The sequence below is a fragment of the Protopterus annectens genome, chromosome 8.part1, assembly GCF_019279795.1.
Source record: "Protopterus annectens isolate FY-2018-M chromosome 8.part1, PAN1.0, whole genome shotgun sequence".
In the NCBI taxonomy this organism is placed as follows: Eukaryota; Metazoa; Chordata; order Ceratodontiformes; family Protopteridae; genus Protopterus; species Protopterus annectens.
The window spans coordinates 58,826,699-58,970,877 of NC_056742.1; positions in this window are offsets into that span (position 1 = coordinate 58,826,699).

Genomic DNA, 144,179 nt, shown 5'->3' on the forward strand with positions numbered 1-144,179 from the left:
AGCAATATCCAAGGAATGGTGTAAAACCATATAGTTGAAAACATCTATTACGGTTATCAACTGCTACATCTGACCAGTGGTGTGTATTTTTATTCCCTATATGATCCAGGCCCATATGTATTATAGGCCTGTATCTTCCACTTCTCTGTGTTAACACTTAGTTGATGATCCCTGTTCGAGAAACATAACATTTAGTTTATTGAGATCCTCCAGGCACCAATCATCTCTAGTAGTTAATCTTGAAATTCTAATACATTGACTTTTGACTAACCCCATCTTTTGGTGCATTGGATGGCTACTAGTAAAGTGTAAAAAAGAATGATTAAACATTGGCTTTCTATAAATGAGTAATTTCTAGTTTGAATAATAATAATTTTCACATTGAGATAATATGTTTCATAAGTGTTGACTTCGAGGTAAGTCTTAAAAAGTGGTAGTTTTTTTTCCAGTTGCTTAATAAACTCATCACATTGCATAGAATCACCAATCCATATAAAACAAAATGTCATCCAGGTAATGAAAATATACCTGGCATTTTTTGTACAAGTCCATTTTAAACACCATTCCTTCTCCCACCCATAGAGTACAGTACTGTGCTGGTGAATATGGGGGCACGCATGGCCCCCATAGCTACTCCTTGCATTTGTTTAAAATATCTGCCTTCAAAAATGATAAAATTATTTTTTATCACCAGAATGGGAGCTGGTGTTTTATTTTGGGTTTTGGATACATTTGTGACTGACTTTGATTAGTTACATGCTGGACCTGATTTGTGTTTCTAGCTGGATTTTTGTCAAGCAGTTACTACAATGTCCTTGCATGGTTCTGAAAATTAGGTGATGGGGACACACAAGTTCCCCTTCTATCCATGCTGGTAGGAAGTCTTACTTTAATGAGGCAACAACTTTCTCAATCTATGTCATTTAGTTCTACTGCTGTTTGAAAATGAAGGGGAATAAAGACAATAGTCGTGTGAATGGGAATTTCAGCATTAATGTTGCACAGCCTTTCAATACTAAAAGCTTCAATTTTCTGGAAAGAAATTCAAAGGATCTGCATGCAGACTGGTCTGAGATGACTACTGTGAATAAATGGTTGGGTAATTTTGATCATAGCCATGATGACACAATAGCCAATAGCCAAATTAGCCACAAGGAAATACCTAAAAACAAAGTGGTCTTGCCACAGTAGCCAGCCACCCTGAAACCACCATCCTTTCACCTATTTCACCAACTCACTCTTAATGTATCTCTAACACTATTCCCCTGCCTCTTCTACCTCTTCCCTTCCTCTGTCTCCAACCACTCTTAATTCTTACATTCTCAAAACAACCTGTCTAGTCTGTCTCCTATACTCTACCTCCCCTACATCTCCTACTAACCATTCCTACTTTCCTTTCTTGTTTCCAAACTCCTATACAACTAGATCATACCCACTTTAAATAAGCATCTGCCTAACTATTAACTCATTTATTAATATTGTAACTAGTCACATTTTCTTCTGTTAATTGTTTAAAACCTTGTTTGTAACAAATCACATACTTGTCTGCCAATTGTTAATACTCTTTATAATTGAATTGCCTGAGGAGCTTTTTTTCTCTCCAGGTCTCTGCTTGCAATATCCTATAGCTGATTGTTACTACTATGTTACTAACATTTAATAAATAGTTTTCTACACCAGAGGAGCTTTTCTCCCCGGGTCTCTGCTGAAAATGAGCCAAAAGCTCAGCCAGACTAACCCGGATAATAAATGTAAAATAAATAAATAAATAAAATAAATAGTCCATACATGCAGCAAAGAATATTTTACTGTTGAGCAGCAAATTAAACATTTAGATAAAGCTGTTTTTAAGTATAAAACATTACAGATGGACAATTATTTTCTTAGGGAAAGTGTTCAACATCAGCGTGTTGCTAATGGACTAACACTATGGATGTTTCCACATGGTGTCGAAGAACACATCCTGTTTCATATGTAGTTGATTGAATTGTTTGACAAGATGGGTCTGGCATTAACAAGACAAGTCATGAAAGAAAATGACTAGCAAATGAGTGTTTTGAGGAACAAGATTTTATCATTGGTTACTTCCATTACTGGCTACCTATTATTTTCTCAATACCAGGAAAATTTCAACATAATTTTTCACAGAGTGTAAGCCAGGATGGCATCTACAAAAATTAAAAATGATAAAAACTTAAAATGGGATAATGTTCATTATCTTAACAGAAAGGCATATTTGAGGATACAGAGTTCATGTTATGATTACTTCTACTGGACTACGGCTTCCAAAGAAGGGATAGATGGCTCAGAAAATATGCCTAGCAATGTTTCAATACCCCCTTTGGAGCAACACTTATTGAAACATTCCAAGAGACTGTCCAGCAAGTATGGAGTGAGTTTTGAGCAAACCCCTTTGTAGAAACAGCGGACAAAGACTAGGAATAGAGGATGGCACAATCAGCAGAATGATCATCCACAGATATGGTATGCATCCATGTGTTAATTAGTCTTGCTTTCCGATGAAGGTACTGACTCATTAGAATCTATATAAAAGGGTTGGCTGCGAGAGATCTAATAAGGACATTTGTAGTAGATGTTTGCTGTGACAAACTGTGTCAAAGGCTTTAGACAAGTCTAGAAATAAGGAAGAGACTAGTTTGCTGTTATCTCTAGCTTTATTGATGGTATCTATATAGGATAGAAGTGCATTGTTAGTACTATGGGAAGGATGGGAGCCATGTTGTGTGGGGTTACAAGTTTTTCATGTAGAAGATAGTTTATCAATTGTTTTGAATACATTTTTGAATTATTTTGGAGGGGAAATAAGATTGCTATGCATCTAAAGTCTGCAAAATTTCCTCCTTTATGCATAGGGATAATATGCAATTTTTTTCCAGAGACAGGGAAAATAGGGTTCCTGGAGATAACCAAATGGAAATATTTTTGATGACATACTAGGTCCTACTAACACAAAACAAATAATAAAATGCTATGATGTCCATCTACAATACTAAATGAACAAGCAATTTTTTGAATACTTGGACAAAATAGCTGAACATAGAAATATCGTATTATAAGGGGACTTCAACTACCCCCCAGAAAAGTGGGCAGAATAGAGTGCTGAAACGGAATATGCACAATACTTTACAGACAATTTCCTTTTGTGTTTTTACTGAAGCAGTGAAGGGAAATAAAAGATGAGAAATGTGTTATTCCTTATTGTCACCAATGCTGGAAATCTAGTCAAATATATCAAAGTAGGTATTCCTTTGGGTCAAGCAGATCATAATACAATTACTTTCAACATAAGTAAGCATAAACCATCACAGAACAATTCAACAATTACCATCTAGGGTTCATCAAATCCGATGACATCATTTAATGAAACTGCTCATCCTTCAAATAAAGCTTAATGGAATATTAAAAGTGAAAGAATTGTTATTCTATTGCACATTCCTGAGAAGCAATTTGATAACTCCCGTCTGCTTAGAATAACAAAGCTCAGGGATTCAAGAACTATTATAGGAGCTAACCAAGATAGAACTATCAAAACAAATCAACAGCTGTTTTAACAGCTAAGCACACTTAAACCCAGTGCTAGGCTCCAACATCTGTTATAACAGCTAACTCTAGATAGAGCTAGTATCCAACAGCTGTTTTAATTGCTAGGGATACATGAAGCAGTGCAAGATTCCTACAGCTGGTAGCATGGCTAAATTCTAAATGCTCTGAGCGACAGTTGTTATAATAGATTCCTTGAGTTGCTGACTCCAAACTACTATCCAATTCCATGTCTGATTTTGTCAGTGTTGAGGTATCATCCAACAGAAGAACCTCAGGTTGTTGAGAATTGTATCCACCTTGGTGGTGACCACATGATAATTACATAGAGAACTTCTGATAAGAGACAAAACATCATGTTTTAGAATAAGGTTCAATAGGAAGAAATGTGTTTGAGACACTTATTGAGATAGTAATGTGTATTATTTGGTCAATAGAAGGCATTATAATGGTGCACCTAAATGCTCTGAGCAACTGATGCAGAAAGGTATGTCTAAGGGCTGATTGATCAGTAATAAGACAATGCAGTTTCAAACTCATAAAACCAAAAAAAAAAAAATCCTTATTTTTTTATTATAACTAAAAGACACATGAGGATTATGAAAGGCCACTCAGCTGGCCAGTTGTGTTGAGCTATGTCAGCTATTTGGAAAATGTCATTACATTTATTTTTAAATATCGATACTGGGGTGAATCCATGCTATGTACAAGAATTTAAAATATTTCATCTTAAAGCTTACACAATGGCAAACTCAACTGCATTAATATTTGACCTCTGTTTAGTGCAGGTAAAGATATATTAACTGTCATTTTTATGATATTCATTTATTTATTTATTTATTTTTTCCATAATAAATCTTTATTGTTATATACTTTTCATACAAAATTATAAAATACAAACTACTAACTAACACTGTAACAATCACACCAAACAATATACAATATTTACAAGAATGCTTCCATATAAGACATTAGAAATATAAGAAAAACACAGGAATAATTAGTAAGTTTCCAATATTGAACAGTTTGATTAGACATTTCTCTCCAAATATAGCAATGATTATTACTATCTTCAATTCAAACATTTTATGCTAATATAATATTAAATATCTGTTCCCAAATTTTCAGATTATTGATACCCTTACTATGTGAATTTAAAAGTAGTTTATGAGCTAGTATATGTTTTGTCGCCAACACTCTGAAATTTTGCCATGATGTTTTAGTTGGGTCTAGCCAATTTGAAGCTATATAAAGCTTCATTAGTAAGAAAATATTAATATGAACTATACTCTGTGATCTGGTAAGTTCCTTCGGGGAATATGCAAAATCATAAATTTCCAAGACAGTGTTGTACTTTGGTAGCCCACTTTCTGAAGTTGAATTTTAAGGGAATTCCACAGTTTGTATACACACTTACAGCTCCAGAACATATGAAGAAGATCAGCCGGTTGAGTTTTGCAGTATGGACATGTTGCAGAGTTTTTAGAATTAAATTTATGCAGGGTAATGCTTGTATAATATGCATTATTCCAAATCATCAGCTGTGTATATAACAGTTTTTGAAGAGAAGTTGATTTAATAGTCAATTCAATTGCCTTTAACATATTACTTTTATCTGTCAATAATATTTTCTCTTCCCAATAATTTGATAACAAAACTTTACCTTGAAATTTAAGTTCTTTAATTAATTTATTCGTAGCTGTTATACATTTAATATCCTGTTGGAGAGCTTGCCACACCTCAAAGCATTTATTTATAGTCTCTTCATCCAATTTAAAGTTTTGTAGGTAACTTATAGTAAATTCTCTAATTTGTCTAAGAATAATCAGGTAATTTTTAGGTAAATTGAATTCTTGTCTTATTTGGTTGGGCGATCGATCCAGATGTTTATATATATCGATCATAGTTAAATTCACAATTAATGGAAACTTCTTTAGATCAATTAATTGGTTGTTCAGCTTTACATTTGGGTTCCTGTGAAAGGGCTGAAAGACCATCATATGCTGAAGTAAATCTAATGATTGAAATAGACTCTGTAAAGATAATATTTCAGTTTTAATGTGTTCCACAATCCCATATACCTTCAGAATATCTTTACTTAGAAAGGGCATTGCTTTAGGATTAATGTTCAACTTTAAAATATATTGATAATTCAGGGTTAGCCAAGTTGGTGTCCACTTAGTACTAGTTATCTCATGATTGGCCATTCTTAAAATCCTATTAGAATTCACAATCAGATAATATGTTTCAAAATTAGGCAACTCCAGACCTCCTTTACTTTTTGGGGTCATTAATTTGTCATAAGATACCCTAGTTTTCTTTGGCTCCCAAATAAATTTAGCCAAATCTTTATGAATTTGTTTAAAAAATGTTCTTGAAAGAGATAAATGGGCTGACCTAAAAATATACAGTAACTGTGGCAATACATTCATTTTTATAATAGAAACTTTTGCTAATACTGGCAAGTGCAAATTTTTCCATCTCACAAAATCAGAAACTATTTGTTCCCAAACTATTTTAATGTTATTATTATAGAAATCTTTATTATCTGTGGAAAAAACAACACCAATGTATTTAATATTATCTTTGAATGTTACCTGCCCCACTAAAGGTAATAATGAGAAAGGTTTAGGTGTCTTTAATGGGAATATATTGGTTTTCCCCAAATTAATTTTATAGTTAGAAACCTCTGAAAAATCATTAACTGCTTTCAATATCTTCTCAGTGTCTGATATTGGAGATGCACAATAAATATTCAGATCATCAGCAAAAGCTGCCATTAATAGTTTAGTTCCATACATTATTGGGACATTATGATAAACCTTCTGCTTAATATATAAGAACAAGGGTTCAAGATAAATATTAAATAGTAAAGGGGACAAAGGACAACCCTGTCTCATTCCCGACCTAATCTGTATTCTTTTGGAAAAACTTCTGTTAATATACAGTGTAGTATAAGGATTACTATACAAAATTTGTAAGATTTGAACAAATTCCGGGGATATATTAAAATAAGGTAAGAGATAAAACAGAAAATGTGTGTCTACCCTATCGAAGGCCTTCTGTGCATCTATTATAAGAGCATATATATTCAGATTATTTTGCTTTGCATGCGCTATCATGGTATGTAATGAAAGTGTATTATCACTTGTTTGTCTATCGGTCATAAATCCAGCCTGTTCTTTAGATATTATATGAATCATGATTTTCTTCAATCTAAATGCTATAATTGAGGTTAACATTTTCATGTCTACGTTAATTAATGATATTGGTCTATAATTATCTGGATTCTGGGGATCTGAGTTAACTTTATGTATAAGAATAGTTTTAGAAGCATTAAGATGAGGATCATGAATTTTATTCCTAATTATATAGTTAAACACACCTGAAAGTATCTTACCGATAGACTCTGCAAACTTCTTGTAAAACTCCACTGTCAACCCATCAGGACCTGGTGATTTCTTTGGTTTCATATGCTCAATTATATATATTATTTCTTCTTCTGATATCGGTTTAACCAAATCACTTTGAAAATCCTCTCCTATTTTTGGAAACTTAATCAGGTGTAAAAATTGTTCATAAACTGTATTAGAGGATATATCCTTCTGCCCCTCATAAATATTAGTATATATTTTCTCAAAGATATCAATAATATCTGCAGTTTTACGATATATCTTATTATTAAGTTGTATTTCTGAAATTTGCCCATTTGTTTTTGATTGATTAATGATCCTAGTCAGCACTCTCAATGGCATTTGAGCATGATTAGCATACTTAACTAGAGTCTTATAATCTTGAAATGTTACTCTAGAGTTTTGAATTAAGAAGAGATCCGTTTGACATTTAAGCAACTCTTTCTCTGTTTGCTCATTAAAGTTTAACATTAGCTCTTGATCGAGTAGTTTAATTTTGGATTCCAAGTTTTGAATATCTTTATTTAATATTTTTTTATAATAAGAGGCTTTTTGCAAAAGGACCCCTCTTATTTGAGCTTTAACTGCAGCCCATTCAATATCTGGGGCATTCTGATGTTTATTTAAACCACCCAGTAAATCTTTAAGGTAGTTTGAAATTTCTTGTAATATGTCGTCCTTATTTAGCAAGTTTGGATTCAGAGACCAATTATACCCTCTTTGTCGTAAGATATCTTTTACTTCTTTAGCGAAACTCAGCAAAATTTTTGAGTGATCTGATAGGTATCTGGCATGTGTAACAACAGTAGGGTCTAAGTTAATCAATGATCTTGAAATCAGAAAAAAATCTATTCTGGACCACATTTTGTGACATGGGGAATAAAATGTAAAATTATTAGTACTATTATCATTATTTAAATAGTGAAATGGGTCATATAATTGAAAATATTCTTTTAAATCATTCAGTGCTAATACAGCATGCTTATTAAATGCTCTTTGTGAACAAGAGCTATCCAACTTCGGATTTTGGTAAGCATTCCAGTCACCTCCAATAATTACATAGTGTCTATTGAATTGCGTTAAAATAGAATATAATGATGTTATAAATATTTGTTGGTTATTACATGGCGCATAAATATTAAAAAAAGTACTATAGGTTTATCAAAAAGGGTAGACGAGAGGATGACATAACACCATCTCCCATCTTTATCTGAATTAGAGTTCAAAATCTTCTCTTTATATTGATCTTTAATAATTATAGCTACCCCCGCACTATTTGACTTACCTTCCGATGTTATTACCTCTCTGATCCATTTCTTTTTTTTAATATCCGCCCATTGATCATTCATTAAATGAGTTTCTTGCAGTAAAATAAACCACGCCCTAGCCTGCAACAATACATGAAACAATAGTTTCCTCTTCTTCAAGTTCTGGAGCCCTTTAACATTCCATGAATCTAATTCCCACATTTCAAAGGTGTGGAGGGAAAACATAGGTAAACAGATACAATAATTTCAAAGTCATACATATAGTGGAAGCAATTCTTATATCCCATCCTACCCCAGTGCTTACCCACTCTAACCCCGGACCAGGATAAATATAGGTCTTATATAACATGTAATACCTAAGGTATACAGAAAAAAAACAAATATAAAACACTACATTATATAGTTTAAAATGTGTTCCATAGTTAAGATCTATAGACTCTACCTTCCTTATGACAAAGCCTAAACTAAGCATTCCCTAACGAACACTGCCATGAACTACAACTCTATGGTTAGCTATTATTTAAACAATTCAAACTGCACATATAATAAGACAGTACATATAAAATCTATTACAAAAAAGGGGATTTTTTTCCTTTTCCTATACTGAGATTAGCTATCATACATAGTCCGCATGAGAGAGAAAAAAAAAAAAAAAACCTTTAAATAAATAAAAAACTGCTTAGTAATATCCTTACTTATAAGTTCACTTTAACCTAATTTAATAATAAAACAGACTACTAACTAACTAAAGTAAAATATAGTACCCTCTATACACAGTACATTAATAACTATAATGACAACTACATTGTACTAACATAATAATATCCCTGCATCCTCTGTAAGTACTATAATTACAAGATTTTAGGTAACAGTTATTAGGAAAGCATAACAAGTGTGCCTATGTGTTTAATTTAACAAACATCACGTTTTTTCACTGTTAAATAAGCAAAAGTAGTGTTTAAATAGTTCTCTTTGGATTCCCAAGGCAGGAAACACTATGAAATATTTGCGATGGGGGACCGCTTTAACAGACGGACATCCAGAAGTGTCACATCGAATTCGACCCCTCGACAGCATTTTAGGCATTTCCTGTCTTTCTCCTCGTCGAAAACAGTTTGTTTAAGCCATAAAACATTGGAAAACGAGTGCAGGTAATCCAGATAAGGAAAACAAACAGTTTTATTACTTTGAAAGGGGCCTGCAGCTTTTCACATGAAAACAAAGGATTACACAGACCTGGAGACACAGTAGATAATGGATCCCTTCCCAGCAGCCTGCCAGTCTCAACGAAGGTTCAGTTCAAGTCCCTGATGCAGGTAAAGCCTTGAAAACTTTAAGAAACACAGTTTTAGCCTCATTTTTCGTAGAAACAGAATATTTGATTCCATCCATTGTAAAAATAAGCACATTAGGGTATTTCATTTGAAACTTAATTTGTTTATTAATGAGGAATTTGCAGTATGGAGACAAAGCCTGTCTTGCCTGTCTGACCTGCATAGGCAAATCTTGTGACAAAGATATTTTATTATTTTCCCACATAATATAACCACCAGCTTGTTTTGCAGTAATAAGTATTTTACTTACATCTTGATAGTTGAGAATTTTAGCATATACAGGTCTCGGAAAGTTAGATGCTTGTACCTCTCTTAAAGCTCTGTGTGCTCTTTCAATAACAATCTGTTTCATCCCCTCAGAGTTATTTAATAGCACTGCAAATATTAGTAGTATGGATGGAATTAGCTCATTATACTGGATAGATTCTGGAATCCCTCTGATGATAACATTGTTTCTTCTGGATCTTGCTTCTAAGTCTGTAAGCTTGTTTTGCATAGCCTGTATATCCAGATCATGTAGAATTGTTTTTTTTTTCCAGTAAAGTTATTTTGTCCTCATTTTCCGAAATTTATCCATTCTTTCCAGCAACTGAGTACATGTACTTCCAAATGACTGTATTTGATTAGTCAGTTCTTTCAGTGCTTCTTGAATAGGCAGAAAAGCTCTTTTGATGTCTTCCATATTTAAAGGCTGATCAGGTTTAGCTTTAATGCCTGTTTTCTGTTGTTCCTGCATTTGGGTAATTCTTTGCCTTTTGGAAATTGCATCTTTTTCAGGTGATTGTAATTCCGAAAGTTTGGTTTTAGTCGTAGTTGTCTCCATACTTTTAACTTCTTTAGACATCCTGTTAGTACACAAATCCTTACAGTATAGAAAGCACACGGTCCCTTTGTTTACTTCTCTCTGCAGAGCCAGCTAATCTATTGCAATCCAGTGAAATATATTTCTTTTTATACGGTTTTACTCCTTAATATAGGATAATTAAGTGAAGATAAAATTATTTCTTGAAGATTTGATGTTAAAAACCTCGTGTTATCAACTCAGGGTTTTGAATTTCTCAGGTTAAATGGAGAGCTGCAGTTCAACAGTGTTCACAGAATGGCAGCCATCTTTGAATCAATGATATTCATTTATATAGATATAATTTTCAAAATTTTCTAAATATCTCAACAACCAAGTAACACAGACAGAACTCTAACCTCATATGAAATCTCTCAGCTAAATGAATAAAATGCTGCTGGCAGTAAGTGTGTAACTTAAGCGGTTGCTGAGATATTGTAAGTTGTTTAGAAAATATCATAAATATAATAGTTAGTCCCCCGGATTCTGCATGCCTAGCATGGAGTGCAGGATTAGTGCAGGAGCTCTAGCAGGCAATATGTTTGCCGTGCGATCCAGGAATAGCCTGCAGGTGCGTGCATGAGTGCTCCTGCACTAGTTCTGCATGGACTAAGCCCCTGTGTGCAAATCTCCCCATTTGCAGGAGAAATCCATGCGAATGAGGTGAATTTGCTATCCAGGAAGCTCGAAACTGGCTATGCAGGACTAGTGTAATCTGCAGAAATATCTTCTTCTTCTTCTTTCGGCTGTTCCTGTTAGGTGTTGCCACAGTGGATCATCTGTTTCCATTTCTTCCTGTCTACTGCATCTTTCTCTACACACTAACCACCTGCATATCCTCTCACCACATCCATAAACCTTAACTGGCAGCTTCATCCTTAGCATCCTTTTCCCAATATACTGAGCATCCCTCCTCAGCACATGTCCAAACCAATGTAATCTCACCTGTCTGGCTTTGTCTCCAACACGTCCAACCTAGGCTGATCCTCTAGTATACTTATTCCTAATCCTGTCCACCCTCGTCACACTCAGTGCAAATCTTAATATCTTTAACTCTGCCACATCCAGCTCTGACTCCTGCCTTTTTGTCAATGCCACTGTCTCCAACTCACATAACATAGCTGGTCTCACTACCCAATTGTAGACTTCCCTTTCACTCTTACTGGTACTTGTCTGTCACAAATCACTCCTGACACTGTTCTCCACCCACTCCATTCTGCCTGTACTCTCTTCTTCACCTCTCTTCCACACTTGCCATTACTTTGAACTGTTGATTCTAAGTATTTAAACTCATCCGCCTTTGCCAACACTACTCCCTGTATCCTCACCATTCCTCTAGCCTCCCTCTCATTCGCACACATATATTCTGTCTTAATCCTGCTGACCTTCATTCCTCTCCTCTCTAGCGTATATCACCACCTCTGCAGGGTCCCTCAACCTGCTCCCTACTCTCACTACAGATCACAATGTCATCTGCAAACATCATAGTCCACGGGGACTCCTGTCTGATCTCATCTGTCAACCTGTCCATCACCGTTGCAAATAAGAAAGGGCTCAGAGCTGATCCTTAATGTAATCCCACCTCCACCTTAAATGCATCCATCACTTCCACTGCAGACCTCACCGCTATCACACTACCCTCGTACATATCCTGCACCACTCTTACATACTTCTCTGCCACTCCTGACTTCCTCATACAATGCCACAACTACTCTCTGGGCACCCTGTCATATGCTTTCTCCAAGTCCACAGACACAATGCAACTCCTTCTGACCTTTTCTGTACTTCTCCATCAACTCTCTTAGAGCAAACATCGCATCTGTAGTGCTCTTTCTTGGCATGAAGCCATACTGCTGATCACTAATCATCACCTCCCTTCTTAACCTAGCTTCCACTGCTCTTTCACATAACTTCATGCTGTGACTGATCATTTTTATCCTTCTGTAGTTAGTACAGCTCTGCACATCACCCTTTTTCTTAAAAATTGATACCAAAGCACTTTTTCTCCACTCCTCAGGCATCCTCTCACTTTCCAAAATTTCATTAAACACTCTGGTTAAAAACTCCACTGCCATTTCTCCTAAACATCTCCATATTTCCACAGGTATGTCATCTGGACCATCAGCCTTTTCGTTCTTCATCCTCTTCATAGCTTTCCTTACTTTCTCCTTGCTAATCCATTACACTTCCTGATTCACTATCCCCCCATCATCCAACCTTCTGTCTCTCTCATTCTCTTCATTCATCAGCCCCTCAAAGCATTCTTTCCATCTGCTCAACGCACTCTCCTCACTTTTGAATACATTTTCCTGATTATCCTTTATCATACTTATCTGCTCCACATATTTTCTAGTTTGGTCCCTCTGTTTAGCCAATCGGTAAGGTTCCCTTTCTCCTTCCTTAGTGTCCAGGTTTCATATAACACTTCATATGCTTTATCCTTAGTCTTTGCCACCTCGCTCTTTGCCATGCACCTCATCTCCTTATATTCCTGTCTACTTTCTTCATCTCTCTGACAATCCCACTTCTTCTTTGCTAACCTCTTTCTCTGTATACTCTCCTGTACTTCATCATTCCACCACCAGGTCTCCTTGTCCTCCTTCCTCTGTCCAGATGTCACAACAAGCACCTTTCTAGCCATTTCCCTTACTAGCTCTGCTGTAGTTACCCAGCTATTCAGTAACTCTTCACTCCCACCCAGTGCCTGTCTTAACTCTTCCCTGATCTCCACCTCACAATCACCCTTTTTCATTTTCCACCATTTGATCCTTGGTGCTGCCCTCACACTCCTCCTCTTCTTCTTCATCACCAGCATCATCCTACAGACCACCATTCTTTGCTGCCTAACTACACTTTCCCCTGTCACCAATTTACAGTCCCCAGTCTCCTTCAAACTGTCCCTCCTGCATAGGATATAATCAAGCTGTCTGCATTTTCCTCCACTCTTGTATGTCACCCTATGCTCTTCCCTCTTGTTAAAATATGTATGCACCACAGTCATGTTCATCATTAGTAACCAAGTACATTTATGTAAAATCCAAAAAAGAGCCATGACATCTCCAAATAAAGGCTGCATATCAGGCAGAAAGCATTCCAATAGCCAAGTATAAGGCCATTGGCATTGCAAACAGCTAAGAAAATTAAAAAATCAACTTTTGTTTATTTTTTTAGCCGATCTCGGCTGTTTAAGCATAGGGCAGCAGCGTGCAAATGGGATTGGGGGGAAAATAAGAAAATAAACCTAAAATAAGCATTCTAACTAAAATCACAATTCTGCCATTAAAGTCAATGGCAGGCAGAAGACAACATGGCCAGGGAGTTGTGGTTGCTAAGGGGGGAGGCTCAGTATGAGACATGTAACTATGCATTAGCAAACAATCCTATGCAAATGAGGGGAATGTTAGTGAATTCCAGTTTTCCCCAGCATGCTAGTCAAGTCCCAGCAGTGTAAGAACAGGAATAGCTTGGTGCAAGCCTAGGAGTTAGCTGACATCATGGGGGGGGGGTGTGTCAGGCATACTGTAAGCGGACTGGAGCCCTTTGGCTCAGGTTTGCTCCAAGCTAAGCAAAGCAAGGGGGTATGTCTGAGTCTGCCTAGCACTCTTTACATTGCCTAAGCAAGTGTGCATGCCGCGCACCGGGTTTTAAAGGGAAAAAAAAGTTAAACCAAGAAATAGCAGCTCTGTGCACATTTGAGCACTGTGTTTGTATGGTGCACCCCTGGGCTTAAACAGGAAGGCAATGGGAAGCAAAAACAGCAGTAGGAAGGAAATCAAGGAGAACTAGCAAAGCTGGCAGGTGACCAGTATCAGAATCAGCCAATTACACAGGCAGCAGACCAGCCCAGAACACTACTATAAACTATGCAAACACCTTCGGCTCTGGTTTTTCCCATACTCTACAGCACCGGTATATACAAGCGGGGAACTTTTAACAAACAAAACTACAAAATGATAGGGGCTGCAGCAGGCAACATAGAACAACATGTGCAAGAGGCTGAGGGTGGTGAAGATGTGAATGCTGCCGATCCACCCACAGTGAGGAGACGGAGAAGAGTGTACAGACCCAGGGTAACCTACCAGGGGCTACATGAGCCGGAGATAGTGGAGAGCTATAGGGCGGACATGGACCTCCTACAGCAAATTGTTGAACTGTGCCGGCCATGCCTGACACACCGAACTGACCAAGGGGAACCTATCCCAGTGGATATCAAGGTATGTGTAGGCCTAGGAATACTAGCCACAGGTACCACCCAAAGCTCAACTGGGGATATCATGGGTATCTCACAGGCATCAGCATCCAGAGTATTCCACCAGTTCCTGGATGCCATGTCAGCACAAGCCAGTGAGCACGTACATTTCCTCAACACCCGTGAGGTGTTGGCCAGCAATATGCATCTCTTCCACCAAATAACAGAATACCCTGAGGTAGTGGGTGCTATAGACTGCATGCACATATGCATCAAAGCATCACCTGGTGATCAGGATAGGGTCTACATCAACCACAGGGACCTCCCCTCCATCAACTGCCAGGTTGTGTGCGATGCCCAGGGCATTATAATGAATGTGTGTGCTGGCTGCCCTGGAGGCTATCATGATTCCCACATTTGGCATCTAACATAACTGTACCAGAGATTTGCCAATGGGGACATTCCCTATGGTCACCTAGTGGGGGATGTTGGTTACAAACTGGAGCCGTGGTTGATGACACCCATCAGAAATGCACACACACCTAAACAAGAATGCCATAATGAGGCACACGCACAGACTACACATATAATAGAGCATGTGTTTGGGATGCTCAAGTCATGGTTCCAGTGTCTGGACACATCCGGTGGAAACTTGCAGTACTCACCAGCTACATGTACTCAAATTGTTATGGTATGTGCCATGCTACACAATATGATCCTGTGGAAACTGTTGCAGCAGGAACAGCACGGGGCAGGGCAATACAACCCCCCACCAATGCCAAGTCCTGCACAGGCAAAGAGTGACACAGAGGAGGAACAACCTGATCCTACCCCAGTAGGGAGATGGAGGCCCAGTATGCCCTGGCCTTGACAAAGAGGCAATGCATAGCACATACACTTACACAGAAGGGACCCTGGGAATGACACATCTCTCTGACTCACACATACAGTAAAAGGGATGGCAAACATGACATTACCTGTGCTCAACCATGTATAGGGAGTGTTCAATGTGCATCCGACATAGGCAACCCTCCAGCACCATCCTCAATCCTGGCACACCCACAAGGTAAGTCAATCAACCTACCAATTGCCACATGGAGTAGAATGCATTGTTACCTGTATCTATGCTATGGATGTGAGTATGCAAGAGGACTGGGTGGCTGAATGTTATGGCCGCAGATAGTATACACCCATAGTGGCACTATGACATCTGTAACACATACTGGAGCCACCATAGTAGCCAGTACTACACAGGGTGACAAAACCAACTGCAGGAAATGTGCTGGGTGACATGTGTGTCCAAATGAATCACACATGCCAGTCAGGGAGGTTCACATACCCAACAACAGTCACAGCCAGCAGAACAGGTGGAGACAAACCCAAACAGAGCCTGTGCTATAGCCTCTGAATGATGCCTATGGGTAACCCCCCCAGGCCTACACAGACAGACTACAGCAGGTCAGGCAGTGGGATGTTAGTTCTGAAGGGTAGGAAGTCAGACACTAATATGTAGGGCAACCAAAGCTAAGACCTGTAGTACACTGATATGCCTCTAGTCAGTATGATAGGTTAGAATACAGAATAAAATGGAGTACCTGACAAACCAGTGCAGTCATAGCAAATGTGTGCAAGTGCCAGGTGTGCCCCCCCCATCTTATGTATACATGTAGAAACAGTAAGGCGTGCCCCCACCATATCATGTGTAGAAATGTAGAAACAGTCAGGTGTGCCCCCCCAATCCTGTGTAGAAATGTAGTAACAGTCAGGTGTCCCCCCCACAACCCTATGGAGACATGAAGGAACAGCCAGGTGTGCCCCCCACTCCCATGTACACATGTAATGTAGAAAGAGTCAGGTGTGCCCCCAATCCTGTGTAGAAATGTAGTAACAGTCAAGTGTGCCCCCCAATCCTGTGTAGAAATGTAAAAACAGTCAGCTGTGTCCCCCATAACCCTATGTAGAAATGTAGTAACAGACAGGTGTGCCTCCCACTCCCATGTAGACTTGTAGAAACAGTCAGATGTGTCCCTACCCCCAATCCAGCGTAGAAATGTAGTAACAGTCAGGTGTGCCCCCCAATCTGGTGTAGAAATGTAGAAACATTCAGGTGTGTCCCCACAATCCTATGTAGAAATGTAGTAACTGTCAGGTGTGTCCCCCCAATCTGGTGTAGAAATGTAGAAACAGTCAGATGTGTCTCCCCACATTTCTATGTAGAAATGTAGTAACAGTCAGGTGTGCCCCCCCACACCTATGTAGACATGTGGAAACAAACAGGTTTTCCCCTTCCTCCAATCCAGTGTAGAAATGTAGTGACACTCAGGTATGCCCCCCCCCAAATCCTGTGTAGAAATGTAGTAACATATATGAGTAGGTAGAATACGAGTGGAGCACAGATGCCAGAGGAGGGCAAGGTAGCAGGGTAGGTTGTAGCATTCGTACAATATGCAGGGCTGTGTGCATTACAATGGTGTGTGTTTCATAATGTGAGAGTGGTCAGTATGTATGCATGTTGAGGTAAGACCTGTTGGCCATTGCCCACTACTGCTTATGACAGGGACAAGCCCTCACGACTGCAGTGCCAAAGGCAATCCCCACCAGTATAACACATGCTAGCAGTAAGCCATTGTAAATGTATGGTAGTAATACGTGTCACCATCTGAAAGACTGACATGGCATGGATGCTGGGCTAGATATACAAGCAGTACACAGGGGAAAGTACCCCAGACATACAGTATATATTGTGTCACTGTGAAAGGGAGACACCCTTGGACTTGTACATATAGGTATACATCACAATAACTGGACCTGTAGTAGGGGATACCGGTGATGTCTGCCTGAATACCTGCAGATCACAAAGGAGTTTGGACTGATGTATTGGGAATCAGCTGATGTACCTGCACATGCCAGCATAACTGTAATGCCCCATGCATATCTGTGTGTCAGATGCAATAGTGTCCATAGCACACATGCAGCCAGCCATGCAAACATCACCCACAGTCACCTCTCTGGCAATATCCCTGCTATGGAGAATGGGTACAGTAAGACCCCACCTGTATATGGCAATAGCAGAAGACTGCAGCATGCAGTGTAGGTGCCCATGCAGGTGTGTCCCTAGCTGTAGGAAGCACCAAGCCAGCATCTACACCACCTAATCAAGACTGATAGATGGTATTGGCATTTATCACACCTATCCTGTCACCCCAGAAGAATATACTGTATGGTGGTCTGGGACTGTAGAACTGACAGAATGCAATGGCTTGCCACATCTGGCTTGCACCAAGACCTAATGCCCCACAGGCACCTGCCAAAGGCCCATGTCTCACATGTACTGCCAATGCATGTTATGTCACGGACACCCAAATAACAACATAGCACACTCCACATAAGCCACATGCAAGGCCATGTGGACAAACCACAGTAACATGTCCACCATGTCCCACTGCATGAACTGTGGACCAACACTAACACACACCTGTGATGTGGTGATACCCTTAGGGAAAGTATCATAGAATGTATGCATAATGTATGGAAGAGGTTAGAATAACAGGGGGTGTGGGAGCATGGCTAGCATGGAATGTGCAGGGTCCAACACCAAGCTGTGTGCACACACTATCCCTGGCTGCAAACACATAAATGGGTGGCTACACACCTGTCTGTACACCACAATAGGGTAAATGTCCTGACCCATGGCCCATGCCTCTGGCTAACCTGTGCAAATCTGTACAGCTGTGAGGCATTGCCACAGCAAGATAAGGCCATACTGTCATGTTGATGGGCAGACAAGTATGGGATCGTCTGCCAGCACTGTACCAAGATGCTGAACTGGATACACAATCCCAGCACCAAGTTTATGCAGCTCCCCCTCCAGAATGGCATAAATTACCATGAATATGTAGGTGTCTGCCCACAATCCTGGACACAACTGCAGTCACCCTTGTCCCCCAAGTCATCACTGTGAGCAAGAATGTCCAACTGACAGTACGAGGATAGAAAACATCATGCCTGAACATCTCTGCTAACAGCAGTACCATGCGGCTGAAGCAGCACAGAAACAATCACCAAATGTACACACTATCCCCTGCACAATTTGTCCCCATATTGCCAAATGATCGACAGATACCCTGCAGAAACAGTATGCTACCTGTAGCTGTACAACCCAGAGGTCTGCATTGCAGTACAACCTACCTGGAATTGATCCACACAGTCAATACAGAAGGGCATACTGGGCATGCTCACACACTTAGAGAAATGAAGGCAATGTCAGCCAACAGCATACTGTAGTGTGATAAACTAGTTAGGTAGGAATTGTAATCCCAGACATGGCAACTTTATGTGTGTGTGTGTGTGTGTGTGTGTGTGTGTGTGTGTGTGTGTGTGTGTGTGTGTGTGTGTGTGTGTGTGTGTGTGTGAGAGTCACACCCACTACAATTCAAATGCCCTACTTTGTCAAGGCTGTTGATGGCATACACAGTGAAATACACCTTTGGGAAATCTGCAGCCCAGTAGTCTTCATGGTGTGTCCTATAACTGTATACTGCTGTAGTGTGGTAAGCTAGTTAGGTAGGAGTTCTAATGCCAATCATTGCAACTGTGTGTGTCACTGTCTGTGTAGAGAGCAATGCTTTTCAGGCTAGTCACACTCATTACAATACAAAGGCCCTACTTTGGCAATCCTGCTGATGTCATTCATTGTGAAATACACATTTGAGAACGGAGTACTCCAGTAATCCCTGTGGTGTGTCCTATAACAGCTTTATGTTGTAGTGTGATATAGAACTCTGGTAGGGGTTCTATTCCAAAACATGGCAGTTGTGGATGTTTTGTGTGTTTTAAATGTCTGTGTATTGAGCAATGCATTTTAGCCTAGTCACACTCACTACAATTCAAATGCCATACTTTGGCAATCCTGTTGATGTCATTCTTTGTGAAATACAGCTTTGGGGAAGGTGTATTCCAGTAGTCCATGTGGTGCGTCTTTTTTACAGCTTCATGCTATAGTGTGATATAGAACTCTGGTAGGGGTTCTATCCCCACACATGGCGGTTGTGGATGTCTTGTGTGTGTTTCAATGTCTGTGTAGGGAACAATGCACTTTAGCCTAGCCACACTCACTAAAATTCAAATGCCCTGCTTTGGCAATCCTTTGGGGAAAGAGCACTCTATTAATCTCTGTGGTGTGTCCCATAACTGCTTAATACTGTAGTGTAATAAAATAGTTAGGTAGGAGTTCTAATCCCAGACATGACAGGTTGTGTGTGTGTGTGTCTGTGTTTGTAACTTGTATCCTGTGTGGAGGTGGTTGTGAGTGTGTAACAACTAGACTCAATGTGGACAATGCAGACCATTGTCATGTGGGTTGATGCCAAGGTATACCCATCACCTAGCCTTGTATAGGTGCCTGGCACAGTCTACCACTACACAGCCGTGAAGAAATGCACCCATGCACGTCAGTACTGGCACCATGTGTGTGTGTGTGTGTGTGTGTGTGTGTGTGTGTGTGTGTGTGTGTGTGTGTGTGTGTGTGTGTGTGTGTGTGTGTGTGTGTGTGTTGCATGATGCGTATGATCACAATTCACACTCACTACAACCCCCATTGGCATACTGAAGCATTCTGTCCAATGTCAGACACCTCCACATAGCCTTTGCCCATATAACATCTGCATGACCCTGTGGTGCATGGAATACCTGCACAGTAATGTGTTGTGGCAATCTCACTAGTGATGAGTTGTATTCCTGGCCCTGCCATGTGTGTCAATGTGTGTGCACCCATGTGAGAGTGTGGCTGTGTTGATACTGGCATCGGTTCATGTGGACAGGCATGTGTACTACTCCTACCGTATAGCTACCATATCCCTGTTGCAGATGCCACTCACCATCACATATATGTTTTGAGGGCTCCTCAGCATGTAACCTATGTGGCGCATCTGATATCTGCATAGAAATGTGGTAGAATTACATAGTCGTCCCTGTGCTGGTAGGTGTGTGACACAAACATGCTTATGTTTTGCTCTCCCACCTCTCTCTGACTTTACTTTGCCTCTGTCTGCCTCTCTTACTTCCTCTCTGTTGGATATGGAGACCTACACCTGCTTTGCTTAGGCAGCAGCATGGGTATTTTAATTGATGCTCATGATCAGCTGATGGCCTTTGCATGAATTGCAGCCCTCCTCTAGCTGATTGCACGTGGAACAGCTGTGGTAACATTCCCATTGCCAATAGCATTGAAACACACTTCAATATCTAGGAACATAATTTTAATGTTGGGCCTTTTCATTCACTTTGAGCAGGAACTCATTACGTTGTTTGGCAAACAGCATCTCAGATGGATTGGGGATTTACCTCTAACAACATACACTGTGGAAAAAGGGCCACACACAGGAGGGAGGTGTGCCTGACCTGACTACGGACTATAAGTGCTGCTTTACTTCATTTGGAGTAATGTTGGCTTAAGAGGGTGTGTGTGGATATGGCTGTGCTACATATTTTAATAACTGCCATGTCAGTGCTATGTTTATGAGGGAACCCCATCTGTAGTGTCATCTGCAGACTGGGTAGTGTGTGATGCATTTTGTTTCATGTGTTACCCACAGAGCACCTATCTGTGGACTACAGAAGGTAGTGTGAAGATTGCAGTCTGTAGATGTTGACATTCGTGAGAGTTACTGACTTTATATCCCTCATAGGACATATGTTGCATTAAACTCTGTTACAGCATTAAATGTATGAGAATATCACAGCAACATGGCAATATTGGCACTGTGTATGTGCCTCCAGCCACAACTCTGTAAACCTTTGTACATACGTCATGCAGTAAGAGGTGCATATGTGCATTACACCATAATTAGTGCCATCATAACTGATAACAAGCCCATGAGATATCAGACTGCTACACATGTTATATATAGTAGGGGTTTTATCTGATGACATCACCTGGACATTCTGTGGTTGTGTGTACAGTACTGAGGTCTGTGTATATAAGGTGAATGTTGACAGTGTGTGTATTCATAATATGCACTTTGGCCTGTGTACAGACTGTGGTAGATGGCATTGTTCTTGGTCCCGTTCTATCTGATGTTATATGCTGTTCCACAGTATGTTACCCTATCAGGTACATGTCTGTAGGGCCATACACACATATGTCCCATACCACAGACAGGCATCAGACCACACTGTGTAGATAATAGGTTCATAGGTTCATGGGTTCATACTAGGCTATCTGCCCTGGGACAATTATAAGCCTAGCCCGATTCTGTATGGCTTACGCCACCCCTTGATTTGAGTATACTGTGCCCTTTTTAAGGTTTAGTTTACTGTGCCTCTGTCTAATAGTGACACGGGAGTAATCCCTGGGACAAACCTACGATCCCCCATCCACTTATCGAGATTCTTCTTGAAGAGATTCAGTGAGGTGCTCTGCCTCACATGAACTGGAATTCTATTTCAGAGAGAAGAGAGCCTCTGGGTTATGAACCTGTCCCTCCAGCAAGTTCTATTTATTTCTGTGCTGAGGTTCAAGTCCCTCGAGCATGTGGCTCTAAGGGATTTAGATTTACTGAGGTGGAGCATGTCCATTAATTCTGGATTTGATATAGCTTTGTATGTCAGGCATAGATCGCCTCGAAGTAGGCGGTATGCAACTGAGTAGAGCTGGAGTTTTTTTAACCGAGCAGCATATGGCATCTGTTTGAGACCCTTGATCCTCTTTGTGAGATACTTTTGGGGTCTTTCTAATTGCTGCAGGTGTCGGGTAAGGTACATCCCAAAAGGGGCATTGTATTCTATGATGGGCCTGATGAGGGATGAATAAAGGGGCACGATTACCTCTCTTGATCTAGATGTGAAACCCTTCATGATGAGGTGGGCTATGTAGAAGGTCTTTCTAACCACTTTGGCAATGTGGTTTTCAAAGGAGAGATTGCTATCAACTTGGGTCCCCAGGGCCCTAATAACTTTCTCTGTACTTAATGGGTTTCCGCCTATGTGGTAATTTGTGGGCACATTGTTTTTGCCAAAGGGTATGACTATACATTTTTTGGCATTTAGCTTTAAACCATGGCGCTGGCACCAGTTATCTGTCTCTGTGAGACCTTTTTGAAGGATGTTTGTGTCAGCTGGAGAGTTGATTATGGCACCCAGTTTGCAGTCATCTGCGAACTTGGTGAGCCATAGTCTTCCCACGTTTGTCTGTACCTCAGAAAAGTATATACGGAACAAGAGTGGTCCCAGGACAGAACCCTGTGGGATGCCACTTGTGACCGGTTTCAAGTCTGACATGGCTCCAGCAACTCTCACTCTGTGGGTTCTGTCTTTGAGCCAGTTTGTGATCCATCTTGTGACATTGGGGTTTATATTTAAGCTGGATAGCTTATCTATGATGCCCGAGTGGGGTATTGTGTCAAATGCCTTTGCAAGGTCTAGATAGGCTGTGTGGACTACCTTCCCTTCATCTATGGCTTTGGTGACTGTTTCAAAGAAGTCAACCAGGTTCAAAAGGCAGGATCTGCCCTTGACAAAGCTGAACTGGGTAGGATCTAGTGTCTGTAGGTCACCAATGTCTTTGTTTATGAGCTCCATGATGATCCTCTCCATAGCCTTGCAGACTAAGCTAGTCAGGCTTATGGGGCGATAGTTTCCAGGGCCCGTAGAGGCTCCACCTTTGTGGAGTGGGACCACTGTTGCTGTATGCCATTCTGTGGGCACATATCCTGTAGTGAGGCTGAGATTGTATAACTGTTTTATTTGAGGGATTAGTTCCTCTTGTAGTTCATGTAGGACGCAACCTGGGACGCCATCTGGTCCCATGGAAGCAGTGTTTTTTGCTTTGGAGAGGGCAGCCTTCACCTAAGCATCTGAGATGTGTGGGAGGCAGCCCTCTGCTGGGATAGATACTTGCTCTTTTGGGCGGGTGGGGGTGGAGAAGTTTGCATTGAACCTGTCTGCCAGGATATTGGCGATGTCTGTGGGTTCAGTGTATTTTTTGTCATTTAGAATCAACTCAGAACAAGTCTGGGAGTTGCATCCCAGGTTTCTAACATAACTGAAAAAAGCCTTATGATTGTCTTTGGTGCCCTGTGCAATTTTTCTCTCGAAGCTGGCCTTGGAGGATTTTATGAGGGATCGTAATTTTTTGCTAGTACTGATCAGAGATGCCTTCCCTATTAGGGATTTTGCTCTATCATGTAGTAGCTTCCTCCTTCTGTTGTACAGTTTATTTATGGCAGGGGTCCACCAGACTGGATGCCTGCCTTTGGATGATTGGGTCTTGGTTTTGTTTGGGATAGCATGATCCATGCATTCCTGGAGATGTCCATAGAATGCATTTATATAGGATTCTGCAGTTTGGGCTGTAGTTTCCACTGGCCCTGGGGCCTTGAAGGATTCCACTTCAGTTTTGAGAAGTGAGAAGTTCGCTTTTGAGAAGTTTTTCACTGTGGTTTTCTGGGCTGGGGTGGGGTCGGGATGTGGACATCCAGTGAAATTAATTTATGGTCTGATCTTACCAATGAGGGATATACTTCTGGTGTGGAGCATAGAGTTCCCATGTTGGTAATGATCAGGTCTAGTATGTTGTCCCCTCTTGTGGGAGTGGTGACTAGTTGTTCCATAGCATTTGAGTTTATAATTTCCAGGAATCTTTGGGCTAAGGTGCTGGGGCTTGAGTAGTGCTCCCAGTCAATGTTTGGGTAGTTGAAGTCACCCAATATAATGGTGTTCAGAGAGATCTTCATGTTCTCCAATGTTTTCAGGAAAGCTGAATGGGATTCCTGACTTTGAGAGGGTGGTCTGTTGGATGCTATAAACTGAAAAGCAGTCTTGCCCACTGTTAGTTGCACATGGATGGTCTCCGATACTTCGTGCAATGTCACTAACCTGGAGGTGTGGATATCCTTGATAAATATGGAAACTCCCCCTCCTTTTGTGGTTCGGTCTGGGTTTTGGGGCCGAAAAGCATGATACGAGGTATAGCCTGGTAGTGCTGGGGTGCTCTCTGGAGCCTTGAACCAGGTTTCTGTCACTGCACAGATATCGATGTTCTCCATACTGAGGAGAGCTTCGAGTGCATGCATCTTGAGGTTAAGACTTCTGGCGTTTAGCAGCATTACCCTTAGTTTCTTGTTCCTTGTGCTGTCTATGGGGTGGGTTTTAGTTTTGAGCCTTGCCTAAAAAGGCACTATGGGGGTGGCAAGAGCCTTTGCCAATATCCGAAAGCCCAGTGGTGACAGGTGCAAGCCGTCCCTAGCAAAGCAACGTGGCTTGTCGAACATGTCATCCCAGGCTGACAGACACTGGATCCCCTTTGAATGACACCAAAATTTTAGCCAATTGTTAAAATCGATCATTTTGTCTTTGTACTGTGGCATCATTCTAGGTGAGGGTAAGATGCTGCTCAATGTCAGGGTCATACCAGCCTGGGCTACATGATCAGAGAGCTCCTCTATGTCTCTTTTCATGTAGTCCAGGGAGGTACGTCTCAGGTCATTCACACCAGCATGTACAATGACTGAGTCATATTTGTATTTGCTTTGGAGTGACCTGAGTGCTTGCGTTATGTGTTGGATCCTAACACCCAACAGGCAGCTCACCGTGACCTTCGCTTTATTCAGCCTGGTGAGCAGGACGTCAGTGTGTCTGACAATAGAGTCACCTATAACAAGAGTATCAGGTGTGTTATTCAGCCTTAAGGGCTGTGGCTGCTTGGCACACTGACTTTGTGGGTTATGTGTTGTGTGTGTTTTGTTTTGAGGTAGCGTTTGCTTGGATGTCTGCTTTGGAGGTCTCTGTTGCTTAGGTAGATTTTTATTTAGAGCCTCGAGTATGTTTTGTGTATTTATGTGTTTGGTTCGCTGATGAGGTGGGACTATGTGATACTGGAATTGTGTTGAGTGAGGTTACCTTCTCCTCCTGACTGGTTACACCAGTTTTGAGATGAGAGAGCTCAGCCTCCAGTTTGGCTAAATAGTTGCATCTCTCACATATATTTGAACCTGTTTGGAGGAGGAGAGGGTTGTCCGTGTACATGAGACAGTTGTAACATTGCCTCAAAATTCCCAGATTCACCAGCTGGACTGGAGAGGAAACCATTGACTGACCTTTGGACATGCTAGAGTAACAGGGAAACTGAATTTAAGATGGACCAATAGAGGACAGGGTAATCGTAGAGAGTATAAGAGTAAGTAGTGCTTATGGTTTAATAGTGCTAACTTGTAGGATTACTTAATTGGACCAGTGAAGGGCCTTAGAATGAGAATATGGTGTTTAAATTGAGAGATAGAGCAGTTCTAAGGGAAAAAGTGAAGAGCAGACTTTGTGGTGCCAGGAATAGTTTAAACCCAATTAGGCGGCGCTGCCCGTTGTTGCGCTATGCTCAAAAATGCACAAAACCACGCAAAAGAGGGTTTTGAGAGAGGAAGATGAAGGAGTTTTGGAATTGACCCAAAATGGCCAATAAAACTACAGTTTCAAGTCAGTAACCACTCCCACAAGGGCAGGCAGGCTGCTCAATGTTTTTCACTGCCACTGATCAACAGAGAGACTTTCTTTTAGCCCAAGCAAAAAATGGCCTCACAGAAACTTACAAACAGTTCAAGAACAGCAAGCCTGAAACTGAACTTTTTTAAATCTCAGAAAAGTGGGAAAAAAGCAAGATTTTTTTGTCTTTTTGTTTTTTCAGAGATAGCAGAGGTTAACAAGTATCAACAAGTTATAACAGTGCAGTAAATGACCCCACACAAGAGTGCTAGGCCAAAGACAGATAAAATGCAAGTTTTGAGAAAAAAACGATTTTAAAAATAAGTGCAAACAGGAAATTCAGTAAACAGCTCTAGATTGTGCTCTAAATACAGTTTCTAATGCAGAAATCAAATTTAACAAGCCAGAAAATGCTCAAAATAGGCAGCTATGCAGAAATACTTAGCAAATAAACAGGGGAAAAATACTTAAAGTCTCAAAAGTGGCTCCTTTCTTCTCTCAGCGTTTTCTCCTCTTGGTGGGTGCTTCACCAACAGCCAACAAGCCTGAAAAGACGCCAAAACAACGAGGAAACCAGGTTTTAAGAGAGGAAGATGAAGGAGTTTTGGAATTGACCCAAAATGGCCAATAAAACTACAGTTTCAAGTCAGTAACCACTCCCACAGGGGCAGGCAGGCTGCTCAATGTTTTTCACTGCCACTGATCAACAGAGATACTTTCTTTTAGCCCAAGCAAAAAATGGCCTCACAGAAACTTACAAACAGTTCAAGAACAGTAAGCCTGTAACTGAAGTGTGTGAATGGCACATATGAGGATGGTGTTGAACAAATAGTCCATATACTGTAATATAATGCTAGCTTACTATACCTGGCTGTGGCTGTGTTCACATTGGCTGTGGTTATGCACTTTCACACTGATGTATCATACTCTGTGCTGTGACATGCCTGTAGAGCTTGCTACATATGCAGGTACATGTGCATTCCCACATAGGAAATGTAGGCCAGTGTTGAGCCAGTCTGCCTGTAGCCTGCACAATGCTCTGTTACATGCCTAGCAGCTTAGTGTACGTACCCAGTAAGATGGCATGTCCACATACTTGTAAAATGTGGAAGGAAACACGAAACAGAGTACAAATCCAACAGCTTCTTTAATCCAGCTTCACACACTAAGTGTTTTCACCATACAAATGGCATCTTCAGAGTCCTCTACTCTTGTACTCTATTTTGGGTTTTCTTCCAGATTTTACAAGTGACTTACCCATTGGGTAACCGTTTCATTTTTTCCAATGGCCACATACTTGCCAGATGTACTGCAGCTGGTGTTACAGGGTTTGTGTGTACATACTACTTTACCTTGGAATGCAGTCTATCTGCATAGCTCTCAGCTGTGGGCCTATCCTCGTGATGGCCAGAGGTGTGCCTATCATGTTTTTTCTGTCCACCACACAGGTCCTGTGTCAGATATTTCACTGGCAGTGTGTGTGTGTTGAGTGCTCTCGGTACATGACTACATCCATTTATGTTTCTAAACTCAAATCCCTTACTAAGGGTATGTTGCAGACTATCCTGTAGCACCAGCGACTTGCTTAGTGTATGACAACAGTTTTCCACATATGGGCTTGTGTTCCAGCCTCTGTGCTCCACCTACATACCAAACTTTGCACATATGACATGCTGTCAGGGGTTGTTCTGTAGTGGGCTGTGAGTATATCATGCATTCCTGCCATCAGTCCACTGCTATTGCATCCCCCATACAGTGGGGCTGGGACCATATATGTGTGGGCTTTACCTACACAATACATGTGTACCCTTATGCACTCCAGAAGCCAGTGTATGTAACAATGTAACAGTGGTATATGGCCCTGTATTATTGAGTCTGGGGGGGATGCACCATAAATAACCTAGGCTGTTACAACATGTGGGGTATCAGGGGTGAGCTGCCTTAAGGTATCTGGATGTGCATTACCATACAGTTCACCTATATTTAAATTAATTACATAAATTGGGTTAATGCAGGCCTACTGCCTCCTGCCATACAGACTGTTCTGTTTGTCAGTGTGCTTGTGATGGCGTCAGTTATGCCTTGTTATGTAACAGTTATATTCCATTGCATCAACTGAGGTCTTTACCATATAGTGATTTTGTACAGAGTGTAGACAGAGGCTGCTGAACTATACACCTGCATTACTTACTGTTGATTTTTTGGTATCCTGCGGCCCAGTCTGTCTTTACTATTGTACTATTTGAAGGGCTCAGCCTGGACAGCAACTTTTGTAAACCTTTCCAGACTACTGTATTAGTATAACTGTTTCACAGTTGCATTACTCTGTTTATATGGATGTCAGTGTATGAACAGCTATATGACATGGCATATACAACTGTAATAGTACAAAAATAAAGGTTTTCCATTTATGCAAAGCTGTGTGTGGTGTTATATCCTATGACCGATCTGTGGGTATATGTTGCAGGCAACGATTGTCACTTGTATGGGTGGCTCATATAGTGTCCAGTTGTTAAGATGTTAACTGTAGGCATAGTGGCTGTTCTATACTGTGTGCACCTTCTCCATATGTATCTTACTATACATATCTCTGCGTGTGTACATGTATTCACATATATATATATATATATATATATATGTATCTGTATATATATATATATATATATATATATATATATATATATATATATATATATATATATATATATATATATCTGTGTACATGTATCCTAGGGATTTTGATAGCTTCCACATTGTACATTACATATAGGAGCCAGACTGCACTGCATGATATGTTACCGATACCAGCCTGACATCACATAGGTGGGATGGAGTACTGTTAACATCTTGTGACCATGCTGTGGGGAGTGGGTTATACCTATTCATACAAGACGTATATTGTTTGGGGCCTCACAACCCCATTAACAGTGCATGTGGACATATAAGTTTTTGTTATTCTCCCATTGTTATCTACAGATGTATGTCCGTAGATACCTATATAAATATATATATATATATATATATATATATATATATATATATATATATCTATATATATATATATATATATATATATATATCTTACATGAATATAACTAGGTCCATATATACCTACATATATATATATATATATATATATATATATATATATATATATATATATTATATGTCTGCTTACATATATATCTATATCTATATCTATATCTATATATATATATATATATATATATATATATATATATATATATAACTTGCTGTATATATTTAGACATATAGATGTAAACATATATATCTACAGATGTAGGCATTTGTGCATATGAAAATCTGACATGGCTTAGTGGTAAATCACTTTGTCTATGGTGTGCAAGGCCCTGGGTTTGAGCCTTGCAGAGGCTGTTTAGTTTGTTGCTGGGCAGAACAAGGGATATTGGATACAGAGGGATTAAGGCGCTTTTGAGCAGTTGTAATCAGGTTTGCATGGGTTTGCGTGGAGGTAAGCACTGCTAACGTCCGGTTACATTTTCTTATACTCATTTTCTAATTTGCTTAACCAGTGTAGGCATTGCTTACCTCTACACAAACAGGCTTAATCCCGCTTACTGCTGCTTAAAAGTGCTTACACTCACTTACCACCACGCTAATCTCTTTAAAAGAAAAGAAAAAAGAAGTTGATAGGAAAGTGGTGAAAAAAGTAGCACAAAAAGGTAAAGACAGTAGGGAAAATAGACAGGGATGTGCAGAAAGGGTGCAGGGAAGGTCCATACCTGTGTAGACCAAAAATATGACCAGCAGACCGTGGAGACAGAATAACAATTAGTTACATAAATATAGTGTACCAAACAGACTGGTTTCGGTTTGTATATTACAAAGCCTTCATCAATTTGAAAATACAAAGAAAAATACACCCTATTTATAATGTGTCATCAGTCCAAAAGCCAATCACAGATGTTCTTTTAACCCTGGGGCAAAAAGCCCTCCTAATTTGATTATCCATTTTTTCTCCTTAACATTGCGCAATTCATGCCAGCCAGATTTATTTTGCTGCAAACCAATAATTTTGTCTATAACTTTAAATTGAAAACATGTCTTATGAATTAAAGTGTGTTTAAAGAGAGTGTTAGTATCACGCTGGTTCCTAATTTCACTCATATGCTCAGATATTCTATGTCTCACAGCCCTGGAGGTTTGTCCAGCATAAAAGGCTGAACATTGACAAGTTGCTAAATAAACAACCCATTCTGAACTACAACTGGCGAAAAAAGGAATCACAAATACTGTGCTAGTATTCTTACTACTAAAACAAGTAGTTTTCAGCATTCTGCAACAATGCCTACAGTGCCCACATGGATGGCTCCCCTTACCAATCCTCCCTTCAATTGTACTTTGTTTTTTGTCCCTTAATTTGGGGCTACCCTGTTTATAATGGTTGAAATATGATGCTAAGTTTCTCCCATTTCTATAGGAGAAGAGGTGCCTATCCCCAAGGAACCGTGATTATCTATTTTCTGCCATAAGAATATTTCAATTCCAACAAACACTATCAATAAGTGCCCCTGTATTCCACCCACATGTTGTCACAAACCTAAGTGTCCCTGTGGTATCAAAATCTTTCTCTTTATATTTTAAGAGTTCATCTCTATTCATCTCATTAACCACATTCTGTGCTTGTGTAATGTGTCCATTTGGGTAACCCCTTTCCTTAAACCTATTAGTAAGGTCATCTCTGAAATGTAAATATGAATCATCTGCTGAGCATATACATTTTACCTCATATACTGAGATTTAGGGATATTTTTGCATATATGAGGATGATGATAGCTGGAGGCATGGAGCAGAGAGTTATAGTCGGGGTGTTTTCTATATACTTCAGTAGTGAGGGTATTATCTGGGGCCCTAATGACCATTACATCCAGAAAAGTAATCCTATCCTTGTTGCAATTGACCGTAAATTCGATCCCCAATTATTTTCATTGAGATATCCAACATATTCCCCAAGGTATTCCTCATCTGACCTCCAAACCATCCAGCAATCATCCAGGTATCTTCTCCAAATGTCAATCTGATCAATATACAAATTATGGGATTGATCATACAATATTTGTTCATCAATATATGCCGTAAAAATATCCGCATATATGGGGGCAAATGAGGCACCCATTGCTGTCCCTTTAATCTGTAAAAAGCATGCCTCATGATAGAGAAACACATTTTTAGTTAACACATGCTCAGCCAAACCAAGAAGGAGAGTAATAAAGCCTGGTCGGTAAAGTCCTGACCTATACAGCCAGTATTCAAGGGCATCAAGACCAGCCCAATGTGGAATATTCATATAAAGAGGTTTGACATCTAATGTACAAAGCCACCAACCAGCTTTAAGATGCATTTCAGAGATGACCTGTAAAAATTCAGTGGTATCCTTTAGTCTGGACCTAACCCACACAAGCAGGGCTTTTTGCATCAGGGTTAAATGAACATCTGTGATTGGCTTTTGGACTGATGACACATTATAAAGAGGGTGTATTTTTCTTTGTATTTTCACATTGATGAAGGCTTTGTAATATACAAGCCGAAACCCATCTGTTTGGTACACTATATTTATGTAACTAATTGTTATTCTGTCTCCTCAGTCTGCTGGTCATAGTTTTGGCCTACATAGTGGTTTGGGATCCTGCAGATGCCTTACTTGCAGAGGCTTTCTTTGGGATTGCTGATTTGTTTTCATTTCTCTGCTGTGGGCCTGTGGAGGAGAGGAGTATGTCTACTTGTGTTATTTAGTTGTTTGAGATCATCGGTCCAGTTAGGCCGACATGGAATACTTTGGAGTCCATTCTCTTTTTTTCATTGAGTGAGTTTGATTATTCGTTTTTGGGTCGGTGTTCTTTTACTTCAAAGGAACAGCTGTAACTTTTGGTTTGCAACGGAAGGATGTCAACAAGGATGTCAGCAACATATTTAAGATTACTTTAGTGGAGCAACTTTTTGCAGACTGTTTCCTGATATTTATGGGCAAGAAAAAACGCTTGTGGAGCTATAATAATCAGTGTGTTCCGTAAGAGGCATTTGTATTCAGCATGGGATATTATGCATTTTGACTGGGGTTTTTTGCATTCGCTATTTCTCGTATATCGCATTGCTGGAACTTCATCATTGGTGCCTTTGTTGTTCTTTATCTGTCATAATGTACTGTTTATCCTAAATAACTGAACTGGGACTATTTATATGACTCAAGGGAATAATTGTGGGGCTCAGGTTCATGACGCCATTAGATATTTTTATGGCGCTTAAGCTATTCTCTTATGATGTGTTCACTTTGAATGGAGTAAGTCTAATTGGTTATTTATAAGGGGCATATATTGGTAATAATTTATCAGGCAATTTAAGTGGAGAGATTTTCCACATTTTGGCCTTTTATTGTTTAATGACATTATAGAGACACAGCGGTTCTTAGCAGGTGCCCCTATTAAACCATATTGAATAACAAAAAAACAAACAAATAGACAATTTTTGACTGGGCTGTACACAAGAGTGTAAATCATATTGACAATGTTTTATCTTATGGTGATTTAAGGTACTTATGTTACTCCAGCTTCAAATTTTTGGTCAATTAACATCACATTTTTTATACTTGAATTGAATCTGTTGGTTATCTAGCAGGGAACTGTTGTGGAGTTTATGCATGTGATTTATTATCTATGCAATTGTAATTATGTGAAGATGCTATTGGCCTTGGGCTTTTTTCTATTGAAATTGGGTCAATAACTTGGTTATAATATAGCTAAGATGTATGTTTCAGATACATCTGTTTGTTGATTACATTGACCTGTCTAAATATTATCACAGGATACTTATTGTGTATATCGAACATTAATACTGCTTGCTCTTGTATTTTTTATTTGAATATGCTCAATTTAGGGACTGATGACATCTGTAATATGTTTTGATTATTTGCACTGTTAAAACGATAGGTCCTATGCCTTCTTTTACTTATGAGATAATATTCATTGTTGGCACTCTTTATTATTGGGATATGGGAGTATATTTGTGGCTTTGATTTGAATTCTGAGCTACTTTTACTTCCCGGGCTACATATGGTTCCCTTGTGTATTCTATATGTTTTCCCTTCCATACTCCTCTGGGGCCGCTGACCTATTTTGCTGAATTGCTAATGGTATCATTATCTTCTCCACTGATGGGTCCATTTCCCCATATACCACTTTGGTAATTTTGGGGATTTTGATTTTTCTATTCTTTGGGGTAGGGAGAGTGTTGATGTGAGTATATTCATATTAACGGTGGACTCAAACTGGTAATAATTAATGGACACAGCTAGGTTTGAATTTAAATTATTTTCTGATTGATTACATCAGTGGGACTTTTCTGAACTTAGGCTGTTATTGTCCAACATTTTATAACCATGTTTGATATCATCCCTGTATTTTGATTGACTAATAATAAAGTTTAAAGTCACTTTTTAAGTGTAAGGTTATTGATATAAACAGTGGACTCAAACTGGAAATGATTAATGGACACAGCAAGGCCTGATTTTCTAATCTACTTTTTTGATTGATGTATCAGTGTGTAAAAAATTTCTTTCATCTTAGGCTGGTTTTTGATAGTATATATACCAGGTTTGATATTGTCCCTGTTCTGTGATTGATAATAAGATTGGCTAAGGTCTCCATACTCACAAGAATGGATATTTCCAACTTAATAAAGGGGTTGTCTTCGGATAGGGATGGCCTTTCTGCTTTTGGTATTGGGAATGAACTTGCATCGGAGAGGGGAGCTTCTGGTGTTAGGATTAATGATACCTGTGAAGGGCTTTTTGCCACCTTAACAAAACATATGAGATCAATGAGGAATAATGCGTGGCATTATAAGCTATTCAAAGCCTATATGGCTAAAGGTTTAACACCAGGAGCCCTGAGAGTTAGGGTTCAGCCTATGGTCAGCAGCCCAGATGAGTTGCTTTATCAACAATGGAAGGATGCCCAACATACAGCTACTATGCGATTTGTAGAAATTCTATGTGGGTTCTATGAAAGAACCATTGATGCTGAAATATGGAACTTACTAATAGGGAAACTCAACTTAGAGAGAGGAAAAAGAAAAAGTTTCTTAGGGATGTTTTGGATTATGAACAAGGGGACCTGTTCTCCAAAAGTAAGGTGAAACATGTTAGGTTTACTAATAAGTATCCCACTAGTACAAAACGTCCATGATCTGCTCTTAAGAGGTCTGGGGTATCTGATACTTCAGGTGAGGACTCTTCCTCGGGGCCAGACAATGACACCCTTTGTTCCACAGGCTCACCAGCACAGAAACATAGGAATTCAAACAATTCTATGCAGTTAAACCTAGAAGGAGGAGGGGGTATAAAGCATAGGAAATATAGAGAACATAGAGGGTTTGCTTCACAAATTTGTACAGAAGTAAAAAATGATAATGTCTTAAATATTTCTTCCTATCCCCTCTCCTTTTCAGAGAGGAGTATTTTGAATAAAGGTTTAACATATATTCCTGTGTTTTTTGTACCTGAAGAATCTTTTGCAAAAAATGTTGTTGATTTTTGTCAAACACTTAACTTGAGACTATTTTTTCAATCGAATTTTGAATTATGTGATGATGACCAATTTAGATACTATAAGTCCTCTTTTGTTCCCCCCATGAATCACAATGTCTTATTATTTCAAAATTCCACTTTATAGGACCTGCATTTTCAATCCAGGTCTTTTCAGGCTAAGGCGAGTAATGTAACAAAACAGGAAATGGCAATCATTTCTAAGTTGGCTGAAAACCATAACATTGTGATTCTAAAGGCGGACAACGGAGGAGCTGTGGTTGTACAAACTTGGGATCAATATAATTTGGAAGCAAATAAGCAATTGACTGACCATAGGTACTATTTACAACTTGATTATAATCCCAATAAGCTTTTTCAAAAACAAATTGATGACTTCCTCACATTAGCTGTGGATGAAGGAATCATTACTGACAGAATAAAAAAAAACAACTCAGAATTGTGGACCCCAGGGACCAATATATCTATTTCCTGCCTAAAATTCAAAAAAATTATATCACCCCCCTGGCAGGCCGATTGTTTCTGGGAGATGCTCTTTGACTGAGCCTCTGTCACAATATCTGACTAAATATCTGAAAACCCTGCTGCTTGTGTGGGTTAGGTCCAGACTAAATTATACCACTGAATTTTTACAGGTCATCTCTGAAATGCAACTTGAACCTGATTGGTGGCTTTGTACATTAGATGTCAAAGCTCTTTATATGAATATTCCACATTGGGCTGGTCTTGAAGCCCTTGAATACTGGCTATATAGGTCAGGACTTTACCAACCAGGTTTTATTACTCTCCTTCTTGGTTTGGCTGAGCATGTATTAACTAAAAATGTGTTTCTCTATTGTGAGGCATGCTTTTTACACATTAAAGGGACAGCAATGGGTGCCTCCTTTGCCCCCATATATGTGGATATTTTTACGGCATATATTGACGAACAGATATTGTATGATCAATCCCATAATTTGTATATTGATCAGATTGACATTTGGAGAAGATACCTGGATGATTGCTGGATGGTTTGGAGGTCAGATGAGGAATACCTTGGGGAATTTGTTGGATATCTCAATGAAAATAAGTGGGGGATTGAATTTATGGTCAATTGCAATAAGGATAGGATTACTTTTCTGGATGTAATGGTCATTAGGGCCCCAGATAATACCCTCACTACTGAAGTATATAGAACATCCCCCAAGTATAACACTCTGCTCCATGCCTCCAGCTATCATCCTCCTCATATATGCAAAAATATCCCTAAATCTCAGTATATGAGGGTAAAACATATATGCTCAGCAGATGATTCATATTTACATTTCAGAGATGACCTTACTAATAGTTTTAAGGAAAGGGGTTACCCAACTGGACACATTACGCAAGCACAGAATGTGGTTTATGAGATGAATAGGGATGAACTCTTAAAATATAAAGAGAAAGATTTTGATACCACAGGGAAACTTAGGTTTGTGGCGACATATGGGCAGAATACAGGGGCACTTATTGATAGTGTTTGTCGGAACTGGAATATTCTTATGGCAGAAAATAGATTTATCAGGGTTCCTTGGGGATAGGTGCCTCTTCACATATAGAAATGGGAGAAACGTAGCATCATATTTCAACCATTATAAACAGAGTAGCCCCAAACTAAGGGACAAAAAACAAAGTACAATTGAAGGGAGGCTTGTTAAGGGGAACCATCCTTGTGGGCACTGTGAGCATTGTTGCAGAATGCTGAAAACTACTTGTTTTAGTAGTAAGAATACTAGCACAGTATTCGTGATTCCTTTTTTCGCTAATTGTAGTTCAGAATGGGTTGTTTATTTAGCAACTTGTCAATGTTCAGCCTTTTATGTTGGACAAACATCCAGGACTGTGAGACATAGAATATCTGAGCATATGAGTGAAATTAGGAACCAGCGTGATACTAACGCTCTCTTTAAACACACTTTAACTCATAAGACAGCATGTTTTCAATTTACAATTATAGATAAAATTATTGGTTTGCAACAAAATAAATCTGGCTGGCATGAATTGCTCAATGTTAAGGAGAAAAAATGGTTAATCAAATTAGGAGGTCTTTTTGCACCAGGGTTAAATGAACATCTGTGATTGGCTTTTGGACTGATGACACATTATAAATAGGGTGTATTTTTCTTTGTATTTTCACATTGATGAAGGCTTTGTAATATACACGCTGAAACCGGTCTGTTTGGTACACTATATTTAAGTAACTAATTGTTATTCTGTCTCCACGGTCTGCTGGTCATATTTTTGGTCTACATAGTGATTTAGGGCCCTGCAGATGCCTTACTTGCAAAGGCTTTCTTTGGGATTGCTGGTAAGGTCCAGAGCTGCCCATTTCTTCTACATCAACAGCTGTGCATATACACTGAATTTGGCGGTAGATTTGGACACTCAAAACCCTGGGAGGGGGTGAGGAGAACAATAATAAGTTGTGATGCCAATTAGACCAGATTACATGTGTCCAGTGGACAAGTGTGTGAAATGGACAGCTATGTATGGAGTGAGATTTGTTTTGGGGAACAGATTGCCTTTTTTTTTCAGGTGAGATTGGAATGTTGGGGAGGGGTAGTAGATATATTTGGGGAGGTAGGTTGGGTAGGTTAACAAACAAGACAAACAAGACACATACAGGGGTGTTATATGACACATGTGGGGGATAATCACCTTAATGGGGAAAGGTGTTGGGAAATTGGAAGCCAATGAGCCACCTGAGGTCCCCACTCATGGACAGTCACCACTGCACCTTCGCAGCCCCAATGGTGGCTGTGCTGGGGGGTTAGTCACAGAGCCAGACTGATGCTCTAGTTGTGACATGCAGCCCACAAGCTGGCACAGAAGATCACCAACGTGCTGGTTGATCTCTCTATGCACCACGACCCCAACCTGGCGAAGGGTGATGGCTATCTGTCCACGCCAGCTCCCGAGGGGGTGAGCATCATCCCCTGAGGTGGTTCCATCCAAAGGTGGTGCAGGGCCAATGGACAGGGAGGTCCCGGGTTGAGCCCCAGACATGCTGATGCCAGGTGCCATGGCCAGCTGAGGTGAGACAGGAGGGTCCGCTGGGACCGGCCTGCCCAAACGTGCTATAGTGTTTAGATTTCATCTTCATATGCGGGTTAGTAATAGTCAGCACATTCCAGGGTTAGGTATAACAGCATGCATAGATATTCCCATTAACCCAGACACCAGATATGGAAGAGTTGCATAGTAAACTGTACACATGCATATATGGGACCACAGTGGTAATAAGAACAGCATGTAGGTACATTGATGGCACCATTCCACCAATGTTGGAATAATTCAATATAGCACAAGCATGGGAACAATTAAAATATTTATCAAACAATTGGACATTATTAGAACATAGGTGTCATTACATACCAGTTGGGGTGGGTATGTTGATTATTGTTGGAGATACGGTGGGGGGATTGACAGATGTCAATTAACAACTGGTATATTCCTGTAGTCCAGATTATTTTCCAAGTCAGTGCTGTTATCTGTACCTTACAAGTCTTACTACACTACCCTATAGCCTTAGCTTGGACAGTGATATGGCTGTCATCATTGTTAGACATGGACTGGTTTTACCTGCAGTATACACCTCTTACATGGTATACTTGTAGAGGCAATGTTTGTTAACACTAATTGTTTCTGCATATACTCTCAGATTCTGGATTAATGCTGGGCACATAGTTATCCAACTCTTTCTGCACAGACTCTGGCCATGTGTTGACCACATAGAGTTGTGCCGGGACATATCTAGAACATTGCTCTCTTCTACCTATACTGACCTGACACACACATATACATGCTTTCCTACACATTTATATTATGTAGCACAGTGTGGGTGACAGTGATCAGTAATACTTTATTATTCAGAGAAACTGCAACACTCACAATTCCCTACAATACCAGAGTGAACAGTACCAGTAAAGGTTATAATGGTCTTTATTTCTCAGCACAGTGTTCATATCTGACATACCTGTGGGAGCAATGTTTGTTAGCTCTACTTGACTGTTGTCACACAAACTTCCAGATTACACATTAGTATTATGCACATACATCTCACTCTGTTACTGTACACACTCTGGTCACAGCTTGACAACATGGGTGTGTAGATAGGACATACTTGGCATATTACTCTCCTAACAGTTTCAGGGGGTGCTACAGTGACAGGTTTGTTCCCATAGATGTTTGACAATCACTTGTATTCTCTGTTTGCTGGCTAAACATCTGGGATCCACCCACAGACTTACCAGGGGGGGCAGGCAGCAGATATGGGCCCATATACTGGACATTCTGGCCTCATCTGTACCGTTGTGGGGTATGATTCTGTATGCAGCCTACATCCACTCCCAGGATTCAGACCATGGCTGTGTCCACTACAACTTAAACACTGTCCATCACAGTTGTGTCTGCTATATAGATGTTGCTGTATATCTCCTATCTGCCTTCTGTCTTATTAATCCCCTGTGCTTTTGCATTCTGACTTTGTATTACAACACTCTTATACAGATCTCCTAGACAGTGATATTTTTAGGACAGTGTGGGTGACAGTGATGTGTCATACCTCATTATTCAGAGCAACTGCTTCAGTCGCAATGCCATACAATACCAATGTAAACAGTACCAGTACATGTTATCATTCTTGGATTTCTGGGCACAGTGTTGGTATCTGGCAAACCTGTGAGAGAAATGTTTGTTAGCACTACCTGAATCTTCCCACACACAGTACCAGATTCCACATTACTATTATGCACATACATCTCACTCTGTTACTGTACACACTCTGGTCACAGCTTGACAAGTTGGGATGTAAATGAGACATACGTGGCATTTTAGTCTCATAAGGTTTTGGGGGGTTGCTAGTTTTTCAGCTTTGTTCTCATAGATGTGTGTTAATCAGTTGTATTTCATGTTTGCTGCCTATATATCTGGCATCATCACACTGATTTCCCAGGGAGACAGGTTGATAGGCAACAGATATGGGCCACTTTACTGGACATTCTGGACATATCTGTACAGTTGTGGGGTATGATTCTGTATGCAGACTACTACCACTGGCAGGATTCGAACCATGGCTGTGTGTGCTAAAACAACAACAGTTTACATCTCAGTTGCATGTTCTATTTGTGTTTTGTTGCCTGCATTTTCCCTGTTTTCTGTCTATGTGTCTCTCAGTTGTACTAAATGGCCTCTGGGGATTACACCAGTCATATACAGAGATTCCTACACATTCAATTTATGGTGCACAGTGTGGGTAACAGTGCTTAATAAAACAGTACTATTATTGGACTGCAAATCTACATTACCATATGATACCAGAGTATACACATGCAGTCCAGCAGTTAGACCTTTATTGTCAGGCTATTATGCTTTTATTTATATACTAACTATATGAGACTCTTCATGTCATATTCTCCAGTTTATGCGAGACTTGCCTTGAACAATGCAGGTTTTATATAGGCAATTGATTTACTACTACTTTTAGTTTTATTTCCTATGACAGTACATGCATGAGTATTACTGACCTGCCTCACATCGCAACCTCACTGGGAGACTGCCGTGGGCCTCCTGGTTTGTGGCCCACTCCATTTCAGCTGTGGGGGACATAAGAGGAATATTTAGCCACACCTATCCATGATATACATGAGGTGGCAATGATTACACACATAGTGGGGTGATACTTACACACAACTGGAAAATACCCTGCCATTCTAGCTTCTTGGATCCACTAGTCCAAGAGGTCCCCCTTACGCTGCTTCAGGTCAGCATAGTGATGCCTGACCTGCTTACCAGTTCGGAGTATACCAGTGGCACTGGTGAGGTCACGGGCAAGATGATCCCAGCCCTCCCCCTTATATTGGGAGCCCTGGTACTGGCCCTGCAATAGTCTCTAATCATGGTCTTTGACAAGGAGTCCTGCCATGATGCTGGACTCCTGGATGCACCAGCGCTGCACCCGAAAGTGTACACCTTCTCCACTTCTTGACATGGTGCCTGCAAGGGGAAGCTACAACCAGTTATGAGATGTATTCCCATCTCTTGGGTTTAAGAAGGGCCTATATCTCACACTTTTCCATGACTGGCCAGTTTTGAAAAGGCTAGGCTATGGGCAGACCTGCTTACCTTGGGTTGGCATTGTTTAAAAGGCTATACCTCTGGACACACTGAGTTAGCTAGCCTGTGCATTGCTTAACCTCCTAAGCTGGTCTGTGCAATGCTTATCGTTGCTTACATTAGACTTTGCATTATAATTCCTTTTTGACATTGATTTATTATTCATTACACCTTATATGTATGCCTGGTATCCATGATTCCTATGTACGTGCACTGTATGGGGTCCTTGTGTTTTATTGTGGCCTTCAACACTATATTACAATTACACCTGACTTCTGGGCTTACTGCTGTACTCCAATTCACGTATTTATGTTATGTAGTGGGTTAAGGCACATATGTCTGTATACTGATTCCTTTCACATGTTCAGTTTGATTTCACTATGGTGAGGACTTGTTTGCTGATACCTCATTCTTTTGTACTTTTGTGATGGCTTGGTGGTTAACTGCTGTGACTAGGGTGTATAGGGTCCTGGGTTCAAGAACCATGTGGCTGTTTATTTTGTTGATGGGTAGAACAAGGGCCATTGGATACAGAGTGATTAAGGCACTTTTGACCATGGTTAAATGGGTTTGCATGGGTTTGGATGAAGTTAAGCAATGCTAATCTCCAGTTACATATGCTTACAGACAGTTAGCTTCAGAATTTCTTAACCTGTATGCCCATTGCTTACCCCCATGCAAAAGGGCTTAAACTCGCTTACTAGTGCTTAAATATGCTTACTACTGCTTATTGGTGCTTAAACCTGCTTACTTGTGCTTTATTCATTATGATACTGACACTTCACATGTGCATTTACTGCAGTACTCCCGTTCATAAATATATGCTATTTAGTGGGTTTTGCAACATAAATATTAGGCATACCATGCTTTGCCATGGAAAATTGAATGTGCTGTAGTGGGACTCGAACTGGGATTGCCGGCTCGTAAGGCGAATGCTCTGTCCACTACACTATTGCTATACTGCTTCATCTGCATATATCTTCCTTGTTGTCCTCTTCAGCCATTTAAGCTGCATTAAGCATAGCTAAGCGATGGGCACAGAAGCGCACCAATGCTTAGCTTTCATCAGATTTTTAACAAAAAATACATGGGTTTGTTCATTTCATTTCTGTATACTTTTGCTGTTGTAAACGAGGGGGGCTGTTGATGGGGATATCCGGACACCTATGAGCAGTCTCACTCCTTTCTTACCCCGTTCTGCTGTTCTTCCATGTGGGGGTGTGTATATTCTGAGAGCTCTGCTCTCAGACACACCCTCTGCACTCTTACACATTCCATGTAAGATTAGGAGCTCAGGCAGTGCGCCTCATTACTACGCATGGCACACTGCCATCCTGCTCCTAAACAGCCACCTCCGTGCAGGACTAAGCTAGTCCTGCATGGAGAAATAGTAAATCAGGGGGAGTGTGTTTCCTGTGACTTATAAAATTCAGTTTAAGACCTAGAACCTAAAAAATACTACCACTATAAAAATAGTATGTGCTGAAGGGTTTGCCATTTATACTTCTCTCATAACCCATCTGGTTTCAGAGATATGAACATTTGTTTGAAATGTGAGGACATAATTTGATTCTGTCAAAAGGCTTAGGCTCTGCCCATCGGAAGTTACAGTACGAACTTCCTGAGGTTAACTGGAGTGAATGAGTTAAATATTTTCGTGACTTGCTCAGTATGTTATGTAGGTGAAGGACATTTTTGGCTAAGTACAGTTCATCAGTTCATAGGTTCAAAGGTACAGAAAGTACTAGGCTAGTTGCTGTTTTGAGTCATTTTAAGCTTAGACAATTTTCCATTCAAGGGTGAGAATCGAAATCCTGTATCTTGTGTATGTGAGGTAAGCATCTTAACTATTATGCGAAGTCCCAAACCTTTTATGCCAGATTCTAACCCATACAAATACTTGCCATGTATTTGATGTGGAAGCCCTTTATTATTACTTGGGAAATCATCCCAAAGCTCTCTATAGTTGTTAACTTAATGTGGTCTGCTTACCTAGCAGTTTATTTTTTTAATTTAATTTTGATAAGTACTGTCACAAATATAAAACAAACATAGCAATAAAGTTTTCCCCACTGCATGTTAACCTGTCAATGGGGTTGGTGGAGAAGAACATGTTTACAATTATCAGCTTTTTTAAGTGTCAAGTGGCAAAAGAGGCAAGTTATTTCTATGTAGGGAAAACTTTTGAAAATTTGCCTCAGATTTTGAATGATCTACTGTAAAACATACTTGGCTTAAGCTTTGTCCAATTTTAAACAATTAACTTTCTCTTTGAAACATTCATAGAAACTGTTGGTATAGAAACATTGATAGTGATATCAGTATTATGTTTATATAAAACCCAAAATAAAACAACCAACCCACTGTTCCAAAGATAAAAAACTACTCTTTAGTTAAAAACACATGTAATAAAACATGAAATTGGTTTAGCACTTTAATCTTCTCTATGTTCGGATGTCATCAGAACCAAATGTTACAAAGCAAATGATCCTTTAAATAATGTTCCATCCACATCTCCTTCAATCACCTTCCACTCCGTAAAGTCACATTTGCCAAGAAATTCATAAAAACTATATAAAGTTGATAATAAAAAAGTGATAAATATAAAGCAAAACACTATTTATGGAGTTGAAATTCATACCATAAAATCTGTACATTTTATCACACTGATAATGGAAATTAGGTCAGTAAGACCTGGAATGTTTGATGCATCTGGTCTGAGCTGCCAGATCATTTCCTTGTACAATAAATTATTTTTCCATTCTCACCCATAACCCACACATTGGATTTTTTCCAAAATTGAAAATGTAAATTTAACAAAATTATCACATACTTATGAGTGACTAGCTAATGCACTCTTGTTATTCTTTTTACTTATACTGCAGTTGTGTTGACATATTATTTTATCCTGGGCATTCTCTGTATTTCCAGTATAAAAAGCGGTACAAGAACAGCACCTAACTAAATACACAGTTTTATCAGTTTTGCAGTGGTGCCTACCAGATATTCTTCATTTTTGTATATCATCCAAGATTCCACCTCTTTTGCCTATGTAAATACAAAGTGAACTGGACGGGAGGAAAGCAAAAGTAAAATTTTATTGAACGCTTTCGTCACTTTTTAACTATGACTTCTTCAGAAAAAGTCATAGTTAAAAATTGACTAAAGCGTTCAATAAAATTATACTTTCACTTTCCTGGCCATCCAGTTTGCTTTGTATTTTCTTAGTTTTGCTCCTTTTAGTTTATCATGGATTCTTTTGTCTATGTCTTTGTCTATAAATGAGCATTGCTTGCAACATCAACATTTAAAGGTGTTTTAAACCAAAATGCCCCTGAATTAACTCAGCCTTTCCAAAATGTTTTTGATGTTTCTTCTATTCTTATAAATGAAATTGGGGGGTTCCAAAAACTTGATATGAGGTACATTTATACTACTCAGAATATTCCAATTTTTGTGCAAAAATTTCTTGATGTAAGCAGTATCCATGGAATGGTGTAAAACCATATAGTTGAAAAATCTATTACGGTTATCAACTGCTACATCTGACCAGTGGTGTGTATTTTTATTTCCTATATGATCCAGGCCCATACATATTATAGGCTTGTATCTTTCACTTCTCTGCATTAACACTTAGTTGATGTACTCATTGACCAGTGCCTCAGTATATCCCTGTTCAAGAAATATAACATTTAGTTTATTGAGATCCTCCAGGCACCCATCATCTCTAGACATTAATCTTGAAATTCTAATAAATTGACTTTTGACTAATCCCATCTTTTGGTGCATTGGATGGCTACTAGTAAAGTGTAAAAAAGAATGATTAAACATTGGTTTTCTATAAATGGGTAATTTCTAGTTTGATAAATCCAAAAAGTGAATATGGCACAATGCTCCAACCATAGTACTGTAAACCAAGTAAAAGGAGCACACTGAGATAACATGTTTCATAAGTGTTGACTTCGAGGTGAGTTTTAAAAAAGTGGTAGTTTTTTCTTTCCAGTTGCTTAATAAAGTCATCAAATTGCATAGAATCACCAATCCAACTAAAAAAAATGTCATCCAGGTAATGAAAATATACTTGGCATTTTTTGTACAAGTCCATTTTAAACACCATTCCTTCTCCCACCAATACAATAAAGTACTTTGTTGGTGAATATGGGGGCACACATGGCTCCCATAGCTACTCCTTGCATTTGTTTAAAATATCTGCCTTCAAAAATGATAACATTATTTTTTATCCCCAGAATGGGGAGCTGGTTGTTTTATTTTGGGTTTTGGATACATTTGTGACTGACTTTGATTAGTTACATGCTGGACCTGATTTGTGTTTCTAGATGGATTTTTGTCAAGCAGTAACTACGATGTCCGTGCATGGGTCAGAACATTAGGTGATGGGGACACACAAGTTCCCCTTCTATCCATGCTGGTAGGAAGTCTTACTTTAATGGGGCAGCAATTTTCTCAAACTATGTCATTTAGTTCAACTGCTGTTTGAAAATGCAGGGGAATAAAGACAGTAGTTGTGTGAATGGGAATTTCAGTATTAATGTTGCACAGCCTTTCAATGCTAGAAGCTTCAATTTTCTGGACAGCAATTCAAAGGATCTGCATGCAGACTGGTCTGAGGTGACTACCGTGAATAAATGGTTGGGTAATTTTTATCATAACCATGATGACACAATAGTCCATACATGTAGCAAAGAATATTTTACTGTTGAGCAGCAAATTAAACATTTAGATAAAGCTGTTTTTAAGTACAAAACATTACAGATGGACAATTATTTTCTTAGGGAAAGTGTTAAACATCAGCATGTTGTTAAGGGACTAAGACTATAGAAGTTTCTGCATGGTGTAGAAGATCACATCCTGTTTCATATGTAGTTGACTGAATTGTTTGACAAGATGAGTCAGGCATTAACAAGACAAATCATGAAAGAAAATGACCAGCAAATGAGTGTTTTGAGGCACGAGATTTTATCATTGGTTACTTCCATTACTGGCTACCTATTATTTTCTCAATACCGGGATAATTTCAACACAATTTTTCACAGAGTGTAAGCCAGGATGGCATCTACAAAAATTAAAAATGATAAAAACTTAAAATGGGATAATGTTCATTATCTTAACAAGGGGTATTGGAAAATATGGAGTTCATGTTATGACTACTACCTCTGGACTATGGCTTCCAAAGAAGGTATAGATTGATCAGAAAATATGCCTAACAATGTTTCAGTCCCCCCTTTGGAGAAACACTTATTGAGATATTCCAAGAGACTATCCAGCAAGTTTGGAGCGAGTTTCATACAAACCCCTTTGTACAAGCAGGGGAGAAAGACTAGGAATAGAGGGTGGCACAATCAGCAGAAAGATCATCCACAGGTATGATATGCATCCAAGTGTTAATTAGTCTTAACCTTGATCTTCCCGATGAAGGTACTGACTCATTAATGTCTTTTTTTAATTATAACATTTTCAGTTTTACTGATTTATATATTGGTCCTGAACATCATAGTTTATTTGTCAAAGGCTTTACTTTAATACCAGCTGGCAGATATGATCTTGCCCACACCTTATTTGATTTGAATATATTTGTCAAGAAACTCAATTTACAAATATTAATGGGTGGTAATAATGACATAGGTTCTAATCATGCCATGTTTAAATGACAATGTTTTCTTAATTCCCCAACATATCTAGTATTAAACACCTTTTTGATGATGTGTAAAAAATAAAAACAAATTTTGTTAGGAAACCAGAGAAATGCCACATTTTATAATCTTTCCTATCTGAAAAAAATCTATTTTGAGTGACTTTACATCAAATACTTTTAAATATGGGTGTTGGAAGCAATGCTCATTTATAGACATAGACACAAGTGGTGGAATCTTGGATAACATACAAAAAGGGGTAATATCTGGTAGATACAATTGCAAAACTAATTAGATTATGTATTTAGCTGTTTTTTTATACTGAAAAGGCAGAAAATGCCCCAAATAAAAGAATATATCAACATAATTATAGTATAATTAAAAAAGATAAAGATTGCATTAGCTAGGCAGTCATTAATATGTGATAATTTTGTTAAAATTAAATTTTCAATTTTGGAAAAAATTTATTATCAACTTTATGTAGTTATTTTGAATTTCTTGGCAACTGTAACTTTAAGGAGTAGAAGGTAGTTGAAGGACATGTGGATGGAATGTTATTTTAATAATCATTTGCTTTGTTAATATTTGGCCCTGATGAGGTCCCGAGCATGGCAAGGATGACAGCACTAAACCAATTTCACTTTTTGTTTATTACATGAGTTTTTAATTACTGTGTAGTTTTTATCTCCAGAATGGTGGGTTGGTCATTTTATTTCAGGTTTTGGATACGTTTGCAATTGACTTTGACTAGTTACCTGATGGACTTGGTTTGTGTTTCTAGTATGTTATATATGAAACCTGCTCCTGTTAACATTTCTTTGTAGCATGTAGTTGTCATCCTTACAAACGTTACCTGCCCAGTGTTATAGATAACTTAAATACTTAAAGAATGTACAACACCTCAGATGGTTTCTTACAGGAAGCTAACGAAGTTATCATTATTAGGCTTTTAATAAATGGCTAAGAGATGGCTATGGGAAAGGCTGCCTATAATAAACTATCATGTATGGATAGGTATGAACTTCTCTATTACTGTGGTGATCCAGAGAATGTTGGGTGATATGATATTGATCCAGTCTCTAATTAATTCATAAATTAGTACCAGGCTAATTGTCCTTGTGGGCCATTCCAAGCCCAGGCAATTGCCCCATGTCAGACTCAAGCCCTGCACATTGTGCCTACCACCTTATGGAACTTTATATGTCGATTTTCAGAGGTATTTATTGATGCATTCTGCACACTAAGATTTAGTGATCATGTGAGACTTGCAGAAGTGAGAATACCTGATAAATAATGATACCGACTTAAGAATGGCATAATTAATAGAACTCTTGAGGTATGCAGTATTATGATAAAAAATTCCTCTGGTTGGGGGCACACCCCACTGTATGCTCATGCAGTTTGAGAAAAAATTGTGCATTTTTGTCTGTGTACATACAAAGTGTGCAAGAAAATATTTGTCGATGTAATGTGAAATGTCTACACGAGTTGGTAAGACTGTTATGTTTTTAGAGAACAAAAGAATTTTGAAAGCCAAGACATGTTTTGAGCGAGCAAAATAATTTTAGAAGCCATTACTTTAAGATGCATTTCAGTATTTATTGTGCTATCATATAGAGATGTACATTGTGTTTTATACCATAATGGCCTATTAACATAAAATACTAATAGCACAGTTTCACTGTATATGTTGGAACTTGCTGGCATCATGACAAAGGAAATATGCCAGTGTTTGTTATACAGGCTGAAAATAAGCCAAAATTAAATCAGAATATCAATGCCCTTCAATTAAATTCTTCTCAAATTTAAATCAGGTGCAAGCTATGTAATCTGTTATCTTAAACTTATTATAGGTTCATAGGTGTTTACTACGCTAATGACCACAAGGGCCTTTTTAAGCCTGGCCATGCATCTCAGATCTCTGACAAGTTCTGATACCCTTGATAAGTGTAAGCAGGGGTTTAGGAAATTAAACATTTACAAGCAAGGCCCTGGCAGATGAACCATTTACAGGTTGCCTGTGTCAATTAGAGACATAGGTGCCAAACCAGGGATGAATTTCCTGTTCTCCATCCTATTGTCCAAGTTGCATTTGAATTGGGTAGGGAGGATTTCTGCTTCAAATGGATAGGGAGCCTGTTCCATAGATGGGGTAGTCCCTGGGATACATAAGTGTCTCTCCAGCAGGTCCTATTTATATCACAGATTAGGTTTAAGTCTTTAGAATGAGTATTTCTGTACTGTTTTTGTGGATATGCAGGAGGTCCATCATAGTGGGGTCTGACAATGTCCTGTATGCCAGGTATCAATCTCCCTTCAAAAGCATGCAGGAGACAGAATACAGGGAGAGGGCCTTAAGGCAGTCTGCATAGGACATTTTACTTACACCCTGTATTCTTTTAATGAGGAACTTTTGTGGATGTTCCAGTTGTTGGATATGCCTAGTTATGTAATCAATGATGGGTTTGATGAATGCCGAACACAGTGGAACAATGACTTTCTTGGACTTAGATGCCATACCTTTGTTTATAAGTTGAGCAACATAGAATGATTTCCTCTCCTCTGTAGACACATGATAGTCAAAGGCTAAATTACTATCTATGTGTGTCCCTAAGTCTTGACTATGGGGTAAACTCTAAGGAGTGTGTTGTCAATATGATAATTATTTTCATGGCTTTACATATAAGACTAGTGAGATTTATGTCTGTAGCTTCAAGGGTCTGTAGATGGCACACTTTTGTGCAGAGGGATGACTGTTACTGTTCTCAATTCATGAAGCGCAAAGCCTGTTTGGAAGCGACAGTTAAATAGTAATTCCAGAGGCCCTGATAGGTCATATTTCATGCTATTTAGAAGACATCTTGGGCTATTGTCTGGGCCCATTGATGAGGCATTCCTGGTCTTCGAGAGAGCATTAAGGACTTGTTTCCCAGTGATAGCAGGGGAAGTTATATTTGATGGTATTTACTGAGGGAAGATTGAGGGAGAGAGAGGGGTAAAGCTTGAGCTGAATTTATCAGCCAGGAGGTTTGCTATATCTTCTGGCTCAGTATATGTGGATCCATTTACAATGAGCTCTGCACTTAATTGTCTATTGCCTTTGAGGTTGTGAACATAGTTGAAGAATGCTTTGTGTCTGCCCTTGGCCTGAGAGGCCAAACGTACCTCAAATTTGGCTTTGATAGAATTTATTTGTCCCGTGAGTTGTTTGTTTAGTTTGATGAGAGTGCTTTTATCCTGTTGGGTACTACACCTCCTAATTTTTGCCATGATTTTCTTCCCTCTGTTGCACAGCCTATTGATTTTGTGATTACACCAGCGTGGCTTGTTTTTTGAGTTAGTTTTGTACTTTTTCCTGGTGGGTACGGTTCTCTCTATGCAGCTGTTAACATGGTTGTACAGGGTTTCTGTGAATAGTTCTGCATAGGCAGCAATGTTCTCAGGGTATATGGAAGCTTGAAATTGGGTCTATATCACGTTGTCGAAATCTTAAAAGTTCGAACGTCATATGGTGAACACCATATGATCGAACTTTCAAAAGTTAAAACATTTCAATGGAGATCTTCATACAGTGCAGAATGGGAATATTTCCCTTTTCTGCACTGTAGTGCGATCGCGGAGTTGGTATATTTAAAGAGCCAGGGTGTGGGGGGATGCATGAGGGGTTGCCCCCTTGCTTAATCCATTCAGGTAGATTTTTTCTTTGGTTTATTTTTTTTTACTACATTTTCGAATTTTTAAAAGTTCGATCATATGGTGTTGACTATATGATGTTCACACTTTTAAAAGTTTGATTATGTAATATAGATGCCTTGAAATTTTGTCAGGTTATCACAATATCAGGATGTTAGGTTCCTTAATATTCCAGGTTTAGCTGGCAGTCCAGGTTATATTTTTACTTCAAAGAAGACCATTTTGTGGTCTGACCTTACTAGGGAAGACATTATAGTAGGGGGTGTGCAGTACTCTCCCATATTAGTGAGGACCAAATCCAGTATGGTTGCACCCCTGGTTAGTGTAATAACTATCTGGTCCAGATTGTGTTTACAAAATCCAGGAATCTCTGTGCCTGTACGTGTGGTGTCATATAGGATTCCCAGTTAATAGTTGGGGAAATAAAGTTACCCATGAGTATGATATTGAGTTGGATGATTAGTGTTTCTACTATGTTTAAATACATGATGAGATGGGTTTTCTGGGTAATAGAGGGGGACGTATAGCCTGCAAGGAAGTGGTATTGAATTTTGCCTGTGGTGATCTGAACATGGAGCAGCTCAAGTGCATTGTCCTGTTTGACCAGTCTTGAAGCATATTTATTTTTGATGTAAATAGAGTCACCTCTGCCTTTAGTCCCTGTCTGTGAAGTAGCTGGTCTAAATATGTGAAAGGCATTATAACCTTGCACTGTTGGTGTACTCTCCGTGGTTTTAATAAAGGTCTAAATTTAGTTGTTGATTAACATTAAGCACACATGACTGTTGCAGTAAGTGACTGGGCTGATCCTGAAATATGAGGTAAAATAGTGTAGATTACTAGTTTAATCTAAAGAAAACTGCAACTAAATGTTAAAGAGATCAACATTTTATGAGTGCAAGCAATGTGCCTGTTTGCTGGTTTCTTATTTACAAGAATGTAGTTGGTATTGTAAGAATGATACCTCTTATTGCAAATGCTGAAATGATGCTGCAAAAACCAGGAATTGTGTACATTTTAATGTCCTGATGTGCAAAACAATCTGGGACATTTTAACATACATAACTAGAGTGTGGTAAAGGAGGCTGCCATCTCAGACATGAGATGTATGGGGTACAATCAGCAGATGCCAATCGGTCTGTAGTCATACCTCACAACCTCTTAGAGCAAGAAATCTGGACAAGGACGTAAATAGTTGGGGGACAAAGGCCTACAAATAGGGATAATTTTTAAATATTGCTCGAATAACAAGTTTTAAATTAACATTAATTTTTCTGAAGGGTATGACGTTTGAAACTCAAATATTTATCATTTTCTGACTTCAGTCCTCAATGATTTGCTAGCGGTTTGACAGAAAACAAAAATTTTATGAGGAACAGACCAAAAATATAAGGCAAAGTTCTGGACATTCTGCAAAAATCTGTACAGTTGAGAGGTATGTCTGTAGTGCATTACCAAAATTAATTTCCATGCTGGCATTTCTAAATGCATTTCAAAGTGCTGGTATGGAAATGAATGCTTTCAGCTTGACTGAAGATCTTGCTGTACCTTATATGTGTTATAACTTGTAGCAAAGCTGCTTTCTGAAAGCATTTTATGCAGTTTTTAAGGAAAAAAACTTTTTTTGTTCAACTCAGAATTGAGTTCATGGTGCATAAATGGATTTGGCACTGCTTGGATGAGAGGACTGGACCTTTTTTGTTTTGTTCCTCAGCTTAAAATTGAGGGGTGCAAGTTTGGGGAATAACAACAGGTACTAGATGAGCTCTGTCCAAAAGTGCAAAAGTTGGGAAGCATGTTTTGCAGTGCAAGCAAATGATGGGTAGCATGTTTTGTATTGTGGGTATCTGAGTGTTTATGTTTTTTTTTAAATTTACAAATGTATGCAATGCATGTATGTCTTTGTGTAGAATGTATGCGGCTCTACAGTGTGAACACCCCCTCCCCCCAGAGCCAGTCAACCCCAGAAGTAGAGGTACAAAATATATGATGGCACAAAAATATCAAAATAGGAATAGTGGAACCAGTAGGTGCAAATAACCTATAAGAGGGAAGAAGAAGGGAATAAGAATGGCAGATATAGTAATATCTATAAAGATAATGGGTAACACACTGTACAGTCTGTACACTTCACTGTTACATGACAAAACTGTCAGATTCAGGAGGGGCATAGCAAAAGCCAGATTACAAAGTGGATGGGCCTATACTTTAGTGACATGTTTAAAGTGTGGTAGCCTGACATAGGCAGGTTATAGTAAAGCACAACACTACAGCGCTCTACAACTCATCACCAAACTGTGTGTCAGTGCCTCCTGTAATGTGGTGCACATAGCTACAATGTGGAGCACACATTACCATCTCCAACCAGGAAGTGTACATCATGGAGACACAGTATTATTTAGGAGGCATGACTGGGATGCAGTAATATATACTAAGCCATGACAAAGACAAGATGCATGCTAGACTCAGTACACATCAAGCAGCCAGAATCTTGCTACCCATCAGCCACCACTAAGAACCATCTGCACAACTATTGCACAACACCCATTGGGATAAGATGATTACCATGAAGTTATAGGCAGGGGCAATTCATGGGCATGTCACTTGTATGTAACAAACATAGAAATGTGCCATGTTTGATGTGCCATGAGGTATGTATACAACCAGTGTACAATACTCATATGGCCAAATTCACAAACAGGGAATACAATGAACCCACAGGCAAAGACAATGTATGGACATAACATGGTAGCATGCATACAATGATAGCCAGCAGTGCTGTTGGATGATGGTGCAGTACATGATGGATACACTGTCAGCAACATACATGTACCATGAAAGCATTCCACTACACCACTAGTATGCCATACATAGAAGAGTGCAACAATGCATCAGTGGTCTGTGGGAATGTCTCCCATTAGCCTCTAAATGTGTGGGAAAAGCTAGCTGTGGCCACACTACACAGCATTAGCTTGCAATAGCAGACTGACTGCACATGCAATGTGTATAGCGTTGGTGGATGAGGAGGCATACATCATCTGTGTTGGATGGGTAACAACAACACTGTGAGCACTGTGAGTGCATGGTGTGCAAGTTTGTGTGTGTGTGTGTGTGTGTGTGTGTGTGTGTGTGTGTGTGTGTGTGTGTGTGTGTGTGTGTGTGCGTGTGTGTGCGTGTGTGTGTGTGTGATGTGTGTGTGCATGTATGCATGTGTGCGTGTGCGCGTGTGTGTGTGTGTGTGTGCTTATGTGTGTGTGTGCTTATGTGTGTGTATGTGTGTAATGCTGATATTTGTAACCATGCAGGGGATGCTGCCCATCCAAGTCCAGTGTGTTAAAATCATGTGTATACCATCATGCCTAGTGAATATTTTATCACAGCATCAGAATGCATCTGTGATACAGCTATAGCATACATGCAGAAGCACAGGGATGCCCTTATTTCATGAGAATCATAAGGAGCCATTTAGTGAGGATAAACATTCCACCAGAACATGCAGAAGGAACACTATTACCATCCCACAACAATGCAGTGCGGATTTCCAGGCAGTGGTCTACTGCACTGGATGCTCTAAATTCTGAACAGACAAAGCAGTGATATGATAAGACAGTATATGTTAAATGTATGTTAAATGTCAAAGCTGTTACCCTGTTAACACACCAGTCCTTATGATATTATGGAACATTTTTACCAGGTATGGTGCCATATATACTAGAAAGATAGGTGTCTTGCAATTACCTTAAGGTAATCAGGATGGACGTAGCACTCATACTGTATGTAGATCAGAATGTGTATATGTGCTTTTAAAAAGCATTTCCATATGTAAGCACATGCATATAAATAGTGAACACGTACAAGCAGTAGTGCCATTTTGAGAAAACAGCCAGAGTGTTAACATGTATGAGTGTGGTAGTCTGTCTGTTTATAAGTTTATTTAAGTTTAAGTTATAAACCCTCATTCTTGATGTGTTTGTGTGTAATAAAGCTCCTTGAACTGAACCCACAAATGTTCATCTGTTTTATCCTGACCAGACGAGCAACACTGTACACTAAGATTGCTATCCACTAATCCTCTGTCTGTATCCTCTTCCATCTTAGTGACGATGGCATTACACATAGAAATGTATTATAGACATCATTCACCAAGCTCTGCTCCTGTTACAGAGTTCACATGGCTGTCATGATGGACACAAAGGTCCATTAAGGCACTTAATATATGGCATGACTCCACAACAGCTAGTACATGGAGTGCTTGCATTGACCAGGAGGTACACATACAAAAAGGATGGTAAACACCTAAGGTTCTGCTTTTGTTGTGGTCCTGTCACCGTGTGATGCAAATAGGCATATGCATCTCCACAAAGTACTTTTGAAGTAGGGAAGCATGGCCTGGCAGTACATCTATCAACTCTGTGAATGAACCTGGCATGTCCAAAGTGGTTAACTACACCAGTGCAAATAGCTCTGTTACACCCAGAGTGAAGGCAGGGTTGGATCTGTAATCCTTGCTCAAGTCATGGTGTTGTACCTGTTTCCTTATGCTCTGTGGCAAATGGAATACATAGCCAACATGGTACAGTCTGGAAGTGTGTTCTTCAAATTGCTCAGCAAAACCCTTTCAATATGTGTAATAACATAGGGAGAGGCAGGGACATCTGACTTTCCTCTATCATTTCAGTGATGGTGTTAGAGTGCACAAAAGAAGGCCTGTGATTTTCTTGGCAATAGTGACATTAGGGCAGGTCAGCAGAAGTAGCCAACTACTGTCTACATACCCCACACATCTATGCATCAAGCTAGTGACAAACTCTTTTGGGGGAGGGTGTCATCTTGTACATATTATGCCATGTCATGCAAGTTTCGCAGTGTACTGAGGAAAAGTACAGTTATGTTATCCATACTGATTTCCATGACGCTGTGGATGAATGGACCCTCCAATAAAAAAGAAGAAAGGTGGCTGAAAGTCATTTACAGTAGTGAGTCACATCATAATCACTCATATCCTGCACTGCCTCCCATATAGTCTTGTACAGGATCTCAGCTGTTTGCATACTAACTTGATGTAGATGATCCAGGCCACAGGTGTATGCCAAACATGCTGGGTCAGATGCAAGTTGGTAACAAGTAGAACGCACTAGCCTCTCCAATCTTGCACTGCCATGATGATTGCGCACCCCTTACAGTTCTCTCTGTAGTTCAATATACAGTTCCAACATGTATTGAAATGCCTCATTTTCCAAAATCAAATGTATTTTTATACACAGGTTCTTTGTCCCCTTCTGGGAGGGGCTGTAGACATACATGTATTGCTATATGTTAGGAGGGACAATGTGATTGTCAGTAGAGCTTCTCTCTTCTGGAAGACAATAATCCCTTTTACTGTTTCTATGAATGATAATGGATCATTCCTCTTTTATGGTACAATGCAAGTCCAGAATGAGGTGCACATATTTTTGCCCATCTTTTTCTAACCCTTCACAGGCTTGTTCACTCTGTATCTTACACAGTGAGTAAGTGCTACCAGCTACATCTGTGTACATCACTGCTGGTGGCCTGTGGTAAAGCTATCTATATTTTGCAACACTCAGCTTAATACTGTGACCTGTATCTTGCTGTCTCTGTCGTGTTCCTTGATGATTAATGCTGTCTTGCCCTGTTTTACTGTGTCCTACCCACCTGTACTAGCCTGGAAGTATCTCTTTTGTCTGCTTTAGGTATATGGCAGGGTACATGACTGGGAATGTCTGCTGTGTCTATATGTGATTGTTCCGGTTGTACGATAGTGCTATGTGCTCTGGCTGATTGTTGTGAAATGTGTTCTGCCTTGCTTAACCACCCATGTAACTGTTGCATTACTCTTAGACAGGCAACACAACTCCATATAATGCTATCTACAGTTGTCTGGCATGAATTGCCTTGGCAGATGCAGGAAGCCTATGTTCCTTTCTCAACCTACTGCTGCACAATGTTTTTTCTTCTGTGTGTGTGTGTGTGTGTGTGTGTGTGTGTGTGTGTGTGTGTGTGTGTGTGTGTGTGTGTGTGTGTATGTATGTGTGTTTGTGTTGTGCTGAACTGCTGCTGCTGTGTTTGGTGTTTATGGGGGGGGTCGCACCTCCATTTCGTGTGTTCAGCTTCATGCTTTCTAACAGGAGGTGTTGGTTAGGATTGTTTTATCTTAACCTATTATATGTTGTGCTTTGTGCTATTTGGGTGAGGGGTTCCAAGCCCCCTACTGTATCTTTCTGGCTGAAATATTCAAGGGAAGTCATATGGGGTGTCTACTACTGCTATATGTGTCTCATTCTTTGCACTAATTGGGGGAAGTTGGGTGATCACATCCACCATGTCATATTCTGTGAACTACTTTCGGTTAGTTGCACAACCCCCACACATGGATACTGTGCTTTGTGCAACTTAAAAAGGGGCACTGGGGGTGCTTCCTTCATCAGTTGTGGCAATTTACTAACTACAGTGGTTGGGTTACCAAGGAGGGGATCTGTTCTCTCTCACTTATACTGTGCTTGCTGAAATGCATGTGCTGCTGGTGTTCCTGAGGAAGTCATGCAACTACCTGCTAAGCATTTGGATACATTTTTCTTGCCAGTAGGGCTGCATGTTGAGGAACCTTTACTCCCACTTGCTTTGCCTGTTGCAGCTTGGTTGGGGATAACTTATGCGGGGAGGGGGGGATCTTGAATCTTCACTACTGTACTCCACTTTGCTGTTAACACTGTAGCAATGTGGGCCACTGCACATTGGACCTTTCAGATAACTAGTTTTGTGGCTGCAGGACTTTTAACTGTAGAAATCACATTTAAGATAGAGACCCACAAGACTGAGGAGAATATTCTTTGAATAATCTTGAGAAAACTCAGAGATCTAAATGTACCCATTATACTTTATTTTGTGTACTCATTTATTATCCTTTATTTGGTACACTGATTTCAGAATAAACCTTCTACTGGATGGACTTGCTTGTCAATACCTGCTTACAGTAGTCTTTGCTAATGCCATGATTTCTTGCCTTTACACAAATTGCCTGAAGCCTCCAGTTGCTTTGTCATCATGTGGTAGGGATTGTTTATTGTTATGCACTATACTTACACACACACACACACACACACACACACACACACACACACACACACACACACGCACACACATACACTTGCGCACACTCACACACAACTATTTTCCTATACTTTTCATCCCTGTCCTATTGACTGTAGTGAATGATGCTGAAAGCAGCATTTAACAATTTCAGTTATACTTTAAAATGAGTAATACATGCAAAAAAGCACATTGGTATCAATATAAACTGAAGAAGCAGCATTTCTGTAGTTATTTTTCCTAGCATATTGCATTTTCAAACATTTGTAATGGGAAGACTTCAAAGCTACTTCTGTTTAAAAAAATTAGAAGTACTGCCGCTAAAACTATTGAATAAGCAAGAACAAAAAAGGCATGTTCCTTGCAAAATAAATCAAAACATTTAAAATATCCTGTTAATAAAGGAATGCAAATGGACGTTTTGCTGTTAGCAAATCATTTTTCGACAGATTCATTGAAACAATGTTGATGGCCCAGTTTATCTTGTCATTTGCCTGATTGACAGCAATAGTAACATTGACACAGTGCAAGAAACTGTCTCAGGATAACTGGTAATTGTTTGATTTTCCTATAGATGGTTCCATATCTGAGAGGCACAAAAAATCTAGTGACCTTGGAGATCAACCTCTCTTCAAAGACTGTAGACTGTGTCTAGTATGTTGTCAGTGCCAACACTTTCTTCAAGTAACCATACCCACCATGTCTTAGACAGACAAATATGCTGAGGTACATTAAAAAAGTCCCTGCCTGAGCCACAACAGCCTCATGGATGAAGGCCCGGTAAACAGAACAGTCAGCGTCACACTAGCAGATAAACAGCACATGCAGACACTACAGAAAACACAGCTACAAAAGGAGGTCACTCAATTGGCAAGACAAACCCATAAGGGCATCAAGGCTGAGATAGCACATCTGTTAATGTCCAAAAAGAGTGTCAAAATGTGGAAGAAACACACAGGAACCAAAGATCAAATCCATGTCAGCCCAAGAACCAAGATGGGTAACGGATCCAAGTTTATTGAACACACCAAGATAAAAATGCAAATTTGAGCACTTTCGTCCCTCACTGGGCTTCCTCAGAACTTAAGTACAAAAGCGCTCAGCTTGGCATCTTTATCTTGGTGTGTTCAATAAACTTGGATTTGTTCCCCATCTTGGTTCTTGGGCTGACATAGATTTGTTATCTTTGGTTCACATCTGATAATGTGTTGGAAATGAGTGACATACAGATGTAGCACTCATCAGGCTGGGCAAAGGCAAAGAGGTTAACTGTCTCTCAGATGCCAGGATACAGTGTGACTAGAACTCTCAAGTCACTTCACCCTAAGTACACATATTGCATGGTTAGTGCACATGCGGGAGTGAAAGATTTAACATGTACCTCCTTAGAACATATGAAGAGGAATATGATGGTGGTCTCAGAATATGCATCTTTAATCGGTGTGGAATTAGCACTGATCAGTATCTTACCATCACTAAGAGTGATGCCACAATACAAGGAAAAGATAACTGACTTCAGCTATTGGCTTAGCTGTTGTTGCCATTCTAATCATCATCATCATCATCCCCCTTTTTCCCATTTTCAACATGGGGTTGGGGTGTCATGTCAACTTTCGCCATCTGTCACTGTTCAGGGCCACTCTTCTGCTTTTTTCTACACTCATGCCTGATTGTTGCAGGTCTTCTCTCACCCAATCCATCCACCTCTTTTCTGGACACCCTTGTTTCTTCTTGCCTTTTTCTGTTTGTCCCAAATCATCTTCACCAGATTGTATTTTGCTTTTCTGTACTTCTAGCAGAAGCACCATAATCTGTTCTCTTTGAAGTTTTCTGCAACTGGAGATACTTTGGCTTCTGCTCTTATGTTCTCACGCACTTCATCTCTATTACCTCTAGCTTTCTCAACTCCTCTGCCTTTACTGCCCATGCTTCAGTACCAAACAGTAGTACTGGTTGCACCACTGTTTTGTACACCTTACTTTTCAGCTTCTTTAGCATTCTTCTGTCATATACTACACCTGATACTCTGTGTCAGTTGGCTGCACCCCCTCTGATTCTAGCTTTGACCTCCTCATTCAGACTTCCTTTCTCTTGAACCACCCCACTTGGATACTTGGATACTTGAAGGTGTTCACCTCTCCACTATTTTCCCATTTATCTCAATTATCAGCTTCTGATTTTCCATATTTGCTGCCATTACAGCTGTCTTATCTGTACTCAGATTAATCTCATATGCCTTCAGTTTTTCATTTCATTCCCTTTTGTTTTGCTGAGGTTCTTGCTCAGTCTGCCTGTAATGCTACATCATCTGCATACAGTAAAGTGAGTGAAAATTCATTTCAGGCCTGTTTTCTAATGTAGCCCATCACCAGTATGAATAGCAGTGGGCTCAGAACTGAACACAGATGCACACCCACTCCTACTGGGAACCCCTCTGTGAGACTGAACACTGTTCTTGAGTCAATGGGTCCTTGTACATAGCTTGTATTAATTCTACCAATGTTTCTGGGACTTTGAACAACCACAGGTCTGCCCAAATCAGCTTTCTTGGGATGTTGTCATATGCTTTCTCCAAGTCTAGGAATGCCCAGCTGGACTCTTTCCTCATCCCTATCTTCTTCTCAGCTATCAGTTTCACTGCAATCATCAGGTCAGTTGTGCTGCAACGATCTAAATCTGAACTGCACATTTCCCATCTTTCTTTCTACTACTCCTCTGCATATTCATTTATCAATCACCCTCTTCTGAACTTCCATGCAATGTGACAGGAGTTGATACATTGGCACTGCCCACAGTTGTGAATGTCCCCTTTGTTCTTGAACACTGGCACTAGGATGCTTATTTTCTAGTCATTTGGGATATGCTTTTGTCTCCACACTGCTATGAATACCATCAGGAGACATTTCTCTGCTATCTTACAAAGCATCTTTATCACATATGTTGTGACCTCATCTGAGCCTGCTGCTTTGCTTGACTTCATTTTCCTTAGTGCCATTCTAAGGGGATCCAATATATATATATATATATATATATATATATATATATATATATATATATATATATATATATATCAGCCTGGCAGGAAATGATTGACAACCTTGGCTGCTTTTCTATGGATCACCAGTGCCTATCTCCTCATAGAGTCCTTATATTGGCCAGGACATTTTCCTCCCCGATAGTGGCTTCATAGGCCAGGTTAGCTTCAACAAATTATCTACACAGTCAGTCAAAATAAAAACTATGTAAATATAGCACTGTTCAATGTTAGAAGGCTAAACAAGATTTTGAATTCATTACAGGCATTTCTTACCTCTTGAAACTATAGATCTCTGTGTAGTTAATGAAACATGGTTGCAAAACCACAAAAGCACCCCAGCGGTACGAGGTTTCAGTGGCTACCACTATTTCTTCCACAACTCAGAAAATTATGGTGCTACTGCATGTGGAGTGTTTGTCTTTTTCAGAAGCCATTTTAGTTACAGACTCACAAGCCAGAACAATGACCTTGAAATCTGCTATATCCATTTCACTGTAAATAGAATGATATACCATATAAAAGCCAAGTACAGTACCTCTTCCATTTCACCTGTCATCCATGAGACATATCTAAGCAGACCAGCATCCATCTAAACAAACTGACATCCCTAGCTATCGAACCTAATCCTATTTTGTCGGGAGGCAAACTATCCCTCCATTAACTGCGAAACCTACAATGCCTCAAATAAATGCACACAAAGATTCTTGGAGTTTATTAATGACAGTGAGTTAGAATAAATGGTTCAAGTCCTAGCTATGGGGTTTAAAAATACCTCATATAATACAATGAAGAATCCGTCCCCATAAGCAGAAACATAATTCCAGAACAAAGCCCTATGGTTAAACTCAAGTATAAACAAACTATACAATAAGAGAAACAAACCCATAGCCTGTGAAAAAAACTTAATACCAACTATCTAAAGATGAACTTAAACATCACAAATAGAATCAAATCCTCCCAAAGTAAGAAAAATTGAGAATTACCAGCTGTTTTAATGACAACCACAAAGCCTTCTTCAGCTATTTCAGAAACCTTAGAAGTAATGTCCATCAATGATTAGAGATAACACACAACAACAAAACATACTCATCACCTAAGAAGATAACCAGCATACTGGTAGACAGACTCACCTTAACATTATTCCACTAAACTTTCTAACTCTCCTCAACTTATTATCACACCCCCACCACCTCTTCTGATCACCTCAATGTAAGTCTCCTAGGCCAAACTTGCTAGCTGCATCTGTCTTGATAATATGTCAGGCTGCCTTCTTTTCAGCAATAGACACAGGTAGGAACACTACTAAATTTATTAAGTTTCAACCTTTCCACTGGATTTGTGCCAAATAAATGGAAAACTGTTTTAGCCATCCTGTTCAATGTGGGGGGGGGTTCCACTATTGATCAAAAAAACTATAAACCTACAAGCCTCACCAGCCTTATGTGCAAAGAAATGCAACACATCATTTTATAACATATTAACAATGTCAGACAGTCTACAGCCCCTGGACCCAAGCCAGTTGGGTTTATTAAAGGCAGAGCCTTTTTGTTGAAACTAGTTGGCTTCTTTGACCAAGTCACCAATGCTTTAAACTCAGGCAAATCAGTTCAAACTGCCTACTTAGACCTGGCCAGTGCTTTTCATATCATTGCACTTTCTAACATTATCAATAAGCTAATCAAATTGAATGGAATTCCTTATGTTAGCCACTGAAAAACATACTGGCTAATAGATAGCACCCAAAATATTAAGGTTAGATGGACACTCTCTTTCAAAAGGGAAGCTACCACCGGCATCCCCAGGGATTGGCTCTAGTAGCTCTTTTATTTAGTATTTACTTCTCTGATGTCAAAGCTAATGCCAAGGCCCTTTGCATGACCAGGTTTGTTGATGACTACAAACTCATCCTAAAAATAAATGCCAAGAAATACAGCACTGTGTCCTTTGCCAAATCTGGGCAGCCATGTACCTTCCACGTAGGTGACATCCCTTTGAAAGTAAACTCTGTCATTAGGAACCTGTGCACTTTCACTACCAACAATGTATCCTTTGATCACCATGTACCCACTGTTAAGAAATGCTTTTACTTAGCAACCTAATCACCAAGAGTATTTTTTCTAGATCAAAGGAAGTATTAATCCTTCTCTATTCCTCCCTCACCAGGCCTGTAATAGAGTATAGTGGCCTCTTGGTGTACACTTGTTCAAGCATATGACCAATTGAAAAAAAACACAAAATTTTCTCGCAAAGATAATCAAGGGCAACTGTTCCTTGAGATGTCCAGACCACCTTATCTCATTCAAGTCTGTTACACTTTTTTTGCATACTTCCAGTTGACACCCATAGCTCTTTATGACACCCAAATTATTCCTGGGTCTGGCTTCTTGCAGTAAGTTACTTACCAGCTAATAACAGGCAGTGTTAGAAAGGGCAAGTTTTTTTTTAACAAACTGGTACTAAAATTGTTAATCAAGGATGTATAGCAGTGTTTTCCACATATTATTCATATTTTCATATTTATGTTCTTATTTTTATGAATGAGAGGTTTGCATTGTGTTTAGAGGCATGGTGTAAAATATGGTGGGAGATTTGTTGTCAATGTCTGCCATATCATACTATAGCAGGTATTACTAGTTGTTTTTTCAGTAATTATGAAAATGAACAATATATATATATATATATATATATATATATATATATATATATTTATGTATGTACTTTATATTTCAAAAAACAAGTGATTTATATACTATTGCATGGTGTGAAATATCATGGTGGGAGATAAGACAATTTGTTGTCAATGTCTGCTATATCAGACTATAGCAGGTATTGCTAGTTGTTTTTTCAGTAATTATGAAAACGAACAATATATATATATATATATATATATATATTTATATATATATATTTATGTATGCGCTTTATATTTCAAAAAACAAGTGATTTATATACTATTGCATAGCATCAAGGGAAACTTTAGATGTTGTGGAAGAAAACTGTCTTTGATATTTGCATTGTAAATTGCACATATTGAGATATATTGTGTTATTAATATTACTAATTATATGATTAAGCATATTATTTATTTATTATTGACATTTGTTGACCGGGAAAGTCCAATGGGCATGAGACCCATTTTCAGTGGAGGCCCGGGGAGTTACATGAAAATCATTACATGAATTTGTACAAAAACAAAATTATAATTTTAAAGCAGTGAAATAATACAGTAGCGTTGTTACCTCACAGCAAGAGGTTCTCCCGTTCGATTCTCGGCTGGGCTTGGGAGTGCCTTCTGTGTTGAGTCTGCATATCCTCCCCATGGTTCGGTAGCATTTGAAAGACATGTGTGTGTAAATGAGAGTGTCTTCGTTGAAGGTTGGGCGTCGAGCTGGCACCTCGGGGTTTCGTAAAAATCTACTGCGAATCATTAGCGGACTGGAGTTCTGCTGTGGTGACCCCTTACCGGGAAAAAGCCGAAAGACAAAAGACAAACAACAACATCTAAACAGCAAATATGTTGTAAAAAGTCACAAAACAGTAACAATGGAACATTAGCATGTAAGAAAATTATACAGTTAGAAATATTTAACAATACAGCTAAATTGTTTTTTTTTTTTTTTTTTTTTTTTGGGGGGGGGTAGGAAAAGGGAACGATAGAATTAGAGAGTTAAACTTAAAGGTAAGACAGATATAGTTAGAATCTTATAGCTAGGTAGTGGGAATAAGTAGATTATAGGTGGCATATATTTAATGGTAGTATTAAAAGTAGAAAGTGACTGAGAAGAGAAAATGTGTTAAGATGGTTGTATTGATGTGTGGACTATGATACTAAAGATTAGAGATAACTCATATGGTGTAACAGTATGACATATACAAAGCATATTTGCTATGTGAAACAGTTTGCTAGATTAAGGAGGCTGTGGATATGTGTTGCATGCATATGTTTTTATATTTCTGTAAATATCTCAATAAATTTGAAGTCTGAAAGGAATTTCTTGTCGTTCATCAAATGTCCATTCATTGTACATAATCATTTGAAAGTTCCTTCCCTCGAAAGGCCAAATGATTGTAAATAAGTACATCAACTGATCATAGTCGGCCAACATCAAGGGAACTAGTATGTACTTACCACTAAAGTAGGGATAAGGAAACCTGCACTTTCCCCACTGTGGCGTGATCTCGGAGTTAGTATATATAATTAGCGGGGGTGTGGGGGACTCAGCTCCCCACAACAGGAGAATTCAGTGAACAGAGGACCCTCCTTACATATGGGGCTGCACCCCACATGCCCCCCACTATTTACAAATACAACTCCAGGATTGAACTACAGTGGGGAAAGGGCAGGTTTCCTTATCCCTATGTCACTGGTAAGTACGTAATAGTTCCGTTCCCTTGATGTTGGCCACCTGTGATCATTCGTTGAACTTATTTATGATCATTTGGCCTTTCAAGGGAAGGAACTTTCAATGGTCTATGTATGATGAAAGGATGTTCAATGGTGTTTCATTAGATCGCTAACCATAGACTCCATTGAACCATGGGTACCAGTATGAATCTGTCATAGTCTATGTGGGTGTTAATAACCTGAGAAGTACCTTCCTTGACTATATGAAGTGAGACATGATCAAGCCCAGTGGTTAGGTGTCTCAGGCAATTATGAGCTTAGGGCTGAGCAGCATACTACCTTATTCAAGGATGATGCCATGTTACCAACAGAAAATTATTTATTTTACCAATTGACTTAGCTTCTGTTGTCAATCCATGGGAGTACTAATTCTAACAGCCTGGAAGGACATGGTTTTGCCAGGGATGGTCTGCACATATCTCCTCTATGCTTTTGGATATTGGTAAAGATCTTTTCCACTCCCATAGTTCCTTTTTTAGGCAATGCCAAACTATTAAACTTAGAAATTCCAAATAGTATAACAGACTAGTAAAACACAAAATACTGGAACAGATGGAAGAAGGCACACACTAGACCACAGTAAAATGGAAATACATTTAAAATGTATTTCACTTGTTATTAATAAGGTGGTGCATTAAACTATTAAACTTACCAACTTAACTGAACCTATGAATTAATATCTGAAGGTGGCACTACTCAATGCTAGAAGTCTTAAAAAGAAACTCCACTTCGTACAAGTCTTCCTATCCCCAGAGAGATTAGACATCTGTGTAGTAATGGAGACATAGTTTAAATTCACAGAGAGTACCCCAGCAATGCAAGGTTATAATGCTTTTAACACCTTTAGACCATCTCCTGCACAGGAGGGAAATAAAGGTAGAGGGGCCTCAATCTATATTAAAACCAAACTCACATGCAGACTACTTAAAGTGTATGACCCTCTGGAACTCATACATGTGCAGCTCACCATAACCAGGATGTTGTACCATATCCATACAACCTACAGGTCCTTCCCTATGTCCCAGGAAACCTATACTAGCTATTTCAATGTAATAAGCCCCCTCACTGTTCAACCCAATACAATATTCATGGGGGATCTCAACTACCCCTATATAGATTTAGAATTCTGCACCACTTATAATTCAGAAGCACAGCAATTCCTAAACTTTGTTAATAACAACATCCTGGAACAGTTAATCCATTCTACTACCATGGGTGCAAACATCCTTGACATTGCACTCATGGACATGGGGGGAATGACATTTCTCACCAAATGTAATGTCTTCGTTCATCAGATCTGATCATAAGGCAGTAGTGCTTGAAATAAAAATTAAGTCCAGTGATCCAATGAAACCAAAAACCTTTAGGAACTATTCTAAGGATAACCACTCTCTACTAAGCAACATGTTGGCTAAATTCCAAGCACCCCCAAACCCAGTAAACACTATAGCATATGCAGAGTTATTTACAATATCGCTGTACAGCCATATTGATAGCTGTATAAAGCAAGCTGTAACCACTTGTATTAAGAAAAAAGACAAACTCAAAAGATAAACCATCCTGGTAGAATCACATTATCAATGGGTTATGCAACAAAAGAAAAAATCTTGGCCAAGCATAGAATGAAGGAAGCTATCCATACTAAATCCCCCCTGACCAATTTAAACAGGCAGCTAAGAGGACTAAGTAATACCTTAAAGGCTAAATGTGAGGGAAAAATAGCTTCTCAGGCAAAGGATAGCTACAGAGCGTTCTACAGTTATGTCAGTAACCTCAGGGGAAATATACAACAATGTGCAGAACTTATTGTAAATGGCATCACTCACACTGAAACAGAGGATATTGCCAACCTTTTGGCTCAAAGGCTCAGCTCAAATTTCTCCTCTCACTCCCCCTCTGCTAGTCTGCATGGAGGGATGATAAAATCAGCAAGCAAAGGAGAGCAGTATTGCTGGAATTGAATTCATCATCAAGTTTTGGTGAGTACCTTCGTGAGATGGAACTGTTTTTATAAAATCTCAGCTAGACGACAGTGTTTTTTATATCATGGACTGAAGTGGGTTAAAAACAAAAAAACAGTTGGATACACAAGACAAGGATACCAAACTGCCCAATCCTGATAGGTGCATGATACCCGGACTGGAAAAATGACAAGTAGAATCCTCAAGACACAGAAATATTTCTACAATGGGGGTAGGCCATGCTCACGGGGAGAATGACCCCTCTGTTGCAGAAGGAATTAGTAGTCTGCAACAAACACAAAAACTGATAGGCCAAAACGAGCAATAATAATGCTAGAGAGGAGTATTGGGGTAAGAAAGAAATTATGTATTGTTACTATTATGCAAAAAGCCCAGTATTTCCAGAGCAAAGGTATACAAAAAATATGAGAGGAATTAGAAGAAAGAAAAATATGTGCACAAGAAAAAAACGTCAAAAGCTTCAAATGCAAATTTGTATTCATTAATATAACAGATTCATGAAAAACATAGATTCCTGAAAAACATTATATAGCCCAAGAAATCTTTGGTTGTTTGGAACAAGAAGTGAGTAAAGAAGTACAAAAATATAAAGAACAAAATCTAGAGATTTTTGAAAGGTTTAAAAAAGAAATATGGACATGGAAAAAAAGATAGATCTAATATGGTGCAATATCTATACAAAGGACAAAGCTAAATTAATTAATACAAAAAAGCAGCTCCAAAGATATTAGAAGATAAATACAGGCCAAAGCACCCACATATGGAAAACTTTACAATACAAAAAATAAGATCACAAAGGGGATACTTAGAATAGAAGATTAGTAAACTAGAAGTTAAAAAATAGAAGCTGTAGTTATGGAATACCTGCAAAGTAAAGGATTTTGTGTAGAAAGTTTAACACAGGTTATGTCACATCATAATGGAACAATGAGTCCCTAAGTAAGGAGGAATATGAGGAGTGGGAGACATCTGAAGAAGAAATGTGGATATGGGAAAGAAAAAGATATTTAATATGGTGAAATATCTGTGCAAAGGAGAAAGCAAAACAAATCAATAGAAAAATAAGCATCAAAGATATTTGAAGAGAAATATAGGCAAAGACACCCAGATATGGACAACTTCACAATACAAAACATAAGAAAACAAAGGAGGAAAGCAGAAAAGAGGATTAGTAATGGAGAAGTTAAAGAAATAGAAACTGAAGTTATGGATTACCTGTGAAGTGAATGATTTTATGGAGAAAATCTAACTGACAACATCACAGCATGATAGAATAATGAATCCCCAAATTAAGGAAAAAAACAGTGGAGCAGGAAAAATCTGATAATTTACCATATGAACATACTTTGGAGCCTTCAGTAAGAAACTGAGAGACTGATACAAAAGTTCAGTTGGAGATGTACAACAAGTAAAAGGACAGGAAACTGTAAGTAACTCTTATGCAGTCAATGTTGTAGAGTGAGAGGCCAGTAAGTTACCATATGAAAGAGTAACGGATGACACAGGGTGAAACTGAAGAGAATATGGCACAGGAAGATTTTCTGGAACTTTCTGTAGAGTACCTGCAGAAATCTGGAACAAAGAATATACCCTTAATTTCGAAGAAAATGATCTAAGAAAAAAACTGTATGATTTAGTAGAGATGGATAGATATACTAAGATGAATGAATGAAATAGACTACAGAAAGTCAATAAGACCAAAAACGTTAGAAGTTTGATAAAACAAGTGACCACAGTAATCAAGACTGTTCACAAAAATTCATGCAATATAACAGAAGGAATAGTATATATTAATGTGCAGCTAAATTAATAACAAATAAATTCTTACCACAAAAACACAGGGCAGTAAAGGAAAGGACGAGGAGAAATAAAATGCCGTTATGAAAATATCAAGTAGAGAAAACTATAAAGCAACTAAGATGAGAAGTGTCACTGTTAGAAGAGTATAGAAGAGGGAACATATCAACAAAAATACTCAGAAAGATGGACATGAGAAAAGCAATGTGAAGTATCAGAACAGACCAGGATCAATTGTATACGAATGCAAATAATAAACTAAAGATATCAGCACAGGTAGAAACACTTAGACGATATGCAGATAAATATAAATGAAATGCACAAAATAAGCCATTAATTGATGACCTAAAAAAGTTCTATAGAGAATTGCAAAACAAAGCAAAAGGAATAGAAACACCTCCAAATAAAGAAGAAATAGACACATTTTGGAGAAATATCTATGAAGATCCTGTGCAACATAACAAAGATGCTAAATGCATAGAAGAAGTAAAGGAAATAATAAGAAGTTCAGATGTGCAGGACATGAAATGGGATGAAGTAATCGCCAGGGAAATTGAAACAAAATTAAGAAATGCTCCTAAAATGGAAAATCCCAGGCCTAGATGTAGCACCCAACTTCTGGCTAAAAGTATTAACATCTTTACATGAAGATTTAGCAGTGAGTAAGAACTATTTATATGCGCATCCCAGACAGATGCCAACCTGGTTAACAACAGGAAAAACAATATCCCTCCGCAAGAATGAACCTTCAAGATATCCTAAAATTTATAGACCAATAACTTGCCTTGCAATGATGTATAAATTATACACTGGAATTGATGCCAACAGAGTTTATAGTGATTTAGAAGAATACTCAATCACAGCAATAGAAAAAAAAGCAACAAAAGTAAGTCATATGGAACAAAAGATCATTTGTTGTTAAAGTGATAATGGAGAATTGTATAAAAGGAAATCTAAGTATGCCATGGAAGGACTACAAAAAAGCATTTGACAGCATCCCACACTCATGGATAAAAGAGTCCTTACAAATGTATAAGATATGCCATATATTGATTGATTACATTACAGTGACCATGAAACACTGGTAAGCCACTTTGCAGCTAATCCAAGACAAAGGACAAATTATTATCCCAGGAATAAAATTCAAAGGGCGATATTCCAGGGTGACTCTTTGTCACTGCTGCTCTTTTGTCTTCCCTTAACCCATTAGGCTGTCTACTTAATAGATTAGGTCATGGATGCAATTTGCCTACCAGAAAACAACAAAGTGTAGACTTCTTATCTTCTGCTTGTGGCTGATTTAAAACTGTATAGTTCATCAGATAAGGAACTGAAAGTGCAACACCATCTGCTGAAAACTTTCTCAGATAATTTAAGAATGTCATTTGGTCTTGATAAATGTGCAAAAGCAACCCTTAAAGCAGCAAAGATACAGTACCAAGAAAATATTAGTCTCAGACAGGAATGTGATATAAAAGAACTTGAGCAAGAGGGTGTGTACTGATATTTGGGAATTAATGAATGATCAACAATAAAACATGAGTGAATGTGAAAAAAAGCTTAGAAAGGAATATTTTAGAAGACTACAATTAATACTGAAAACATTTTTCAAGAAGGTCTTTCAACAAATGGTCCCAATGTAATGTCAAGATCTTAAACTCATTGTTAAGAAATGCATAATTGTATCCTTTGGGAAGTCAACCATCCCAGCTAATTACCATGTTGATAATATGTCCCTAAGAGTCAAACCCATGGTCAGGGATCTGGGTACACACGGATACAGTAGCCTTACCTTTGACCACCATGTGGCCACAGTAGTGAGGAAATCCTTTTATGTTGTACAATTTATAATTAAGGGCATGACATCTAGGTCCAAAGAGTTCATTATCCCACTGTACATCATCTTTCTCAGACCAGTCTTTTTTGTTTCCTACAGGTTCGTGCTAGGGTACCTCTGTCTAGCCTACAAAGCCTCAAGGGAACCAGTCCTCTTATCTCCTACACATCTGAAAAACTAGTAACACCGTTAATACCCACTCAAGAGAGCTTTGCTTCCATCAAAGCATAAATATGAGGTGCAGGTTAGACACATGTTGGTTAGAAACATGTATATGCCAAAGATTCTCTCGCATTTAATAGAACAGATTTCATTCAAATATAAAGTAAAGTAGCTCCCTGACCCTATTTAGGAGTAACCTGTATGAATGGCTGCAAAATCGTAAGTATACTCCAGGACTAGCTCCTCAAACCCTCAATGAAATGGGACAAAACTACACACACACACACATATATATATATATATATATATATATATATATATATATATGGTTTCCTATGAAACCATCGAATTTACACTACATCGAAAATGAGAAGATCGGGACTTCTATATTACAATTGCAAACCATCGAAAACGGAAATCGTCGACTTCCAAAGCATCGAAATGAAATGTCACAGCACTGGTGTATGTTTAACGCGACCCGGTAAGTGTGCGACAGTGACGGAGGTAGGAGTGGTCAGGTAAGTGAGTTAGGGTTAGGGTGCAGGTAGGTGAAGTGTGCGTTAGTGTCGGAGCTTGGGCTAGGGGTGGGTAAGTGAGTTAGGGTTAGGGTGCAGGTAGGTGAAGTGTGCGTTAGTGTCAGAGCTTGGGCTAGGGGTGGGTAAGTGAGTTAGGGTTAGGGTGCAGGTAGGTGAAGTGTGCGTTAGTGTCGGAGCTTGGGCTAGGGGTGGGTAAGTGAGTTAGGGTTAGGGTGCAGGTAGGTGAAGTGTGCGATAGTGTCGGACCTTAGGGTTAGGGTTTGGGTCAGGGCTAGTGTGTATGCTATGTAGTGTAGTGTGTTGTTTACGTTCCGTGTGTCGGTGTTATGCTGTTCGGTGTTTTAAATGTCGACGATTTCTGTTTTCGCTGTTATGTACTTTTGATGGTCTAGTCTCGATGTAGTCATTCTCGATGTAGTGTAAATTCGATGGTTTCATAGGGAACCATATATATATATATATATATATATATATATATATATCAGGCATGTCAATGGGTACTTATGTTTTGTGATATTGTGGCTAAGGTACTAAAAGTTCTCTGGATCAACAGTTTAGTATTAACCTATGAAATCATGAGCAATTACATACTTGTAAGTAGAATGATTTGGTAATTCACATGAGAAAAGTAGAAGTTAAGGAAAAGGAGATCACTGAATTTGACTGCTGGTGCTGCAGTTTTCCATTATACGTCAACAAAACATAGCATTAAATAGAATAGCTTCTCACTGGGGGATAGTTCTCTGATTTACACTAATTGCTTGATGTGAGAGGCTTTGGCTGTCCTACATCCTGGAGTAAGATAAAGTGATTACATGGTGAATGAAAAAAGCTGTTATACATTAGAGAGGTTGTTTTCAGGGAAAAAGGTCATCTTAGTCATGACTGCACATTTTATACCTGTAAGCTTCTGAATATGTTGAATCTGTTGCAATAAATTATAAGAATTTTTTGACAGAATAGCATATTTAAGCAATATGCTGTTTTACTGAATAGGATAGAAGTGTAATTGCCATCTCATTTCTGACAGAAACTGAATGCAGAGCTTGTTCATTTTAAATCAGTTGTTTCAGTTGTAGATAAAAAGAAAAGTGTGGTATGTCTCCTGGAGTTTCAAAAATCTACAACAATTCATAAGGCATCAGGACATAATAAACATTTTATATAACTGCATTTATATATCTTGAATCATGGGAAGTTCGAGGTTTTTGAGTCCTGTGACTACTGCACCATTCCAGTTCCCTTCCTAGACTGTACCTCCACTCTCAAACAGGCTAGACCACTCAAGCCCAGGATGCATTTATGAATATCCATCCAATTATCCAGGAGCTGTTTGAAGGATAATAGTATATCACACTGCTTTAGCTGCAGAGTGAGTCTAGTGGGAGGCACATAATAACTCAGTATCCCCAGTTTCTTATATTGATTTGTTGAAGCAGTCTTAGATTAGTTGTTCTGGTATATGGGGGACTGTTTGATCTGTGAAGGTGTAAGAGATCCTGGACTGCTCGGTCCCTGATTTCTTAGAAGGAAAGGCATAGGTCTCTACTTAGGATCCTATAAAACACAAAGAAGATGGAGATAACTGTTAGCCTTTTCTGGGAGATTATGGATATTAAGCCTATGATCTGCTTTGTAAGGAAACATCTGTGGTCTTAACAACTATCTAATATGTTTTTTGAGATACATATTAAAATGGGTATTGCTATTTCTAGTTGGCCTGATCTAAGCTGAAGACAATAACTTCTTTAGATCTGGATGATATCCTCTTGGTGATCCACTGCACTAGCTATAAGGATCAGCTAACAACCATTGCTACATGGTAGTCCAAGTACATAGGTAGTGGTTGGCATGGTTTTCTGCCAATTGGAAAATGTTTCATTTCATTTGTTGCTTTTAATTTAAGCCCATTTTCAATATACCAGGCATTTGTAATCATAAGTTCTTGCTGGGGTCCTTCTGTGTTAAAGGAAAATTTGACAATGGCTACCATTTTGCAATCATCTGCAACATCGGTTAGACAGAAGTTTTGGGTTTTAGTCTGTAGAACAAAGAAGTAAATTCTGAACAAAGGTAGTCCTATAGTCCTATCACTGAAACCTTTGTGACACCTCACTCATAGCAGCTCCTCCGAATCTGAGCCACTAGACAAACATGAGTCATCTAAAACAAAGACAGGCTTCCCTTTAAACCAGACAGATTTCTAAATCTATTTTACAAAATAATAAAGGTAGCCTTGTTTACAATAAATAAATGACATTATATTCAATTATTGAATGTGTTTGCACATGTTTTAGACAAGTAGAACACAAGCATTCCTTGCCATTTACTCAGAACAGCTTGAAGTTTAAATTTTCCTACCCCATTGTGCCTTTTTAGGGAGTGCCAACCTGAAAAACCTTGCAACATAATGAAACCAACCCAATGAATTGAAAGATATTACTGCTCAATGTCAAGACTCTAAAGAAGATACTACACTCCTTCCAGCATCTCTTCATCCTGGAGAATGTGAATAGCTATGCAGTTAGTGAGGTATGGTTTAATGCCACAGAGAGCACCCAGGTAGTGCAGGGCTATACTGCCTTCCACACATTCAGGCCAGCTACTGCATAGGCAGGGACCAAAGGTAGAGGTATTTCAGTCTATAACAAAAACAAACTCACATCAAGACTAGTCAAACAAAATGATATACATGAGTTTCTTCATGTCCAGATTTCCATTGGCAGGTTCCCATATAATATCCTGCAAGCTATAGGTCACCCTCTATGACCCAGGAAAACCTGTAGCTCACACGTGGACTTACTTGAGGGGATAATCATTCAACTCAATACCAAATGCATAGGTGACTTCAAATATCCAAATATAAATTGTGATACTTATATGACCCCAAACTTACAGGCCCAGAGAATCCTGAACTTTGTAAACAGGAACACCTTGGATCAGATAGCCCATACAGTCACTAGGGGTGCAAAGTTACTTGACCTTGTACTTACAAACATGGGAGAATGCTTTACACCCCTTCCCACCAGGTACAGTGTTCTTCCTAACCAAGTAAGACCACAGAGCTGTCTCTTTTGTAATAAAAATCAGTTCTGAGACCCCAGGTAAACCTGTTACATTTAGGAACCATTCTGCAGCAACCTTCCTACTACTTGGTGATAACATGGCAAAATTTCATCCTCCCACACCCAAATGTTGAGAACATGATAAAAACACTCCCATAAACCTAAAAAGACAAGTAAGTGGGCGGATTAAGTCTACTAAAACCAAATTTAAGGTGAAGATAGACTTCCAGGCAAAGGACATCCACAAGGCTTTTTTTATCTACGTTCAAAACCTCAGAAGTAACAGACATCAGTATCCAATTCTGATTGTGAATGGAGCTACCTACATGAAGCTGGAAGAAGTAGCAAATCTACTCGATGACAAAATCATCTTTAGTTTTACCACCCTCTCCACCATGGCTGCCCCATGAGAAATACCATCAAATAACCCTTCTATCACTATAGAGCAGGCCCTAAATGTGCTCACTAAGGCCAAAACACTGCATTGATGGACCCTGTTGATATCTCAAGATGACTCATAAATAGCCTGAAGCATGACATATCTATACCACTGGAATTAATATTTAACCATGGACTCTGGACAGGCTTTGGCCATGTGAACAAAGAACTGCAGCAGTCATCCCTGTGCATAAGGCCTGGCCATGAACGGACCCCAGGAACTAGAGAACTGTAAGTCTGATAGTCTCATGTGCAAGGCAATGGAAGGAATTATCATGGAAATGATTAATAAGGACATAGAAACCCTTCAAACACAGGAAACAACCCAGTTTAGTTTCATCAGGGGAGGATTATACTTACTTGACCTAGTGGACTTCTATGAGAGGGCCGCCAAGGTAACAGATGAGGACAAAATGGTGCATATTATCTTCCTTGACCCAGACATTGTAAACAAACTCATAGATATAGTCATAAACCTTATTTTACACCCTCTGTAGCTGGCTGTCTCTCAGATAGAACCCAGGACGTTTGGATAGGGAAGACCTCCTCCACAAAGAGGCTGGTTACTAGGAGATTCCTGCAGAAATATGCACTAGGTCTGTTCCATTTTAGTATCTATTTCCCAGAAGTTAAGACCATTGCCAAGGGACTCTGGCTGACCACGTATGTAGCTGATTGCAAACTATGGGCAGTCATACAAGCTGCTATAACACTGACATCTTACTGGAAAGACTAAAGCAGACAAATGTCTGGTGCTAAAGCCACAGCTTAAAACTCAATGTCAAAAAATACATAATAGTACTCTTTGGGAATTCAGCCACCATAAGGAATTACCTCATTGATAACACACCCATAAAAGTAGAACTAGTAGTCAGGGATTTGGGTATGTGTCTAGACAGTAACTTGGCTTTTGACCAACATGTGTCTAAGGTAGTAAGGAAATCAGGCTATGTTGCTCATCTTATAAGGTAGGACATGGCATCTAGGTCCAAGGATGTCATCATTCTACTGTATTCAGTACTCAACAGGCTTATCATTGACTACAATGTCCCCTTCATTATGTACCTGACCAGGCACATGCAACAAGTGGCACATCCACAGAAGTGCATGTTGGAAGAACAGGTATGTATTTCAGAATTCCCCTTCTGTGGGACATGCTTCCCATCCATGTGAATTAGAACTCCTCCCTAACTGTATTCAGAAGATACTTGGAACAGTGGATGGGAAATCATAAATATACCCCAGGTCTAGCACTTATGTCTCTAATGAACAGAGGCAGCACGCAATTCTTTCCCTAGTTAAATATACCCCTTAAAATAACTTATAAGGCACATAAACTCACAGCATACATTTCAGATGCTTGGTTAGTAAGATAAAGGCCCTAGTGGTTGATAGCCTAGTACACACCTATGGAACACCTAAATGCTGAAGTCCAAAATGACTAAAAATCTCAGTATAAACCGAAGAACAAGTGCTAGCATAGGTCATGCAGTGGTGTGTTGTGTACCCGAGACCGAGTACTAACATGGGTTCTGCAGGGTATGGATCCAGGAAAGAGTGCTAACATCAGTTCTGCATTGGTGTGGATTCAGGAACAAGTCCTAACAATTGCCCTGCAGGGTGTGAAGTCCAGGAGTTTGATTTTATGGTCTTCAACATTTTGGTCTTTTGATGTTATGGTCTTAGGATTATGGGTTTCAATATTGTGGTCTTCAAGTTGTAATAGTAAAACACACATATTTTAATGCTTGCTTCAGTGTGTGTGTGTGTGTGTGTGTGTGTGTGTGTGTGTATGTGTGTGTGTGTGTGTGTGTGTGTGTGTGTGTGTGTGTGTGTGTGTGTGTGTGTGTGTGTGTGTGTGTGTGTGTGTGTGTGTGTGTGTGTGTGTGTATGTGTGTGTGTGTGTGTGTGTGTGTGTGTGTGTGTCTGAGTTTTGATAACTGTAGGCATATGTTTCAGCTTGGGAAAAAGGCAGTTGTCCATCTTCATGTGGTAGTACTGGTGACTGAGAGCTAAGCCAACAGATTTGTGCTTTAGAATTAGGATAGGGAGTCAGGCAGTACAGTTTTAAAAAGGCAGTGTTAAAATGCCAGGTTAAATGAGAGTTTAGACTTACATTAGTATGCACAGAATTGTTTGTCTCTACATAACTGGAATAAATAATATGGTTCCTATTTGAATGAACTTTGTTAAAATTCTTCAGTGGACTTAATAAAGGATGCAAGAGGGTCAACAGTTGAAACAGGAACATCTAAAATAGGTCCAACAAGTAATTTTGGTTAGTAAAAGGAAAATTAATTTATATGCCTATAAATAAAAAGATTGTCCCTGGAATTCAATAAACTCCGTGTAGGTTTCGCACCAAGCCTACATGGAATTTACATACGTGCACCATGATGCACGGTGAGCAGCAGCAGTATTAATTGCATATTCATACCACACACCATGTTCAAACATAAATAAACATGGTTTTGTTGATGGCAAGTATCTCTGGCCAGGAAACCCTATAACGCAATACAAATAGCAAACCTGTTAAACTCAGAGCACAGTAGGTTAGTGGGTTTGCATGGAATGCCACAATGATCACCAGGGTTTAACATATATTATTCCTCATAGCTCTCAAACTCTTAGGACAAGAAATTTGGACAAAGCACAACATAGTGGGGGTAGGAATGACCCAAAAATAGGGACAGATTTTACATATTTGCTCCTGTAAACTTAGAAATGTGCTAGAAATGTGCTAGAATAACAAGGGGTTTGTGTGAAGATACATTTTTTGAGAAGCGCAAATGTATGTAATTATTGCATGACATCAGTCATGAGATCATCTAAGTGATGTGGCAACAAACGACAGGTTTTATAAGCAATACACCAAAAGAAATATAGGGAAAAAATCTGGAAATTACGTGAAAATTTGAACAGTTGAGATTTATGATAGTTATGTATATAGTCCAAACACAGTACAAGACAGTGTATACAGTGCAGAGTATTGTTAAATCCCATTCCTGGCATTCCATACTGAAGCTGTGTACATGGACTGCTATGCAAAATAAACTCTCAGGGGTGAGTGTGTGTATTGAATAGGGCCACACAGATGAATTGTAGGAATGAACACAGGGAAAGAGGACAGGTGAAACAACCTAACATACAACAGATGAGGGCATGTCAGTGGAAGACAGTTGTAACAGCAACACCAATCACATATCAATATGGTACAGTATGTACTACACAGTGAAAGTGTGTATTATGTGACTGTCACACAAGGTGACATAACAATGTGGAAGATGTCTGTGTGTGATAAGCATCCTTACATGAACAATGCAGAGGACATCTATCAGGGATGTGATATACAGTTGGGGTAGGGTGCATTTTGTGAAGCTGTGCAAACTGCTTTGACTGAATATGATTGTAATCTCAGCAGAGGTCTCCAGCAAGTGGAACACAGGTAAAGGCTCATGAACAACATTAAGCATGCACAATCATGGATAATATCAGAATAATACCACCACTAATCTCATGTCTCTGATATAACGTGATTTAAAGTGATCATAGATCATTCTGTACAAACACTTGTACAACAATTATGACTTGACTGTACTCTATGAAGGTAATCATGCACACTGTCTGGACACTGTAACATCTGCTGGAGGGAGGGATACTGCTATACCTGTATGCAACATTAGGATCAATACAGGCCAGCTGACTGGTGTGCATTGCAGATATATATGGCACAATCCACACTGTCAAGAATGTTACCCATGCCAGTAAAGTTGTCAAACAACTATGTATTTACTGTGTGCATCACCGGAACAGGTAGTAAACATGCATCTAGTGCAACATACTCAGTAGTTGTGTTATATACAAGGAAGTAGTCAGCACTATGACTACATGCTGGTGGACATTCCACTTACCATCTACCCCAAGGACACAGGTCACATACCTATTCATCTGATTATAGGGTGTGATATCCACATTATACTTGGGTTGTGTGTTTATTTTCCTGACATAACAAATCCTCCCAATGTGTTTGTGTCATTGTAGGTATTGTCATGTCTGTGGCAGTAATCTTTGGTGTCAGTTGATACTGTCTGTTGTATAATAATATCGCAACTGGAGGCAATGATTACCCACAATCTGTCGTCCTTCAGGCAGCTATTTGGACACATGATTTGTATGTCATCTGTGATATCTGTCACTTAAATAATGGACAGGCACAGATATAGCAGACAGCCCTGATGTGTGGACCTGATCACTGGACCTGAGATATAGGAAACTTCTCACATTTCAACATATTTAGATGCCACATATGTGATACAGTGGTCTACCCCCTTGATGATATAGGTTTTTATGGCCATATCTTACAGTGTTGAATGAACACCTCACTGTGGATTTGTGTCAAATGCCTTGGACTTGTAAAGTTCAAAAGGATGATACAGTTGTCGTTATGTATACCCTTGATGATCTCTTTGACGATATCTTACAGATGTAACAGACATATGTAGCATTAACAACTCAAACAGGTCTGTTGCAGATTGTTGGGATATTACTAGTGTCCATTTAAAAAGCTCCATGATGACATGTTGATCTACCTCACAGATGAGAACTGTCAGGATGTGTGTATACATGCATGCATCAGGTGCTGTCCCCCCAACTCAGATGGCTGCATGTTGATGTACACCCTCCTACAGGAACATAGTCTGTGTGGATGGTGTGCTGAAGTGTGTATTCAACCATGTCAGAAAGGTGTATGTGACATGTGGCATGATAGGTGATCTGTACTGTTTTCACAGCCCATTGATTCTTTCTGATAAGCCTAGTTGAAGGTAAGACAGTACATACTGGCTACTGGCAATCCAGATTTGGCTTAGGGTTTGAACACAATTCCCCATGCAGGTATCACTGAGAAACTCCCCCAGCTGGGGATTAAACCTTATGTCACTAGATGGGAAACCAACTGCATCTCTGACAGGACACATACTGTAAAAGTTGGTGAATGAACATGTACCAGTAGAACTATCATCATTGGTGTACACCAGTGATCTGTGCTTGGCCCATTACTGTTTGGAATCTATTTATTGACAGTTCAGGTTAAAGTATATTGCCTTTGGCTTACTAAGTTTGCTGATTTTGAAATACTGAGTGCAATCATTGAGTCCACCTATGATGATAACATACTACAGTAGAGGATAACACAAACACATGACTGGTGGCAAAGCAACATGGTCTACAAATAAATGTAAACATGTCTTTATTTTGTCCTTCTGCAAAGAGGAATTCCCTGCAAATTAGGGGATTGACAAGAGTCCCGCTATGCTGAATCCGAATGATCCAAGCACTGAGAACACACATATCAATCTGAACTTTAATCACCAAGTGTTCACACTGGCATTGAAAGCCTATGTTGTGCACATCATAAGTCATGCCATCATATTCAAATCTGAGGATTTTATTACAGCACTGTACACAAACTTCACCAGAGCACTAATATACAGTATAATAGTATAACACTCTCTTTTGCATGTACCTCAACAGCCACATGGAGCAGCTGGAGAGACCGCAGGGGTTTGCCACCAAGAAAACACATGGCCTACAAGCCATGCCATGATGTATGTTCATAGACTGAAAGCCATGCCATTGTAATCTGTATTGTATATGATGAGATGACTTCTGCCTGGCCTCCAGCACTGAATGAAGGAGAGAAGATGTTGGGAGGCCTGCATGAAGTGGATGTGTAGGCATGTGCAAGTATCAAAATACTGTCAATCCATGGGATTGGAGCAAAAACTGTATGATCCACACTTCTGCTGTTTTGGCTAGACACACACACACACACACACACACACACACACACACACACACACACACACACACACACACACTTGACTGTAGTGAGAACAGAATCCCCTAAGTATCTAGATACACAGACTACAGAATTCAGTAATTTACACAAGCACCACAGCACAAGTCTGATTTTTACAAGGCCACAAAACAACTTATATTGCATGACATCAGCACTGGATGTAGAAGAGAAGATGGTGGGAGACATTCATAGGTTAATAGCTTCATATGTTCTAGGAAGGTTCCTAGGCTAATGGCCTAGGACCTGTATAAGCCTAGTTGTGTAAAAACACAAGTACCCTCATTGAGCATAGCTAGATGTTCATTGTTGGCAGAGTGATGTTTGTGACTGGCCCTGCCCATGAGGGACATAGGTGCCACCCTGGGGTGAATTCATAATCACCCATCCAGTTGTCAAATTTGCTTGAATAGGGTCATCGAGGAGCACTGCTTCACATGCACTGGGGGTCTAATACAGAGGAGTGACAATTGTTGAAACATATATCTGTCTCTCCAGCATGATCAGTTTATGTCACAGGCTAATTAGACTTATTTGAGAGCAAGTTATGTACCATTTGATTTGCAGATGTCCAGCATTTACATTAGGGCAGGGTCCCAGACTATTCTGCAGGCCAGACACAGGTTGCTTCTCAGCAGCCTGTATGATACTGAGTACATTGACAGTGCTTTTAATCTTTCCATGCATGTCATGTTTTGCAGGCCCTGGATTCTCTTGGTCAAAAATCTCTTGGGTCTCTCCAGTTTCTGCAGGTGTCTATTAAGTTACATAGAAAAGGGAGCATTGTACTCAATTAGTGGTCTGATAAGGGTCAATACAGTGGAGTTATGACCTCCTTGGTCTTGGATGCGATGTCTTTAGTTATAAGGTGGGCAATGTAGAATGTGTGTCTTTCCACTATGGACACATAGTGACTGAAGTTTACATCACTATCACTATGTGTTCCCAAGTCTCACACCACTGAGTTTGAGCTTAGATGAGTGCTATGTATAACATAATTTGCATGGCTACATTTCTTGCCAAAGGGCATAATGAGGCATTTTCTTGAGTTAAGTTTCAGTCTGTGATTTTGACACCAATCATTTGTCTGTGTCAGACTTTTCTGTAACATGTTAACATTGTTGGGGACTCTATATAATTGTGCCCAGTTGACAGTCCTCTGGAAAGTTGGCAAGCCACAGGCTCTCTACCTTTGCCTAGACTTTAGAGAAATAGTTTCCTAACAGTAGAGAGATCAGCACTGATCCATGTGGTACTCCACTGGTAACTGGTCTGCTGGTGGAGGTGGACTCCCCAACTTTGACAGTGTGTGTTATGTCAGTGAGAATGTTGGCTAGCCATCTAGTAATGTATTGGCTAATCCCCAGATGGGAGGGTTTCTCCGTGATACCTGCATGGGGGATTATGTCAAAGGGTTTGGCTAAATCAAGATAGCATGTTCTGTTTTTCCCTCATCCAGGGCTTTGGGGACATTACCAAAGAGGTACACTAGGTTTAATAAGCAAGATCTACCCTTGACAAAACCAATATGGGTCAGGTCAAGAGTGTTGAAGGTCACCTATATCCCTGTGGATAACGTACATGATGAGTGTTTCCATAGTCCTGCAGATAAGGTTGGTTAGGCTTATAGGTCAATAGTTCCCTGGGTCACTTGATGGATGTATAGGATGCATAGGCATGTTCAACTGTGAATTTAATTCTAGTTCTGCATATTACCAGATTGAAGTGTATTGCATATCGCAAAACTTTTGATGTTAACGTATGTACTGTAGATAATATATCTGGGAAAATATACTTGAGATATCAGGGTTGCAGTGCATGGGGAAGGCAACACATGGCTGCATTGTAAATATGTGACATATTGTTCAGTTTGTTAAGTTTCCACATGTAGTTTCATAGCATAAATAGTAAATGGACAGTTAACAGCAGTAATACATGCTAAATTTGGCATTTCATAGTACAGTAACGAGCAGCAGGTTTGTGCAATGGTTACTAAAGTGCATGCGAGATACACATTTCCATTATTTTTGCTGTTTGCATGTAGTTACACAGTGTGCAAATTCAAACTGCATTGCTAAAAGTCTGGCAGTTAGTACTGAGTGTATGAAAAACACCTGCTGGTTATCTGACTCTGTGGGAGCAGGTGTAAATGCATTGATGCATTTTCTTTTTAACCTAGATGATACTGGGTTCGAATCCAGGTGTATCTAATACTTTTAAATAAACAGTGATAATGCAATGACAGCAATTCCTTATTGTACATGTGTTGGTGTGTGTTGGCATAGCTCAGTGGGTTCAAGCAGCACTGAGTGGAGGTAAATGCAGCACTGTAAAGCTGCTCACTGTTGTTTGGCATGGGTGCTTGATGCCAAACTCTGCACAAACATAGAGGCCAAAAAGTAAAGGGATCTATTTCTTTTTTCTATTACTTATGTGTGTTTCTATTTTTTGACCAGATTATAGGTGTAAAAATGGGGTAGACAGGAAAGTGGTTAAATGGGGAGCAAGCAGGGGGGAAGAAGAAATGAAAAGCAATCTAGGAATATGCAGGAGGGAGACAGGAAAGAAGCATAGCTATCCATTTCTTCAACAGTAAAAACTGATAATATATGTAAAATATTAGCTGAATTTGGACTTTCACCTCCAGCAAGAGGGGTGACAACATAGTCATATTGTATAGCCAACTGCACTGAATCAAGTGTGTCAAGAAGACGCGTGTGAAATGGACAGCGATGTATGGGACATTTTTTTTTGTTTTTGTGGGACAGGTGTCCAATGTTTTTTAAGTTCAGTAAGACAGGAATGCTGGGTAAGGGGCTTAGATATGCCTGGGTCAGGTAAGATGGGTAGCTGAGGAAGCAAATGCAAACAAACAAGACAAACAAGACAAGAGAGAGGGATGGTGAGGGACATGAAATGTCGGGTGACACTATGGGGTGAGGGGGGCAACCTAGGTTCATTCCCATCAAACTTGGAGACAGTGAGAATAGAGTCCTCACCCATTAGTCTGTCATCATTGCCCCCTTACTCTACTGGTTGCTGGAGTGCTAGACATCTTCTCTTCCTATGGACCATGAAGGATAGAAGCCTCTCCATCTGGCATAAGCATACACAAATGGTGTGGTGCATGACCCTATGTACCTACCCTCGCATCTCTGGCAGGTGATGAAATCCTCACCTCTGCCATTGCTCCCAGATGGTAACACAACATCATCTGCTGAGGCAGTACTACCTGAGGGTGCAGATAGTGCAGGGGCAGCAGAGGCAGTGCTGCCAGGTTGGGTCCCAAACATGCTGGTCATCAGTGATGGAACAAGTGGAGTGGGAGCAGACTGATCTACTGGGGCTAGCCTACCTTACTGTGCTGTGGAGCATTTAGTGATGTGGTATAGATGGATGACATGGAGATATTTTGACAACATATAATAGAAAATAAAAAAATGAGATAAGGGTTGGGCGTGAGGGAAAAAAAGGTGATAAAATTAGTACCATCATATGTGACATACATTGCATTAACACAATTATACAACTATTTTATCTGTAGTATGACATCTAGGTATACATCCTAAAAAAAAGCACACTGTAAGTACAGATTGGTGACAGTAATCCTTGAAATATGCATATATTGCAAATATGCATGTTCCAATTATACAGATTACAATTAACAGCAGGGCATTTGTGTCACTTGTATACAGATTCATTTAATGTAAATATTTTTAAAGGCATACAGTATCGTATAGTTGTGATTCATGGTATTTGAACCCACAACCTCTAACTACAGTCTAATATTTGACTCCTAAATTTAGTTTTTGCTACAGAGTAATGCATGCATACTTGCTTTTGCAGTTAAGATATGCATGCTCAATGTTCTATGACTATATATATATATATATATATATATATATATATATATATATATATATATATGGGTCTACTTTGAATAACCGAACCGCCACTTCACCGACACCCAGAAGATCGAGACGGAACGACCGAACAGGTAGGTGATCGAAAAGGCGATATTCCGACAGCCGAAAGACCGACAATGGCAACATGTGAGCGCGATCCAGTAAGTGTGCGTTAGTCACGGATTTAGGATTGGGGAGCAGACAGGTAAGTGTACGATAGTGAGGGATTTTAGGTTAGGGTGTGGGAAAGGTGAGTGTGCGGTAGTGTCGGACTTAGGATTCCGGTAAGGTAAGTGTGTGAAAGTGACGTAGTGTAGTGTAGGGAAGGGTTGAGTGTGTTAGGGTTAGTATGCGGGTGGAGTGAGTGTGCGATAGTGACAGGCTTAATGTTTTAGGGTGGGTTAAGTGAGTTAGGGTTCGGGTGCAGGCAGGGTAAGTGTGCGATAGTGACAATGTTGAGGTTTAGGGGTGGGTTAAGTGAGTTAGGGTTAGGGTGCAGGCTGGGTAAGTGTGCGGTAGTGTCGGACGTTAGGGTTAGGATTTAGGTTACGGTTAGTGGATATGTTATTGTGTACAATGTGTAGCTTACGTTTTTTGTGTCGGTGTAATGGTGTTCGGTGTTTTGAGTTGTTGGTGTTTGTCGGTGTTGTGTGTTTTCGGTTGTTTGGGGTCAGTAAATTGTGTATCGGTGAATCGGAAGTTCGGGTATACAAAGTAGACCCATAAATATATATATATATATATAGAGAGAGAGAGAGAGGGAGAGGTTTAAATTTTAAAGCTACAATAACACTTCTCTTGTGCTGCATACATACCACTTGTTTTCCTCAATCTCTCCATTTGAGCAACATGAGGCTGTCTATTGAATTCATGTTCAGTATTAGCTGGGGTAAGTATAGAAAAGAACAGAAGAGTATTATGTATAATGGTCTTTCCTATATTTAGCTTTCTATTACAAGTACTCTCTTATGATCACACTCACACAGCTATCACATGTCAGCAGTCTCAAATGCATTCAAGTAACGGATGAAGGTATTCCTTTTATGCCTGTGTAGGTCATTAAAATGATGCCTACACTGCTCTCCAGTGTGAGGAATTCCAGTAGTACTGAATACACCCAAACTATTCCATGCCTCACATTTGTACAGGGAGCCAAAATGTTCCCTCTGGAGAAGCCTTTGGCTATGGCACTTTACCAGGAGTCCATTAAATATTCTGGACTCCTGGACACCCCACCTTTTTGCCCTAAACTGGGCAGCCTTCCTCTGTAATGCCAGACATGTCTAATATCCAAACTAAAGCAATGGCAACTCATGCTTTCCTACTAATTCCAATTATCTCATTTAATGGTAGTGCAAAAACCTGAGCAATGATGCCAACTGTGCAGCAGTGCCAGGCAGGGAGGAAATAAATACTTGAGATTGGAAGGTTACTCTAACACTTGGCCTTAGTCTGAGGGGTGTCTGGTGATGTAGCTTGGAAATATTTTTTGGAAATCGGGAGGTAATTTTGAGGTGAGTTAAGGTTGTAGATGTGCTGGGGGCCTAAATGTCATGACCCGACACATTTGCTTTTGGTTTCATACACTGCTAAAATTGATGTTTAAAGTGTGGTATTCAAACCTAGAAATAAAAGAAAAAAACATTTTCTTCCACAGCTTTGATCTTCCATCTTTACCACAGAAGAAGTGCGGCTCAGACTTATTCAGGAAACATTCATAATTGCAGGTGACAGTTTGAGGTGTTACACATGTATGTGTGTGACCTGACAAAGTTCTAGTATATACATCCAGTTGTGTGTCTGTAGTATATAATTGTGAAGGCCATGCAAGTCAAGATAGCAGAATTAAACTCAAAAAAATAAATAGACAGTACACCCCAGTCATACATCTGAAAACACAATAAGGCTGTCTTATCCCTCATACATATAATTCATATCACCTCCACTATCTAAAGTTTTATAAGTGAGAGTGAATATAATAGGAAGCGGAACAACAGTAAAATGTATGGAATATCCTGTATTAGAACCCAGGACCATGTGCATGGCAGTCCTACACTTACACCTGTTGCCACAAAAATGTTGAAATAACACATCTATTTTTCCGTTCATTATTATAAACTGCACTGACACAACAGTAGAAATTGTTTGCACATGCTGCACTCAAACCCAGGATCATCTGCACTCCAGGCCTACACTTATACCTGCTGCCACAGGACTAGTTACATGATATTTACATAATTACTGCTCACTCTTAAGTACTCTATGTTAACTGCCACTCAACGCTGCTTAGTGTGTCTGCATGGTGCCTAACAGAATGAATTGAATGTTTCCATTTTCAATTATTAGCTGTCTGAGCCCTGTCTGCAGGTGGTGGGGAAACGTGCTAGCTGCCATGCAATACTGAGCAAAGCAGACAAGCAAAGTTGTGCAAAGGAAAATAAAAATTGCAACAATGCATTGTTTCTGACCTTTGCCCTTTTACAGACTCCAGCTCTGCAGGTGTTCAATAGGTGTTTTGTCTGATTCCTTGGTGGGCCTCTAGTCCAGGTTTGTGCACTGCTAAGTTTCACACAAATGAAATAACCACAGCCAAACTCAACATTAATTTTTCTCCTTTTCCCTTGTTTGCTCTACACCACACATTGCAAAAATTAAAAAAAAAGAAACTGAGGAAAAGCAAACTATGACACTGCAAAATGTCAGTATACATCGTCTACAGTACTATTAAACCATATAACAGTCATTTGTCCATGTATTAATTTTAAATATAGTGCACTGAGTGATCACACAACCATTCATGAACATTGCTTGGAAATATGCAGCTCTATCTTACCTCTCTGTGTTTATTGCTCATTCTTGTCTTATCTGACCAGTAATCGCAGACATGTAGTCTGTAAGCCATTCTATATCATTGACCTTAAAACTGTGTTAGGATATTAAACGGAAATAATATAATATACAGTTGCCAAAAAATGAAGGGGAGGTTGGATGTTAATGAATAGAACCCGTGAATTGTGTACTGCTTACTTACATTTCTAAACTTGACAAAATTACTTCTAACACTTTGTAACACTTCTAACACTTTGGCTCTAATACTAATGTAGCCACACCCAGTACACAAACATACTTTACCTTCCAACCTGTTCCTACTCAACTTATTCATGCCCTATTTAAGAAACTAAGACCCACCACCCTGGCTGCCGACCTCCTCCCAGCAGACTATCTGCAAAAGACTGCTGACACCATAGCATATCCCCTCTCAATCTTGATCAACAGAGCTATATCTGAAGCTACTGTACCCACTATATGGAAAATCTCCCATGTCATACCTCTCCATAAAAGAGGCAGTTCTACTGAACTGTCAAACTTTAGACCCATAGCTATTCTGTCACCTCTAGCTAAAATTATGGAGAAGTGTGCACACATACAGCTCATGCACTATCTCACACAGAACAAGCTGTTGTCCAACTTTCAGGATGGCTTTAAGCCACACCACAGTATTACTTCTGCCCTCCTCTCTTTCTCTAACATCATTAACCACAACCAGAATAATAACAAGCTATCCTCAGCACTCTTTCTAGATGTATCCAAGGCTTTTGACATGGTTGACCACAAAATGCTTATAAATACATTGAAGGCCTTCTCCTTAAACAACCATGCACTCCAGTGGTTTCAATTCTACCTGCAGGGCAGGCAACAGGCAGTCCTATGGCAGGAAAAGCTATCATCTCACCTATATATCACATTAGGAGTCCCCCAGGGCTTGATACTAGGACCCCTTCTTTTCTCCATCTTTATCAACGACCTTCATTCAGTCATCCCAGATGCTACCTGCATTCAATATGTGGATGACTCCACCCTGATTTATTCTGACACCTCACCAGCTACTTTAGTCACATTAATCCAAAATACCTTTAATACAGTGGAAAAATGGCTCTCCAATCATCATATAATCCTATACCCCAACAAAACTAAGTTGCTCCTCTTCTCCCCCACATGCATGACCCCCCCTGCCATCCTGCAACATAACTGCTAACAATGGCACTATCATCTCCCCAGAAGCCCAAACTAAACTACTGGTGTCATAGTTGATAACCTGAAGTTTGATGCGTATATCAATCAAACGATCAAAACCATTAATAAAAAAATTGTCTCTCTTTACAGAATCAAACCTTTCCTTACTCCACTTGCTAGATCTGCAATTGCCCGCTCCTGTCTGCTATCAACTCTTCTTTATGCCTCACCTCTATTCTCCAACTTAAAACAGATCTTAATAAACTATAATCCTGCTATAACCACATTGCCAGATTTGCTATTGGCACAGCCTACCAGACACACCATTGTCACAACCTAAATCGCCTAGGATGGCTTGAAATGCCAAGCCTACTGCAGTTCAACCAGCTAATAGTGGCACATAAAGTCCTTTGCCAACCAGAAAATACACCTGCACTAAAAAATATTATCAGCACCTACACCAGCACCCGGCCACTGCGATCATCCATTAGACTCCTAGTTCAAACATACAAATCCAACTACTCAGCTGGGGACTCTCTGTTTGATAATCCTGTTGGAAAAATATGGAACAAACTTCCAGCTGACTTGACCCTAGAACCCTCACTAACTCAATTTAAAAACAAACTCAAGAAATACTTCAAAACTCATTGATTATGTCCTTGCACTAACCCCGACTAGTGACCTCTCTATTTCTTAGGTGCCTTACGTTCAACTACTTCTAACTTTTTTCTACCACTCTATTTCCGGAAGGGTCAATTTTATAACTGCTGCTCAGTGTGCCCTAAACCTGAATGTAATGTTATGTATGTTTAACTTTGAAAATAATGTTATGTTTTGTAAAGTGTTTTATTATGAGTTAGTACTATATGTGCTAAATGCTGGTATTGCTTATGACTGTAATCTGCTTGAAACTAGCATTTACTAAATGTTCAATGTGAATTATTATCTTGGAGCTTTTCTCCCCAGGCCTCCGTTGAAAATGTACATGTATCCAGTTGGACTATCCAGGTCAACAAATGTAAAATAAAATAAATAAGTCTAACCTGACACACCCACTGGATGTAAGGCAGTCTGCACTGATATTGTGTTTTTCTTTTCCTTACCAGTAATCAGTCACGATTGAAATCCACTAAACACAAACACTGAGGGTGTGCCTGCATGATGTTTACATTTGATACATGGAGCCAAGTATTTGGGATTCAGCAATTCTAATGAGCTCACACTCATTTTCATCTTATCTATGCCGACAGTCCTGAATCTACACCATAAAGAGAAAACAGGGTCACTAGGGATCCTGAAGGTGAGGAGACTTGTTTATATGGAGAACACAGAAAAGAAGCTATTACTTTTGGATATATCTGCACAGAAGATTACTGAACTTGAGAATGTATGTTTCCATGTTTCAGCTATATACCACATGTGCTGAAATGTCATTAAGAAAAATCTGCTCAATATATATATATATATATATATATATATATATATATATATATATATATATATATGTATATATATATATATATATATATATATATATATATATATATATATATATATATATATAAAATCAAATGTTTCACTTTTCTCTATATGCAATTACTTAAAAGAGTACTCATGGCATGGGCATGTTTGTTAGGGCATTTCACATGTATCCATGATTAGCAATACCTTAAAATGGAATGTTCTGTGTTAAATCTGTAGACATGTTTCAGGGGCATGTCATTTGATAGCACTTTTAGCATTTCATTGATGGTTGTTAGCAAAATGTGCCATTTGCCTATTATTTTGGGGGCAGGGGAACAAAACTGCATTTCCATTAAGGCACACACAGGGATATGTTGCTATTGTTACTCCCCCATTTTTGCATCCAGCCTGTTGTTCATATTTCAAACCTCTAGACTGCTATATGTGTATCCAGTGGGTAATACTGAAATCCTACATTTTCTGCTTTATCTGTGAGCAGTTATTTTGTAGTTATGTGGTACTAATGTGTATGATCCTTCTTTTGTCTTTTAGGACACCTAGGACTATGGCAACAAGGAGTCTCAGTCCCCAAAAGTCACCCTTCAGTGACTCTTAGAATCAAGTCATTGTGGAAGCTTTTAGGCAACATGGTGTTTTTCTGCATGAGAGGGGACATGGAGATATGTCAGGCAGAATGTAAATTTGGCAGCAGATAGTTGCAGATGTCAATGCAGTAGGTGGCCACAGCAGGAAATATGATCAGGTGTGCCATAGGGCCACTAACATGATCTCATCTGCATGGAGGAGAGCAGCTGCAGTGACCTGTGACTGGATGGGTACTTGGGGAACTGCTACAGAGCCACCACTCACAGCAAATGAAGAGTTTCTGTCCACTGTTGGGGATCCAGAGAGCTCCCAGAAAAGTACAGAACTGCATATCCTTGACATTAGTGCTACTGTTTCAGGGACAGCAAGTATGTCCCAGGAGGAGCTTACAGGTAGGCTTTTGTATCTCAATTGTTAAATACTGTTGCATAGTAAAATATTTACATCACTATGTTAGTTCTGTTTAACAAGAAATTGGTTGGGGGATTGAACACTGCTACAGTTAACAACGCATTCTGAGTGATTACACATGGGCCTTAGCTTAGGCTTGTCATCCAAGTTCTTGATGAAAGTATAGTTAATGAACATATAAAAAGCAAAAACTTTTACCCCATGTATTACTGGTATTTGTGATTATGTTGTCTTTACCCTTTGCTTAACTTCTTCCAGGACCATCTGGCATAGAGGGCATGCCATCATCTAAACATGGTAAGTCAAACATTTTTATGTCAGTACTGATAAGCAGTTCAAAGAAATATTTTAGTGTGTCATGTTGATGTCAGGACTGTTGTGTGCTTTGCTGTACTGCCTGTAATAGTGACACCACTGTTGGCTTGTTAGCATATATTGGACTATAGTAGTGTAAGTATTAATTTAATTTTTTTCCTGTGTTTGTTGCTTATTATCACAGGGTATCTTGATGGTGGAACTGTGGAACTTCTACCACCAGATGTCAGAGTATCAGACTCAGATGATGATAGTGGCCAAACAGAGGCACAGTCATTGGGTGCAAAGGTTGAATCTGACACTGAGGTTGACATACAGCCATCCCCTGAAATTCCATCAGACATAGCCAGTAGGCCTATGCCTATCCATTACAGTGATCTCTCAGATATTGGACAGGTGGAGGGCAAGACAATTGATCAGGGAAGTGTGGCTCCAGTGCCTGTGGACTGTGGCCATAGCCAAAGGGTGGGTTAGGTGCTATTCAAAAGGGTTGTTAGGGATACTCAGAGGATGGCTGCTGTCCTTCCTTCAACTGATCCAGTTGTCTCTTCCCATGCCACTCAATATATGTTTAAGGCTGTCGTGTTGGCACTGACAAATTCCCATAGGTCCTCGAGAGAAATGCTTAGTGCTGGAGATTTGGCACAGGCTGACATTTTTACTGCCTCCAGCGTGTTACCAATTCAATGGATCAGATGATTGATACATTGGAATGGGTGGTGTCTGTGATGGAACCTCTGCTGGAAGTGGGACAGCATCCTTGGAGGTGTAGTTCAGCCACATCATCTGCTGTTAGCCAATATGGAAGTGCTCGATCATGCTCCCATAGTGGTAGTGCTTCCACTGGTCCATCAGTGGTTGAGATGTCCACACACATATATAGCAAGGCCGTGGGGTCATGGCCTTGGTTGACCTCATGAGTGGGAGCTCATCCAGCAGACATCAGTCATATTCAGGTAGCAGCACTCCACCTGACTGTGGGCATGGACGTGCCAGTGCAATTCCTGGAAGAGCCAGTTCTAATGGTTGGGTATGCCAACAATGAACTGCCTCCTCTGCTATGCATGATTCACGCTGGTCTGCCATACCAAGACATAAAGCTAGCACAGAGCTTGGTTGTGGTCATGCAGACACTCACACACCAATTTCACCTGGAGGAACCACAGAGGCACACACACAACAGTTACATGGTTCAGCCTTGAAGCTTAAAACTTATTTTGTGTCACTGGTCATTTGTTGCTTTATCTGAATGTCTGCCTGCTTCTCTTTCTTACTCACACACACTCACCAACCTTTTGCGTCAGCCTAGTCATGCTGCCTCTCCCTCCCACAACACCCTGTGCAAATGGTGATAACTGTGCCATATCCCTGTTTTCTGTCTATTGGATTCATGGATACATAAGCTTTGTGTCTGATGCTCAAGGTGCATAGTTCACTTAGTGATTAGTATATCTGAATTTGTGATGTTGAATTAGGTATTGTACCTATATTGGGCTTAGAAAGTTAGACAGTTGATAGCATTAAACTTTTTTCCATCATTATTGTTAATGACCTTGTGAGAGTTGTGATGTCCGAAACTGAAATATGTATCATTACTTTCTAGCTTCTCTTTTTAATGATTTTCCAGTGCAAATGTATGGTGCTAGACTGAGGGCATTTGGTGACCATCACTTCTTTTGAGAGATATGACTGTGTGAATATTTGATGCCTGAGGCCTACTACTTAATAATGGACACATATAAGTCAAATAAATTTTGTGACATGTTAAGGTCATTTCTGTACAAATCACCTACCTTTTACTTGCTTACATTACCAAGTAAAAATATGCAAAGTTATGGTGGTCATTTATATTAATACACAAAGCATTCCAGGTTCAACCCTTACCTTATAAATCCTGCAGTTGCAACAGTTTTAGTTCAGGGCTGACTCTGTCTGACACAAGCAGTACACAACCATTACATGGGTAGATAAAGTTTGTGAGCATTTCTGGCATCAGTGTTACTATATGTATGTGAATAGAAGGAAGGCTTTAGGTCCTTAGCTAGTGAGTGAGTGTCCTTTGCATTGTCTCTTAATCAATGAGAAGGTATATTGAGCACAGCTGCATCTGCCTACAGCCACAGTATCTGCTGATTCCCCCTCTGACTCTTCACCTGCATGTGGCTGTGTTGACCTTGCCTTTGGTGGTGTGATGTTTGCCCCTTCTGTGTTGAGCCTGCTGAAGCTGTTTTCTCAGGATGATGTTGTATAGCTTGGCAGATACTGTGAATATTTCAGTACATTTACATGGATTGTACTGCTGGGCTTCCCCAGATGTTTCTAGGCACCAGAACCATGTCTTCAGCAGCCCAAACACATGCTCTATGATATTTCTGGTTTGAGCGTGTACCTTATTATGGTGTTCTCCAGAAGATGTGTGTATGTTTCAAATGGGTGTCATCAGTCATGGTTCCTGTGCATAGCCTGCATCCCCCAGTCAATGACCCTATGGGAAATCCCCCCTAATGAGCAATTGGGAGGTGTGCTAGATATGTGAGTCATGCTAACTGCCTGGGTTGCCAGCAAACACATTCAGGATGATTCTCTTAGTATTACACATGGCTTGGCAGTTAATAGAATGGAAGCCCTTTCTATTTATGTAGGGCCTTCCTTGTTCTCCAGGTGGTGCCTTAATTTCTACATGTGTACAATCTATGGAACCCAGTACGTCAGGGTAGTGTGCTACAAGGTAGAACTTCTATATATTTCTGGCCTTATCCTCTGTAATACAGGGAAAATATATGTGGTCACTAGCATGCTAGATCATAGTATTCATAAATCAATGGAGATCCTCGAATGCTGATACCTGTGACATCACCAGCATGTCCCCTGTTAGAATTTTAGCTACAGGTACCTTTCAGAGGCTAACAGGGGATATGCTGGTGATGTCACAGGCATCAGCATTTGAGGTTCTCCATTGATTCTTGTCTCCACTATGATGGGTTCCCTGTGGTTTGCCCTGGGTCTGAGCTGAGGAAGACAGAGGTTGCAGAGTTCCTTTAGTGCATCTCTATCTACCATGTAACACTACAATTTCCACATCATGTAGATTGTGATAAGTTAACTGGAGTCCGAAAAGACTTCTCCTTATTGGCCATAGTCTTTTAGCAGCAACATCAGTATAGACTTCAGCCTGTTGCACGTACACATGAATAAAAGCATCAGCAGACCCTAACATTGTTTCTGTGTAGACTCCTTTCCGTGGTTGTATTCCAACAGGTTTTGGAATTCACAGGGAAAACCAGCACTGAGTCTACATGGTTGCTTTTTAGCTTGTTGAATAGCTCCTCCATCTTGGATTGATTGATTAGCATATACTTCAGCTGCTTATGCTCTAATTGGCATGACATGGTGTTTACCTTTTTTGTGTTGCTCTGCATGGCTCTACACACTGTGTACAGCCACGTACTGAATCTAAAACGGTTTGCTTCTGTGTGCGGGTAATGCCATGCCATGTATACGGTAGACTCTGCAGACTTTATTGAATCTAGCTATGAGTATCAGATGTACCAGTTTGTTACAGACAAGTAAAGCAAATTTCCAGTATGATTTGAAGTCTCTACTAAAAGTCATTAATATTTTTAATTGTGTGAAGTATTAGCTATTAGTATCTGCATCTCATCTCAATGTTTTACTGATGTATTTGCCATGTCCTTCTGCAATGTAATCCTTCTATTTAGAGAAAAAACAATTGCCAGTTGTATCCTACCCTCCAGTTCAAGAAATATCAATTCCCTGTGTTTTAATTATTGCTTTTTTAGCTTTGTTTTAACTTGTAGCCACTATTCCCGTCATTTTCTTCCCTCCAATTTCTTGTACAACAAACTCGCACACTCTTGCTAACCTCACTTTCAGGATATTTCATGAATAGTTAACTTCTACAAGTCCTTAATTATTAAATCGTCTCTCACTCTGAACTTGTACTCTAACAATTAATCACTTTTCTATGCTCCATTACAGTCAGCTATGTTGGTTTCCATCCTCCCCGGGTGCTTTCTACTGCTCTAAAGACATCACCGCCCCTTGAAGCAGCACCAAACAAGACTACTGCACCACTTTTTCAATCATACAGTCTCTTGTCAAAGGAATATAAAGTGTATGTAACAAAACTGTGCATTGTTTACTGTTATTGCCTGTAATATTGTCCTATTAAAGGACTCAGCCATGTGTTCAGCAGCAGCCTACAACCATCTGTAGTTCCCTTTCCCTCCATTGTTCTCCCCATTCCCTGGCCGTTTTTCTGGCTTTACCATACTGTAATCTTCAAAGTTGCCACAAGGTGGCAGAGTTTATTCTTTATTATTTTTTCCAGTTTTACTCTACGAAAGCCCAGTATCACTTAATCACCCTCGCAATTTCTTGCTTAGCTTCATTAAAACTAAGTGCAATCTGACGCAAAATAATGGTTTTGGCTACAATCCCACTTGGTTTACCCTGTTTTAGCCTGTGATAGTTTAAACACATCACTAAGCAAATCCTTATTTTTAGCTGAGTCCCACAGGTTCCCCCTGCCCAGCCCATGATAGAGTTACATTTTTTTGTAAGTGAGCAAAATAATATTTTCCCTAGTTAAGAGACCCCTAGAGCATTAGAGTCACATTCCTAATCTTTGATACATCCCCTTATCTTTGAAGCTTGTTCTTTAGCCCATGGCATATTTTCCTCTTTACTGACTGATTTTTTTTTCTTACCTTCTTCATCTATCTCCTTGGCTCTAACCACTCCATTCGCCCTTCAGGCTCACTCTGCTCCCCTACACTGCCCCCAAATTCCACCCGCCCTCAGTACATCTACATTTATAGCTAATAAGCCACACCCACCCCTCCCACTTCTACTTAACTCACCCAGTCTCCTAAAATTACTTAATTATTTAATTACTCCTACCAGACTAATCCTTACTTCTACTCCACCCTCTAACTCCACTAAATCTACACTTGTTAATATAGCTATCCATATACCTCCTCAACATAAACCTACCCACAAGTCTTATCGTATATAAACACCATGCCTTTCAAACTAGTAATTTTTATACCTCTAATACTATCAATAATCTCAATATCCTACGTACACTATGTCAACAGACATCCTTATACCAATCACACTCCTCCATTTCACTCAACCATTTCATCACCTTTACAATACACACACTCTTACATTGCATATCCTCTAACCTCTACTCGCTCAACAACAATCTGCTCTTCACCTATAAACTCTTACCATACCACCAAACTACTACTCCAATTCTTACCAGCCCCATCTTAACAAACTGCATAACTTATAAACCACATACTAAGCAACTTAAATACCTCTTCTCCCACATACACCACATTATCTCTCTCTCCTTGCCTCTGGGGACATAAACCCTAACCTTGGCCCCTTTTCCTCACACATCTTTCCTTCCCCATCTCTTCCTCCCAAATCAGCTGGTAGATCCCTCCACTTCACTGCACTAAATATCCAAAGCATATGTAATTAAAATCCCAAACCTCTACGCCTGGCTTCTCCACAACAAACATGATGTTCTCCCCATCAATGAAACCTGGCTTAAACTGCACATAAAAGATTCAAAACTTACTCCACCCAACTATTGTATTATCAGAAATGATAGCATACACAAGAAAGGGGAGGTGTCAGTCTCCTTTACTCCTCTTCCCTCTCAGTTACCCCTTATTCCAAACCTATCCCCAAATTTGACAAAGCTGAATTACTTCTAGCCCTGCTTCAAGTAAACAAACAAAAATTTATCTGTATAGTCACCCTATATATATCCCTCCAGCGACAATGTCCCAATCTTCAAATACATTCTCTCTTGGCTCTCAACCAATATCACAAATGAAACTATAATCCTGGGAGATTTTAACATTAATTGGGATGCTATTCAATCTCCAACTGACTCCCTAAATATAAATCTTTATAACTTTACTCAACTTACTATCTCCCCAACCAGACCTTCCAAAGACTTCACTTCTGGTAGTCCCCTGGATTGGATTCTAGTTTCCATACTCACTACATCTCCAATAGCGGTATCCTTCCTGATTCACTAGGTGACCACCTTCCCAGTTTCGCCTATCATCTTCCCTCCTTCCTACAACTTTCCCACACCTACACCACTACTCGATCCCTAAAAAACTTTAATCCCAATGCATTCTGACACTCTAAAAAGAACTAACTGGAACCCACTTAAAAGTTTACCCCTAGATAATGCTGTTACTTACTTCAACTCAACCTTCTTAAACTTGCTAGACTCTTTCGCTCCCTGGAGAACAAAACACATAAAGAGTAACTCCGTCCCTTGCTAACTAAAAATACCTTAACCCCCATGTGACACCATGACAAAGCCTGGAAAAACAACCATAAAACTAAAACTATTACTTCCTTTAATGAATATATAAAACACTGCAACAAAGCCAAGAAACGTATTAATTCAGACCATAAAGCCTATTTCTCCACTCTCCAAACCAAACACAATAACTCTAAAAAATTCTGGGATGGAATTTCCTCTCTCCTAAACCCAGGTGAAAAAGAAAACTCCTGACTCAACCCAAATGCCTCTGACTCAGATCTAGCTACCCAATTCAACTCATTCTTTATTGATTCCATATCCAAATTAACATCATCCTTCAGTAATAGCACACCTTTCCCACAACAACCTTCACACATCCCCTTCTCCTTCAGTACCTCTAGCCCACTACCTCTTCCTTTCTCCATGAACCCAATCCCCATCTCTAACATAAAGAAACTTCTTCAAAAATTGAAACCGTGCTCTAATGCCCGTGATGAAATACCATCCTACTTCCTAAAAATAGCTGCTGAAGCCATTGCTTTCCCTATCTGCATCCTAATAAATTGATCAATTTTAGAATGTCATGTTCCCCAGCTATGGAAAAAGGCCTATATCATTCCACTCCATAAAGGCAGCAATAATAATGATAACTCCAACTTCCCTCCCATCGCTATCTTATCTCCTTTTTCAAAACTCCTCAAAATATGCATCCACCTACAACTCCTACCTTATCTTACAAATAATAACCTTCTTTCTCCCACCCAGCATGGATTTTGTCCTGGCCATAGCACCACAACAGCCCTCCTCTCCTTCCTAGAAACTGTAAACATAGCCCGTGACTCTAGTCACATTGTATCTACCCTCCTCCTAGATCTCTCTAAGGCCTTTGATACCATCTCTCATAGCCTTTTTCTTACTAAACTCTCTACACTAAATCTATCCCACTCCTCTATTAACTGGTTCACCAGTTACCTATCAAATAGGCAGCAAGCAGTTAAGTGGAAAAAATCTATTTCACCATTCCAAAACACACTCACAGGTGTGCCCCAAGGCTCAATTCTAGGCCCCCTTCTATTTAATATTTTCATCAATGACTTCTATCATGCCATTCCTAATGCTAATCTCATCCAATACGCAGACAACTCGATAATAATCTGCTCCACAACCTCCACTTCTGCGCTAATAAAATTAACCCAAGATGCTTTCTCCTTCACAGAACAACAGATGTTGGAAAACCATCTAGCAGTAAATGCTACTAAAACTAAACTAATGTTATTTTCCCCCTCTAAAAATATTACCCTAGATAAAAACTCTTTCTCTGTTACCAGAAAAAATAACAATCCTCTTGAAATAGTCTCCACTGCCAAACTATTAGGAATCCTCATTGACAACCAATTAAAATTTGATAGCCACCTCCAGCTAAATATCAAAAAACTCACAAGAAACTAGACATGCTTTACCACCACTACTGTTTCAGCTCTCCCTCCACCAGACTCGTTCTTGCTAACACATACCTCATCCCTTCCCTCCTGTATGGTGCCTCTATCCTTATCAATCTTCAGTACTCCCTCAAATCAAAATTCTCCTCCTGCTACTATAAAAGTTCAAAATTTGCAACTGGCCACAGATCCAATTCCCATCATTGCATCTCCCTGCACCAACTGAACTGGCTTGAACTGCCCAATTACCTAACCTATATGCAAATTATCCAAGCAACAAACTTATTTTTAAACCCTATCTCTGCCCTTCCCTTGCTTCTACCTTCAAAATATATCTTCCTTACAGATGCCTATGATCCATCTTCCAAAATCTAATAGAACTGCATAAACTTACTTGATCTCCTGGCAAACATCTTCTTTCCTTCTGTCTAGCATGCCACTGGAATTCTCTCCCACCTCCTATCCATACTACTAACAGTCTCTATCTTTAAAACTCTTCTTCATTCACACCTAATCTCCCAATGGAAATGCTCCTGCTCTCATCGTACTTAACATCCCTAACCACAACTTCTCCCTATATAAAACATAACTGCTAATAGCCTTCTTTAGCCTACAGTTTCCTAAAGGAACTGGCACTCTTTTATAATTCCTTAAATTTGTTTATAATGGGGCTCTTCATGCATTTGCTCCATCAAATGCCAAGTTACTATAACTATTGTTAACATTGTGATTTTTTTTTTAATGTTTCATTAAACATTTTGTAACTTAGAAATGTTGTAACTGTTATTTTGTTATCTTGCAATTCTAATAGTTACTATTATGTACTATTTTGTATTTCTGGAGCTTTTCTCCCCAGGACTCCATTGAAAATGGGCTCCTCGTGGGCTAGTAGGTAGGATAGTTATGGCAGAGGGGAGGTTGTTCCAAAGTTTGGATATGGTGCATAGAGCTTCTCCTGCTGTGTTTAGGGCTGTGGTGATTTAGAGAAGATTCTTGTTGCTGGACCTTAAAGGTCTGGAGGAGTGGTAAGGTTGGGGAAGTGTTTGAAGTGATGGGATATTGAGGCAGTGGTTTGCAAGTTTGTGAGCAAAGGAGAGTTGGTTCAAGTGTAGGAGTTGTGGGAGTCTGAGCCAGCCTAACTCTCTAAGGGAGTCACAGTGGTGGCTGTGGTAGGATGCTCCAGTAACAAAGTTTGCAGTTTTATTGTAGCATTCCTCAAGTTTGCTTAGGTCTGACTGCTTTAGGTTTGTTAGTATGGGAAATGCATAGAGCAAGGTGGAGATTAGTTGAGAGTTGTCTATAGAGATTTTAGCTGATTTGGTGAGGAACCGGGTGTTTCTATATAATGCACCAAGTTTTTTGTGAACTTTTTTTATTGTAAGGGATATGTGGGTGTCTAACCTGAGATTGTTGTCAAACTGCACACCAACTAGTTTGGTGTGGGTTGTTGGAGATATGGTGGTGTTGTCTTTGGCAAGAATATTGAAGTTGGGGGAGCTTGGGGTAGATTTGGTTGGTTGAAAGATGAGGAGTTTGGTCATTAGAATTAAGTAGAATCTGGGCATTGGTTAGCCAGTTTTCTATGGATGAGAATGACTCCTGTGTTATTTGTTGAAATTCTGTTAAAGTGGGGGAAGAGCAGATGAGAGTGGAGTTGTCTGCATACTGTATGAAAAAAGCCTGTTTAGTGGCAGTATGTAGCTTGTTGGTGAAAAGGGAGAATAGTAGGGGGCTGAGGATGGATCCTTGTGGGACTCCGAAGGTAACTGGGAGGCAAGGGGATAGGTTATTCTCCCAAACAACTGATTGCTGGCAGCCATGTAGATAGCTGTAGAACCAGTTGGTGGCTGGCTTGGAAAAAGAGAAGTTGGAGAGTGCAGAGAGTAGAAGTTTGTGAGATACAATGTCGAATACCTTAGAAGGATCCAGGAATACAGCAGAGGAGAAGAGGTCATTGTTTTTGTGTTGTAGGATAGTGTTGGTGAAGGAGAGCAAAGCAGTAGTAGTGCTGTGATGTGGTCTGAAGCCATGTTGGTTGTTTGAGAGGAGCTTATTGGATAGGAAGGTGGTTAGAGATCTGATAGTTGATACATTTTTCAAGTATCTTGGAGAGGGGTAAAGGATGGCGATGGGGCAGTAGTTGGAGAGGTCAGTGGAGGGACCACGTTTGTGGAGGGGGATGATGTGGAATATTTTCCATAGTGGGGGAATATATGACTCACTTATGGAATGGTTGATTAATATGGAAATGGGATAAGCTAGGACATCCACAGCTATTTTTATGTATTCGGCAGGAAGGTTGTCAACCACTAATTTGGTGGGTTTCAGTTTTGTTAGAAGTTTTTTTATGTAGGATGTGGGTATTGAGGAAAGTGGAAGGGAGGGGGAGTGAATTGGGGTTAGGGGTGGGTGGAGCAGATATATGGAAATGTTGTTTGGTTAGGGTTAGAATGGCTTTAGTGAAGTGTTTGTCGAAGGAGTCAGCTATACTGTAAGAAGAGGGAGGGTTGGATGGTGGGGGGATACCTACTTTTCCTGGGTGGAGGATAGAGTTAATTGTGGACCAGAATTGCTTGGGGTTGTGGTGGGTAGCATTTAATGAAGACTGATAGTAGAGGGATTTATCTATTTTAATTTGTTTTTTTACCTTGTTACGCAGTGCAAGGAAGGATTGCTATCTGCGGGTTATTTTGTTAGGCGGCAGTGTTCCCAGGCTTTATCCCTGGATTTCATTAGGTTCCTAGTGGACTTAGTTCTGACTTTGGTGTTTCTGAGGGGTGCATGGGTGTTCAGGATGTTTTGGAAGGTACCGTTAAAGAATTGGATGGTTTAATCTAGGTTGAGGTATTTTAGTGATGACCTGGTAATTTTCTGGAGGGAGGAGATAAAGGAGTGGGGGTTGAAATTGGGTTTGTTTCAAATTTGTCTGTGGGTAATGGGTTTGGTAGTGTTTATGTGATGTTTTAGTAGGAAGGTAGGGGAATGGTTGCTGAAGCAGTCCGGTAGACAGCCTGCTACGTAAGATCCAGAATATTTGTTAACTAAGATCCAATCTAGAATGGTGTGATTATTAGGGTTTTTGTTGATCCAGGTGGGGGATTGGATTAGTTGTGAGAACCGGTGGAGATGTAGGTGGAGGACAGGGTGGTTGTTTTTACAAGATAGCCAGTTGATGTTAAAGTCACCAAGAATGGAAGTCTGTTGGGGTAGGGTAAGTTTTGCCCAGTTTAGAAGGTTTTCTAGGTGAGGTATATTTTGCCCTGGTGGGAAAATGCATCCTATGAAGTTAATTGTTTTGTTTGGGTTAATTTTGAGATTGGCATAAAGGATTTCCTCATTGTCAAACTAGGGAGCTGACTTGCTAAGCTTTTGGAAATTGAGGTGGTGTTTATAGATTAGTGCAACACCACCTCCTTTCCTGGATAGTCTGTCCACTCATAGTATGTTGTATCCAGGTGGGAGTATTTCCTCATTTTTGATATGAGGTTTGAGACAGGTTTCAGTTACGATGAGGATGTCTGGGGAGTACAAGTTTCTGTGGGCAAGCAGATCTTGGATTTTGTTACAGATGCTTCTGATATTTAGAGACATAATGAGAAGGTCAGAAGGCTGTTTGTCGATTGTAATTTGGGGGATGGGGGAGTTTTTTGGAAGAGGGGTTGGGGAGGGCTTATTTATGCTAGGACCAGGGTTTAGGTGGATGTCTCCACTGAGGGCTAGTTTTGAGAAGGTGATAAGAATGTGTTTTAGATGAGAGGTGAAGGCCCTGTCGTATTTGAGGGATATACTGCGTTTAGGTGTGGTGGGAGTTTGGTATTTGGGAAGGTGTGTTGGGTTGAGGTATTTAGTGTTAGGGGCAGTGTAGGTATAGAGTGAGTGTTTGAGGAAGGTTGATGAGAATGTACAGTGAAAATGGTTGGGAGTTGTTGCTGTGGAGTCCTTGTAGGATATAATGTAGGCTAGAAGTATCCATGTAAGTAGGGTGATTATATTAGTTAATGACATGACTGTATTAGCTTTTCTAATGTGTTGGGAAGATAAATGGGGTAGTATGGGGGAGGGGAGAATTAGATGGTTTGGTTTGATTGATGGAAAGTTACGGGAGTGTTTTTTGTTACAAGAATAAATGTAGAGGTACTGGGGGGGGGTAGGATTTGGAGGCAGGGAGGGGCGCAAAGTGAGCGAGGGAACGGAACAGTGCTTTAAACCCTAGGCTAAGTTTTGCATGGTAAGTGTGAAAGTCTGTACAACCAAAAAGAGTCACAGGTGGAGCTGGAAAATGTAAAATACACAATCTCTGCCACAATGTGCAACAAACAGTAAAACAGAATTCTTCACAGAAGTCATAATTATAGATGATAATACAATATTTATTCCAAGGAATTAAAAAAAAACAAATCAGGATGTGATCATAATGACTGATGATGCATAAGGTCTGCATGCTATCACTGTCAAGGATGGAAGACAATAGAATGGTTTTATCCCACAGCTGGACAGCATGCTACATGCATTTGTGCAGACAAGATGGCACCCACAATTCCTTGCATCATCATTTACTCCATTGTGGGTGTTGACAATGTAAAGTATCGGTCATTATTTGAGAACGTTTCTTGTAAGCTAGTGTATATACTTGACATTATGGAACTAATACTTACTAGGATCTGTGTCATTTAAATATAACTACACCACTATCAAATGGTCACTGGAGTGAATCTGGATGCCTAGAATAGCATTCAAACTATGAGTTTAAAAAAATCATTTTGTTGGTGAAGCCAGCCCCCACTACCATAACATGCATCTAACGATGTACTTATACTCCTTTAAAATGATGACTCTCAGACAGTGCTGTGTGTCTTATTCTCCTTTTTGCTATTAGAGCTGTCTGATAAAATAACCTGTATGCTTATATACTCTGCATGACATCACAATCTGCACTGTGAGCTGACTATTATAATGTGATTACTATAGTAATTAATTACTAACAATAAATCAGTTATAATTTATATTGAGGAGCATCTCACCACAAATATGTTAACAGTCCAGTATTAAAAGTGGAAGATATGGCAACAGACAGGACAGCCATGTTCAGTGCCTTGATAAAATAATCCATTATTTGTAAGATTTTTGCATAAAGTATTAAATTGTTTGCTTTAAAGTGTATTAATGGCAATGATGTGAAATTGTGTGTATTTGGATATGAAATATTAAGAAGTTTGATTTCATATTGCTTTCAAGCTATTTAGTAATGCCAGGAATTCATTATTATATTAGAATGATAAAATACGAGGGCACTAGTAACCGCTTGGCATGTCTGTAAAAAAATAAATAAATAAGATAAAATAAACAAATAAATAAATAAAATAAACTGAAATTTCCATTTAGGTATCCCAGGCCCATATATATTATATTCAGTAGAAAATTTGTAGAGCTTCAGTAGTGATAATGAGCACTGTACATGAAATCTAAAGCATCAATTAGATGTAACTTGTATCTAAGATTCACTTTTATCTTTGAGAGCCAGATATCCAATACCATTTAAAAAGGAATGCTCTAAAATTCAAGACTGGTTTGTAAACAGAGTCCCTAGTGTCTGGTATTGATCCCTTGCTATTTTAATGCATTTTTACTGACCAACATGTCCTGTGGTAAAGAATATTGCCTAAATTAGTTATCTGATTGGTTCTTTTGATTAATGATGGGCCTGTGCTTCATTACACATGACAACATGATCAGAATAATCACTAGGGCCACATAAACCATGGATGGCAATTTTTTACACCTGCATTTTTAAAGTTCATTTATAAAATTATTTCATGTATACATCTTAAGTTGCAATTTATTTACATGACACTTTTTTCGATGTAAGCTGTTATGTGGTGTCACAAATGGCTAAGAAAACAAGGTAAACTGGATATACAAATCAACGTCTAGTTGCTCCAGGGAATTAAAAAATAACATAATCAAGATTCAGGAGCTGGCCTTGTCTGAAGTCCATCTTGTCACACAATAAGAAGTGATGTGTCTAACAAATAATTATCAACAACAAGTCATAGAGCCTTAATTGTTAGATTTCACATAATTGTTGGAAACTATGCTGCCTTTCTGCATGCATTATTATAAGTTCTGTTGCGTACAGAGGTATTTCATAGAAAAACCTATGTGAGAGGCCTCTTCCATTTATGAATGCATATCAACATGTCAACTTTTCATTCAGGATAACATTACAAATTGCATGAGGTAGCTTAATTTAAAGAGTTTAAGGCTTCTTTTGCCACATTTTATATCTCACATGCTTTTAGTGAGGTTATTTAATTTCCCTTTTTAGAATATTATCTATCAAATAAATGTTTATTATCAGTTTATCATTCAAGGCTTTATTTGAATATGTTTGATCATAACACATACTTTATTTGTGTTCTGCACTTAGTATATATGAACTCATATACACTTATATATAGTATTCTCCATTAAGTTATACACACACAAGCATGTGCTCATACACACACACACACACACACACACACACACACACACACACACACACACACGCATGCATGCACACACACGCACACACACACACACACACACACACACACACACACACACACACACACACACACACACACACACACACACTCCTAAAATAAGTGACTCACAACTGACTTTGCAGATATTCTTACAACAGACATACTGAGGTGAAGCATACATTTCATTGTAACTAAATTTAAGAAATTTTTTTATTTATTTTACATTTGTTGACCGGGCTAGTCCAACTGGATACATGTCCATTTTCAGTGGAGGCCCGGGGAGATAAGCTTGTTACACAGCATCATAACAACATACAAAACATAAAATAACATTTAGATTTAACATTTATAGATTAAACATTTTAAAACAACATTTTGAAACATCTAAAGAAAAAGTTTGGCAATGGCATTAATATAGAATAATACCTCTCCAGTTAACAAAAATTAGAATAAGACTGAGAAAAAAAAATGGCTAGAAGAGTTAAAGATAAGAAGTAGTACTCAGGAGAGAGAGTGCTATGAATAAGGAGGAGGGTTAGTTTAAGGAATGGTTAGACGTAGAGATTATGGTTGAGAATATTTTGTGGTTGACAGATAGTTAGAGAAAAAAATGGTTAGTCAGGGTTGGTACGAGAGCATAACCAGTGATTGGAGAAGAAAAGTTTTAGGTTAGTTTTAAATAGTGAGAGAGAGGTGAGGGTAGTGAGGTCATTTGGTTATTGATTCCATATTTTACCAACTGAGTTCGAGAATAAAGAATCACCTGCTAAGTTATTAGAGAAGAAAGTGTGTATCAACATTTTGTTGGCAGAGCGAAGATTCTTCAAGTTATTATATGGTCTTATAAGAGTAGAGAGAATTGGGGTGTTATCGGGTTGGTGTAGGTCTTTGTAGGCGATTATAAGTTGGTTAAATTGTAGTAGGTGCGGTAATTCAAGCCACCCTAGCTGTTTTAGATTTGGACAGTGGTGGGTCCTGTAAGGAGAGTTGGTAGCAAATCTAGCAATATTATTGTATGATCTAGTAAGATTGTTAAGATTATTTTTAGAAAGATTGGTATATATGGGGGAAGCATATAACAGGGTAGAGATTAAGTGGGTTCTAGCTATTGTGGCTCTGGCTACTGGTGTCAGGAAAGGTTTGATACGATAAAGGGATCCAAGTTTTTTGTTAGTAGATTTAATTGTGGAATTTATGTGAGTGTCAAACTTTAGTTGATTGTCAATAGTAATTCCAAGGAGTTTGGTGGTGGGGTCAGGAGAGATAACGGTACCATTGTTAGATGTAAGTGTGAAATGAAGAGGGGGTGATAGATGAGAGGGAGTAAAGAGCAGTAATTTGTTTTTTTTGGGGTTAAGGAGAAGACAGTGGTTGGAGAACCATTGTTCAATAGTAGAGAAGGCTTTTTGTGTGAGAGAATGAAGTTCAGTTTGGGATGAGGCAGAACAAATGATAGTAGAGTCATCAACATATTGAATACAGGTAGACTGTGGAATAGAGAGATGACGGTCATTTATGAAAATGGAAAACAGTAGTGGACCTAAAATAGAGCTTTGTGGGACACCTAGAGAGGTAGGAAGAAGGTCGGAAAGATGGTTTTGCCAGAGAACTGCTTGTTTTCGGTTATCCAGATAGGCTGTGAACCAGTTCATGGCAGGATAGTCGAAGGAAAGGGACTTCAGTAGGTGGAGGAGAAGTTGATGATTAACCATGTCGAAGGCTTTAGATAGGTCTACAAAGAAAGCAGAGGATAGAGTATTATTATTATGATTTTTGTTGATACAGTTGGTAAAGGATAGTAAGGCTGTGGTGGTACTATGAAATGGTCTAAAACCATGTTGACAGTTAGCTAGGAGCTGATGGTGGAGTAGGTGGGTTATAAGTTGTTTATGGATACATTTCTCCACGATTTTAGCAAGTGGGGAGAGTAGAGCAATGGGACGAAGGTTAGAGACCTCAGTAGAGTCACCACCTTTGTGAAGAGGAATAATGTATGAGATTTTCCAGATTGATGGGATTAAACCTTCTTTTAAGGTTCTATTGATCAATATGGAGATTGGGTAGGCAATGGCTTTGGCTCCTATTTTGAGGTATTCTGCTGGTAGTTGGTCAGCTGAGGGGGTATTAGGTTTTAGTTTTTGAAGTAGGGAAGATATATAGGAGGTGGGTATAGGTTCAAGGTGAAAAGGGGGAGGAGTAGAGCTTGGACTGGTCAAATTAGAGGTATCTGGGTTTTGCAGATTTGCTAGATTTAGTATAGTAGTAGTAAAGAAAGAATTAAAGGCATTAGCTGTTTGCAATGGACAGTCTGGGTTGGAGCCTAGTGAATTAGGTGATTCAACTCTGCCTGGGGATAGTAGTGTGTTAATAGTAGACCAGAATTTTTGTGGTTGTTGAAGAGATGATTGTTGTAGTTGTATATAAAAGTTCTTTTTGTCTTGTAAAATAGCTTTTTTTGTTATATCTCTTTGTTGTTTAAAGGTTTGGTGATCAGTTATGTCCTTTGTGGACTGCCATTTAGCCCAAGATTTGTTTCTACTGAGGATTAGTTTCCTAGTGTGATTTGAGAGCCATGGAGCTGGTTTATTTTTCATTCTTATGGAACACATTGGGGCGTGTTGGTCTAGGATTGCTAGGAAGGTAGTATTAAAGTAGTTAACTGCTTCATCTATAGGGAGAGACTTAAGGGGAGACCAGTTACATTGTTTAAGTTCGGTTAGAAACAGTTCATGGTCAAGGTGTTTTTTGCTATGGATGGTTCTGACTGAAGAGGGGATATTTAAGCTTGTTTTATGTCTGATAATATATATGAGAGAGTGGTCACTAAGGTCATCCGGGAGGGTTCCTGTTGTATAGTTTTGTTGTGGACAATTTGTTAGTATCCAGTCTAAGATGGTTTCTTTATTATTAAGTTTATTTGTTCTAGTTGGAGAGTTTATAGCTTGTGAGAAGCCATGCAGGTTGATAAGGGAAGAAGGATTGGTGTTGTTACATAAATTCCAATCAATATTAAAGTCTCCTAGCAGAATTGTTTCTTGAGGGAGATTAGAAGAAAGCCAGTTTAGGAGGTCTTCTAATATAGTTAGATTTTTACCTGGGGGAAGGTAGGTGCAGATGATGTAAACTGATTTATGGGAGTTAAGCTGCAGTTTAGAAATAATTATTTCTATGTTGTTAGCAGAAGGTAGTTTATTAATTTTGCTGATTTGTAGTCCTGTTTTATAGATAATTGCAACCCCTCCACCTTTTTTATTTAAACGGTCTTGTCGAAAGATGCTAAACCCTGGGATGATGATTTCCATGTCTTTTATTGTGGGTTTAAGCCATGTTTCAGTTAAACAGAGGATATCGAATTGCTGAACATCCAGAAGGGCATGCACTTGTGGTATTTTGTTGCATATACTATGTATGTTGAGATGGGCTATTGAGAGTGATTTGGAGGGTTTGATAGAAGGTAAAGGGATTGTATGGTATAGATTGTAGTTAATGGGGGATGGGGTAGGGCTTGGGCCTGGGTTGGGGTGGATGTCTCCATCTTTTAATGAGTGGAGTAATATCAAATTGTAATATTGCGGAAGTTTACAATAGTGGTAAAGTAATTTTTTATTGCTTAAGATGGAGTATTTAATATGATTTAGTTGATGATATTTAGCTTGAAAGAAACTAGGCTTGAAGATGGCATTAAGGAAGGTTGTAGATAAAGCAGAAAAAGGTGTTAGAGTTTGTTTGGAAGGGATGATAAGAGGAGATAAGAGTGGTTGTTCATAGGAGGTTAAGAGGTAAGTTGTGGTAAGAGTGGTCAGGAGTAAGAGTGATAGAAAACATTGGTATTGGTAAGGCATGGTAGAAGAAGGTATAGTATGTATGTAGGGAGAAGGAGAGGAGTAGGGGTTAGCTTTGGAAGATAGAGTAGGTGGGAAGGGAGGGGATTTATAATTAAGGGGAGTAGGGATATAGATATGGGGTGTGGTTAGGAGTGATTCAATGAGTGGCCATTGGTAAAGGGGGTGTAGTTAAGAGGGTATACAGTTAGAGGTACTGGGGCGGGTGGGAATTGGGGACAGGGTAGGGGAGCTGATTGAGCCCATAGGGCGAACGGAGCGGGAAGACAAAGTGGTCAGGAGAGGATGGAAAAACTATCAGTGAATGTTGAATCGCACAAAGGTAAGTGGAGGTGGCCTAGGAATAGTGGGTAGGAATGGACTGAAATAAAGAAGAGAGAGAGAGAGAGAGAAAGAAAACATTAGAATTTAAAGAGAATGTTAGGGTAAGTTTTAATAGAAGTAGATATTGGAGAAGTAGATATTGGTGGGGAAAGGGTGACATCTAGTGGACAATAGCGGAATTGCACTTAAATACACCAGGGCTCACCCAGGACTAAGCTAGACTGAGGGGAGATGAGAGCAAGAGAAATCAGGGGTCTAGGTAAGGGGGGGAATGGAGATAGGGGGAAAAAAGGGGTTAGCTGCTGGCTATCTTGGCTGGGAGCAAACAGAACACCTAGCAGGGCTTACTGGGTATTTTATTTCAAGGCTAGGCAGCAAATAAACATACTTACTTGAATTCTTCTATTAGAAGCTTGCAGGAGGTAGCAGGGTTTGATAACATTTCTTAGAGCAGTTGGCTGAGAATGCAGAAGAAAAATAGGTGTAGGATTCCACCCAGGTGAAAACACAAGGGTAAGTCCGGGTGAAAGCTGAAGAACAGAAGAAAAAATTAGAAAATAAGTTATATTAAAGCAGTAAATAACACTATATACATTGAGCAGTAAGGATAAACAGATATTAGTAGTACATTAAATTAAAATAAATCACGTAAAGTAATAGTTGGAGTCAGACATGAACAATTATGTTGAGTAGAACAGTACATATGTTTAGGCTACACAGAAAAAATCAATTTGCTAGCCTTAAGTGGCGTAGGCCACCCTTAGAGTGAGCACTTCGACAGTAGAGAGCTCTACCTGTAAATTATGCAATTATAGGTTGCTGCCTTAAGTGGTCTAGACAACCCTTAGAGGGAGCATTTCCACAATGGAGGGCACTGCTTGTATATGCTACAAATTTGGGTTGCCATTTGCAGACTGGATTAAGGTCAAGTTTGAAGCATGTATGGACGCTCCATTTTACATGTGAGTTCTACTAAATGGCAGTTAAAAATCCCAATAATTACAGCTGTTAAAAAAAAAGCAGCGAAATGATTCCAAAACCTTTAAGAAGCTAAAAGCATTGTACGGACGCTCCGTTGTACATAAAGGTTCTTTAAAAGGGCAGAGCAGTGCCGAGATCTTTAAAACATATACCAAAAGCAGCAGGAGTGAAACTTAATTAAGACAGTAACAATGCATAAAAACATTAAAATGTATGTGGAATTAGGGGTTAGTTCCATGGCAGAATTATATAAATGGTTCAGAACAGCACAGATATTAAGCATTTGTGCATATAAGCAGAACCAAGTCTCTGAACTTTACATTGCATTAGTCACAACTACTAAACTAGGCACAGTCGCAGTAAAGTAAACACTTATAAATCTCAAGAAAAAGCAGATATATGAGTTTACATAGGTAGTTAGCTACGTTAAGGTCACATAACAAATAGAGTATATCTAAGTAATATGTAACACTGTAGCGGTGATGCTATAGTATGTGATGAACAAAACCTTTTACAATAAAATGCAATTACTAAATAAAACAAATGCTGAATTGCAGTGCAGTTAAATTTGTAAAACAGTTGAGGAGTTAAGAGGTTGAGAACTGCTGTTGTTCTATAAAGTTTATGCTTCGTCTATTTTACTTCCTTGGGTACATACTAATGAAACCCAGTAAATTTCAAAAAGCTGAGGTTTAGAAGGCAGTACAGGAAATTAGATAACTTATTACATTATTAAATGACTACAAAGATATATATTATTTGTTGTAGTTTTGATTGTGTATTTCAGATTGCCAGGAAACATACAACTGCATTTAATTCTTGTATATAATCTGTATATAAAGCAGAATGTTGTTGTTGTCTTTCGGCTTTTCCCGGTTAAATGAGTAAGAAAAATCAAAGGAAATGGAAGGGCACTGAAAAAGAATAATACCTGAAATAATTCCATGTATGAAAAATAAGCAGATCTTATAAAATGACTAGTGTTATATAAAAGAAAATATATTTTGGAAATGATCACACAATGCATGCAAAGAACACAGCAATGCATAAGACAGATCATCTGAGAATTACCTGGCGGTACTTTATTGCTAGTGACTATAGTACAGCAACCAAAACAGAGACAAAAGTGTTTTTTTTTTCAGTATTCAGCATTTTGTTGTTGTTTGGAGAAATAATTCAGTCGGAAGGTTGTATGCATCATGTGTATGGTACCTTGGAGAAGGGCTTTGATGTTGATACCTTATTTGCAGAGACTGCAAGACTAAATGGAAGGTATTGCACTGAACAAATCAAAGTCCAAATAAATCATATTTCAGAATGCTTAAAGAACAGTAACATTTGATATCACTTTTTCTGGCAGAATGATGGGCATTTTCTTTACTTTTTCATGACATAAAATAACCTTAGGCAAACTCAAGCAAATTTCAGATTTCTACCCAAGAATAGAGCACCAGCAATGCCAGGTACTATACAAGCGGAATGCTGACCTGCATCTTCACTGAAAGTGTGTAAAGGATGCCCCTCTTGAGACCACATTAAAGATCTGTTGCCTGCTTATTTAAAACATGACTACAACTCATTGATACATTTTTTTCTTGAGACCATGTGGCGACAATGTGTCAGACTATTGCTTTACAGTTAAGAGTAAATAGACCACACTTGGGATAACCACTCTACATGGTTCTAGAGATTACATGAAACAGATCAATAAGTGTACTGCTATGCAAACATGCTGCACATGTAACAATACATCAGTGGGTAAGGGAATAAAACTGATTCTCACTGGAAGATAATTAAAATATTTAATAATACTGTAAATGGTAAAATATAGCAGAGAAAATAAGAAAATAAAATAAAAATTTGCAACAGAGAATTTATAATTTTCAAGATATAAACAAATGCCAAAACAATACCATCAAGAATTGAAATATGTGCATTCTGAATGCAACTATTCACAGTTTGGATACTGAAAAGGCCACTTAAATTCTCTGTTGGGACAAACACCAGAAAGTCTAATGTTTTTGTTAGCTTTTCTGGTTAGTAGTTAGGTGTGACCACTGGATCTCAAATGGTAGTAAAACTATATTAAATCTAATGAAGCATGGCTCCATAATTGCATCTGTTTTTTTCTTCCACAAGTGTAACAGCTCTGATCACTTTCATGACTTTCTGAGAAGCTTAAGGAGAGCTATTAAAAACCTGGAATGTTGAGCAATGGGATGATTTTAAATAAATCGGGAGGTGTGTGTGTGTGTGTGTGTGTGTGTGTGTGTGTGTGTGTGTGTGTGTGTGTGTGTGTGTAGCTAGGACATGTACTAGATAGAATGCCATTAATGCCTCACTAGGCTAGGCAGCAGCCGCTTTGTTAAAGCACACAACAATGTCAATAATGAATATTTATTTATACAACTCTTCATTTACTAACTAATCTCATTTCTACATTACTGTGTGAACAGCATGCATGGTGCACTTTCCAGCTTTATTGATGGCCAGTGAACTATCTTTGTTAAAAGAAAGGTAAAATTTGAGCTAGCAATTTATATAGCCTCACTTGATCCAAAATCAACATTTACATTTATTTCACTGAAATAATTCTATTGATCATTACTCTCCATACTTAGAATAGAAAATTAGAGAACATATAAGCAGGGAACAGTAAAAATACGTTGAAAAACAGTTGAAAGAGACTAGAAATCTGAGGATTGGAGAGACAGTCTTGCTTCATTCCTGCTTTGGCTCCAACCCTTACTTATTAGGGCTTCAAGATTTCCTCCCTGTGGTGTTTATTTAAATGTTATAACTAGTCTTGATCCTTCTTCTGACCTGTGGGGTCTATGGACCTATTTGCCAAAGGAGTTAACTTATTCACTACTTTGTATTTCCACTTTTCTTGTCAACAGTCTTTACTAAAGTGTTAACATGAGAAATTTTCAAGGAAGTATCACCAGCCCTAAACCTACTTTATCAATACAATTCCTCCTCTTCATCCTATAACTTCTCAAGGTCACTAGATCCTTTGTTCTTTCCTAGGGCTCTCTTTAATAAACTGTTCTGCAAGCTCTATCTAAATGTTGTCTATATTTCCTTCAAGTATTTTCAAGCTATCTGAGCCAGTGAGACCATCTTTTCACCCACTTAGCTGTGCTTCCTCCTGCCATTAATTTAATAACCCTTTGAACCCAAGGACAGAGTTGGCTTTTCCAGTTCTTTCTCATTTTTTTTTCAGTATCAGTGATAGTAGCAAGACCATATTTTCTAACATCAGTGGACAAATTATTTCCTCATCTGGCCCTTTAAAAACAACTTTCCCATCAAGGACAGTTTCTTCCCTGCTATACAAGAAATTAGTTGCTCCAGATCATTTTTATATTTAGTAACCAAGTGACAGATTCAAAAACCATGGTCACACTCACACCTTTCCCCTCTTTTTGCATCACCAGCAGTCTAGATCAGAATCACAAAACATCTGGGCTAGAATGCTGGGATACAGAAAATTTATGTTGGTACTTCTACCAAAATATTCTAAACCTTTTAGCTTTAATCACTACCCGTGGTATTAGGTTGAACTACAAGCTCATAGATATTTCAGAGTTTGCTGAAACTGCCACCTGTTATAATTCCTCTTTCATCACTTCTTCATAAATATGTGTTAACCTTTTATTCACCCGAGAAATCAAGTTTTTAGAGCCTACCCTGTCCTCTGTCACTCATATGTCGATTTTATGATCACTGGCCATTCACTTTCCCAATACTACCCCAGATATTCTGCTTAAATCTCTTAACATGCCCTTCAAATAATAGCCATGTACCTTCATCCAGTCTAAATTAGGTTCTGGTTTGTTCTGACACCATAATTTGACCCTGTATTAACAATTGCAGCCAGTATTTAAGTTCAGAATCCAGACTATAAGGTACTTATGCTGACACCAGTCAGCTTCTCTGAGGATCTTACAAGAGTACCCAATTATACTGAGTAAAATTAATACTAATACAAATGAAAGAGTTTGACCAGTGTAGCAAGGTTTTAGGAGTGGCCACAATGCCATTAAAATAAGCACAAGTATTTTTAAGAAGTAAAAACTATTCTCTAAAACAACAGCTACATTGAAAGGTATAGAAATATTTAATAATAAATAATAAAACAGAAAACATGAGAATACCAAATATCTAGTTACAATAAACAGCAGAATTTGAATCACAAGAGAAATAAAAAATAACACAGTTGGATAAACTCACATAGATGCAGAAAAACAATACTTAACTAATCTCACTATATTTTCTTGACAGACTAAAGAATTACCGTTCCCTAGTTAAGTTACTTACTACAGCAAGGCAAGATGATGAATATTGAGTTGTTTACTATAGCAAGGCAAGATGAGGTGTCTGGTTGTGTGAGATATCTCTGAGAGATATTTCCTGTCTGGCTCTAAAAAAACAAATTGCTGCTGCAAGAGTTCCTTCATATCTCTAATATCTAAAGAATCATTTTAGTTCTGGTTATAGAATGGCATCATATCTGTTTGCTAAAATCATTTACAGCATCTGAAAACTATAAAACAATTTCAAAAACGTCTACCCTTCCAGGGTAGCAATTAGTTCACCCCTAAAGCCAATACAGTAAGATTTCCTAGTCCTGGTTTTCAAAGACATTTTTGCTTCTAGCTGCAATCAGACCTGTAAGATAAAATCTTTATGGCCTAAACCAACCCATTAAATTTTCACCTTTTTTTTAATTAGCTGGGCTGAGATTAACCTCTTCCCTTCAGGAATTCTCCATTAAAGCATATACATTTAATAAGTTATAATAATGCTGTCTGCCATGCATGTATATCTCTTTTCTGTCCAGTAGGACCCACTGTTGATGCATTTTTAACACAATCAACTTTACAAACACATTTGTAGCACAAGCATCTGTGCAAATCAATGTGATAGGCAAATGACATAAAGTTCTTTATAAAACTCCAGCTAGCTATGCTGGCATATGTTACACATGCATTGCCCTACTCTCTGTGGCACAGATGGTACTACCTCATACCATCATACCTCTCTCCCTTTGAAGACTCATGCTAGATTTTCATGTGACCCTGGAAAATGTTGCTTGAGAGAAATGGGCCTGTCTGGGAACAATCCTATCAGAATCACTTCAGTGGCATCTAACAGCTTAATTGATGACTCCATCCTGTTTCTGGAAAAATAAGATATGTCACTGGTCTCCATAGACTCTGCTAAGAACATTGTGAACTATTGTATACCTTTGCTGGCTACCAAACCCTGTAAGGGTTATAACTTAGGCATTGTAGGCCAGGACAGCCAGCAGTCTCTACCCCCTCTTGCACTACTATCACCTGCCTCCTTACCTTCACTACATCTCCTATTTCTACAGCTGCATAACATTCCTCCCTGGGATGGAGTTCTATAACTGAGATATACAACCCTCTTCTCACCTGACAATACATGGTGAGACCCAGCCACTAGGTGGCACCCCATGTTACCAGCTTTCACCTCTTGTTTTACCTTTGGCTCTCTTGTTTTCCTTAACTAACTTTTGGACCTCCCAGACCTTACCTTATACTCTTTGGAATACCTGCATCATATTACTACTGCCTGTAACCTTCACCATAAACTGCAGACTCACAGCTTATCTCTGCTCTTACCTACTCCTGTCATACCAGACATCTTATCCTCAGTATCTAGCTCTGCTGATTGTTTCTTGTCTAACCATCTGACTACCTGTTTCATGAGGTTTAGACATATGCCACAACAAATTCCTTGTGAGAGTCACACTCACCCTCCCACTCATCACAAATCATATCTAAAGGCCCCCTTTTCCCATTCCCATACAGCAACTCAAAGGATGAAAAAATATGGATTCCTGGGTACCTCTCTGTATGCAAACAGCAGATGAGGCAAATATTTGTCCTACTCTCTCTAAAACTGGTCTGTGAATGCCTGTACCATGTAATTTAGTGGTGAGTGTAACCTCTCCACAAAACCATTATTTTGGAGTGATAGGGGGTGGTCTTTAAGTGCTTCACCCCATAGCACTTCCAGCAGGTCTAATTGGCACCTCTGTCAGTCAGTATTTCGCTTGGGAAACCTACCCTGCTGAAAATCTCTAACAAAGCATTTGCCACCTTCTCTGCCTCAATGGAGGACAGAGCCACCACCTCATGGCATTTAGCAGCATAATCTACTAAAACCAGGATATACTTCTTCCCTGGTGACCTTGTGAACTCAGAGGCCCAGCAATATCTATAGCTATCCTCTGAAATGTCTCTTCAATAGCAGGCAAAGGACATTTGCCTTTGTTTCTTGCCTTGTCTACCTTTTTGGCACTGCTAATAGGTTCTGCAGTACCTTGTTACATCCATGTAGTCTCAGGCCAATAAATGTTCTGCATAATACTTCTCTTGGTATGTTTTATGCCCATATGACCTGCAAAAGGAATGTAATGGGCTATGGCTAGAAGTGCCAGATAGTAGGCCCTGAGTACTACCAACTGCTGCATTACCTCACCCTTTAGCCCCCCCCCCCAGGAGCCCACTCTCTATACAGTACACCTTTGTTCCAGTATACAGAATCTCCTTTTTCATGAGAATCAGGTGTCTCCTTAGATACCTTCCTGAAGTCTTGTAAGGTAGGGTCCAAAACGTGAGCCTGTCTCAGTTCTACCTTTCTAACCTTTTGAAGTTCCTTTTCTACAGGAAGCATGGTGTCTTCTGAAAGATGTCCCTCACTGTCAGCCTGGCTACTACCACTCACATCTGTCCTTGCAGTCACCCTGTCTATGGGAACATCAATACCTACCAGCAGCTGTGGCACACTTTCAGGTGCACTACTACAGGGTAGTTCTCTCCCTGAAATAGTAACATCACCAGCCCAAGCTTTGGGTGTGGGATCTGTCTGGGTCTCCCTGACTACCAGACCAACATGCCTCTCTCCAAGCCTTACTGCATGTAACTGCATGTAAACAAGGTACTGCTTTATCGCAATTATTCTCTTTCAAGAGATCTGTAGGGATATCCTCAAACACACCTGCCTACTTGTTTCCTTTTCCACCCTCCCAGTCAAGGTGAACCCTGGCCAATGGTATTTGGAATGGGGTCTCTCCTAAAGATATGACTGGAGTGGACTGTCTAAACAAGTACTGTTGCTCTTTAACCACTGCAGGTTTCACAATGATTATGTCAGAGGTTGTGTCTTTCTTAACAGTGGCCTGTCTTCTATCCAATAAGATAGGATACAAACTCTGGTGATAGTTTGGTACCCCATTGTCTCCAGACAACTTACCATTGGAATGCTGTTATTCCCACTTGCTGGCTACCCTAATTTTTGTTCCCCACCATGCTTCAGTGGACATTTGTATGCTACATGGCCCCTCTGGTTACATTTAAAATATCTAACCCCTGATCCTGGCCATGTACCTGGACTAGTGGCTTCCCCTTTTACTGGTAGACTCTGTAGGGGTGGTTTAGGCTGCTCATCATGGATGCCATTATATCCATGTGCAGCACTGGGTATCCCCTTCCTGTGCAATGGTACCCTGCTTGCTAAGTAGAGATCTCCTTTTCTCCCCAGCTCATCTATAGAGTTGCATTCCCAGTCTGCCAACCAGATTTTCATGTCATCAGGCAAAGTACTAAGGGCCTGTTCCCTCAACAAGAGGTCTGCCAGCTTTTCAGAAGGGGGTATTTTGACACCTCCTCACCCACCTATGAAAATAAGTCTTTAACTCAGCAACATAATCACATACACTTTCATCTGCCTTGTGTCTATGCTCACAAAACCTTTTTTCTGTAAGCTTCAAGTGCTAACTTAAAACATTCCAATAAATATTGTTTAACTTTATATAGTTTAAAGAACCAGTATCAGACAATTTAGAAACAGCAGTTACAGCTTTACCATGGAGTAAGGGGGTCAAGAACCATACCCAGAGCCCTTGATCAACATTATACTGTTTGTGTACTCTTTTCAATATATGAATAAAACTATCAAAATTATCACACTCTGTAAATTGTGGAATAAATTTACTGTTCTTTATTACTTGTATGGTTTGGGTATTTCCTTCCCCATTACCTCCATGACCCTGACAAAGAGTCAGCATCTCTGTCTCATGGTGGCACTGTTTCTCCTATTCGTTGGCCTCCAAACACCACAGTCTCTCATTCTTTTCAACCTCTAAACATGGCAGTCTCTCTGCTGATTCTAATTCCAAACATTTCATGTCCAGTTAAATTCTCTTTAACTTCAGACAGGTTTTTAAGTCCTCTGAGGAAAAGGTGAACTGTCCTATTTCTGAAGGCTGCAAACCACCATCACCAGAAAGGTTGTCTTCCTGGTTGCAATCCATACTGCAGCTGCGATTAAGGCTGAAATAATTTTCTCTTTAGTGAGGTTGGCATACACCAGTCCTTTGCATTTGCAAACCTTGGCCAACTGGGTCTTTGTCAGCTTGCCATAATCCTCAGCTGACATTGTTGCCTACTTTCCCTGATTAAACTAAACAAAACAAAAATAAATAAAATGGTTGTGAAAATTAAACTCTGCATGTTTACCTAGTGGCTGCTGAGATTGCAGACACCTTCAGTGGCAACTGCCCACAGGTTAGTGAAGTTCAATTAATATCCCAAACAGCTGCCACCAATATGTGGTGGGCCCTACTAGGGGCCAGTAATCAAGGAGGCTCAATCCTCATCACTGACACTTGCTCAATCCTCATCACTGATACTGGTGAGGGATGGCCAGTAGCAAAAAAAATGGATGTGCACAGTATTTTCAGACGTAGCTCAATGCATCAAGCACAATTTCCCTTAAGAGCACACAGACCTGGGGCTCAACTCTCTCTCTCTCTCTCTCTCTCTCTCTCTCTCTACAGGCCCCAAACAAGACTCCCCACTTACCAGTTTTGAGCTTTGTGTCTCTCTTCCAAGTAGCTTGACACACATGTACTTGGATATTTGAGCTTCACACACACATACAAACACATCTGGGAAAGGCTGGCACAGATTTACCAGATGTGCCCTCTGTCCAGACTATGAGGTAATTATGCTGCCACCAGTCAGCTACCCTAAGAGTCTTACAAGGGTACCCAATTATCCCAATTATACTGAGCAGAATCAATGCTAATACAAATGGTACAGTTTGACCATTTATGCAGCAAGGCTTTCTCGAGTGGCCACAGTGCCACTAAAATAAGCATAAGTACTCTTAAGATGTTAAAAGTATTTTCTAAAAGACCAGCCACAATGAAAAGTATAGAAATATTTAAGAATAAATAATAAAATAGAAAACACGAAAATATTGAATATCTAGTTACAATAAACACCAGAGTTTCATCACAGGAAATATAAAAATAACATAGTTGAATAGATTCAGACAGATGCAGAAAAACAGTACTTAACTAATCTCACTATATTTTCCTGATTTGCTAAAGAATTACTGTTCCCTAGTTAAGTTACTTACTACAGCAAGATCAAGATGATGAGTGTTGAGTTGTTTATTACAGCAAGGCAAGATGAGGTATGTGGTTGTATGAGATATCTGTGAGAGATATTTCGTGTCAGGTTCCAAAAAAAAAACAAAGTGCTGCTACAAGAGCACCATCATATCTCTCATTAATATATAAGGAATCATTTTAGTGCTAGTTATAGAATGACATCACATCTGGTCACCTGACTTTGGTACAATACTCACCAAGAGCTTTGCTATGATCTGTTATAGCATCTGAAAGCTATAATACAATTTCAAAAACTTCCACCTTTCCAGGGTAGCAACAAGTTCACCCCTATGTATAATTCAGTAAGATTTCCTAGTCCTGGATTTCTCAGACATTTTTGTCTCTGGCTGCAGCCCAGACATGTAAGATAAAATCTTTATGGTCTAAATCCACCCATTTAATTTTCAACCTATATTTTTTCAAAACTAGATGGTCTGAGATTAACCTTGTCCCTTCCAGAATACTCTGTTACAGCATATACATTGAATTTATTATAATAATACTGCCTGACATACATGTATATCTCTTTTCTGTTCAACAGGACCATTTGCTGATGCATTTTTAACACAAGCAATTTTACAAATACATTTTTAACACAAACGCCTCTACAAATCAGTATGATAGTCAAATGACATCAAATTGTTTACAAAACTCCTGCTAGCTATGCTGGCACATATTATGCATGCACTGCCTTATTCTCCCTGGCAGAGATGGCACTATCTTATATCACTGCACCCTTGAACTGGATAAATTCCACAAGTTGATACTTTTGTCATCATGCCTGCCCGCAATGACCTTTTTGAGGACATCTATCAGATGTAACAGACATGATGCAGCATTGCCATCTCACACAGGTCTATGGCACATAGCTGAAATATTTCTAGTGTTCATTTAGAAGAGATCTGCAATGACATATTAGTCTATCTCACAGTTGAGGAGAGTCAAGATGTCTCTATACATGCATACATTAGGTGAGTTCCCCCAAATCAGATGGATGCATGTTGATTTACACCCTTCTATGGGAGTATAGTCCATGTGGAGGATGTGTTGAAGTACATATTCAACCATATTAAGAAGGTATATGCCCTGAATCATTTCATAGGTGATCTGAGATGTCACAGCCCAGTGATTCCATGTGATAGACCTGGATGAAGGTAAGACAAGGCATACTGCCTATCATGATCTGACCTAGGGTTTTGACACAATTCCCCCACACAGGTATTATTAAGAATCCCCCCAGCTAGGAATTATGCCTTTGTCACTAGATGGGTAACTATTTGGCTCACCAACAGAACATATACTGTGAATGTTGGTGAATCAATTTGTACCAGTAGAGCTACCACCATTGGTAAACCCCAGGGATCTATGATTGGACCTTCACTTGTTTGGACTCTATTTCCCAACAGTTCAGGCTAAAGTATTTAGGCTTTGGCTTACCAGGTTTGCTGATTCTTGCATATTGAGTGAAATCACTGAGTCCACCAATGATAATAACATAGTACAGGAAGAGGTAACACAGAAAAATGATTGTTGAAAAGGCACATGATTTACAAATAAATGCAGAAATGTGTCTTTTTATCTTTTCCATCTGAAAGGTGGAATTGCCTGTTAATCGCAGCACTGACAAAAGTTCTGCTATGCTGAAACCAGTAATGCAAGCACTGGGGACACATGTAGATAGCAATCTGAACCTCGACCACAAGTGCCCACATTGGTATTGAAAGCTTATGTTGTACACATCATAAGTTATGCCATCATATTCAGATCTTAAGATTGTATGACAGCACTGCACTTGAACCTCATGAGAACACTAATAGAGTATAATAATCCCTTTTGTATGTACCTCACCAGAAACATACAACTGGAGAGACCGCACAACTTTCTCATCAAGAAAACATAGAGCTTACAAACCATGCCATGATGTATATGGATAGATTAAAAAGCATGTGACTGTAATCTGTCTTACATAGGATGAGGTGACATCTGCCTGGTCTCTAGGCTAGTCTCTGACACTGCCCTGATGAGAATGCTGCATATCCACAAATCTGATACAGCTGATGATGTCTGTTAAGGATAATATGGGAATAACAGTGTCCAACATGGTGAAAGATGCTCTCTGTAATGTCAAGCAAGAGTGCACACACACACACACACACACACACACACACACACACACACACACACACACACACACACACACACACACACACACACACACACACACACTTGACTGCAGTGAGAACAGAATCCCTACCTATCTAAGTACCTATTTAAGTACATAAACTACAGAACACAGTACTTTATGTAAGCACTATGGCACAAATCTTATTTTTACAAGAGTGCAGATCAACTTATAGTAGATGACATCAGCAAGCCATGTGGGATGCAAGATGGTAAGAGGCCTACATAGATTCATAGCTTTAAGGTTCATAGGAGGCTACTAGCCTAATGGCCCTATGGTATTTACAAGCCTAGCTGTGTAAAAACACAAATACCATTACTGAGCATAGTTAGATGGTTGTTGCTAGCAGAACAATTTTGTGAGCAGCACCAACTGGCCTATCCACAAGGGACATAAGTGCCAGCCCAGAGGTGACTTTACAATCACCCAGTCAGTTGTCAAGGTTGGGCTTAAATAAGGTCATTGAGGAGCACTGCTTCACACACAGTGGGAGCCTATTACAGAGTAGTGTCAATCATTGGGGCTATATCTGTGTCCCCAGTATGTTCTGTTTATGTCACTGGCTAGGTTGAGAACTCTGGAGCAAGTTATTCTTGTCCCTTTAGATTTGCAGATGTCCAGCATTTCCAGTATGGCAGGGTTTGAGACTGCTCTGTAGGCCAGGCATAGATCACCTCTCAGCTTCCTGCATGATACAGAGAACAGTGACAGGTCATTCAGTCTTAAAATGTATGTCATGTTTTGAGACCCTGGGTTCTTCTGGTCACAAACCTCTGTGTCTTCTCCAATTGATGCAGGTGTCTGGTGAGGTACAGACAGAAGGGATCATTGCACTCAATTAGTGGTCTGTTAAGGGTACAGTAGAGTAGAGTAGAGCTATGACCTCCCTGGTCTCAAATGTGATGTCCATATGTATGAGGTGCACAATGCAGAATGTGTGTCTTAAAACTATGGGCACATAGTGATGAAAGTGTAAATTGCTATCAACATGTGTTCTCAAGTCTCACAACAGTGTGTTTGAGCTTAGAGGGGTGCTTTGTATATAATTAGCAGGGGTACTTCACTACCAAAGGGGATAATGAGGCATTATTTGCTTTAATGTTCAGCCCATGAGTTTGGCACCAATCATATGTCTGTGTCAGCCCCTTCTGTAATTTGTCACCATCACTGGGGGACTCAATATGAGTGTGTCCAGTTAACTACAGGCAATCTACTGTTGCCTGTGCTTCAGGAAAGTAGTCTGCCTAGCACAGATCCTTGTGATATTCTAATGGAAAATGTCTAGTGGTGGAGGTGCAGTCCCCAACTTTGAGGTGGTGAATGAGTGTGCTATGAGTTGTCTATTAGCCAATGGTTGGGAGGGTGGCCTAATGGTTAAGGTGTTTGCCTTACAAACACAAAGAGCAGGGTTTGAGCCTCACAAGGGATAATTGGCTAGGCTTAAAATGGCTCGAAAGGGCAGTTAGCCCAGTACTAATCTATGAACCTATCAACCTATGAAAGGTCATATTGAGCATGTCTATGTCTGCCTACACCCACAGCAGCTGGTTGTTCCCCCCTCTGACTCCTCATCTGTGTGTGGCTGTGGTGATCCTGGCATTGGTGGTGGGATTTGTGCTCTTTCCCCTTGCTGATCCTGCAGAAACTGTTTTCTCAAGATGATGTTGTGTAGCATGGTACATACTGTGACTCCCCCATATGTATCTAGGGATGGGAACCATGGCTTCAGCATCCCAAACGCATGCTCTATAATATTTCTAGTTTGAGTGTGTCCCACATTATGTCATTCTTGTGTGTGTGTGTGTGTGTGTGTGTGTGTGTGTGTGTGTGTGTGTGTGTGTGTGTGTGTGTGTGTGTGTGTGTGCATTTCTCATGGGTGTCATCAGCCACAGTTCCAATGCATAACCTACATCCCCAAGTAAATGACCCTGTGGGATATCTCCCCCTAGCAAACATCTGGTATAGTTAGGAGGTGTTCCAGATATGTGAGTTGTGGTAATTGCTAGAGTTGCCAGCACACACATTCAAAATGTTTCCCTTGGCATTACACATAACTTGGCAGTTAATAGAGTGGTTGCACTTTCTACTTATGTAGAGCCTACCTTGTTCCCCAGGTGGTGCCTTAATTTCTATATGTGTGCAGTCTATGGCACCTAGTACTTCAGGGTAGTGTGCTACAAGGAAGAACTCTTGCATATTTCTGGCCCTCTCCTTAGGAGTATGAGGGAAAATATATGTGGTTACTGGCATATTGGAGCATAGCAATCAGGAACTGATGGAGGATCCAGGACGCTGCTGTCTATGACATGCACAGTATGCCTCCTGTTGGTCTCTGAAAGGTACCTGTAGATAAAATTGTAAGTGCTACACATAACTTTGTTTTCACTGGGATGGGTTCCCCTCAGTTGGCCCTGGATCTGAGTTGAGTTTGACTGAGGTTGCAGAGTTCTTGTAGTGTGTCCCTATCAACCCTGTAATGCTTTACAATTTCCACATCATGTAGGCTGTGAAAAGTTAAATGGGGCCTGAAAAACCCTTCTCTATTTTGGTCTAGGTTTATTGGCACCAGCAGCAACATAGACTTCAGCCCATTGCACATACAAATGAATTAAAGCATCAGCAGGTCCTAACATTCTGTTTGTGTAGAATCCTTTCTGAGGCTGTATTCCAATAGGTTTTGGAATTCACAGGAAAAACCAGCACTGAGTCTACACAGTTGCTTTATAGCTTGTTGCATAGCTCCATTGTGTTGGATTGGTTGATTAGCATGCAGTTCAGCCGCTTATGCTGTAATTAGCTTGCCATGGTGCTTACCTTGTTTGTGAGGTGGTGCGCACTTCTATACATCAATTATTGAATCTAAAATTTTGTGCTGCTGTGACAATCACAAGGCAGACATGGACCATGTAGGATTTATTGAATCTGGCTGAATATTTATGCCTTTTCCACATTTCTTTCCTTCTCATATGATTCTTCTGCTTACATTGTATCTTTGTTTTTTGGCACATTCAGTTGCTGCTTTATTTTTTTATCTACTTCTTATTTGATTTTCATTGTCACTTGACACAAATATGCTTCTGCTATACTAAACAGTGAAGTCATCTTAAACTTATTTTCCTCATGTTTTAAAACATTCTCTATGTTTGGATCTGATGAGGTCAGCACATATGTAGGCAGTACTATGATTGCAGATATATACATATCATTCATTTTGAGGCCCATACTTCCTTCAGAACAAGGAATATATTATCGTGGTATACACTGATTTTTATATATCATTTCATAAACATGAAGCATTTTTTTTTGTTTTCCTGTCCAAGTGATCCAATACCTGTTGGAACCAATCAATCACCCCAGGCCTGTAAATTAGAACAGGAAGAGCAAATTGTGTTACAGCTTGGACTTTGTTAGTAGATGTCAGGGCTTTTTTCAATATTAGTTTTAGTTTTCTAAAGTATTCCTTACTGAGTTTTGTTCACATTTGTTCATGTTTTACTGCCAATCCTTTATCTATTCCCAAATATTTGTACACCCTTTCCTGTTCATGTTACATTATATCACATTCCTGCCCCAGACTGATATTTTCTAGATGTTACAGCTTTCCTGCTTTAAATATCTCTATCACATATGTATCAAGACCAAATTAAGTTCTTATATCATCTGAGAAAGGATTAAACACTTGCATTTGTGCTTACACTCCTCATCTGATAAACAATACAGTTTTAAGTTGTCAACAAAAAGTAGATGAGAAGTCTTTAAACTTGGTTGTTTTCTGGGAGCTAAATTCTAAACATAGTCAAATTGGTTAAGTAGACAACTTAGTGGGTTAAGGGCAAAACAAAAAGCAGTGGTGCCAACAAGTCACCCTGAAATATTCTCCTTTAATTTTTTATCCCTGAGATAATAATTTAACTTTTGTCAAGGCATAGCTGTAAACTAGTTTGCCACTGTTTTATGGTCACTGTAATGTAATTGATCAATATAAGGTGTATCTTACACATCTGTAAACATGCTTTTATTCATGAATGTGGGATGCTGTCAAATGCTTTTCTATAATCTATTCATGCCAAACTTAGACCCTTCCCATTTTACAATTCTCTATTATGGTTTTATTTAGCAACAAATGATCCTTTGCTCCATATGACTTCCTTTTGATACCCTTTTGTTCTATTGCCATAATAGACTTTTTTTCTAAATGATTATAAACTGTGTTTGCTTGAAGTACATCATTGGAAGGTAAGCTATTGGTTTATATTTTTTAGTTGTCTTGTAGGTTCACTCTTAAGGAGGAGTATCTTTTCTCCTGTTGCTAACCAGATTAATGTCTTTCAGGATGTGGATATAAGCAATTCTTACTCAGTGCTAAATCTTCATGTAAAGATGTCAATACTTTTAGCCAGCAGTTAGGTATTGCATCTAGGCCTGGGGATTTCCATTTAGGAGCTTTTCTTAACTTTGCTTCAATTTCTCAGGTCACTACTTCATCCCACTTCATATCCTCTACATCTGAGCTCCTTATTGTTTCTTTAAAATTTTCTATCCATTCAGCATCCTTGTTATGTTCCACAGGATCTTCATAAATATGCCTCCAAAATGTAGCCATTTCTTCTTTTTTTTTTTTTGTGGTGTTTATTTTACTTTTGTTTTATTTTTACCCCCAAAACTTTATAAAACTTTTTGAGATAATTATTGAATTGATTATTCTGTGTCTTTTCTTTATATTTATCTGCACATTTTTCTAAGTTTTTCTGTCTGTGCCGATATGTTTAGTTTATTATTTGTAATAGTGCATGACAGATCCTAGTCTGTTTTCTCTCATTTATTGTCATCAATGTCTGTTTTATTGTGTACCTAATTCCATTCCACAACTACCATCAGCATGCCTTCATAGAACCTAAATATCTCTGTTATTATCCCTGAGATTTGCATTTATTTTCAATTGGAATATACAATGCTGCTATTGTCATTCTCTTCCCATTCAGCCAACCCTTAATTGCTGAAAACCTATCTTATTCATCCTCTAATTACCTATTAATTCAATGGGCAGATTTTAAAGCATGAGGATAGCCAAACCTTTCTGTCTATTTCACTTCTACTTAGATACTGACATTAACTGAAAACCCTTATTTAATTTCAAATGTTCCTGTTGTGATACGTTGGTTTCTACTAGTGTCATCACTGAAGCCTCCTCTTTACTAAGAACTCCAATTATCCTGTCCCTCTTTACCAGATTAGACAGACCAGTATTTCAGGTTAACAATGTAATTTCAATCATGTAAGCTTTTTATTATTCTCGCTATAGAACAGTAGTCTTATGGCATTGGTACCAGATTTTAATAACAGAATTAAAGCAGAGCTATGTCAGACTCTAAGCCAGTCACAAGCGGTGTCCCACAGGGCTCAGTCCTGGGACCCCTCTTGTTTGGCATTTATTTTTCCGAGGTACAGGCAAACATAGGAGGATTGTGGCTGACAAAGTTCGCAGATGACTGCAAACTGGGCGCCATAATTGATACTCCAGCGGACACAAACATCCTTCAGAGAGGGCTCATAGAAATGGATAATTGGTGCCAGAGCCATGGCCTTAAGCTTAACGCCAAAAAATGCATAGTCATACCCTTTGGGAAAAACAAGGTACCCACAAATTACCACATAGGTGGTAATCCATTAAGTATGGAAGAGGTAATCAGGGACCTAGGGACCCAGGTTGACAGTAACCTCTCATTTGACACTCACATTGCCAAAGTGGTTAGGAAGACCTTCTATATTGCCCACCTTATCATGAAGGGTTTCAAATCTAGATCAAGAGAGGTCATTGTGCCCCTGTACTCATCTCTTATTAGGCCAATGATTGAGTACAATGCCCTATTTGGGATGTATCTTACCCGACACCTGCAGCAGTTGGAAAGACCCCAAAAGTTCCTCACCAAGAGGATAAAGGGTCTTAAACATATGTCATATGCTGCCCGACTGAAAAAACTCCAGCTCTATTCAGTCGCATACCGCCTACTCAGAGGTGACCTGTGCCTAACGTACAAGGCCATGTCCAATCTGGAATTAATGGACATGATCCACCTCAAAAAATCCAAATCCATCAGAGAGCAAGAGACTTAAACCTCAACACAGAAGTAAATAGGACATGCTAGAGGGACAGATTCATAACCCAGAGGCTCCCTACACTCTGGAACAGAATCCCAATCCATGTTAGGCAGAGCCCCTCACTAACTCTATTCAAGAGAAGTCTTGACGAGTGGATGGGAGATCGTAGGTTTACCCCGGGAGTCATCTCTGTGTCACTACTAGACAGAGGCACAGTAAACTAAACCCTAAATGGGGGTAGTATTCTCATCCTAAGGGGTGGTGAAAGCCACACACACTCTGGCTAGGCTTATAAATGCCCTAGGGCAGATAGCCTAGTACGAACCTATGAACCTATGAACCTATCAAATAAAAACAACATTCTATCAACCTCAGTAATTGAAACTATGTACAAAAACTGTTTAAGCACTTTCAAGGCATGAGAAGTCAGTACCTATGATAGGCCCCACAAGACTTTGCTGATCTGTACTTCTGTGGCAACTAATGTAAACCAAGACATCTTCATAAAGATAGTCTTAAAGGATCTTGTCCACCCTGCTACTCATCAAAAGCTATCTCATCATGTCATATTAACCATGACCACTGTTTGACCTTAGTACTTATTAACTATCAGTACACTTCAAGACCATTTCAAAAGGCCTACCACTTAGCCTCTGCAATAGCCTGAAGCTGACTCTTTTAATTGCCTGGTTATAGTCTTACTGCAGTGCTGCTTAGGTGACCACAGCAATTTACATCAATGTTTGCTTTAGTCTCTCACTACAATACTAGAAAGCACTCCGAGGTTATCCAATTCCTCTCCTGGCTAGACATCACCATCCTACACATAGCCCCTTCTTTGAAACCAATCAGTCCTGTTCTCTACTTGTTGGTCACACATCCTATCCTTGGTAACCTGCAGAGATATTCATAAATTTTCCCTTAGCACTTGATATTTGAGTGAGTGGAAAGCTTCATCCTCTCTTATGATTCCACTGCACTACTAGATGTTGTTCTCTGGGGAAACTAATATCTTCATCCTCTTCTTATGTTTCTGAGGATAAACCTTGTGGAGAGATACCTGTTTTCCCAGCCATATATGAGCCTCTCTAGGATTATCTGTTGCCTTGACACCACTAGGTAAGAAAAGCTTACAGGTTGCTGGATAAAGTAGTTATTTTTGATCATCTTGTGTCAAGCCAGCCTGATGATCAAGAAAAAGCTGTCTGTCTTATTTGCATTTTACTGGAGAATTCCTGATCTATGTAGACCCTGTTTGGTACCACATTGACATGTAGCTCTGGCTTACATAACAATGAGAGTATCTTTTCTTTTAATTTATAAGTTTCAAATCTGATGATGATCTGTGTTATTGGGCAACCACGGAGATCTGTGTGCTCTCTCACTCCATAGATCACAGTCTGCTAAGGATGTCTATTCAGCTAGCAACTTCTTTACTAACTATTCATAGCTCCTTTCCTTCTACACCCTAAGGCACCCCCACTCAAATGAATATTCTACCTCCATGCCCTATCTTGCTGGTCCCATAGTAACATTTCAGTTAAATCCATTCTAACCTACAAGGCATCTATAATTAGCCTTAGCTGATCTATATCCTGTATTGTGCCCTACATTGCTTTCACATGTTTGCTTAATACAGAGTCTATTTCTTGGGTTTTTCGGTGAGTTTCTTCCATGTACTGTTGCACGGTTGCATTAGTGTTTCTTAACTCTCCTATCATTTCTGCTAGGGATATCTTAGTTGTTTTTGTCATTACTATTCTCTATTTCTACCTGGACAGCCAACTCCTACCAGCCACTGGCTGCTTAGGTAGTAAGACAAAGTTTATTTCTCCCATAATCTTTTATTTTTCTTTTTTTTGGGGGGCTCATATACTTCTTTCCTTTCTTACTTTTAACCTTTCACAATTTTTGTTTTGCAACTGTTGATTATTTCATTCCAAGTACTTTATTTAACTTATCAAAAGTTGACCATACAGAAGTGGTATGGAAAACCTGCTAAGTGTTATAGAACCACACTAGAAGTCCAATGAATATTTATTTATTTATTTAATGCAATATTGCATGTCCAATGAACTCATTCATCTGTATCATAAAACAATGATGGGGTACAAGGGTCACAATCAAGCAGGGATAGGAAACAGCAAAAGAAGAGCTAGTGGATTTACACTGCTAACAATATACCTGCACTTGTGAAGCTTCTTGTGAAACAGATGGATCCATACTAATGTGATGCAGAAACCTGTGTGCTCCCTGAGTGGCAAACACATGGTACACACAACCAGTGACAAAAGAAGTGCTTATCTTTAAGGTAATGAAATTATGAAATTTGAGTCATTTAAAAATATAAATCAATAAATAAAAAAGTGGCTTATAAAGAATGATTACTTTCTAATTATGTACAATCAAAATTTTCACCCATAACACCCTATCCTGCTATTGCTTCTTCTTGTTTTTTTTTTTGTTTGTTTTTGTTTGTGGAGGTGGATTTGCTGAAGGATTCTAATGAATATAAGAATATCTTTTTAAAGTTATGCTGGATGTTGTAAACAGACTAGGTTTCCTTGACAGTATAGTTTTAGTAGTATTTCTAGGGTGAACACAATTGTAACTATGATTTTCATTAAACTCATACCACTTGCTTAATAAATTAGAGTACAAAATATAAACTTATATAAAATCTATGGAATACATTGTAATTTAGAATTCAGAGACACGTGAGAGAGAAGCAAGTAATGATGTAATGATTAGAAATCAGTGGGAAAATGGTAAGTGGGAAAAATGATAATTTAAATTCAGGAGACAGAATTTAGTGAGTTTATAGAAGGGACCAAAGTAATGTCCCATGTGTATAGTAGGAAATATTTTTATAGGAGGCAGTTTACTAAAATGGTGCAAATTTGATACATCTAAAATAAGAATTGAATATTTAACATGGATGGAAATTATTATGAGTGTATTTAGAGAATGTTAAAACCAAGAATACAAGTAAATGCATAGAATCGATATAAACACTGTTAATAGTTTTATATTCTTGACATATTGTCAAAGTCTACACCAGAGAATACCATAACTTATGCTAAAACAGACCTCTACCACTGAAACTCCATTTTGCTTCTTATAATGCAGAACTACACTCTTTAAAACAATGAAATAAAACTGCAAACATAGTAAAAAACTATTTAAAATAATATATAGTTTTTTTATTTGGTTTTAAAACAATAAATAACAAATCATTTATAAAACAAACAAATAACTACTTACATAGGTCTGCAGCTCATCAATACATCAACGTTATGCATATCAACACAATATTTTTCAAGCAAGTCTTTAAGTTTAAGCTAAGATTTATATGAATGTGTAATATTAGAAGTTCTAATCTTTATAGTATGCAATTCACTACATCAAAACATTTTTGCCATAATAATGAATTCAAGACTAGAGGGGATAACTTTACTTTTCCAATTTTTAGTAATTACTTTTCTGGATATAGCAAGAATAGACCAAAGAAGAGGCATTTGGATATTTTGGAAGTATCTCAGGAGTCAGGGCATTAAATAAAACTAAAGATTTAAAAATATTACATCTATCTGACTATAGAGCTTGAATTAAGTTATTAATTTCTTTCCAAAAAGGAGAGGTGACGTCACATTCATATACCATAAGCATCCAATCAGCCATTATTCAGAATCACATCTATAGCATTTAATTCTATTTGATTTATATGTAACTGTAATTTTGATAGGAGTGATAAAAGCTCTGTGTAAAAATTTCCAAGTGAAGATTTTCCAGTATAATGAAGATATAGTTTTATCTGTAGATTGTAATACTATTTTCTTGTATTCTTCAGTGAAGCCTTCATTATTAACTTCTAGAGAGTAGTTCCAATAAGAATTGTCTAAATATGTGAAACCTAACTTAAGAATTTTATACATTTGCAATAAATATGATTTATTTCTCATTGCATTATTATTGATATTTATTCCAATAATTTGGGGGAACAATTTCATATATAGGTTAAATATGTTATTAATCTCTGTTTTTACAAAGTCTCTAAATTGTAGAATTAACCAGTTTTCAAAATATTGATTGCATTTAGACCTTACATTTTCAACAGTATATATATATATATATATATATATATATATCTATGTATGTATATATATACATATATATATATATATATATATATATATATATATATATGTATATGTATATATATATATATATATATATATATATATATATATATATATATCAGTACCACTTAAGAATTGATGCAAATAGATTGTTACTTTGTTTCAATACTAGCATTTTGTTGATCAACACATTTTTTAAATATATATTGTGACAAAAATAAATATCATGAATGACAGAGGTCAATATTGACAAAAATAAAATCATTTAAATTGGCATTTGATTCATTTGCCACAGCAAAGTTCCACTGATGAAACCATTATCAATATAATTACATGCTCTGAATGTTTTTAATAAATGTCAGAAAGATTAAAGTTTGCTATTGCTTCATATTCTATATCACATAAATGGGTACTCATCATGTTGTTTTAAAGAGGCTGTACAAGTATCTGACATATATGAACATATTTATATACATACAAAAAGTGGAAAACAGTGACACAATTTTCCACACACAGGGAATATTAGGGCATAGTAAAAAAATAGCAGTTAACTCCACAGCTGGAAGACCAACACAAACACCTGAACCTTTGTGATGAAAGGAGACACTGCCAGCACAGCTAGAAGGAATTTTGTAAATAATTATAGGTCATTGGTGAATATTGGAATTATTTATATAAGATGCTTGTGCTACAAATGTAATAGAACTGTATGTCATGTGTTAATCAAACTGCTCTGTACAGGTGTTTGTCTTGAACAGGAATTTTGTAAAGTGCTTGTGCTTAAAATGTTTCCACAGTGTAAGTAATTGGAAGAGAACATAAATGTACATGCAGTATTGTAACTATTTAAATGTATATGTCAACAGAGAAAGCTGGAGGGTTAACTTCAGTCCAGAAACTTAAAATAAAAAACAGCTGAAATTAAATTACTCTATAGGATGCAATAAAGAGTCTATCTCTCAAGTTTTCAATGCAGCTAGGACACAACGTCTATGCTAGGATGCTTTCTGAATTTTCCTTGGTGTAAATTAATTCCTACTTTTGAAGCATGAAGGAATGTAATTGTTTTATGACTTCCAGCATCTTCCAAAGATGCCCTTGTCTGTATATTTTTACAGGTAGATGCTAAATGCAGCCAGCTTCTAGCAATGTGAGTTTTGGCCTGGAAACTAGAAGTCAGATGATCAGAAATTATGTCATTCTGCAAGCTACCTCAGCAGGAATACTGTAGACATTAGAGAAGTCTCTTAGTGAGATAGAGTATTCTGCATTTTGACATGGACCTAACAACAACAACAATAAGGACCATTCACAATAACTGCATTTCTCTAAATAAGTAAGTTTCTAGGGAACAGTATAATTCACTTAGGTACAGTCAGGAATATAGTGAAGTTTAGTTTAGATGTTTTTCTTTGTTTGTGTGGGCCTGTACTGCAATGTTAGTTTAAATATTTCCTGTGATTTTGTTATTTATTATTAAATATATTTAAACCTTTCATCATGGCTGATCTGTGTATAGATATTTAAGTTTTGAGAGTACTTACATATTTATTTGGTGACACTGTGTGGGCCACTCCTAATAGTCTTGTTCTTGGTCAAACTACTATTTGTATTAGTATTAATATTACACAGTAAGACTGGACACCCTTTGTTAAGGAGTGACTGGTGACAGTAATAACTACCTAATAGTCTGGGCAGAAGGGGAAGTAGCTAGTAAAGCTCCCAGGTGTGAATGTATATGTGTAAATCAAACCTCAAAGAGTGTGTGTGTGTGTGTGTGTGTGTGTGTGTGTGTGTGTGTGTGTCTGTGTGTGTGTTTGTCAGCTACTCGAGCAGGAACAGAAAGCACTGGTTGGACAGAGTAGGTACTGGAGGTCTTGGCTTGGTCACTCAGCTGGGATTTCAACTCTTTAGCTGTGCCAGTGGAGAGTCTTACTGGAGATCCCAAACCAGAAAAAGACTGACTGTGGTTTCTCTGTTCAGTTAATGGGAATTGCACTCAGTGCAGAGATCTGCATCTGGAAATACTTTGTGTGTACTTGTCATCCTTTCAGTGAACATTCCCCACTGTTGCCAGGGGTGAGGATTGAAACTCCTTGGTTACTGATCTAGTGAAGGATCGTCACATTTGTTGGGCAGTGGTGGGATATCCACATCACATTTGGTTGGCGGTGGTGTAATCACCACATCACATATTGGGATTCAGTGATGTGACTATTGAACTCCTGTAGCCTGTAAACAGTGGTCATTAAAGAAGGTATTTGTACTCTCAAACAGCCACACAGTAGACAAGTTTCATATCACAATAGTTTTATTTAATTTTTGTTAGCTTATTTAGTCAGGGAGAGCAGGCAAGGATGTCAGCAGAGGATTATGGCAAACTGACAAGGAGCTAGTTGATTATGTGCCAAGCCAAAGGACTGGTGCATGTCAACCTGACAAAAGCAGAAATTATTGCAGCATTAGTCAAAACTGCATCACAGACTAGTAACCAGGAAGACAGTCAGACTGGCCTTTGGGATGTGCAGCTCTCAGAAAATGGGCAGGTCAACTTTGTCTCAGATGACTCAAAAATCCTTCTAGAATTAGAGAGACTTGAATTAGAGGCCAAACATTTGTAAATACAATCAGCAGAGAGACTGTGGTATTTAGAGGTTGAAGAATATGAGAAACTGTGGTGTTTGAAGGCTGAAGAAAAGGATAAACGGAAACAAAAATAATTAGGATCAGCAGAGAGACTGAGCTGTCTGGAAGTGGAAAAAAATGAGAGGCAGAGGCAACATGAAAAGGAAATGCTGACTCTTCACCAGGGACATGGAGGTAAAGGGGAAGGGAGTAACCATACCACAGAAGTAAAAATTGTCAGCAAATTTCTTCCACAATTTACAGAGAGTGATAATTTTGACCAAGCGCTCTGAGAACAGGCCTGGCCCCCTTATTCCATGGTAAAGCTGTAACTCCTGTTTCTAAATTGTCTGATACTGATTGCTTAAATTATAATACAATTAAAAATTGTGTATTAGAGTGTTTTAAGTTAACATCTGAAGCCTGTAGAAAAAAGTTTTGTGAGCATAGGTGCAAGGTAGATGAAAGTGTGTGTGAATATATTGCTGAGTTAAGCACTTATTTTCATACTTGGGTGAGTGGGTGACAGGTCACCACTTTTGAAGGGCTGGCAAACCTTTTGGTGAGGGAACCACCCGTAACACTTTGCCTGAGGACATGATATTCTGGATGGCAGACAGATAATGTAACTCCACAGATGAGTTGGGGAAAAAAGGAGACCTATACCTAGCAAACAAGGCTTCAATGCATAAGAAAGGGATACTCATTGCTGTACATGGGTCTAAGGGAACCCATGGTGGCCAGCCTGAGCTACTCCATCATTGTTTGTCAGTAACAGGGGAAGCCACTAGTTTAGGTACACAGCCAGGATCAAGGGTTAAATGTTTTAAATGTAACCAGTGAGACCATGTAGCATATAGATGTCTATGGAGGCAAGCTGTGGAACAAAAGGTAGGGGAGCCAGCAAGTGGGAATAATACAATGCCAGTGGTATGTTGTCTGCAGACAACAAAGGTACCAAACTACCACAAGAGGTTATATCTTATCTTAGTAGATGGGCAACAGGCCACTGCTAAGAGAGACGCAGCCTCTGACCTAACCATTGTGAAACCTGCAATGGTTAAAAAGAGGAGCAATACTTGCTTGGGCAGTCTACTCCAGTTAGACCTTTAGGAAAGACCCTATTCCAAATACCTTTGGCTATAGTTCACCTTTACTGGGAAGGTGGAGAAGAAGATGAGCAAGGATGTGTGTTTGAGGATATCCCTGCAGATGTCCTGATAGGGAATGATTTTGATAATGCATTACCATGCATGGATGCAGTTACATGCAATCAGGCTTGGAGACAGGCATGCGGATCTGGTAGCCTGGGGGACTGAGACAGACTGCACATTTTAAGCCAGAACTGATGAGGCAGCTACGTCAGGGAAGGAGCTACCCTGTAGGAGTAAGACTGAAGGTGAGCCACAGCTGCTGGTGGGTACTGATGTTGCCTTGGACAGAGTGACTGCAAAGGCAGAGTTGAGTAGTAGTACCCAGGCTGACAGTGAGGCACCGCTGTCAGAGGATACCAGACTTCCTGTGGAAGGGGAGCTGGGAAGGGTTACAAAGAGAGACTTGAGACAGGCTCAGCTCTCAGACCCTATATTACAAGGCTTGAGGGAGGTAGCCATGTAGGCAACTAATTCTCAAGGAAAGGGAGGATCTGTATACTGGGACAAATGGTTATTGTTTAGCGAGTGGACCCCTGAGGGAGGGCTAGAGGGTGAGAGAATACAGCAGTTCGTAGTGCCTAGAGCCTACTGTGTGGCAATTCTAGCCATAGCCCATGACATTCACTTTGCATGTCATACAAAGAGATAAATCATACAAAGAGATATATTATGCAGAACCTTTGTCAGCCTGGGATATTCAGGGTACTGCAGGGCCTGTGAGCAGTGCCAAAAAGTAAGCAAGGCAGAAGACAAGCTCAAAGCTCCTTTGATGCATTTGTCTGTGACTGAGGGGCCATTTCAGAGGGTAGCTATGGATTTTATGAGGACTCTGTTTACCCCAAGTTCCACATGGAAGAAGTATATCCTAGTGGTAGTAGATTATGCTACCAGATACCCTCAGACACTGGCTCTGCCCTGCATCAAGTCAGAAAGGTGTTAGAGATTTTCAGTAGGGTAGGTTCCCCAAAAGAAATATTGACTGACAGAGGTGCCAGTTTCACATCAGATCTGCTTGCTTATCTGTGGGTGCACTTTGAGGTGAAGCACCTAAAGACCACCCCCACCACCTCCAGACTAATGGTCATATGGAGATGATTAACTCTACACTAAAGATCATGCTATGGGCATTTGCAGACCAGTTTAAGAGGGAGTGGGACAAATGTTTGCCCCATCTGTTGTTTGCTTACAAAGAGGTGCCTCAAGAATCCACAGGTTGTTCACCCATTTTAGTTACTGTATGAGCATAGGGTGAAGGGACCTCTAGATTTGATTCATGATGAGTAGGAGGGTGAGTGTGAATTCTACAAGGAGTCTGTTGTGGCATATGTCCTAATCCTTGGGACAAGGCTCGGGGAACTCATGTGCTTGGCCCAGAAAAATCTGGAAGAAGCCCAACAGCAGAAAAGGGTCTGGTATGAAAGGAATGTACGAGCTAGAGAGTATGCTGTGGGACAGCAGGTTATGGTTCTCATTCCTGTCAGACACAACAAGCTGCAGGCAGCTTGGGAGGGTCCCTTCAAAGTGATAAGGAAGGTCAGTGATGTTAACTACATGGTAGAACTGATAGGCAGGAGGTAGGGGCACAAACTGTAGCTTGTAAGCATGATGAAATCTTACCATGATAGAGAGGGCCTGGTGCTAAATATTTCCAGTAGAAGACAGGAGGAGTATGAGGGGGATCAATATCTACAGGGAGCTAGCCAGATAAATCCCAAGCTACTATGGTTGAGCCTAGGGTTACAGGCATATGATATGACAGTGCAATACTGTAGTGGGGTCAGCAATCCCACTGCAGATGGGGTCTCAAGACAATGAATGGGGTAATGTATTCTCAGATAGGCTTGTTCCTCTCAAATAGTGTTTTTCAAGGGTCACTTGAAAAACTAGCTTGAAGGGGGGAAGAAGTGTGGCAAAAGGAGATACTACCAACATAGCTAGCTGGAATTTTGTAAATAATTAGATGGCATTGGTGAATACTGAAATGATTTATATAAGATGCTTGTGTTACAAATGTATTAGAACTGTATACTGTGTGTATGTCAAACTGCTCAGTACAGATATTTGTGCTGAAAAGGTATTTTATAAAGTGTTTGTGCTAAAAATGTATCCGCAGTGTGCCATACTGGATTGAACAGAAATGTACATGCAGTGTTGTAACTGTTTAAATGTATATTCCTGTGGTTTTTAACTCTGATGTCACTGAGAATATATATTTAGCATTGCCTTGTTCTTTTATTATTTATTATTAAATATATTTAAACCTTTCATTGTGGCTGATCTATGTAGAGATATTTAAGTTTTGAGAGTACTTGTATATTTGGTGACACCATGTGAGCCACTCCTATTATTTTTTTTCTTAGTCAAACTACTGTTTGTATTATAATTATTATTATGTAGTAAGATTGGACACCCTTTGGTAAGGGGTTCCTATCACATAGTCAGACTTTTACAAGTCCGAACCTCATACGGTCGAGACCATAAATTCAAATTTGTAAATGTTTGAGTGTTTGAGTGGAAATCTCCATAAGCAGAGGTTTCCATTTTGTTCAATGGGGTGCAATCTTGGAGTTGGTATATTTAAGTAGCAGGTGGTGTGGTGGTGCAGGGGGGGCTTGCAGTTTATTTTGTTTTCTGTTTTTTTTTTTTTATCCATAGTCAAAGTTTTGTAACTTTGAACATAATGGTTTGAACATTACGTGTTCGAAGTTATAAGACTTTAACTATGTGATATAGACCCTTTGTTAAGGACCCTAAAGCAGCTGATAAGGAGTGAGTAGTGGCAGTGATAGCTGCCTTATAATCTGGGCAGAAGGGGGCATAACTAGTAAGCCTGTGCCAGTCTTTTCCAGATGTGTGTGTGTGTAAATCAAACATCAAAGAGCATGTGTTTCAGCTGCTTGGGCAGAGACACAAAGCCCTGTTTGGACAGAGAGGGTACTTGTGGTCTTGGCTTGGTCACTCAGCTGAGATCTCAATTCTATAGCTGTGCCAGTGGGGAGTCTTATTGGGCATCTGGAGAAAGAGTGGGAAACCAGCCCAGGAGTGACTGTGATCTCTGTGTGCTCTTAAGGGGAACTGCACTTGCTACAGAGAGTTTCATCTGGAAATGCTGTGTGTGTACTTGTCATCTTCTCAGGAATGTTCCTCACTGTTGTCTGTGAGGGTCCTTGATTACTGGTCCAGTGGAGAGTCATCACACCCCTGATGATGGGGTGGCACATAATGTGGTAATAAAGAGAGGGAGTCTGCCCAGTGCTGGTGTACAGTTATATTCAGTGCTTACAATATGTTCATCATTTGCAGAGCAGAGACTGCATGGCCTGCTAAGGACTGATTTTGTACTATTACATTTGATTATATCACAATATACTACGTCTTCCTTATTGTCTCAAATTATATACAATTGGTAGTCCCTAAGGATTTACTTTTTAGTGAAGACCATTTAAAGTAATGGCGTGTGTATCAGTCAGAGAATAAATACTGTGGATTGTGATCTAGTCAGTCAGGCTGCATTTATCATGTTGAACATAAGTTGCCCAAACTATTTTAAGACTTTTCACAAATATTTCAAACACTCTGGTAATGAATTATACATTATAAGGTCATTCAACAAAAGCTGTACTTTCTGAACTTCTCTCCAAAGGGATTCTCTTATTAGGTGTGTGAAAGGTTACATATAAAATTGAACACAGTAGGTGATCAAAGACATCTTCATTGCATTCTGTAAAAAAGATACATGATGCAGGAGACTGATACTATTGTAGATATCTTAACCCACTGTATAGCTGGAATAAGCAGTTTATATGCCAAGTAGAAACCCAGTTATAGACAGTACAGTGTACAATAAGTCTCTGTCTATTCCGCAAAATGTTACCGTTTTATCAGGGGTAAGAATTAAGGATGAAATATTACCATTCATATTTTTATGTAATAATAATAATAATAATAGTAATAATAATAATAATAATAATAATAATAATATTAATAATAATAATACATTTACCACTCCCCCTAGATAAACTGTTGCAAATATTGCAATATGATTTTATGCCATAACTCACTGCTGCACAAAACATAATGTACTTTTATCACAACTATACCATTCTGTGTGCCTCTTCCTCTCCTTCCTTTCTTTGGGTCGGTCTAACTCTCTGCCTTAAAAAACATATGCTACCCATGTAAATTTCATTTTATTCAATACTGTTTAAAATGGTGTGACTTATGTTAAGAATGTCTGAGTAATGGAACCATTGCTAATGAATGGAACTGACTGCAAATGATGAAGCAATGCAGGTGATGTACATGACAGCCTTTCTTCCTGGGCCTACACTGAAAAAGGGTACTTCTCAATTGGACTATCCTTGAAAACAAATGTCAATAAATGCATACATAAATAAATAAATACATAAATTAAATACTAAATGAGACAATGTTGTGATGACATATAATTTTGTAAGGTAAATTCAATTTCTCATATTAATTCCAAAGGTTTTACCCACCCATAGTTTTTCCCCTATTTTTTGTCAGTATGGATTAGAAATGTATTTCTTTGTTGCATCTCTTTCCAAAATTGTGCAGTATTGTTGTGATTTTCTGGTACTATCATTGAATAAGAGATTTTTAATTTGACTTCAGGTCTTCTACCCATTGGAAAATGTGACACTGAAAGTCCCCAAATTGGAAAGGTGAAATCCTGCACTTCAGTACTGACTCTAAATTTTCAGAAACTCAACACTTTTGCATGAGAGTCTTCCTACTCTGGGTAATACACTGTATGTATTTATCCATTGCTCTGCAGATATCATGAACTCTGTGACAGAATTATTGGCTTGCAGATTGCAAACCAGGCATCAGATATTAATTCATCTGGTATATTACTTCTGGCAAAATATATTTCAATATTGTGTTGACAATGGCTGCTAGGTTGTTGCACTTTTACTGATTTTGGATATTTTAACTAAATAGTCAACAACAGAATCTAATGAACAATGAACAAGTCTACTCCAACTTTAATCAAGGAGAAATCACGTATTTCATATTACAAAGTTGCATAAGTAACTCAAAATGCAGCAAATACATTAAATACTCAATAAAAATATTTGATATGAACAGAATATGCCATTAGTTTATAAGAGAGGGGGAAAGCAGAAGGGAAGGAAAAGATGAAGTAAAACTTTGGCACTTTATTTGGTGCCCGACTATTCATTATCAGGTGGCATCATGGATACCACATGGTCACCAGCCTTATCATTTGTGTTTGTTTTCTTCATTTTGAACTTTATTTTGTCCTTATTTTAATCATAACTTTTATTTAACACACTTCCAGATCTACAGTCATACTTTTATTCTGGATAGTTGAAAGGTCTCCCATTATATACATACCTAATGTTATGTCTTCTTCTGCTAACAGTCACCTGCTAGCTTGATCATATTTAACACCTTACACAATTTTATGTATTTTCAAGGAATTATCCTAATTTACAATCTCTGTGTTGATAAGCAAGTAAAACAATATATAGCTGCAAGCATACATTTGAAGTTGTTGGCATCCATACAAAAAAAATGCATCCTCCCCCTTCCTCCTAAAAGATAGAAGCTATCTCTGTAGCCTCCTGAGGTTAGACTGAGGTATAAGTGAAAGAATAAACGGCTGTAGTAATATATCTTAACTTGCTGCTCTCAGACACACACCCATGGATATGAGTGTGTGTGTGTGTGTGTGTGTGTGTGTGTGTGTGTGTGTGTGTGTGTGTGTGTGTGTGTGTGTGTGTGTGCATGTGCGTGTGTGAGTGTGTGCATGGGTGCATGTATGTGTGTGTCTTTTCTACTAATCTAATGCTAAAAGTGTCAACATGAAGTCAGTCTAAAATTCTCATCAAAATAGTATATACAGATAAAATTATTGTTTATCATGGATGAATGTAAATATTATAAATAGTTTTGTTATTGTTTTATTGTATTTGTTATATGTAACATTTGCATATGTTTATAATTTAAACAAACTAAACATGTTTTTGGAAAAAAAATAGTATATACACCAATATTCCCATCAACCTACGTACAATCTCTAATCATACAAACAAAAAGTGGCATTTTTGGGTTGGCAACAAGCCTCCAGCACCCTTCACACCCCGCTAATTAAATATACCAGCTCTTACATTGCACAATGCTGAGGAAAAGATGTATTTACCAACTCCAGGATTATACTAACCTCACATAAATAGAACACCAAAATCCCAAGCACTCTATATGAAAAAAACATTTTTATGCGTGCTCAGATTTTCTCTCAGATCAAGTCGATAAACCTGTTGGCATTATTTTGTCTACTATTGTATGTAGACTTTTTCCACATCAACTTTGTTTCAGGTTTATATTTTTTCAGCAGTCCCATATGTATCTATATATCTATCTACATCCACACATTCATGCTCTTATTAATTGGTTAACTACAGGCACACTGGGATATGCCAGTTCACCTATATCATGTCTTTGGTATGCTGGAGGAAAGAATATCACTTGGATAAATCAATCACAGGAGCAAGGAGGACATGCATACCCCACAGAGAATGAAGAACAGCCAAAAACTCAACTAGATGACCAAGTGCTGCGATATATCAGTTCTACTCAATGTACAAAATGCCAATCATATGCTAATGTTATCATACACATCCTGCCCAGAACACCAATGATAGCCACTTATTGTGCAAAATGAAAATGTTTGACTATGATGGAAATTAAAATAATGTATTTTCTAGTTATTACGTTGAGATAACACACATTATTTTCATCTACAGATAGGATCTGTACCCATCTATTGCAGACACTAAATCTGCACATGTCAGGCATATCTTACTGCTTTCAGATACACTATTACAAGAACTGGGAACTTGAATCTGTGCCATCATATAAATAAAATATACTGGAAAGACATTTATTATCCAGTGCATTCTGCACCTTTGTTTAACTTGCAGAGGAAGTTTGCTCTAAAGTCACACTAGGATTGGATGGGTAGCCAGAGGGGTACCCATAAATATGTTCTCAGATGGACCTGTTTTGCCCTTCTTGAGGAAGAAATACAGCAGGTGGGGTGTGTATTGGCAAGGTCTAAGTAGTCTTGGATCCTAAGTAAAGATATGGCCACAGTAAACTACTTCATCTTGCTTCACACAACTACAGACTAGGTCTGCAAAACCTGATTACGGACTGCTTAAATTGATTGTGGCATTATGGTAGTTCATTTTCATCCAAAGACAGACTTCACATGCAGCACTTACAACCATTTTAAGTGCATACACCACCAAGGTTTGATTGTGACCAAATAAAGGGCACAGTAATGCAATTCATATTTATTTCACACAATCAGAGGACACAGCAAAATATTCCAACTTATAACACACAAATACACAAGTACTTAAAAGCTAAAATAATGAATGCTTAAATTGAACAAATGACAACAGGGTCATTCACTATAGGTTACAGACTGGCCTCATACCCAGCATTTATAGCCACTTTGTTGACTGCACAAAATACAGATGTCAAATCATATTTCAAATACACAGTTCTTCAAAACCAAAATAATGACTGCTTAACTAGAACAAATGACAGCAGCATCTGACTCCTTTTCATCTACAAAGTTCATCTGTATCTAGCAATTATAGCTATCTGGTTTATCGCATACACCTCAGATATTAAACACACACACACACACACACACACACACACACACACACACACACACACACACACACAAAATCACACAAATATCCACACAGATGAACTGAAGAATTACAGCCAGTTCTGATTGTCTACACCTCAGATGATTTGATTGCAATCATGAATGAATAAATGCATTTCTAATGACTGCAGTCAGATGTTTCAGCTTGCTGCTATCAGAACTATACATTGCACCTCAAGTATGCACACACACACACACACACACACACACACACACACACACACACACACACACACAC